Source organism: Dermacentor andersoni, chromosome 11, assembly GCF_023375885.2.
Source record: "Dermacentor andersoni chromosome 11, qqDerAnde1_hic_scaffold, whole genome shotgun sequence".
Classification (NCBI taxonomy): domain Eukaryota; kingdom Metazoa; phylum Arthropoda; class Arachnida; order Ixodida; family Ixodidae; genus Dermacentor; species Dermacentor andersoni.
Window position 1 is genome coordinate 9,333,796 of NC_092824.1, and position 144,179 is coordinate 9,477,974.

General features: G+C 45.8%; 1 protein-coding gene and 1 long non-coding RNA gene across 2 annotated transcripts; one reads left to right on the top strand and one right to left on the bottom strand.

The window, feature by feature from the left end:
• Positions 1 to 17,370: 17,370 nt before the first annotated feature.
• LOC140214097 (uncharacterized) lies at positions 17,371 to 51,640 on the bottom strand. Its single transcript, XR_011891019.1, has 3 exons — positions 51,421 to 51,640; positions 44,447 to 44,566; positions 17,371 to 30,551 (listed from the first exon to the last, which is right to left on the bottom strand). It is a non-coding gene; the product is annotated as an uncharacterized lncRNA (long non-coding RNA).
• A 9,169-nt stretch (positions 51,641 to 60,809) lies between these two features.
• Positions 60,810 to 67,335, top strand: Snm1 (DNA cross-link repair protein snm1). Its single transcript, XM_050167454.3, has one exon. It carries the CDS (start codon positions 60,987 to 60,989, stop codon positions 62,202 to 62,204), a length of 1,218 nt encoding a protein of 405 aa, XP_050023411.1. The 5' UTR covers positions 60,810 to 60,986; the 3' UTR covers positions 62,205 to 67,335.
• The last annotated feature ends 76,844 nt before the right edge of the window (positions 67,336 to 144,179 follow it).

Sequence of the window (144,179 nt, forward strand, 5' to 3'; positions counted from 1 at the left end):
TAATATGTGTTCCTTAATGATGTACGCGTGCACCTGCGGTCTCCTGTTACATTACGCGCGCCGAGGCGCCTAAGTGTACTGGCTGGCCTTCAGCGCTATTTCGGACGTGGCTGTGATGCTTTGAACCGTTGGTTTGTCGACCTCGTAAGCCAGTTAATGTTTACACGGCCATTTTTTTTCTGTGATTTCTTTCATAATAGCTACGTAATTTCGTAGTTTTCTGTTCAACTGCTTTGGTCATATGCGAGTCAAGGTGTTCTCTTTAGCCGAGCGCAGTTTTCAAAAGCGAAACGACGCTTTTGCATCAGCATATAGTGCCGTCGCCCATTTACAACACAGTCAATCCATGTCATTTTGTATGTCACTGGGAAACCACCGAACGCGGGGAACTCACTCGCATGCGGGGAACTGCATAACTAACCACGGGATTAGCGTGTCTCTTGGGAAGCTGCTTTGCATCAAAGGCCAGGTACCCTTGCTATGATTCACCGCAAAACATTTTGTATGTCTAACCGCTTAACATACTTGTATTGCGGTGAAGCTAACCTTACAGAACCGAATTTCGCAACGCTTTTTGGACTCCTGCATCTCTACCAGCCACTACCAAACGCTTGTCGGTACGTTTCTTGGCAAAGGTCCAGCTAAATCTCCCCTGTTGGGAGTGGGGGAGACTCACGTATATGAAAACTGCCAAGGAAAGCAGTTGCCCTGATGAAGGCACGCTCCCCTGTCGAAACATTCGCACCAGCCTGTTCGACCACCGTTATCACCGCAACATATTTGTGTGTTGCGGTGAAGCATGCCGATATTGGGAAAGATTTACGTGAATCTGGAATGTATGGTTTCAGTCAGCGACGAACCTAATGTTCTACTCTCAACAAAGCAGATTATCGTGGCAGGATGCATGATGTCTTGAGAACTTTTGTTGGCTAAAGCCATACATGCCAGGTTAGCTCTTGTCACACTAATACGCTTTACCGCAATACACAAGAGGCCTCGCTGCAGGACACGCCCGCCGTAGTTAGCCAAAACCTTACGTGACCGTTCACTGCAATACACCTCCTGTATTGCGGTGAATCTTAATCAAGCACATTTGTCAGTTTAGACTGTAAAGACCCTTGCCCTTCGCTTTTATAATGTTATGACTCAGTTTAATGAGAACATGTATTACTGCTGAAAACGTCCACATTGAACTGGAGACATGACACTGATGGCAGCCTGTGTGATGTTTTATCCCTTTACTTTTTTGTGTACCTGTCACGCTGCCATTATTAAATTTTCCTCTACTTTGTAAGGTGCTGACGTACATAACATTACATCACAAGGAGCCACTGTGTAATTAGTGTTCAAGGGCCAATGTGATGGCTTTTCTCAAGAAAGGTTTGGGTTATTTTGTTGTGAAGGTCTTTTTTTAGAGAGGTAGCTTTCTGAGAAGATATCAGATGTCAGAAAATAGACCTCAGTGGCACAGTAATCTTGGCTGCCTTTTGCTAAAACGTGCCTTAGACATAATTGAGTGATTTAATGCACTTGCAACTGGACAGCAGCCTTAGCTTGGGAGACCAGTGATATGGCATATCTTATCAAACTAGGTGACACATAGCATTACCAGTCCGAATAGAGACCTGTTTAAATGTTTGTCACCTTTAACACCTAGATTTTCGACCATGAATTCAGAAAAATCTGTAGCACATTTAGAACCTAGATTTTAAATGCTGTATAAGTTGGCTTCTTGTTCACTGCAGATGTGCTCAGCTTCTGTCCAAACGGGAGAGCACTTCTGCACAGCTTATTAGGGAACATTCTTATTTACATACCCTTTTTTTATTTATCTCGCCTACAATCACAATCAAATGTTTATAGCACATGAATGTCCTGTGCGTGAATCTAACTTACAATGCCATGTTCAACAGCACAGTGCATGTAGCTTGTGTTGGTTCATTCAAGCTAAGCATTGCTACATCCTTTAACTGTAGGTATCATGGTATGAGAGCAGAGAAATAGATATGCAAAGACAGTTGGGCACATTGAGACATCTTTGTTGTGTGTGAAAAGGTGACAGATACACAATATGGGGAGAACGCATGCACTTTCATATTTTCTCGCGCACAAAAAAAGCCGGAGGAATAAGGTTTCTTCGCTGTGCCATAGAAACTATATGTTTGCTCTCAAAGGTAATTCTGATTCATTGGATATGTTCCTGTGCTGTGTTTATTTTCTTGAGTGCGCTTTAGTCTTTGCACGTTAATGTTTCAAACTCGTTTTTATTTTCACAGACTGAACATCCCACGTCTTGGTTTGACTTCCTGGTACAGGATACTTGCACTTAGCATGGAGTGATGAAGCAGAGCAGTGTACTTTTATGAAATGGGCAGATTTTAGCAGTGTAACAGCAGTTCATTAAAAAAACATGTGTGCTGAAAATAAAGTGTTGTTACCCACATTCCTCGTTGTCTATTTATTTATTTATTAATACTGTCAAACCTCATAGAGGGTCATAACAGAGAGGACAATACAATTACATAAATAAAATATGGACAATGTCAATGTACTTAAAGTTGCTTACCACTTGTCAATTCACAGTGAATAAGATGTTCACTTGAATGCTGTTCAGCACACTTCTGACATTTCTCAAAATACGTACAATGAATATAAAGTCACACATATCACTTGGCACTTCAAAACTAAATCGAAAACTCCCATAAGTATGCCTCAGCAGCATTTTCAAAGTCGGTGACATCTTTTAGGCTAACAATAGCGTTTGGCGATTGGTTCCACATTTCTATCGCATCCAGGAAAAATGAGTATTGATATGTATCACTGGTGGTACGGTCCGGCTTTATGATGTAGTCGTGGTTAGTTCGCGGGTTTCTTTTGCCTGGATCATGTAGATATTTGAGCTTATCAATCTTAAGTTGATCCTGCATTATTTGATAAAGCACCTTCAGCCTATATTTTTTCCTACGTACCTCAAGAAGATCGAAGTTGCAACGCTGTAACATAAGCGTGAAAGATTCCTTCCTTCGGTATGTCGAACAAATAAAACGCGCTGCCAGACTCTGTATCATTTCCAACTTCCTCTTAAGCGTCACTTGATGGGGACTCCAAACAATGGCTGAATATTTTAGTATCATCCTAATGAAGGCGGTGTATGCAATAAGTTTTACATTATGCGTTGCACATTCCAGTTTTTTTTCGCGGAAAATATAACTTTTGATAGGCAGTCATGCAGACGTTATCTTTGTTGGTTCCATGTCAATTTTTCTCGTATTCCTGTATTCTCTTCAGCAAAACCACTTATATGGGGAACTGATCATGATAAGTGCACATGAGAATTTTAAAGAACAGCCTTGAACCCTACTCATGCACTGGTAAAATGTATAGATGCAGTGAAATTGAAACAGAAGGCAAAATAGCAAACATGATGCAGTATTTGTCAGACAACTATGTCAGCAATTTTTGCATAACACGATTTACATAGAGAATACTAGCACTACAAAGCACCCATCTTTCTTGTTAGGCATACATTACTACAAGCTCTTTAAAGGTGGTCACAAGAGAGATGGTGGCTTTAATGAGGAACTATAGAGGTTAAAGGCAGCCATGAAAATGTATTAAGAAATTATGCAATGCATAGCATTTACTCAGTTCAGAGAGCTTCCAAAGTTGCCATAAGGCCTTGATAGCTGTGGATGAGGGAACAGTTTTAGCCCTATTTGGAGCATAAGAAATGAACATTATAAGATCGAAACATAAGTAACAACTCATAATGCAATTAAAAAATCTTGCTATACTTTTAAAAAGACAGTGAAATGAAATTAGTGACACAATTTCCTTTTCTTTTTACTTAATTTAGGTTCAATATACTGATTTTAGTAACACAAGAAAGCAGAGGGGTGAAGCACATAAGAAAAATGCTAGTCTGTTTTTATATTCTCCCTTCTCTAAATTCAAAGCTCAGTAAAGTTGGTGCATAACAGCAGCAATCGCCAGCCTAACTGCTTGGGTTTACAGTGCCTTATTTGTATTGTATACCTTTTAAGTGCTGAGCTACTGGAAGATTGATTAAGGCGACCAACATGCTGAACCAGTAGTTTACTGAGTAAAATACATGGAGAAGGGTGGAAAGATAGGACAGAGCACAGGGGATGTATTCCGTGTACACCTAGTGGAAACGTCCATTTCATCCGCTCCTGAAGTTCTGATTGGCTGGGCTGGGGTATGCATGAGGAGACATGCTACCCCAGCTAATTTGCACTTCAGCAGAAGAGGATATGGACATGTCCACTAGATGAATACTTACAAAGCTATTTAATAAAGTACTTCTGTAACCAACATGCCTGTTATGCCATCCTTGCTTTCAATATATGTCTTAGTAAAAGTGTGAAAGAAGCAGGTTTGTGCATGAAAAGTTTTCCTGAGGGTGGGTGTGCCTTGAAGCCCGTAGTGGTAATCACAGGAAACAGGGGTGGATCCAGAGTAGCACCAAAGGGCAAGCCTTCATGGAAACAAATATGGAGGGAAGTGACTGCATGCTCAAACTTGTCAGCTCACAAGTTTGCCAAGACCAAGTGATGTCAGAAGTTGATGAATACTACATGGTTAATGTATAACCGCATAGGCCAAAATTATTTAGATACTTTTTATGAGGACTACATATTTACTGGAAATCTCAAAATAATTATGTTAGTGCAGAATACCTTCCACTAGTTCTGACGTCCTTGAAAGAATGAAAATGTTTGAGTTGTACTTGTGTGGTGCATGAAGTTACTTTAAAAAAAACTCAGCAATGGAAACAAAATGCAAAGAGTAGTATTCGAAATAAATTGCCACCTCTTTAGTGCTAGATGAATTCGAATAATAATAATAATAATAATAATAAGCAAATGAAGATCGGGCATAAAAGATAGATGTTTCGGCTCCCACTTGAAAGCCTTGTTCACAAAGATTGTGAACAAAGCTCCAGTTGAACCAGTTCTTATTTTTCATTTTTATGGTTGGCATCTAATTTTAAACTACTTACCGTGCCTCTTTTGACCAAACCAGACAGGCTGCCGTCAAACTCTTCACTATTTCAATGCAAATAATTGGAGGTTGGCAAATACATTTTTCTAATAGGAATAGTAGGTAAAAAATAGTCAAACACTGATGCATACAGTTACAGCAGGCATATTTATCTTGGAATTAAGCCATGCTTATATTGTCTAGTAAAAAAAGGACAGCTATCAAGGAAGCTTAGGATTATATTTAAGCAAAAATAATTATACCTCATATACTTGAAGCAAATGTAGTGCTTCTCAAGAATCACGTCCGAACTGCACACACTAAAACATTAAGCTGGGATATTCAAAAAGACAAGTACATGCTTTGCTCGCCAAGTGACTTTTAGTGTGCTCAATTATGTAAAGTGTGCTATTATATGATTAATGTAATTTGCTAATGTAAAGAAAGAACAAGCCAGGATCTCTTGCTTCATATATATGCACTGAATCAAGAAGGTAATTAAGGAAGAAGAACACCAGAAATACACACAAATGTTTGTGTGCTTTCTGGCATAAAATAATCATGTAAGCCACATAACATGCTTTCCAAAGCATCCCCTACCTTAACCTACAGCTGCATCACATGAAGGCACTTCCTAAGAACACACATGCTTCATGATCATTCACTGTGTTAGTGACTCCCACTGAAGTAGACTGAGAACATATCTGGGCATTGCATTCAATAGTTGATGTACAGTGAAAAGACTGCTGCTTGTAGGCATGAAAGAACCGAGTGAATAAGAAATATAAGTTCTCAAACTTCTAGTAGTGAGTGTGGCAGCACTTAAGAAAAACATATTGCAACTAAAAATTGCAACACGTGATGAAATAACTGAAATAGCTAGGGAGAGTTTAATAGACCAATAAACAGGAAACTGCAAATTCCCAACATTTTTGAATACTTTTCTTCACATGTACTCACCTCATAAGTATGACTTCCCTTAATGCTCGAACCTCTGCCTTAATTTCATAATTCCCCATTCTCGCTGCTTCGCCCATGCTGATTAACATCTAGCACAAAGGTTGGCAAAAGTCGCTGAGCATGTGCATGTGTTGTGAGGCAAGCTGCCCACATCTGGTAGCCGCATGCCAATTTCTCAGAGTAGATGAAAGGGAAGCCTTGAGGGTAAATCATAGAGAAGACGGATACCTTGGTTCAATGATAACTGAAAACACCAACATGGAAAATTTGGACAGCCCACAGAATCAGCAGAATTGACATAGTTTGGAAAAACTGAAAAGATGCATTATGATATTTATGTTATACAGGTTCCAGTCAAGTTGAAGATTTTCACTGTCTAATAAACTTATAAGACAATACATGACCAGCAATACTGTATGGAACCTAAACAATTTTAATAAAGTCACCTAGAAGTCAGGATGGAGAAGTAACTGAATTGAGGATGCTAAAATGGATGAGGTGGAGGCAGATTGTGAGGACAGGTCTTAAAATATTAACATTCAACACACACTTAAGTTGGCAAAGATTGGACTCAATGTTCAAGAAGAAATTGACTAAGATAATTTATTGGCATACATACATGAGAGAGCAGCAACACTACAGCAGAGATAACTGTCATGCAAGAGGAAAGGACGTCAGTCTAAATATTAAAATTTGATCAGATGAATGGTTATGCATGGGCTCAGGCTCATGTACAATTCTGTATGGTACGCATGATGTCAGAGCTGCATCGCATAAGGAACTGTGGCCTTACATGCCTCGATTACGAAATGATGTGGGCCAAGAGTGGAACAAGGATAGCATCAAGAGGGGGCCTCCTCCAAACGGAGAACGGTAGGGAAACGGGGCGAGAGAGATTTTCTACGCAACAGATACAGTCATAAGAGTCATAGTCATAGAAACCATGACCCAACGAGCTGCACAACAAGGTATATAAATTCAAATCTCTATACAGTTAAACCTCAGTATAACGAAATTCTCGATATAACGAAGTATTTAACAGCTCTTCATAACCTCTTCTCCATAGAACACTATGCATTTAGAGCCTCAATATAAAGAAGTGTGTTTGCGTGCAATTTCAATATAACGAAATTTCGCTTCTGCCGCATAGGAGTGCCAAGACAATCAATGGTAACTTCCGCGGACGCAGATAGTCAAATGATTGAATTACAAGCGGCTGCTTGCAAACGCACCTCTCAAACTGCGTGCAGCGCGACAAGAACAACAGCTTGGAGCCGCATCATGTTCCGTATAAATTAAGTGCAAGTGCGATCAGATCCTAGCGCGCCCCGCGCACTTGTGCTTTAGGTACGAGTGAAAGTGTGCGAGGGTGAGACAAGAAAGACGGTGGCTTCATAAGTGCCGCCTTCCCACGCGAGCAATGGCAAAGTGGGGTAGGAAAACGAGTTCGTGGTAACGCGATCAAACCTGCGCGAGGGGGCGGAGGGGGGGGGGGGGTAAGTTGGCGCGCGTCTCGGCCATGACTGTGTGTGGCTGTAAGCGCGGCTGAGCGCATACGCAGCCGCGCACCCTACTCTAGAGGTAATCTGCTGCGTGTGGAAAGAGCGGGCATGCCAAGACGGCGTGGCATCATGTAAGCTGTTTTCCCGCACGTTTAGTATCGAAGGTTGCGCAATCTCGAGTTTTGATGACCCGTTGGAACGAGAAGCAGACGAAGCATTCGCTCCCAGCTGCCGGCCCTTTTCATGATAGCGCCGTCGCAGTGCGACCGGGCGACGCTTTGGGGGCGGAGTACACGGGAAAGCATGGCTTTGCATAATTCGTACCGCTGATATGAAGATATCGACGTGGCATGAACCCGTGTCATTCATCGCTGACTCCTATATTCGTCAAAATAAAGTGTTTTCTCATTCAAACTTGCTTGCTTTTATTGCCCAATAATTCCGAAAATTGCATGGCCCCTTTCCGTGCAACAAAAATCGATCGGCGACTGTACTCATTTGCATAACAGATCGAATTTCAATACAAGGAAATTTCTATATAACGAAGCGAATTGCCGATTTTACCTACTTTGTTATATCAAGGTTTAAGTGTATAACGAAATTTCCTGTTCTCTACACGGGGGTGGCAATGTGGGCTTGTTCGTTGATCCTCATGGTACGGCATGTAGTGTAGTGCAGCAAAAACAAGAACACAAGAAGAAATGAAACACAGACAGAAGCGCCTAATATGTCAGTGTTTTGTTTCTTCTTGTGTCCTTGTTTTCGTTGCATTACACTACATGCCATTCAATACTTTCACTGTCACATTCATGAGCACTGAAAACCTAGAATCAACTAATATCTTGCCTGATTTGCCATAATTAAAAAAAAAAATGTGGGTATAGCAGGTCTAATTGAGTTCTGGTGATTTTAGTATCACTGACATATAGCTTTTAAGAATGTTTAATCGTTTCTTCCGTTAAGGCAAAGTACATGCTCAACTGCTACAATAAGTGTGAACGTAGGCAGAAACGACATTTTTGGCTCTTGCATCAATTTTATGGCATGTTGCGTGATCTAATCAAGTGGTTTCAATTTGACGAAGTTCTTGATTTAACAAAATAAAACCTCACATCCCAATAAAATTTATTAACTAGACTTACTGTACTTCATAACCAAAGTAGTGCATAACTATAAGCAGCTACAGCCGCCACAAGTGGCGAGCAGAATTGAAATGAAATTGCTTTAGTCGAAACACACCGAGCGCTGCTGCTAAAGCACGCGCCACATGCATTGGGCAAGAAAAAATCTGCGGGAACCGCGGTACCACATGCAGTTATTCAAAGCAGCACATAAAAGTGCCGCGGACTCAAATTGGTTAGTAAATGCATTCGGAACCAGTCTTTCGATTACTCAATTAATATATCAGCCACACACTCGCATAGCACGGCCACGTGGCAAACGCGGCCATGTGGACGCTTCACTATGCGCGGATCGGCTGGTTGCAATATTGGGGCACTCTATGGGTGCATGTTTAAAGCACAGCATTTTTTGCCTATCGCGTGATCGTTGCGGGTGCTCCATGGCTGAGTGTATTGCATGGTACAGAATTGGCCCCAGTACCAAAAGTACACAGGTCGGGCGGTCCGTGCAGATGAAGCGTGAACGCGAGCTCAACATAACCACGTCGTCATTACTCTGTAGCGATTATTTATGCGAAAGCGTCAAATGGCCCATTTAGCAAAAAAGCTGGCGTCTGTCGTCTTAGCGAAACAGCACCTCAAATCCCATTGGCTGCGACCACGTCACGAGCGCGCCTCGACGGAACAGAGCGGGTGAAAGGGTACACCTGCTGTCGCTATAGTGCACCAGGTGTTGCGTGAGGGGAGAGGGCGTCGCCGCGACGCCACGTAATCCTTTCTCTCGCAAGCCGCCGCCCGGTCCGTATCTCCCCCCTCCACTGGGCTTAGCTGCTGCGCGTGCCTGCCGGCCTTGGTGGCCACTGCTCTTTCCTGGTCTCTGGTCGTGCAGCACGTCGGTGGCATGCGGTGTTGGCACCGCAGGCTGCTGCTGCTTGCTAGCTCGGGCCCAATGTAGCTCTAAGGTACATCACTTGCAGCGTAAAACTCGAAGGACTGCTCAGCGGCGTTCAATTGGGCATTAATACTTTCGCAATCACAACTCAGATAAGACATGCTTAGCTGTCCTCATATGTTTTTTTTTAGTTGCCAAGTGGACGCATCATTGTTCACCATTCAGTCTTCAATCTGTCGTCATCATTGCATTGTCATTTCAAATTAGTTGTAATATCACGCCGTCGGATGCTGCCGCCTTCACGCTGTGTAGTAGATACGCAGTCATTGCCATGCATGCACTCATCATCCCAAAGTCATTATGCCTCAATCGTGATGACTCTAGAATTGTCATCCCATCGTCGACCATGCCATCGTTGTCACCGCATCAGTATCATACTGTTGTCGGCATTCGACAGATGCATTACACAGATTAGCATTACCTTTTCAGCTTCTAGAACAGAATGCACGTGGTGATCTACCGCAGTAATATTATAAGAGACACTTGGGCGGAACAATTGCTGGCCTCAATCGCCAAGCCTCCCTGTAACATCATTTATTTCAATCTCCATAATAATCCTAAATTGTGTCCCAAAATTTCTACAACAAATGTCAACATGGTTGCCATAAGAACTTGTCTCATGAAAAACACAACAATATTGTCATGTTCACTAACTTGATCTCCTCCATTGAACTTAGTTCTTGCGTTGAATGGATGCTTTTAGTGTTCTAAATTCTGCTACTTTGTGTCACTGCCTCCTTCTCCTGAATAAGCTACCTTAATATTGATCCACATGCAATTACTAAAATTCACTGAATGCTTTCTTCATGACGAAACACAATTTGTATGTTAACAACTCCAATTCACAAATCTGTCTTTTGTCACTTCTGGCATGCCACAATGCTGAGTATTTAGGCCCTTGATTTTTCTCATTTTAGATCTCGCAAAGAAGTTAACGTAGAAAACTACACTTTCTGTTGATGACTGTGTGTTTTGTCGTGAAACAACCAAACTCTGGCAGGTCCGTTTCTGTTCAAAGAGACTAAACAAATGGCCCACTGAGTAAAAAAGCCAGCGTCTGTCGTCTCAGCGAAATGGAACCTCAAATCCCATTGGTTGTGACCACATTGCGAGCGTGCCTCTACGGAGCAGAGCGGGTGAAAGGGTACATCTGCCGTCGCTCTAGCGTGCCAGGTGTTGCGTGAGGGGAGAGGGCGCCGCCGCAATGCCACGTCATCCTTGCTCTCGCAAGCCGGCGCCCAGTCCATATCTCCCTCCCCCCCCCCCCCCCCCCCCCCACTGGGCTTAGCTGCTGCACGTGCCCAGTGGGGCAATGTCTCCACTAATGTCTCTTCAGAGTGCCATCACTAGTTAAAAACCTAACATCAGTACCCTAGCAAAAAAAAAAAAAACTGATAGAAATTTCTAGAAGTCTCTTAGAAATATGTATAGGTTGTACGGGTCCTTCTAAGAGTGATATATATTCCTACCTGACCCATAGAACTCTTTACCAGACTCGTAGGCAGCAGATAGATCTCACTGTGCTGCCTACAAGACCAAATAGCATGATTTATCAGTCTTTTAAACCCAGATAGAGATCATCACACGACATACAGAAATCTAATTGAGGCACTGATAAAGCATGTTAGAAATAGCACACACGCCGGTGCCCACCCGCCAGAAGAGACGTTTTTAAAATGAACTGAGTATACAACCCTGAATGCATTGCCTGCCACGTGAACAGATTAACAAACACAGTTGGGATATTAGAGTATCAAATAAAAATGAAGTGTGTAAAATGTGCAATTATCAAAACTTTTTACAGCTTGTATGCAGGTATATTATCCTAAACATGTTTCAAGATAAATTAAAGCACACATTTTCAAAGCTGTGGGGTTCTCCTCCCGTACTCTTGGGACAAAGGAACGACAACACAGTAGTGCAAACAATCACAAGGGCATTTATTGCACCTTTCATAGATCAATGCCTGCTAGCCGAGTTGCTATCCACAAAACATGCCGGTGGGCGCGCGACAAATCTAGAAGTCCGACTCACCGCGACCGGATACCGAGTGAATATGTTCGCCCCATGCTGGATCCCAACGCCTGGTTGTTCGCGCGTACGGTCACGCGAACGGTGGCGCCTTCGAAGGCAGGCCACGCGAGGCGGTCTCGCAGAAGCATGGGTCGGCGCGCGCGCGGGACGTCCACGCTGTTCGCCGATCCGCCGGCAAAGAGGAAGCGCCTTGTCTCTCGGCGCCCAAGTAACCCTGCCTATGGTGTCTAGATCCTGCCTGTCGGCGGCGTTAGCAGCGCAACACTCGCGCCCTCTCTCGTACTGCCCCTCAACCACTCCGACCGCCGCGGGCGCCAGGCCACGCGGCGAAGCCGGATTACAGGAGACGCGCCGTGCGGGAAAAGCATCAGGGGACGCGCGAGAGTCGCGCATCCCCACAAAGCACAGCAGCGTTACTTAGCCTGTGAGACTACATTGGGGAAGTTGCATGAGAAAAGTATCAGTCCATATTGGTAGAAGGTGTGCTCCAGTTCTTTTAATACAAAATTACATTTACAAATGTTGCGAGATGTATGTGCAACATTTAATGCATATCCAAAACAGGATTACTGTCATCATCATCATCACCATCCTATTTATATTCACTGCCGGACGAAAGCCTCTCCCTTCGATCTCTAATTACCCCTGTCCTGCGCCAACCGATTCCAACTAGCACTCGCCAATTTCCTAATTTTGGCGCACCACCTAGACTTCTGCCATCCTCTACTGCACTTCCCTTCTCTTGGTACCCATTCTGTCACCCTAATGGTCCAACGGTTATCTAATCTGCGCATTACATGACCTGCCCAGCGCCATTTTTTTTCTTTTAATGTCTATTAGAATATCATCTATACCCGTTTGCTCTCTTGTCCATACTGCTCTCTTTCTGTCTCTTAAAGTTATAGCATTCTTCGTTCCATCACTCTTTGCATGGTCCTTAACTTGTTCTCAAGCTTCTTTGTCAGTCTCCAAATCTCTGCGCCATATGTCAGCACCTGTAAAATGCACTGATTGTATACTTTCATTTTCAATGATAATGGTAAGCTCCCAGTCAGGAGCTCACAATGTCTGCGTATGCGATCCAACCCATTTTTATTCTTCTGTGAATTTCCTTCTCATGGTCAGGGTTTCCTGTGATTAGTTGACCTGGGTAGACGTACACCTTCAAAGACTCTAGAGGCTGACTAGCGATCTTGAACTCTTGTTCCTTTGCCCAGTTATTTATCATTATCTTTGTCTTCTGCATATTAATCTTCAGCCCCACTCTTACACTCTCCCTGTTAAGGCCCTCAATCATTTGTTGTAACTAGTCCGCAGTGTTGCTGAATAGAACAATGTCATCGGCCAACCGAATGTTGCTGAGATGTTCGCCGTCGATCCCTACTCCTAAACCTTCCCAGTTTAATAGCTTGAATACTTCTTCCAAGCACGCAGTGAATGGCATTGCAGAGATTGTGTCTACTTGCCTGACTCTTTTCTTCATAGGTATCTTCCTACTGTTGTAATAAAGTTTATTTACAAAAGCAAAACAAAGTACTTTCAAGACTGTGGATACTAACTGTAGCTCTAACATGTCAGGCTGAGTTTGTGAATGCCATAAATTAGACACTACCAACGTGATTTCATTAAAGCTACTTTCTGGGCTAGTTGGTGCATACTTGATTTGAAAATTATAACAACGCTAATGCATCCATCCACAAAGGAACAAGGACAAGACACAAGCAACATGACTCAGGCTTATTTTACACTCCATTATCTAAAGAATAAGCAAGCAACTTTAGCCACATTTAAACAAACACATAAGATGAAGAACACAGACTGAATTACCAACTTCACCATGCCCGTTTGTGCTCGCATATACTGTATAGAACACCAGGTCTAATTGGCACATGCTTTTATAATATTACAACTTCATATGAAGCTATTTTCTCTAGACTATGCACTTTTGCATTCATCCCAAAAGTGTTGTGATATGTGACAGAACACAAGTGAGCTTGTGCAAAAAGAACAAACTGGCATGGCACACTGACAGGAAGCAAGGAAACAGGACAAGCATCGCTATTGGTACAAGATCTACAGCAATATATCAGAACATGACAATACAGCAATATTATTTAAGCAAAAGTGAGCACAGATCTGAGAACTTATTCAAGTAAGAACATGGATTTACCATGTTTAAAACCACATATTCATGAACAAAAACAGCTAAACATCAGTGCACATATTGCAAAATCAGAAGACACAATTCTTCACTGGGTGCTAGTTCAACCACCGCACGTTGAAATGTGTAAAAGTCGTTTAACCTGCGTAGCCTTCAGCACGCGACAGCAAGGAAGACTATCAGAACAGACTTCATATATAGTGTTTGGAGTCTTTGATTCAAACCGTAATACACTGTTAAAATAAAATTTCAGAGTTTGCTTGTTTCATTCAGAAAATAGATAGTGTCTTAGTCATGCCGCCACAGTTAACGGATAAACTTGCACCAGCTATATTGAGTCAAAGGAGAAAATAACGTGAGGAAGACAGATGCATGGTGTGAAAATGATGCTGTTGTATCAAGTAGCATAACTGCTCACTTAATATTCAGCTGCTTTCCATGCCTCTGCATACAGACTGAGAAGCTTTACCTCTTCACCATCTGCTAGTGAAGCACTGTTTGTTCACTGTGATCACCCACTTAAGGCAGTCACTTGGTTAAGTAGGGCCCTTCGCTACATGTAAGGACACGGACCCGAAACTGTGCATAAGTCCTGTAAAATATTGTCATGTTTTGCCTACTGCAACTGTTCATCAGCAGCTGCATCACTACTGCCAACACGCAGACCATGCAATTCCCCAAGCACTTAATCAACAAGAGTACAATAATGAAGAGTGGCAAATTGGGCTAGCTGGTTCATTAGGAAAACAGGAAGCTATCGCAAGAAAAAATAAACACTCCAGAATTTTGATGGCTCTGGCTTGTTTAATATATTCAAACATCAAAAAGCTGATTATTACAGAACGCCATAAAGCATGGTGCACTGTTACCAACTGCTGTTTTTTAAAGCTATAACCTGTTATTACCAGACATTCATGTACCATGGCTGAAGACATACTGTTAATCGTTGCCATGTCTTGAGCACGGGAATTAGTCTCTTTCATAAAGGTTTTGTATTGTCCATTCAAAAATATTGTTGTCTATTTCTATAAACAAATAAAGGCGCATAACTTCGCTGGGTGTTACGTAAACCAGTGGCTCCTCTCTTCTGACGCAGACTGAAAGGTGCTTTGCATGGAGAATTTCAACAGGAAATAGTTTCTTGCATTTCAGAATTATACGAGAATTCGCTCCAGTAAGAATTCTATAAATGAGAGAAACGCACCTGAGAAGCTGACAAATGCACTGTTTTTAGTCTTTATAGTTCAAGTGTACTGGAGAGAGTGGAACGTTTGTTGGTTGATGACCATTCGGTAACATTCAGTGACACTTGTTGAGTCACAGCCACGGTTGTGGACTACAGCCTGTTTTTCACTTTCATCCAAGTTCAGGCACAGCTTTCCAGTGCCTAACAAAACTGTCTGCTGACCAGCTCTCCTCTCCTGTACACCAAAAAAACTCACTGCTTCTGGTGAAAGATTTAAACTAGCTTTAGCTGCCTGTAACTTTCGAGCAGATACATAACGTTCCGATATTTGTAAAGGAACATCATTAGCTCCGCTGACCAATTTCACAAGAAGTTCATTCCTGCCTTCAAAAACAAATGAAGAATGCGACCAATGAGGTCCTAGTTTAGCCGCACTTTTAGGAAGATGCAGGATTTGGTGTACATTGTATGTCATTGCACCCAATCCATACGAAGACTGTGCTCTCACAACAAACTCCGAGAGAAGATCAGATGATCTCATTATGGTCATCTGAAGTGACGGTGTCCAGTAGAAGTATATAGACACCCTCCACAAGCAAACTGGAATGTCTGACATACTTATCCGGCAAAAAGCCATGAAGGTATAGTAATGAATAATGAAGAACCCACCACTTCCATTCACTAGCTTTCCAGATTGTGAAGTCTGATAATCTTCGTGGTGTACGTGTGAACCAATTTGATGGCTTGATTGCCAATAACCTCCTGTTTAAAAAGGCTAAACTTTTTCGTGAACCAATGTAAACATCTTTTCCCTTTTAAATGTGATCACATTTTTATTCTTTTCAAGCTGTTGTAGGTGTATACTTGTTCCAACAATCTTTCCTTTCTGAATCCTGGGCTTCATAGTTAATTTATATGTATTGTCTTTTGTGATAATATAAATGCACTATTTCTGACTCATTTTTTGGGCAAATGAGGAAGCTTGCTTTTCCTTGAAGCACATTACACCTATACAACACACATAGATACTGATAGACTATAGATCTGGCAAACTAATATGAATACACTATTACACTAATAAAAAGAATACACTAGTAGACTTGTACAAGCAGAACAGCACAGATACGTCCAGAATAGAACTAAAAGTAATTTTATCAGTGTATCGTTTCATAATGCAATAGAAAAAAACTGATATAATTTTCATTAGGTTGCCCTATCAGATTTTTTGCTAGTGATCTTTCAGTGTAAATGCATATAAACTTTTTGACTAATGCTAATAACTGAACACATGGCTTTTTGTGCTGCAAGTTTTCTTGGACTCCTGCTTCCCTTAAACTTATACTGTATGGTATGCTTGCAAGATCAAAACGGGAGTATGCTTCATCAATTTGGGATACACTGACAAGAAACACAACTCTCATATTTAGTTGAAGCCATACAAAACCAACCTGTAAATTTTACGATAGCTGCTTATTTCCATACCGCAAGCATATCAACAATTAAAACTTGCCTTGATTGGCCAGGCTTGTCAACAAAAAAACTTACCCATTTATTTCACAAATTCTCAATTGAAACATATGTTATTACCTCCTTGTATCTCATTGAGAATGAACTACAACCTCAAGGTACAGGTGCCAACTTGCCAAACCAATCTTTACTATTCCTGTAAAAGGCAGCCTCAGAACACACACACGCACACACATATATATCAATGAGCTACAAGGAGGTAATGAAAACATGTTTCAATTGAGAATTTGTGAAATAAACAGGTAAGTTTTCTTGTTGCCTAGCCAATCAAGGCAACTTTTAATTGTTTATATGCTTGCGGTATGGGAATAAGCAGCTACAATAAAATGTACAGGTTGGTTTTGTATGGCTTCAACTAAATATGAGAGTTGTGTTTTTTGTAGGTATATCCCGGATTGATGAAGCATACTCCAGTTTTGATCTTACAAGCATATTATACAGTATAAGTTTAAGGGAAGCAGGAGTCCAAGAAAACTCGCAGCACAAAAAGCCATGTGTTCAGTTATTAGCATTACTCAAAAAGTTGATATGCATTTGCATTTAAAGATTATTAGTAATATGAATACCTATGTACAAGGTGCTTAATAAGAACAGAGTGTTTAATTTTGTAGGTAAATGTGTTAAAAGGACTAGTCATGATGTGAAAATCTCTTCATTTTAGCTTTACCACCCCACCTTACCATTTTACACACACACACACACACACGCACGCACGCACACGTGTATATATATATACATATATATATATATATATACATATATATATACATATATATATATATATACATATATATATATATATATATACATATATATGTATATATATTATAGAAAATACGATAGAAAATTGGTCAAGTTGTTGAAGCTTCATGGGAGCTACTGCATGACAGATGCCGACAAAAGTAATAGAACGGGACAGGATACAGCACTATCAAATGAAGTTTATTGAAAGAAAACAACCAATATATAACACACATCACGTGACCAACACCCGGCCCCCTAACATATGCAGATACATACCAAAACAACCTTCACATCACCGAATGCACAAGTTTTGACGACAACACACATGTCACGGCTGATTAATCAACGTAAAAAAACAATTGAAGCATTGGCAATGTTTGTGCCATGCGCTTCGATCGTGAATTTTCTTTGTTCGCGCACGGCCATGACCATAATACAACAAAATCGCCCCAGTAACGCAGTGGTCCCTGCCTACTTTTTCATATACTTTACCGCAATACATTACGTATGCTTCACCGCATAACATGACTGTATTGCGGCAAAGCTGATTTTATGGAACTGACATTACGTAACGGACCTTTTCTTCTTCTGCTGGTCGCATGAGCACAAGCTTGAAAAACCACAAGATACAGACTTCGCTTACTGCTGGTTGATTTCTAGCTAACATTTCGAGACGTCCACGTTGTTTACACAAAAATCGGTGAAGTTTCTCGCGCTCGGACGCGCTTCAAAAGGCAGCGTGACCACCTATAATTAAGGCAGTCATAAGCGGCAACGAAATCCACACAATGTACATCAACTTCCACAAAGCTAATGGGCAACGCCATCAAAAACTGGCACAGGGGCCACCCAGGAGCTGGCAAACGCTGCGATGACATCCACACAAACCACGTCGCTTTCCACAAGGCAACACGATCAGTCATAGGCACAGGTGAAGTCCGCAAAACACTACATGGGCAGAACTACTACGGCCATACTCAATCACTTCGCCACAAGCTCTCACATTTAACGACATCAAACAGCTACAATCCCTTCTCCACAGCCACAGACACAGGCGAAGTTGGTTCTTTATTCTATGACCGCACGGGCAGAACGGAAGCACCGATTCAGGGCTCTCGTCGCATTCATCGCTTTAGGGCCACCTATTTAAAAATAATATAGAGAGCCAAGCCAAACCATTATTTAGCGTCTATTTGGGTTAACCCAAACGAACGCTTTCAGGCCCTAAGCGTTCGAACGACCAGGGCCACAGTGTACGGTGTACACCATGACCAGGGCACTATATAACGCTTACCCCCCCTTTCCACTCCGTCGACCGGGTCGCAGGAACGGCGGCCAATTTCGTTACATTGAAATTCATCCTTTTATGGAATAAGTGCCATCGCTGATGGACTTAGCTCTCTCTCGTGGAAAGGGCTCTTAATATTTCCAAATTGTAAGGCAATCAGAAAAAACTAAAATCGATGAAAAAAATAATTGTTTAATTTGAGTGGACGACTAAAGATATGGGATCGACATCATCACATCGGCAGTACGAAGCCTGTGAATCTTTTGTGTCCACTCCACCACCGCCATAACTGATAGCACTGCTCGCAGTGGAATGCTGTCTACACAGTCTGACCAGTGCAGCACAAGACCTGTCGAATGCCACAAAGAAAGGTTCGTGTTAAAATCACGAGAGCAATGCAACAGGTGACAACCTGTTGCTCATGGCCACCATATGTTTGTTGTAAATGTGCAACATTGTGTTCGCGTGTCATATCTAAGAATTTGAGCAAGATCTGGTACGGCATCAAAAAATTTGGTAGTCATTATGCATTGTTACTAGTATTGGGTCTACAAGTAATATAGGAAGTTTCACCCAAAAGGCAAAGCATTGATAGCGATGGCAATGTGTTACACACGACAGAACACTTGACAACTGCATGATGGTTCATTTTTATTGGCCATACAAATTGCAGCAAACTTTCGCTTACTAATAAAATTAACAAGCATGGTGTCAAGAGTGAGCAGGCAAACAAGAACAGATATCTCACTTGATGACTGTGAGCACTCGCTGCCAGAATGCTGTCATAATGAAGAGCGCCAACAAAAGGTAGCCAATGCTCCATCTGTGTCTCACTTGAACACATCTCCGAAACTCGAGATTACGTTGCCTCTGGCACTAGGTGCGCGGGAAAACAGCACACACAAAGCCACCAGCCATCTCGGCTTGCCCAATATTGCTCCTATCGCAGATTACCTCCAAGCTAGGCAGCGCGAGCTGCCGCCCCAACAGCTACGTATACGTGCAGCTGTGGCTGGACTAGAGAGATGCACACTCACCTTTAAAAATACATGGTGTTTTGTAGACAAGGTACAAGAACCTAACACTTTCTTTATATCAGGAATTTTTTTATATGACTATTGTTACTAATTACTGTTAATTTATTGTAGTTGCATGTTTAAACCACAATGATATCTTTCTTGCTCATTCCTGCGTAATTTTTAACGACCTGTCTTTCCAGTCAATAAATTCTATCTATTATTGAACTACCTGATGTGTTCTTTAATTGCTTCCGATATGTTGTATATTGCTGCTGTTTTAAACCTTAGTTGCCATCTTAATCATGTTATATTTTATACATGTTTTAACAGGAGGTCCTCCAGACAGTTCTTTCTGGGACCTCCTTGTGTATTACATTTACTTTGTAACAAAAAAAAGTGTGTAACTGTTAGTATGTCGTTATGTAGTGGGTTCACTTCTTTTTCACAATAATTTTCAGGCATACATTTTAAGCGGCTATAGATCGGTGCTTTCCGAAATTGCTAGGCATCAAACAGTTGATGTTCTTATACCTGAGGCTGCTGTAAAATTGTTCTTGCATGAAGTCCACATTCTGTAAATGTGACAGAACTCGCAGATGAATTCGTAATTCTTAATCTGTTCTGCAGCTGTGCACTTTTTATAAATCTGAAGATGGAAGAAATGTGGTAAAACAATATTCGAATACCACTCACTGTGGGAATCGAGGTAAGTGAAGATTTCCGTACTGTTTGCGTTGACTGATAAATTAGCAGTGATGTTGATGGCCCATGTTTAATTTCTTAAATGTTTAATCCAGCACAAGAGTGACGAGTTGATGTTAAACATTACCTTGCGTGCACCATTGCTGTTTGTCTGCGTAGTACACAGAACACACTGGGGAACATGTTTTGCTCGAGGTGTTGTTGTGCACCATAATTCATAACCTCTGAGAAGTTTGAGCGTACGTATTCATTGACTCACATGGCACATTGCAGTGGGGCAGAAGTATTAAACTTTAATTGAATTACGGGGCTGTACGTGCCAAAACCACAATCAGCTCGATTATGAGGCACACTGTAATAGCGGACTCCGGATTAATTTTGACACCATGGTGTTCTTTAATGCGTTCCTAAATCTAACTGCATGAGCATTTTTTTTTATTTTGCCCCCACCGAAATGCGGCTGCTGCGGTTATGATCAAACCTGCAGCCTCGAGCAATGCCATAGCCGCAAAGCTACTGCAGCAGGCAGAGAATTGTTGATTTGACGTGTGACTGCTTCCGTAGTGTCGCCTAGACCCTACGGTGCGCTTTAATGTGGCTCTCCTTCTGCATGCCCTAGGTAAGTTTTCTGCTTGACAAATTTGCATGGCATTTATTTTTCAGAAATAGCAGAAACGTACCATAGCTTTTCCTTGCCGTCTCACATCACCTTTTCCCAGACCCCCCCCTCTTGTAGGGTACTGTAAGCGAAGAGTGGCAAGGCTGTTACTCCCTCGTTTCGTGACTGCATAGGTTCTAAACATTCTATGCCTCCTCTCTGCCAATCTATCTAGCTTCCCTCTCAACTTGCAGGTGAGTAGAAAGGTAAGTGCTGCAATTTCTGCAATGCTTTTGCGGGGGACACAGATAATTACAGCTGTCAAGACACTAGTGTGGCGACACCCAAGGAGCTTTAGAGGGCATTGTGCACATTCATCATCATCATCATCAGCCTGGTTACGCCCACTGCAGAGCAAAGGCCTCTCCCATACTTCTCCAACTACCTCGGTCATGTACTAATTGTGGCCACGTTGTCCCCACAAACTTCTTAATCTCATCCGCCCACCTAACTTTCTGCCGTCCCCCGCATGTCCTGCCCATGCCCATTTTTTTCTTGATTTCAACTAAGATGTCATTGACTTGCGTTTGTTCCCTCACCCAATCTGCTCTTTTCTTATCCCTTAACGTTACACCTATCATATTCTTCTTTCCATAGTAATAAGAACCATTTTCATAAGCCTCCAGCTTTCTGCCCCGTACGTGAGTACTGGTAAGACAGCTGTTATACATTTTTCTCTTGAGGGATAATGGCAACCTGCTGTTCATGACCTGAGAATGCCTGCCAAGCACGCCCCAGCCCATTCTTATTCTGATTATTTCAGTCTCATGATCCGGATATGCGGTCACTACCTGTCCTAAGTAGATGTATTCCCTTACCACTTCCAGTGCCTCGCTATCTATAGTAAACTGCTGTTCCCTTCCGAGACTGTTAAACATTACTTTAGTTTTCTGCAGATGGATTTTTAGACCCGCCCTTCTGCTTTGCCTTTCCAGGTCAGTGAGCATGCATTGCAATTGGTCCCCTGAGTTACTAAGCAAGGCAATATCATCAGCGAATCCAAAGTTACTAAGGTATTCTCCATTAACTTTTACCCCCAATTCTTCCCAATCCAGGTCTCTGAATACCTTCTCTAAACACGCTGTGAACAGCATTGGAGAGATCGTATCTGCCTGCCTGACGCCTTTCTTTATTGGGATTTTGTTGCTTTCTTTATGGAAGACTACGGTGGCTGTGGAGCCGCCATAGATATCTTTCAGTATTTTTACATACGGCTCGTCTACACCCTCATTCCGTAATGCCTCCATGACTGCTGAGGTTTCGACTGAATAAAATGCTTTCTCGTAATCAATGAAAGCTATATATAAGGGTTGGTTATATTCCGCACATTTCTCTGTCACCTGATGATAGTGTGAATATGGCCTATAGTTGAGTAGCCTTTACGGAATCCTGCCTGATCCTTTGGTTGACAGAAGTCCAAGGTGTTCCTGATTCTATTTGCCATTACCTTAGTAAATACTTTGTGGGCAATGGGCAGTAAGCTGATCGGTCTATAATTTTTCAAGTCTTTGGCGTCCCCTTTCTTATGGATTAGGATTATGTTAGCGTTCTTCCAAGATTCCCGTACGCTCGAGGTCATGAGGCATTGCGTATACAGGGTGGCCAGTTTCTGTAGAACAATCTGCCCACCATCCTTCAATAAATCTGCTGTTACCTGATCCTTCCCGGCTGCCTTCCCCCTTTGCATAGCTCCAAAGGCTTTCTTTACTTCTTCCGGCATTACCTATGATATTTCGAATTCCTCTAGACTATTCTCTCTTCCATTATCGTCGTGGGTGCCACTGGTACTGTATAAATCTCAATAGAACTCCTCAGCCACTTGAACTATCTCATCCATATTAGTAATGATACTGCCGGCTTTGTCTCTTAACGCATACATCTGATTCTTGCCAATTCCTAGTTTCTTCTTCACTGCTTTTAGGCTTCCTCCGTTCCTGAGAGCATGTTCATTTCTATCCATATTATACTTCCTTATGTCAGCTGTCTTACGCTTGTTGATTAACTTAGAAAGTTCTGCCAGCTCTATTCTAGCTGTAGGGCCAGAGGCTTTCATACATTGGCGTTTCTTGATCAGATCTTTCGTCTCCTGCGATAGCTTACTGGCATCCTGTCTAACAGTCAGCGCGATGTCGTCTCTGTTTTTCTACTCGCGCGCTACTTCAGTGTTGTTCTCATCGCCTGGCACATACCCGTGGTGACCATATAGGATGTGGCAATATGAAGAATCTGTTCTAGCATGGCAGCTGATAAGGCCCACTTAGGTGGCACATCCTAACTGCAACAGAGGCTCTGTAACCTACATTAAACAGGGTGATCATTTTTAAGTTTTGGTAGTGACTACAGTGACAGGGCCCGGTACTTTACCATCAGCACTACAGTGGCGGGAGCCGTCACTTTAACACCAACACTGTAGCAACAGTGCAGTCACGTCATATTGGGGGTGAGGACTTACGGAGTCGCCATCTGTCGGAAGCGCCTCACTTGCGTAGTCTGAGGGATAACAAGGCGCGTGCCACATAGGTTTGGCTATCGGCGCTAAATAAAGATACTACGCGGGAGCCCTGCTGGACATTTCTGCAAGTACTCTCGACATGGCAGAAGTATTTTACTTTTAAAATAATAATCTTGGATGCGGTCGTCGCGATCGATTGCCTCCAAACGGTTTCTTCCGTGAAAGGCAGGCAATCACTGAGAGAAAACTATGTGAAATATGTTCTTATAAACCGTTTTTTCATGCGCGCCACCATGGATGGATAGATGGATGTTATGACGTCCCCTTTGGAACGGGGCGGTGGGTTGCGCCACCAAGCTCTTGCTATTATACTGCCTAATGTCCTACCTAGGTTAAACCATGAAAAAAGAAAAAACACTATGAACTACCACGCCCACATTTTCTGATCCCCTATTGCGAACTGTGCTTTTGTACGTCTCCGTCTTTTGTCGTTTCCCTACTTTTCTTCCACCAATCCTCCAATAGCCTCTTACTAATGCCTACTGCGGACATGTTTGCTTTACCACTGCTCCCGCTGAAACCAAGGGCTTCAAGGAGGCCAGTGGTGCCTAAATCGACCACTGGGTAGACGTCTTCACATTCTAATAAAACAAGCTCCAGTTTCCCTAGCTTTACCGCAGCAAGCACATGCTTCTTCGTTCTTATATCTCGCTTTATAGGTGTGTGTTCTAAGGCATCCCGATCTCTCTTCGAAAAGTAACCAGCTTCCCTTTGAGTTATCATAAATTGTTTCTTTCCTGATTTCGTTTTTTCCTCTTAAGTAGTTACTCATGGCAGGTTTCTTTTCCATTGCCGCCACCCACGACATTAATTCAGCCTCTCTGACTTTCCGCTTGACCTCCTTTGTTGCTGTGTTCCCCACCCCACAGGCCGCATACTTGCTGGTAAGCTTCCTAGTTCTTTTCCTCCACTGTGAATCAATGTTCTGCCTGTACAGATACCTGAACACTCTCCCAGCCCATTTACTTTCTTCCATATTCCTCATCCGTTCTTCATACTCAATTTTACTGCGAGCTTTCCTCACTTCAAAACTAGTCCAGCCCATATCCCCCTGCACAGCTTCATTTGTAGTCTTCCCGTGAGCGCCCAATGCGAGGCGACCCACTGCCTTTCGGTTCTTGTCGAGTCCTGATTGTACCCCTGATTTAAAGCAAACCGCATTTCCAAAAGCAAGTCTTGGAACCATTACACCTTTCCACATATCTCGGAGGACCTCGTACCTATTGTATCCCCATAGTGCTCTGTGCTTCATTATGGCTGAATTTCTCTTCCCCTTTACTGCTTTGGTTTTTTCCGGTGTTTTCATATATCTATTGCCCTCATTTATCCATATACCAAGGTATTTATATTGTGTTACCTGAGGTATTTCCTGGCCCTGTATCTCTACTGTATGTTCACTGTTTTCATTGAATACCATAACACCTGATTTTCTAGCACTAAATTTAAAACCTAAATTGTTGCCTTCCTGTCCACAGATATTAGCCAGATGTTGCAAATCACTTTGAATGTCGTCCGCATAAAATAAACCTGGGAGTTGTTGCTCTACTACTGTACCGGCCTGTTTGTATGAGAGATTAAACCCGATATTTCCTTCTAGCGCCCTCTCCATCCTCACCATGTACATCATAAACAGCAGCGGGGATAAAGGGCACCCTTGCCTCAGTCCCTTGTTGATCCTCAGTCCCTTGTTGAGTAACGGGCTCCCTAAAACAGCTTAACGGCATGACTTAATGTATGAAAGGATGAAGATTTAATGCTGACGGGTAAACCATTCCAGTTTTATAGCATCGAATGATGATGTCATTTTTCCAGAGTTAGAATGAACCATAGGTAGTAGAAAATTGGAGTTATGCGCAAACCTGGTATTATTGTTATTGATGAGGTGGCTGGAATCGATGAATTGGTACGAGAGCTGTTTAGTAAGTAGCTTATAAAACTTAATTATTAGATGATAGTTGAACAATTTCGTTACAACAAGGATGCTATTTTCATGTAGTAGAGTAGCACTCGTGAAAAACCCATTGTTAGTGATAATGCGTATTGCTTGGTTTTGTAAGTGCTGAATAGACGAGATATGACAGTTATATGTGTTTCCCCAGGAAAGAATACCATAATTAATGTGACTGTGAATGAAGGCAAAGTATAATGCTAATAATGCGTCTTTAGAGAAATATGTTCTTGACTTGATTAATGCTCTAATACCGAAGGCGTACTCTTGCTTAATGAAGGCAATGTTAATGAAGGCAAGGCTTAATGAAGGCAACTTAAGGTTAGAATCTAATTTGATGCCCAAAAATGATATACAGTCAGAGACGGGAATGTGATGACCATCTAGAGTTATCTCAGGCAAGCGAGGTAGTATTTTTTGGCTAGAACGGAAAATCATAAATTGAATTTTTGAAGGATTGATAATTAAATGATTGGACGAACACCAGGCAACAATATGGTCAAGCTCATTGTTTAGTTTAAAAATTAAGGTAGTTAAAGAATTGTCACGCATCGAGATAGTAGTATCGTCTGCGTATAGTATACAATGTGCCGACTTAAGACATGTGGGTAAATCGTTAATATAAATAGAGAATAGTAAGGGACCTAATATGGAGCCTTATGGTACAGCTTGGTTAATAACTTTAGCATCAGAATAAGCACCTCCAAAAAAGATTTGTTTGTTCCCTATCATGTACCGTATAAGGTAACTTTTTAGGAGGTTTAGTACTGGATCGGTAATTCCCAGGGCTTCTAGCTTAGTAAAAAAGAATGTTATGATTAATTGTATTTAGTGCAATCTAGTACACCTTCGAATGCCACAAAGGAAGCTTCACTATGCATAGCCTCCCAACTGCGGTGTTTTGTCCTGCTGGCACTGTAGAATTGACATTCGGCAAATGTCTTTGAAATATGGAGCGATTGTGTAGGCTTCTTTTTAGGGTGTAAAACTAATTTAAACCGAGCACACATTTTCACTATTATCAGTAAATTTGCCATGCGACGCAATTCACATGCCAAGCATCTCAAAAATACTGGCTTGCACAGTTGAAGCGGGTAAGGATGTTGTGTGGGATTTCCAAGCGCGACTTCATGGTATAACGGATAGACCATCTTAGTGCTAAGCTGGGGGCAGAAGGTCAGAAACCAACCATCAGAAATGTTTTAAACCAAAGCTTTCTTGACACCACTCCCACACTTTGGTGCTAGTTTCTTCTAACCTGTAGTGACTGCGCACGTGCAAAGCAATGTCAAATTGTCTTGTATTTATTTATACAGTACCTAATACATTTTGCACCCTTAACTCCCATGAATATCTAATCCACCCCAGTCGACTGTGGCATCTGACTAAAGTTTGGGCACTACACATGTTTTTAGTTCACTTGCATGATTTACGACAGATGCACATAGGAGCAAGCAATTTACACGTGTGGAAATCTTTAACACGGGGCTTTCAGCAGTATCACGAGTAGCAGTTACGGTTTGTAAATAACTGGAAAAGGGCACTCTGAACTGCCAATCAATAATAAAGAGGCAATTGACATCATCCGACATATAGTATATATAAAGGAGACTGGAGACTATCCCTTCTCGCTGTTGAGCATGGTGGCCCCTCAGAAGATCCAGACAGCTGTGGAACAAGAAAAGAAACAACCCAACACCATGGACATGTAATATGTAAATCCATGGATATGTCATAACATGTAAAGAGACCTGCATATGGTACATACAATATGTAGTTTTAATGCACCATTCTCCAAAACTAAAAAATAAACCATTGCTTACATGGACACACATTGGGGATGCGCTGTACCTAATTTTTCTTTTGAAGTCGTGCAACAGTCGCTAGATAGAAGTACACCAAAGTGGGGTTGGTAGAATAAGAATGCTAATTGCATTAAAATGTATTGAATTTGCACTTTCTGTGCACCTGTGCTTGCTGGTACACATCACACATTGAGCGTTCAATAAAGCTACATTTCTTATAATGAAGCTTATCTGGAGGAAAGAAAAAACTTACGGCAGAACCTGTTTTACAATGAATGTCGATGTTAATGTGATTAGCTTTAAAGCAATGTAGCAACACGCCGTATTGCCACTGCCAAAGCATGTGTCGTGTATGAAGCATATAGTGCGGCTGGCAGGCACGTACCCAGGATTTTTTTTTTCGGAAGGGATGGGGGGCAACCCAAGGTAACTTCTACGCAAATGAGGGGGATGGGTACTTTACTAGTACAAACGTGAATAACGTCCACCATTCACCATAAAAATGCGTAAACCCACAAAGGAGAAATTAAGGTGTATTTTACAGGTACGCCTGTGCGATACACCTTTCCTTTACTTGGCAAACAAGGAACTACGTCAAATGGACTTGCACAGGAGAGAAGCGCAAGAACACTTCCAAGAACAAGTAAAGAAGCCAAAGTGTAAAATAAAGATTAGTAGAATACAACTTAAAAAAAACCAGCAATTGGAAACCAAGGCACACAAACCGCGCGGAGTTGTGTTACTTCGCCCGTAAATCACAGAAGCAAGCAAAATCGTCATCATACGGTCTTTCCAAAATGGCGTCATACTTGATACCTCCGGAGCGTCTGCTATTCTTGAAGAGTCTTTTCCTCGGCAGAAGCAATGAGATGTGCAACAGACATGGACAAAGTGTATGGAGTCTGAGCATTTCACTCTTCAAATGTCTGCGGTGCTGTTTATTTCACTGCTGAACCCGTTTTACTCGTGAAACTTCACTGCCAACTGAAGTGAAACTTGACAATAAATAGTTGCAGCAAAGCAAGCATGTTATTTCAGTTCAATAAAGAATTAAGCTTAGGCCATTTCACTATATTAGGCGAGGCAAAACGTATAAAATTACGCACCAATTTTATTTTTGTGGTTACCACCTTATTTGGGTAACAGAAGTTTGAAGTACGGATTACTTGCAGCCGCGCAGAGGAACAGTGGCTGGAGGTTATGAGGGCGTGGGCGGGACTTCACTGCAGACTTAGTTTGTATCCGACTATAGCAGCGTTTTTTTTTTTTTTAATTCGATCTGGAAGAATTAGAGAAATATATATTTGCGGAACAATCACAGTTCCTTTGGATCCCTTGTTTATGCTCTAACAAGTTAAGTGCCACAACCGACTCGTATTATTTGGGAAGTTGTGTAACGATGCGTGGCTGCCAGTCCCGTAAAACCGCGTAGGGCGCAGGACGCTGCGATTCTAGACATACTGCACCCACTGCGGAAGGTTAGAAAAACACCTACATAAGCAGAGCAGAGAAGTGTCTACGTTTGGTGGCTCGAATGATAACTGTAGAAGCATCATTCGGAACATACGGAATTATTCACCACTTCCTTTTTCTGTTCTACTTCCTTTTTAAATAAAGAGATGTTGATCCATAAATATTTTTATAAAGTTTGATTTGTTAATTTTCGCTTTTCCTTTCTGTTTGGCTGCTACCTTAATTAGTTCTCTCCCTTAGTAGATTGCCTCATTTCTCAACTCCTTGCGACTCTTGTTTCCAGTTGGCAATTTTGCATGAAAAGAGCTCTACAATTAGAGAAAAGCCAGAGGAGTTAACAGGTGACAGTCATATTGCCTATGAGTTTAAGGGTTATTGCAGGATTTGATGATGGATGCTGTCTCGTATTATTTTATTTTCCACCTTATCTAACTCATATCGCGGGTATATGGTTCCGAGAATCTGTCAGCGTCGCGGCAAGCCGTTATTCGGGGAAATAATGAAGCAAAAGGGGAAGTTAAACCTAATTGGCGTTTTCTCTGGCCGCAACTCGTTCCACCTGCATACAGACCAGCTGACCACGAACCGAATCCATTTCCTAGTCCCTGGATAAGTCTAAACAAAGAAGGCTGAACTAATGAAGCAACAGTGATGCACGTGACCGTAGAAAAGACGGTGACAACTGAATGCATCTTGAGTTAATCGCGTGGGCACCAAATCGATGAGGAAACTGGCCTTCACACCCCAGAAGATGCCGATAACTACCAACATGCAAAAGGAGTGAAAAAGGCAGCAAAATGTTGACCGCCGAATAGCTGTCAAGTTTCAACATTGATTTGGTGGCGCTTTAGGAATGTGTTTGAGAAGTGGTGGCATGGGTGGGGTATGTGTCTTAATTTCGGGGGGTGGGTGGGGGGGGGGGGGGGTTCCCTGGGCCCCCTCTTAGGAACGTGCCTGGCGGCTGGGCTCCTCTCTTGCGCTTCTCTTTGGTCATGCTGCGCCATCTAGCGCTGCTACTGCGAAGTCCGTGCCTGGCGTCCGGCATGTGTGGCGCGCCGGTACATGCAAACACTGACAATCGTTGAGAGAATCGCTGAGAATCAACTGCTGCTGTCCTTGAGGAATCCCTGTGACACTCGTTCAATTTTGCCCAGCACCAGAGAACTCTTAAGGGATTTCATTTTCACTGAAGAGTGGCATGAAAGTTAGATATGGTTGCATTCCACAAACACATGCACACACATACACGTATACATACTGCAAAGTGGGTGAAGTTCCACAAAAATGCTAATGGCATTAATATCTACGAGGCAGCATGATGTCAGGCCTTGGCAAGACAACCTCCTGTGGCACTGTTCCCTTCCTGCTTGTGCTTGCCAAATGCACACGCATGCATTGACTACTGGGAACAGCATGCTATATATAGCTTGGTATGTGGTAGGCTTGAGTACCGCTGGCCCTCAAAGTTGCCAGTGATTTCTCCAGCCTATGTCATTTACTTTCTGCTCACTATATTTAAGTCTTTGGTTCTCAGCCTCAATACTGGAAAGCATTGTTGCCATCACAATGGCAAAGCTAGATCCAAAGCGTCCACACAATGAGCTATTCATTACGATTTCAGAGCAGCGTAGCAGGCAACTAGACAAAATTTTCTATCACTAGGCTTGAAGAATGTCACATGAGGCTCCATCCCAAGTTTTTTCTGTCCTCTGAGGATTCTTTGGAATAAACCTGCAAACACTGCTTCCTGTATAATGTAAAAGAGAATAAAACAATGCAGCACAATCGTTAACAACAGCTGACACCTTTACAGGAAACCAGGTTGATGAATCACTGACTACACAGTGTAAGCACAAGTTAGACGTGTCATTACGGTCGAAGAATGCATTGTGGTAGTGTCAGCAACCACTGTCTCCCTTGTGTCTTGTTCTTTGTCACACCATGGTGAACTTGTTCTGTATAGACACAAGGGAAACAAAATGCACGTACCATTAACACACAGCCTACAAAATGAGGAAGAATGCCAGCAGTACAAAAAAAAAATACTTCCTATTAAAGGTCTAACCTGACTGCACATCCTCCCATCAAGCACTTGACTAGCACATCAATGAATACAAGGAAAAATATTTTAAAGGAAGATTGCACGAAGTATTACAGCCGGATTATGCACCCGGTCATTGGTAAATGTGTGCTCTCCTTAACCCTCTGTGGGACAGAGGGACAATAGCGTCCCACTTTCTCGTAACTTGAAAAAAACGCTTGTGGCTCATATTTCGCGGTACTCACTGCACTCAGACTTTTTGTGCTATCTCTCGGCTTGTTTACAGAGCTATTTTTGCATAACTTGTTTATTGCTCAGCAGATGGAAGCATAAAAACTTGTTTTGTTCAAAGCGTTCGAAATGTGCACTCAGCGTGCCTTTTTTGTTGGATTTTGTCGCTTCAATGCATACCTTCTGAATGAATGGTGAGTGCCAAAAGTTTTTTTATTTGTTTCATTTATTTATTTATTAAGTACTGCTAGCCTGATTTCTAGGCCTTAAGCAGGAGTGGGTTACACTTCGGTACAAATGTACCTGAACAACAAAAAGAGCACACACGCAAACAAATGGAACTGGAGAAAAGCAACTGGTGTGTCAAGTACGGCACTGAATTATATAATTTGAAATGATAAAATAGTAGATATATGAACACACATCAAGACATATTAGACAAGAGCATTGCTTAACAATTGGCAATGTGACGAAAACAAGAAAAAAGTATTTGGTTCGATGCATTAGACATGTCAATGCGATGCACAACATAAAGAAAACATAACTGTAAAACCATCAAAGAAAAGCAGGATATAAGTGTGATGCTTTTATGAAACGTTACTAGACCATTGGTGATAAGACACTATCATTTCGCATTTTGAAGTGCGGCAGTGAAAGCGGCAACAGAAGAGCTCTCGATTACTTCTCTGGGCAAACTATTCCAATCACGGATGGTACGGGGGAAGAAGGAATTCATGTAAGTGTTAGTTGTGCAATAGATTTCGCTAACTTTTTTTTTAATGGAAAGAATGAGTGGGACGCTGCGTAAGAGGCTTCAAGTATGTGCTTTTGTCCATTCCAAGGTTATCGTTGTATATCATGTAAAATGTTTTTAGCCTTTCACGGTACCGTCTTGTTTGTAGGGATTCTAGATTTGAAGAAATTAATAGAGCAGTTGGCGATGTTTTGCTGCTGTACGAATTAAAAATGAATCTAGCTGCCTTTCACTGAATGTTTTCTATTTTCCTTATGTATGTATTTGTGTGCGGATCCCATACTGCCGCAGCGTATTCGAGTGTTGGCCTTATATACATTTTATAGGCCAAGAGTTTTACATCGCTTGACGCTTTGGGAAGTGTCCGCCGTAAGTAGCCTAGTTGCCTCATGGCTTTCCTGTGTATGTATGTGACGTGATCATTCCATCGAAGATCAGATGTAATAGTTACCCCCAGGTATTTGTAACTTGAAATTACAGACAGATTGTTACCGTTCATACTATAAATGAAACTGAGTGGATTCATCGTACGCGTAAGTCTCATTGCTACCGTTTTGCTGCGGTTTATTTGCATTTGCCACGAAGTACACCAATTTGTAATCTGGGCTAAATATTTGTTAGGAGAAACCTGGTCATCAGAACTGCGGATTTTGTTATATAGGATGCAATCGTCCGCAAATAAGCGGATTTTTACCGGTATGTCTTGAGCAATGTCGTTTATGAAGATCAAAAAGAATAACGGCCCAAGACCAGAACCTTGGGGGATAGCTGAATGAACGTAGGCAGAATCTGAACTGACATCGTCGATGGACACTGATTGCTGGCTAAAAGACAAGTATGCTGCGATCCATGCAAGGAGGGAATCGTTTTTAAGTAGAGGTCTTAGTTTCAAAAGAAGTTTAGGATGAGATACACAGTCAAAAGCTTTCTCAAAGTCAAGGAATATGATGTCAACCTGACGAGATTTATCCAACGCTGCAGCAAAGTTGCGAATGCTCTCTAGTAGTTGCGTTTTTGTAGAAACTCCTCGTCCGAAACCATGCTGGCGACTATTGATTATTTTATTATCTTCAATGAAGCTGGAAATGTGTTTAAAAATAATGCGTTCGAATACTTTGGCACAAGTGCAGAGAAGAGAAATTGGCCTATAAGAGGTAACAATGGATGGATCACCTTTTTTGGGGTATTGAAGTTATTCTGGCGCATTTCAAATCGCTGGGAATTTTGGCGTGTGACAGTGATTTCCTAAATATGAAACATAAGAATTTTGCGCACCCCTCAGCATATCGGTGTAGGAAAGCGTTAGGGATTCAGTCTATTTCAGATGACTTTTTGGCATCTAGTTTAAGTAAAATTGATAGTATTCCCTCCTCACTGATAGTGATGTCATCCATGGGTGGTACCTCTTCAAGCGTCGAAAAGTGTGGAACAATACCATCGTCATCAGTGAACACCGAGCAGAAGTAGTTAAGCACATTAGCCATTTCCTTATCAGTTCTAGCCGTACCGTTAATTAGGAGGCTTGTGATAGATTTCTTTTCCTTTGGAGATAGGTGTAGCCAGAATTTTTCCGGGGATGTAGAAAGAAAACATGTTAAGGACACATATTGATAATAGTCCCTTGCCCTCTTGATGTCGTGCTTTAGTAGAGTTCGCAGTTCAAATAAATTATGGGCACTATGAGCAGAGGGGCGTCACCGGTGCTGCCTACTTTTTTTTTTTTGCTGTTCTTCCCAGTCGAACAATATCTTTTGTTATCCAAGGATTCGTAGTAAGGCGCTGTCTCCGCTTCCAAGGTACAAAATTGCTCATGCATTGCCAGACCGTTTCTTTGAAAAAACGTCACAAGCTGTCGACATATATGTTGCTTGATTCGTACCGCGACAAAAAAATAGAAAATGAACAACCTAATGCATCTAGTAAGTCGATATCGCTGGCTTGTGCAAACAAGGGAATTAGCCTCTCTTTTCTCTGTTTTTCAGGCACGACGTTAACTGGGATTGTGATTTTATGATCCGATATTCCCTCAAAAAGATGCACTGTTGGGTTTCGCTTGAGTAGTGTATCGTTAACGAGAAATAAATCTAAAACTGAGGCGCTATTTCCATTGACGCGTGTTGTTAGTTTTACAAGTTGGGTTAAAGCATGGAGGAGGATGATGTCAACGAGAGGTTCAGCGGAAGCGGAAAGTGCATCAGGGAACTCGTCTGCCCAGCTGACATCTGGAACGTTGAAATCTCCAACTAATAATAAATTGCTCTTACTGTTTCTATGTACACACAGGAATTCATTATGTTTCTCAAAGAAAACACTGGGTGAACTTGGTGGGCGATAAAACTCCCCAACCAGAAGGTGGAAATCCCCTGAAACAAATTTTACTATAACACATTCTACGTCTACGATATCGGGTAACCTCATGGCAGTCAGAGATTCGCGAAACATAACTGCTACACCACCGCCGCGGGCGCCCCTATCTTTCCTGTAAATCCTATACCCGACTGGGTGGACGACAATGAAGTGTCTTTTGATACAGCGCTGTTCTTTCTAGCTCCGGTTTATTTCTGTGAAAACCTAAGTTCATCCGCTGATCCTCGCTCCCTGCTCGGTCGTGATGGAAGTGGACGACCCCGCACGTCTGCCGGCGACGGCGACGTCAGCGGCGGCCGCCTCCAGGAAGCGGATCGGTCAGCAGAGCAACACCGACAGCGACGACACCCATGCCTACTCTCTCAGCAGTGAGGACACTTCCGATGACGACTTCCAGCTTGTGCAGAGCCGCAGAGCGAAGCGAAGGAACACCAGGACGTCCTCATCGTCAAGCACGCAAACAGTGAGACAGACGCAGAGGCCGAATGCCAATACCATCATATTTGTGCCCCTGCTTCCCACCGTCAACATGAAGCTACTTAACAGGCAATCTTTGTCGATGTCACTGGAAGCCCTGGTACCAAATGAAATATCGGACATTCGAGTGAACACCTGAAAAAATCTACTGGTGGTTGATGTCCAGTATGCAGCTGCTTTGACCACTCTACGCAGCGTAACGGACCTCGATGGCGTTCAGGTGCGCTCTTATATCCCTCTGGGATCTGACGTAGTCACCGGTGTTATCTATGATGTAGACGTCGCCATCCTTAATAACGATTTGCCGATTATTATCAAGCCAGCCAATGATGAGGTCATCGTTGATGTTAAGCGGCTAGGCAGTTCACGCTGCGTGAAAATAGTATTCAAGGGCAAATATATACCCTCGCATGTTAAGGTGGGACACTTCAGACATGCAGTGCGGCCTTTCATTGCAAAACCACTTCAGTGCCGCAAATGCATGAAACTGGGACACGTCAGTAGCGTCTGCGAAAATCAGGCAGCATGCCCCCACTGCGGAGAGCCCCACGCTGCAGATAAATGTGGCGCGACTGTAAAGAAGTGTTCAAACTGCAGAGGATCACATGAAGCTTCATCGAAGAAATGCCCACATATTAAGAAGGAAATGGCCATCTTGAAAGAGATGGCGAGAGATCATTAATCTCATCGTGAAGCCGCCGATAAAATCAGGAAGCGACGTTCACGTTGCCGGCGCTCCTCAAGGAAGGCGCATGCCACTTCCTACAACACCACCTCCTCCTCCTCCACCGCCCCGGCCAGACAATGTGGGAAGGACCGCGAAGAGCAAGTCCACTGAGAAGACCACATCTGCCGAATCTTGGCTGGCTCTACCGAAACGATAACATTCACCAACAGAATCACAGCAAACTTTCGCTGGACAACCCCCGACGTCTACTGTCGGCGATTTGTGCGACCAAGACAGGCAGGTGGCTGACATGCTGCAATCGCTAATTAATACAATGCGCATTATACTGAACAAGCTGCAAAGACCAGCAGCTCGAAGCGCTCTGCAAATACTGGATGCACTAAATCCAGTGCTTGCTAGCATCGTTCAAGCATCATGGCTCAACCAATAGTCCGCTTCCACACTGAACTTAAAAGTGCGTCGATCTTTCAGTGGAATGCCAGGGGTCTAAGGACCCGTATATCAGACTTTCGCCAATTCATTTTTACAAATCGCTTCCCCATACTGGTCATTTGCAAACCAAATACATCAACTCCACTCAGACTGTCCGGTTATGAATCTTTCGTCTCGTCCACATGCGGTGCGAGCACGAAAGTGATCATCTACATCCGCACGGACTTAACACATGTCACTAACGCGATAGAGCCTCATGACGACAACCAATATGTCTGCCTTAATGTCCAAAAGAAGAATGCGTCATTTACACTAATTGGAGCCTACATATCACCAGCGGGTCACTTTGACGGCGAACGACTTAAGAAAATATTACTAATGAACAATGGCCCCTGGGTTATCACAGGTGACTTCAACGTCCATCACCAGCTATGGGGAAGCACTAAAATTGACTCCAAAGGCAAGAGCCTTGCCTCCTTTGCTGCTGACCATGATTTGTGCTGTGTGAATGATGGCAGCCCTACATTTCTGAGAGGCACGAGCTATAGTAGCTGCTTGGACTTAACTTTGGTGTCACGGCGCTTTGCCTCGAGCGTCCAATGGTTTACAGACATAGAAACACATAGAAGTGACCATATTCTTCTTTTCTTTTTTCTTTATTCAGTACTGCAAACCTTGTACAGGTCCAAGCAGGGTGGGTCAAATGGCAACAAAACAATAATAACAAGGTAAAAAAAACAAAAAAAAAACATCAAAGTGTGGTGAAAGGCATTAAGGAATCATTCCAGTCGGTTACAGTGCGAGGGAGAAATGAAAACTTGAATAAATTTGTTCGCGCAAAATACGGCGTCAGGGAATTAGGATGATGGTGGCGTGTATGCCTTGACGTTGAAAGCGACAGATATGGAGAAGAGTTAATAGCTAGATCTTGATTCCAAAGCAAGAAAAGAAACTGCAAACGTAAATTTTTTCTTCGTTGTTCAAGACATTGTATACCGTTAATCTGCATTAATTTAGAGGGTGAGTCATACGAGGAAAATTTTGAGTAAATAAACCTTACAGCTTTTCTCTGTACCTTTTCTAGGCGGGTGATATTGTGTTTATTAAATGGGTCCCAGACAACGCATGCATATTCAAGTTTAGGTTTAATTAGTGAATTGTAAGCAAGTAATTTTACGCTAGGGGGAGAATTTCTTAGCTTATGTCTTAAAAAGTACAGTTTACGGAATGCGGAAGAACAGATGTTATCTATATGTAAATTCCATGATAAAGTATTAGTTAGTGTGACACCCAAATACTTATATTTAGTCTCTTCCAGCAAAGGTGACGAACCAAGCCTGTAGGTAAAAGAAAGCGGAGCTTTTTTGCGAGAGAAGCGAAGAAAGACGCTCTTATCAGTGTTAAGTTTCATGTCCCACGTTTCACACCATTCAAAAATCTTAGCAAGATAGGTGTTAAGATGGATTTGGTCGTTAATTGAAGTTATTTCTTGAAAAAGCACACAATCATCCGCAAACAACCTGATTTGGACATTCAGATCAAGTTCAGCAGTAATGTCATTAATATATAATAAAAACAATAATGGCGCCAGCACACTTCCTTGGGGCACGCCAGAGCCGACCGGAAGGCAACCTGATTGCTGCTCATTACCTGTTACAAATTGGTAGCGATTGGTTAAATAGTTTGATATCCACATGATTAAAATTTCTGGGAGTCCAATGTGTCTGAGTTTTAAAATTAGTTTGTCATCTGGTTGGCAATAATATGTTCGATTAGTTTACAACATGATGATGCAAGTGATATTGGACAATAATTTTGTAATAATGTGCGATCACCTTTCTTGTGTATTGGCACAACCCTGGCTATCTTCCAGTCGCTCGGTAATTTTCCATGAAGTAATGAAATACGAAATAAAATAACTAGAAACTTTGCAACAGATTCCGCATATCTCTTCAGAAACACGTTAAGAAGGTTGTCGGGACCACATGATGATTTAGTTTTTAAATTTAGTAACATAGAAACTACGCCAGGGTACGAAATAAAATTTACATCACAGGGGTGAAACACTGCGTCATTGGATGGACAAGCACCGGATTTAGAAAACACACTGTGAAAGTAGTCATTGAAGTGGTGCGCAATATCCCCGTGATCGGTAACCACAGAACCATCAACCAAAATTTGCGACACCGGTTCCTTTTTTTCACTTATATAATTCCAAAACTTTTTTGGTTCCTCTACAATGAAATTTCAACATACATAAAGATTAGAGGAGTTGAGCAACGCTCCTCTACTGTCTTGCGTACAGTTGATTGGTCAAAGTTTAAGAAGGATATTGACACGTGTACTTCTTTATCGGGTGACCACTTCTCGCCGCCTAACAAATGTTATCGCACAGCGCAGGACGCGCCTGCATGTAAAAGAAGTTTCTAGAATGTTATCGATGGTTCCGTCCACTGTCTTTCACCACAACTTGTGTTATCTGATTGCATGTGTGCGTGACGCGAATAATGTGGAACTTTGTGGAAGGCACGCGGGTCCCAGCGATTGCTCTAGAACATTCAACGACAGATGTATAAAAGCCGACGCGCTTGACCCGCTCATCAGATTTTCGACAACCGCCGATCGTGTTCGCCGCTACCATCCTTCTTTGAGTGCAGCCTGTTTTTGAGGGCACAAGTTCACCCAATAAAACGCTTGTTTCGTTAATCACACTTTTGCTGCCTTCTCAACCGTCACTACCACGTGACAATATGAATGACACATGTCGGGAAGGCCTTTCACACACTATCGAAGAAGCAATTGCAGAGGCATTGAAAACATCCATCTGCTCGCTTACAAGGTCAGCAAGGCGAACAGACTTGGACATGGAACTGGAGAGGCTGCGTGCAGCACGCCGACAGGCGGAGAGGAGGTATCGGCGCACGAAGTCCGTCTTGGATCTGAGGGCTTCACAACGCATACAAAACAAAGTCCAGCATCGCATGGATAAATTGGAAGATAAGCGATGGAAAACTTTCTGTCAGTCGTTTGATCCCCGAAAATCGCTCTCGCACATTTGGAGAATGGTTAGGGGTCTTTGCTCATCTCTGCATCAAAGGAAGCCCTTCGCTGCCCTGGCCCTATACCAACTCCGCTCGGAACTTCAAGTGGCTGAAGAGTTCTGTGCACAGGTTGCTGGGTCCGTGGCCATCATTACTGACGCAGCATCGAATGAGATCCCTGAGGCACGTGTACCAGAAATGAACGTGCTATTTTCACTTGAAGAACTCGATGCTGCGTTGGTGACCTGCAGGCGTTCTTCGTCACCAGGACCTGATGGCATCACGTATGCTGCCCTATGCCACCTTGGACATGAAGCACGTGTTGAGCTGCTCAACTACTACAATAAGTCTTGGCAGAACGGTGGCGTTCCTAAACAATGGAAATCGAGCCGCTTGATCCCCATTCTGAAGCCTGGAAAGTCTCCGCTTGAGATCTCATCATATCGTCCAATTGCGCTTTTGAGCTGCGTCGGCAAAGTGATGGAAAGAATGATTCTTGCTCGCTTGGAATGGTACCTAGAATGATTCAATATCTATCCGGATGCCATGACAGGCTTTCGTCGAGGTCGCACGTCCATTGACAACATCATCGACATCGTAACATGGGTCCAAAATCAAGAAAGCCTCAAGCGCCTATCTGCGGCACTTTTTCTAGATATAAAAGGAGCATACAATAACGTCGCCCATGAAGCCATACTGAACTCACTTGAGGCTGTTGGAGTTGGTGGCCGGATATATAAATGCATACGGGACTATTTGACTGAGAGGCGTTTTTTCTTACAGACCGAAGACGGCCCAACTTCAGACCATTACATCTGCCGTGGTGTGCCGCAGGGTGGAGTGTTGAGCCCTATTTTGTTCAACCTCGTCCTGGTAGGACTAGCGGATTACCTACCGCAGACAGTACATGTCTCAATATACGCCGACGACATTTGCATCTGGGCCTCTGCGGTGACTCGCCCTCAGCTAAGAGCCAGGCTTCAGCGGGCGGCAACCTTCACCGAGAACAAGGCCTCAGTGTGTCTAATGAAAAGTGCACATTACTTGGTTTTACGCGCAAACAAATGTCATTGTATCCCGTTACCATCAATGGCCAAGCTGTATCCTGTGTTAAGACGCATCGCTTTCTTGGCGTCATCATTGACCGGAACCTCTCGTGGAGCCCTCACTGCGTCTATCTGAAGAAGAAGCTAGTCACCATTACTCAGGTCTTCATATTTCTCTGCGGGAAAAACTGGGGTACACCAGTCCATTCTATGTTGCAGCTGTACAGGGTTTTGTTTCTCGGACTCCTACGTTACAGCCTACCAGTGTTGTCAAATGCATGCAAGACGAACTTTCGCCCCTTGGAGAGCATACAAGGTCAAGCCCTACGCACGTGTTTAGGGCTGCCTCGGTGCACCTCAACAGCAGCAACAATCACCATCGCGGGAGACCATATAACCCAGACACATGTAGCTGTCGACTCTCTCAGAGTGCACATTCACCACCTGTCAAGGATCCCCGACCACCATTTGGCCTCCCTACCAGCCAAGAGACCTCAAGCGACCTTTTCACGAGTGATTAGTGCTCATCAAGAGTGCATACCGGCATCTTTTACACCGGCGGCAAAGCCTTCCTTTCCCCTGTGGTGCCTTCGACAGCCTCAAGTGAATTTTACTATTCCTGGAATTACAAAAAAGTCCAATCATCCAGCGCCGGCTCTGCAGCAACTTACGCTCCTATTACTGCACCAGAGGTATCATGACCACATTCATATATATACCGATGGTTCGACTTCACCTACCAGCTCAACTGCCGCATTCGTCATTCCAGGCAAGAACGTTACAGTTAAATTCAAATTGTCGCACACGAGTACATCTACATCGGCAGAACTTGCAGCTCTCCATGCCGCTATGATTTACATCACCGAAGAGCCAACAGAGAAATGGGTCGTATTTTGTGACTCTAAGGCAGCCCTTCACAGTATTAAGTCTGCATTACGTCACAGAACTTACGAGCAGATGACATCTGACATCAGGGAAATGCACCACCATGCTCTGGAAAGAGGACACCACATTATATTTCAGTGGATTCCTGCTCATTGTGGCATCGTCGGCAACACCCTAGCTGATAAGGCTGCCCGGGGTGTCCACGAAGATAGCAAGATGCGTCCAACACCTTTGGCGAGGTCGGACGCTGCCAGAGAACTTCGCCTACTTGCTCGCAAGAAGTCACAAGATCTCTGGATCTCAAGTGCCTTCAATTGCAGATTACGTAAACTGGACCCCACGCTACGGCTACAACTTCCATCTAGCCTTTCCCGCGGCGAAACAACCTTGTGTCGCTTGTGGCTGGGCGTGGCGTTTACGAACGCGTACTCCTATCGTATGGGAATGGCCAAGAGCCCCATGTGAGACTCCTGTGGGTGCGAGGAGACCATCGAGCACCTATTGTGTACCTGCCCTCACTACAATGTCCAACGCCTCTCTCTGCGGGCAACTTTACGCTGACTGGACTCTAGACCGTTCACCGAGTCGAAGATACTCAGACCGTGGCCACACCCATCACTGGCTCGAAAAGCAATTCATGCACTAGTGCAGTACTTGAAGTGCACGGGCTTAAGAGACCGTTTATAGTGTCCTTGTGTATGGTGTCTTTCCCACACATACTCAGTGCTTACTCTTTCCCTTTCTTTCTCTTTATATTCCCCTTTCCCCCACCCCCAGTGTAGGATAGCAAACCGGATGCTGTTCTGGTTGACCTCCCTGCCTTTCCTACCCTTGTTTTCTCTCTCTCTATATACCCAACTGGTGTAATTTCCAAGTCATTAATGTCGCAGTGCAGCCATGTTTCAATGATAACAAATATATCCGGGTTATGAGTGATCACAATAGTTTCAAGGTCCACCGTTTTATTGAGAATGCATTTATGTTCACACAACAAAGTGTTCTTTCTGTGCAGCTTCCTTGTCATTTTGGCTGTGCACTCTCTTTTCTGTTTATGAAGAGGGCCGATTTTCATTTCGGCAGTGTTCCATTCAAACATTTCGTTGTCAATTTTAACTTTATTGTGAACCAACCTCACTTTTCTGCCATTACGTCTCGTGTCAGCAGCGTTATCCCAAAGGTGTTTCCTAAGCTGTCTGGTTGGGGCTGAAAAATCTTCAGAAATCAATACACTGTTTCCTTTTAGCTTAAAGCAATTTTTGAGCACCATCATTCTTTAGCGATGGTCGAACAACTTCAGTATCGTAGGCCGTGGTCTATCCGATTTCCTCGTTCCCAATCTGAATTCTTTCGACAGATACTACTTGCAAGCCCAGTTTGATCCGGAATAGATCGTCAACTACGCTTTCTGCGAGAAATTCAGGCGTTTCCCGAGTGGTTTCAGGAATACCAAATATGATTAGATTATTCCTTCTACCTCGGTCCTCGATGTCAACTAACTTTCTTCCCAAATTTTGAATTGTTCTTTCCATATCTGTCAGTTTCTCGCGAAATTCTTTCACTACAGCCAGAGACGTCTCGACATCCTTAAGTTTTCCCTCTATTGCGTCAAACCTTTGCTGCATGTTTTTTTTTTACCATCAAATAGCTGTTGCAAAAGCTGTTCAGTGCTCGGACCAGGATTAGATTCCATGTCTCCACAGAGCATAAGTAAGGACAGTGCAATGTTTCCTATACACAACAGAAAGCAGCAAACAGACTTGGGGCACGTCAGCTGGACCAAAAATCGGTTGCTAGGTTTGATAGTTGAATACGTATTACTAACCTGCGTGAAAAACGCAAGGGGGTTTGTCATGATGTTGACAGATGGCCGGCCGACATGCCCACTGAAGTGTTGATGGCTCGATGGTCTTCTTATGTAGACCTTCCTAGATGGAATTCTTTATAGATGGAAGAGTTATTTTAGCTGGTTTTACTGTGCCATGCTCCCGCCGTTTAGTTGAAAATTTGAGCAATGCGCGGTGCAGTGTGTTTTCAGAGTATATATTTCTAAGCCTAAAGTGCGGGCTAGGTTCCCTGGAGCATAGCGCTTGTCAGATTTCACAGACACGGGTTTCTTGATATTTGCAATCATAATTTTTACAGGGAAGTCACTTTCAGTTGAGGAGGCCGTGGAACTCCTGTTCAGCCTTCCGGATGACCCGCTGCAAAGTGACTTAGAAATAAGTAGTGATGAGTTCGTCCCAGCGCTGGCGCCTCCATGTAGCGATGAGTCATGTAACGATCTCCATGAACTATCGTTCCGCGGGAACGAACATCCCATAAGGATTCCTAGTAGGAGAAGGTGCAGATGGTGTTCAACTAAAGAAAAAGAAGTGAGAACATCATTTGTGTGTCGAAAGTGTGAAGTGCCACTTTCTGCATCTTGTTTTTTCCCATTCCACGATCAAAACTAATACATTTCTTAACCGTCTGTTTGCACTACACGTTCAAATAAATCCCTGTCTTCTGAGCAAATTAGAGGACATGCCCTGTCCTTGCTTGTAGCTCATGGGACAGGGGGCATCCCATTCTGAATGACAATATTTATATTTTTACCACTCAACGTTTTTTCAGTTCTCAGCCTAAGTTTACCTGACAAAATTATTGAAACAATTGTGCGTGTGACTCTGCAAAGTGAACGAAATTTAATCTTGTTAAAAAAATTCATATAGTCGATTGGGTCAGTGGGACCATAGTGTCCCACATTTTGGTGCGCATTGTGGGGTCGATGGGACAAAAATGTCCCACTTTTATTATGACAATGGGACAATGTAAAATGCTCATTTTTTTGTGTTTTAGATGCAACACGTGCTACAGATTCCAGTATTAGGTTCCAATTACATGCAACATGCGCTCACACATTTTGTCCCACAAAGGGTTAATAGGTATGTAAAGAGTTTAAAAAGATGGCAGGCGTGGTTGGTGATTTAAGGCACGGGGAGGCTTGAAGGTTGCACCTTATGAAAACTTTTATTGCAATTTGTCTGGAAGCATGCTTCTTTCGATTCAGGTGCATGACCTAATTCAGCACCGCATGTCTCCTCCTTAGCACCATCAAAAAATGAAGCAATGCAGAGGAGAATAAACGACTTTTTAATGGGGACATCACTAGCCTATTGTCAAATAAATGTGACAGTGCGCAAGCCTGTAGTCAATAAAACAAGCAAGAACAAACTGCAAACAATTTATGTGACAACCTTGTGCCCTCAGGCAAAAGTAAAGCACATGCAACTTAGCGGTGGCACAACACCAGGCATGACTGGCAGCCGGCAAATTAGATATTGTGTGGCCACTTTTGTACATGCATCATCAAATCTTCTAGATACAATCATAGCAACAAGGTAAATTTTAATATTTCCCACAATCCTCCATAAGTGCACCAACAGACAGATGCCAGGGAGCCCCCGGTCTTTCTGGAAAGAGCGATGATGACATTCGAGAATCGCATTCTCTGATGTCGCAAGCTCATTCAAAGAGGACAGCAGAAATGTTATAAAGCCTCACGGCAAAAGCGAATGACTGAGACTGAATAAAGCACACATGGCAATTTTTTTCATTCATCTTGGACTTAGGGGAAAGAGAAAAAGAGCAATACACCAGCTGCAGATCAAAAGAGAATGGTCAAGACTGAATGAAACTCACTTTTTGATGTATTCATTCATATTTGAGTTAAAGGAAATTAAAAGAGCAAACAGCCATACACTGCGAGTTGGCATCTAACCAGAAGCTCTACGGCCAACAGCAGGCTGTTATCCTTCAGGACAGCTACAACCAGAAGTGAGCATTTTTCACAAATGCAAACAATCTCGCTATGCTGATCCATAAATGCACTGTTAATGGACTAATTACCTTGTAGGCTTTCACAACACCTTTTTTTTTCAGTGTCCTTTTCTTCTTCGGCCCCTTGTTGACCATTTTGCAGCATTTCTCAGCAATGTCTTTCAAGAAAATCTGCCGAGCCAGTTCTATCTGGAATGCATGCAAGCCGAGAAGTAAAACATCCTGGGACACAGTGAGCACCACTTAGCACCAGGTAGCATAAATTGTTAGCCACAAACTGTGCACAGACCTTAGTGGAAAGTAATTAAAAACTGGTTTCAAGTGGTTCAGCTAAAGGTCACCTTGTTCAATCTGGTAGCCAAATGGACCTAGCCAGACAAAAACAATCTACGCGACAGGGCTAGTTACACTGAATTTCATTTGAAGCGCAACAGCAGAGACAGGTAGGTTAAAATGAGAAAGTGATGGGACAAGCGCTTCTGCTGTCACTTTCTCATTTTAACATGGTTCTCTCGTTGCATTTCAAACAAAATTCAGTATGAATTCATTATACTATCCCAAATTGCCACCTTGCTGGTGCCGAAAAACAAGAAGACTTGGAGACGAGACGGATAGAAACACCGACTTCCAACTAAGATTTTATTTGACTATGTAGCTGTGTTCTGGCGTTTTGATGCAGACTGCAGTCGCTGCAAAAAATGCTAGTGATCATTCAAGGATAATTAAGGCCATGCTTTAGGCAAGAGTGACTGTGCAATTAAACCCTCAATGGCATCGTCTGACAAGAAGTTGGCACATTTTGAATTCACAGAGAGTGGTACACTTTCCTAAGTTTATTCTTTTATTGAGAAGTGGTATGCCTATCTTGGTCTTGTTTTGGAACTCTGCCATGTGGCACGTCAACTGGAGATTATGTGTACGAAGATGAATAAATGTGTGGGTACATATCGTTGCCATTAAAAACTTGGTTCCCTTATTGTCATTTATTGCGTAGCAAGGCTCTTGACCCAGGCAGGTCTGATGTCTCCAGGTAGCATAGTAGGTGAACATGCAGGTCTGTGCATGCATATTATTTCATCCTCTTGTTCCTTCAAATAAATTTCAGTGAAGAGTCAGCGCTTTGTGTGTTCACTTCGTTTCTGTCTATTGTCTTCCTGTCATACTGTAATTAACCCTTTCGGGGTCAATGACGTAATTAATGGTGCTGTGAAGAAGTCCAAAATGGTCAATGCCGTATATTTACGGCGTCATCTGTACGTTTAAAAGGCGCGCCAATTTTCAAATTTTTTCTTTCCTGGCATGTGTTGCCACTTTTTGGGAATACAGTGAATTTTTTTCTCTCGCCTCCCTCGCTCGGTTTTCGTTGTATGATTTGTTCTAGAGCTAGTTTGCTCCAGCGCATCTCTATACTACCACTCGCGCATTGGCGCACGTGCAGGCGGGCGGCGGTTTGGGGTTTGTTCCGCGGGCGGTTTCAGCTTCTTGCGCTCACAAAACTGATGGCTAGCTCGTTACTAATGGCTCAAAGGGCAGCCGCCTGTTTCTCGCTCTCACAGGAGTGAGCATAGGAAGGATGCCACCGTGCATGCGTTTCCTTTTCTTTTCTTCTTTCTTAGGGGGGGGGGGGGGCAGACACAATATCTGATTGCCTCTGGTTGGCGATAAGACGAAGATTAGTGGAAGTTTGTCACATGCTTTGCTTTTTTGACAGGCACACAACCACACAGTTTTCTTGAGTGCACTCACCTACGCAGTTCGATTGTGCTATGGACGTAAATATCACTGCAAGAGAAGCAACGCTCGAGACTTGCAAAATATTCTTGTGTGCCCATGTTCTAAGCCTTGAACTATAACAATGCATCAAATTTTTAATTCTTAAAAGTTTATTTTCTTTTGTTATTGTTATTCAAGAATAGAGAGCAACAAAAAATTTTTTTTTTCTACTTTATGGTCACCCTAGAAAAATTACAGTAAATTTTTTTCGAAATAGGCCCCTCAGGAGAATTGGAATCTGCAAAAAAAAAAAAACTACCCTCAGCAGTCGCATATGGCAAAATAAATCGACCCTGAAAGGGTTAATAATGTATCAACACCATTGGTGTAGCTAGGGGCGGGGGGCATCAACCCCCAACCTGAAAATTTCTGACAACTCCCGCCCCCCTCCCTTTCTCACAGAATGAAATGTTTCAAGAGGTGGGCTCAGAAAAACCAACATGGATGTACGGGAAAGGTTGAATGTGAAAGCAAATCAAGGGATATTGGCGGTCCAAAGGGAGTGGGGGCAATTTTCTTCCCTATGCACACGCACAAAATGTCTTCACCGTCGAGCTATGAAAAAAAAATTGGTCAAAGGTGCAACTTACTACGTGCCCGCGCCTGATTGTGGAAAAAAATTAACTACATTTGTGCTTGTTGGAATAAAGAAGGAAACCCGAGGCGCTGGTTGCACTGGCTATGGTCGACACCTGAACATTGGCCAAAAAGGGGGGGGGGGGGGTTACGTGCCAAAACCACTTTCTGATTATGAGGCACAAGGGCCAAAAAGGGGGGGGGGTGCAATAAAGAGGGAACAGAATTAGAGAAAGCACAGAATGGGGTGCAAAAAAAAAGTAGAGGGCCTATTTCTAATAATCACAATGTTCACAATAGTGAATATTATAGCAATTTACTACAACATTTCGCCTCCCCCATAGGAGACACACCAGCTAGTGGGCATGAATAAGGCAAGCAGACAATTAAGACTGCCCATTTCAAGAGGCACAAGCTGATGGGCCTTAGAACGACAGATAGCTGAGCTAGTTGGTAAGGATTCATTATGCAAAAAAGAGGTGAGGCGTGCAGACGTGGCGTTCGTGTTGTCCACTTCTCTACTCTTGTGTCCTGTCTGCACACCTCACCCCTTTTTTGCTGATGGGCCATTGTATCTAGAAGATTACCGAAATTTTCGAGGGACATAGTTTTGTTCACGGCCAGTGTCGGCATTTTCAAGGTGAACACCTAAGTCCTTCAGCGTCGCCACTCCCTCAAGGCACGTCTGCCCATAACAGGCACATAGCGACCACGAGAGTGGATGGAGAGAAAAACTTTATTTGAAGGAAAATTGACAAGCAAGCAAAACGCTGTCTGAAGCAACTGCACATTTTTCTTTGTTGAAAGAAGGATCACTATTATTTTCTGGAGAACAACCAGCCCTTGCTTTGTGCCTATCACCAGTTGCACACACAAAGTGCACCTCAAGTGAGATCCTCTGTGGATAAGAGATGTGCAGCCTGACACCACGACCTTGCTGCTTGCAAACATGTGAGGTATAAACAGACAGGTGACGAAAAATTTTTTTTTTGCCTATGCAATGTTTCTTCCCCTGAATCCAATGTTTAGGACCGCTTTTTTTAGGAACACAACCTCTGTGCCAAATGGGCACAAGGAGTGTGCCACTTCCGAAGAGAAAAGTAGGAGAAAGGTGCTGTCCAGCACCTGTAGCAGGTAAAACGCTGCAGCCCCACCCAAGGCTCACCTCTAGCTTATTTTGGATCATGTTAACCACAACTATTCAGAGGGAACCTGCACTAAAAGTTCGACACACAAGTAGAAAAATGGGACAAGCACCTGCTAAAAACTTAGGGCATTGTTGCTCCCTGCCAGGCCTTCATGTCATCGAAGAGCTCATTTCTGGCAGTGACCAAATCGTCGACCACGCACACATGGTTGATGCAGAATAAAAGTGTTTCAATAATATTGTGACTTGCTTTTCTAGGAAATGTATAAGCACCCCAACCCCATTTTTACTTTCTTTCCCTCGTGCCTGACTTTCATTATGTAAATAACCTTAAGGAGAGCTAGCTGTTGGGCTAGTTGGTACATGTTCAGAATGAGAACAGCACAAACAAAAAGCGGGGCAAGAAAGAAAGACATAACTGATGTGCACATGGGAAAATATATTAAAGAGGGGGGTACAGGGCCAGGGAAGCCAAGAAACAACCACAACAAACAGGTAGAAGGGGAGGTCGTGATGTGCATGCCGTGGTGCCGCCTTGAAAATTTGAACAAACATAGGAATGTTAGGGGCCACTGTTCTGTTCAACAACCAGGTGAATGTTGAAAAGTACAACAGCGAAAGACGGAAAAGAATTTTGAGGAGGGGAGTGAGGCGATGGATACGAGGAGGGGGGCACCAAAAACGAAGGTGGCAAATAATTAGGGAAGCAAGAAGAGTGTCTTGTCACTGCCCAATTCCTCGAGACCAGGTGGCCGTGGCCAGTCACCTAGCCGTGGTTCACCTACCCCGTCATAATATGTGCTGCTTGCTGCTGAGAGCCCATCCTAATGAAACATCTCTGTAGTCTTTAAAACAGCTGGCTGTCAGGAGATTGAACATTTTAATATCTCTCAGAGCTGCTAACCCTTATTTCACTGTGAACTACGGATGCTGTAATTTTGGCAAAAGCTTCGAACACAGGAAGAAGTCCGGCTATGGAGTGTCTGCCTCACTAACTCCCGAGTGTAATCAAATAACAATATTTGTTGCGTGATAAGGACCAAGAAGCCATCATCTAAAGTTCCCTCAAAACATCTTTTCAAACAAGTCAAACAGCAGGTCACCGAAAGTGAATGAAACTTGCATCCTATACTATCGAAGTTCTAGCACAAAGGCACATTCCTGTGTTTTAAATGTAGAAGAATATAGCATGGGCACAGTGCAGGAGGAGTAAGTAATAGGAGACTTGCAAAGTAGTGGCTGCCCTCTTCCATACATAGCCATGGCTGAACCACTCACTAGAAGATCTGGTTGGAAAACAATGCTCATCTCCATTGTTATACCTGGGCTGCAACAGGTCTCTTTTTTCCTTTGCCTTTCTTTCCAGGGCCTTTTTTTTTTTCATTACTTTATCTGCATCAAGTAATGGCTGAAGGAAATGGCAGTCCTTTTTCCATTCACGGAAAGCGGATAGTTGGCAGACCTTTATAACCATCTGCAAAAGTACAAGTTTGTTGTCTTTTAATTTAATTTAATTTTATACCTTAAAGACCCACGAGGGGCGTTACATAAGGGATGGGAACAAACACTCAGATGACTTAGTGTTCAGTACAATGAAAAGTGGTTTGTAATTATTTCCACAAAAATGGATGAGGGAGTAATGGCAGCAATGTCGTTGCATAGGTCATTCCAATCTGCTGCAACACAGGAAAAAAATGAGGCGGAAGAAGTGACAGTGCGGACACGTGGCCGAGAAACTTGAAATGGGTGATGTGTGTGGTGAAATATGCGGACTGGCGGGAGAATGTAGGGTGCGTAGCATAGTGAACTGTGGAAAAACTTGTGAAATAAGACTGGCACTATGGCGATGGAGTGAAAGTTGTAATAAACCCGATTCCGCTTTCAAGGATGACACACTGAGGTCATATGAATATGAAGAGTGAATAAATCTAGCTGCTCCATTTTGAAGTGATCCAAGCGCATTAATAACATAGGCGTGATGCGGGTTCCAAATGGGTGATGCATATTCTAACATCAATATAACAAGTTTTGTATGCTAGTAATTTTACGTGTTGAGAGGCATGGCAGAGGTGATTACAGAAGAATCCAAGCATCTTATTAAGAGGCAAAATTACATTAGTAATGTGCGTGGCCCAGGACAAATCAGACAGGTTGACACCTAAGCACTTATATGATAGGACAGGCTGTACAGGGATATTGGCTATTGCTTATGGCAAAAAATAGCATAAAGGCGATAGCATATTTTGAGCTGGCTGCATGCTGAAACAATGAAACACTTTTGTCAGAAGTTCAGCAAAGCGTTTTCGCAATGTAAAAATGTGCATCCTCATTGATAAAGCATGCTCCTCCAGGGAGTGTTAGGAGTTTTTGGGTACAATCTCTGCAATATATATATACAGAGAGAGAGGGAGAGAGGAGGACGAGGAGTGGTGGCAGCCGGTGGAGAGTTTCTGTGAATGCTCGTCATTGCTGCTTCAATATGGCATGGCATAATGAAATGTACAGGAGTAAAGTTTGGCCAAGTTTGGCCAGAGCTTTCAGCCGAATGCTTTTCCTACAGGTATCAGTGTTGAGCAAGCTCGTTCATCTCTGCTGGTGCAGTGCTTAAGTTACAGTGCTGCGCCACTGAAATGCATTTTTAATGCAAGTACGTCTTTGCAAGCTTAAGTATGTAAATAAGGTACTGAACAGTTTTGGTTTAGCGGACAAGTACCAGCGTGAGCCATTTGCCATCAACTCTGTTAATGCATGCAGCGGCGAATTCTGGCTCGCTCTCGCTAATTTTTTCTCTCTATCATACACGACCGGCCGATACGGATGAAACATCATTGAATACTGGTGCAGGGATTCACTGATACCGGTAAATCTCTGCTGTATATAAAAAAAAGTTGTGCCTAAAGGTACGTCGGACGTCAAGAATTAAGACTTTCCCGCGCTTGCGGCGCTCGTGCTGAGTCAGTCATGCCGGATTATACCTTTGTCGCGCATTACGGCGCTCTACCACAGGCTATACCTTCAAAATAGCATCACTGATTTTCCCGGGGGAGCAGGAGGGGCCGTAGCAAAGACCGGGCCTGCTCTCCTGGAGCAGTATCATCGCTCGTGCCATGCTTTTCGTATGCTGCTCTCCGTTACTTTTCAAAAGCATTAATGCTCCCCTAGGGATTGACTAAATGTCCTTGCAAAAATCGGTAGGAGGGTGCCACGGAGCTAGCAAACCGGAAGCAAAGCAGGCACGTCCGACGTACCTTTAAACACTCTGCGAGCTTCCGAGCACCTAGAAATGGAAGAAAATTGAATCGCTACAACGTAGAGCTTATGGCTACCGGGATCGCAGTCTCAACTTTGTCCACCCAGCTGCAACTGGAAATATGTTTCGTAAGTCATTCCGACTGGAACCACTTAAACTTTGGCTTGGAGACGCTGCAGTGCAGCCGCTATAATACCAGAGCAACGCGAGTTGCTTAATTATTCACGCAGATCACACAGCCAATTTACGTTTATCGAATGGGAAATCGGGCGAAAAAGTGGATTTCCGACGACTTACCCACACGGCAGCTTCCTCGGACACTCCGTATGTCATTGTACACTTAGCTTCGTATGCCTCTCGGATAGCTGGCATCACGCAGGAGGCGTTTCCGTGCTGCCACGGTACCATACTTTATATGCAGTACGGGGAGCGGCTGGTACATGTACATACATTCGCGTCTTGAGCGAGGCGCTGCTTGAGCGTTTGAAACCGCGCAACCCACGCGCAACCACAGAACACCTATGGCGCAACTTCCCAAACAACTGGATGGATTGATGGATGGCGGCTACACCCTTTGTATGGATGGATGGATAGAAGGTAGGAGCGTCCCCTTTGAAACGGGGTGATGGCAGTTGCCACCATGCTCAGATTTTTATTTTTATCTGTGTTGTGTGTTATTGAGTTTCTCGATTTTCTTTAAATACGTCTTCCTACCCTTTTAACCTTATGTCACCTCTTTGCTTTTGAGCCACCAATCCTCCAATCGCCTTTTGCTAATTTCCACCACACATTTATTTACATGACTATTATTATCTCCGAATCCTAGGGCCTCAGAAAGGGTGACTGTGGCCACATCGACATCGGGCTTGATACCATCACATTTTAGTATGAGGTGTTCCATTGTTTCTACATATTTGCCACACACAGTACATGTGTCTTCTTCTACGTTAAATTTCTTTTATAGCTCCACATCCTGATCTAGCTTCAAAGAGTAGGGCACTGCCTCTTGAGTTATCATAAAACGCTTCCTTCCTGATCTGCTGTTTCCAGTATCGATATAGTTCCACACTATGCTTCTTTTCCATTGAATTTATCCAGTTTTTACCTTCCGCGTTTTTAACCTCTCGTTTAATGCTTTGTCTTTCTTCGTCCTCGTGTCTGGCATACTTACTGGTTAGCTTCCTAGTTCTTTTCCGCCATTGTGAGTAAACGCTCTTTCTGTATAGGTATTTAAGTACCTTAGCTGCCCACCTGTTATCGTCCAATTTCCTCAGACGTTTTTCGTTTACCCTGAGCTTCCCGTGCTTCGAACGATGCCCTGCCCATATCCCCCTGTACTGCTTCGTTTGTGGTTTTCCCGTGGGCACCTAGTGCTAACCTTCCCACAGCTCTCTGATTTACTTCTAGTCTCGATTGAACCTCTGCCCTTAAACACAGGACCGCATTCCCAAAAGTAAGCCCCGGCACCATTACTCCCTTCCAAATGCATCTCAGTACCTCATACCTGTTGTACCCCCACAATGCCCTATGTTTCGTTATCCCGGAATCTCTTCGCCCTTTTGCTATGAGAGACTATTCGTGCTTTTCCGTGTACATCTGCCCTTTGTATACCCATACCCCGAGATATTTGTATTCGGCCACTCGGGGTATTTCATGGCCTTGTATTGTAAGCTCCTGATCAGTTGTATCGTTGAAAAACATCCCACCGGACTTAGCTGCACTAAAACTGAAACCTAAACTGTCTCCTTCGTCTCCACAGTAATTAACCAGAGTTTGCAAATCTTCCTGGTTATCTGCTAACAGTACAATATCGTCCGCATACATTAAACCCGGTAGTCGTTGCTCCATAACCTTTTCGCCTAATCTGTACGACAGATTATACCCTAGATTGCTTCGTTGTAACCCTCTTTCCATGCTTATCATATAAAGCATGAACAGAAGCGGTGACAGAGGACAACCTTGTCTTAATCCTTTGTGAACCGCGACAGTGGTCGTACTCTTAATTCCTTCCCATGTTATTTCAACATTATTTTCTCGATATATTTCCTGTAGAAAATCAATTACTACATGACCGATACCTTCAGCTTTTAATGTGTTCCACAGGAGTTCGCTGTTCACATTGTCGTATGCACCAGGAAGGCTAAATACCATGTCACCATGTCCATGTCCAGGAACACCATGTCCAGGAAGGCTAAATACAGAGGTCTATTTTCCGCCTTAGCTATTTCTATGCTGGGTAAGCACGAACAGGCTATCATCTAAGCGCCTACCACTTCTGAAACCATTCTGAAGTTCTCCAAGTATTCTATTACTTTCTGCCCATGACTGCATTTTTAATTTCACCGCCTGCATCGCCAGCCTATGTATAACTGACGTTATCGTAATTGGTCGGAAGGATGTTATGTTCTTCTTATCACCTTTCCCTTTATGAATCAAATTCATTTTACTCTGTTTCCAGCTGTGCGGAATTTGCTTATTTGTTATGACTGCCTCCAATGCTTTTATCAGCGTTTCCTTGCTTCTTGGGCCAAATTCATTAATTAACTTGATTGGAATTTCGTCTATCCCCGCGGACGTGCATTTTGGAACATTTGTTTCCGCCTTTTTCCAGTTAAGATTGGTCAGTTCCAAGCTGTTTTCTGTTATGCTATTCTGTGTTGCTCCCTCATTTGGGGCGATTGCCCTATCGTCTTTCCTAAATGACTCTGCTATAACTGAACCAATGTAGTTCACAGCGTCATCTCCCTCTAAACAATTTTCTTCGGCATCGTGAATCTTTTCCTGTTTTCTGTGATTCGCTTTACCCAGCCAGCTTATATGGTTCCAGAATTTTCGCTTGACCTCCCCTTTAGTTGCATCGCGAACTTCAGCGAGCCAGCGATCAGAGGGCTGCTTTATTTTAGCCTGGACAAGGACCTGCACTTGTTTCTTTTGTCGATAATATTCCCATTTTTGGCCTATTTCCACTCCAGATAACTGCGCCCTCTTTGCTTCTCTGTGTTCCCGAGATGCCCACCGTCGTTGTTCGATGGCCTCTCTAATTTCCTTATTCCACCAACTTCGTGGTTTCCTCTTTCCTCTGCAGCGGTTTACTCCTTTTATTTTTGTACTAATGAGTAGTTCTAACTGATTATAATCCCACCTTTCCATGGGATGTTTTTCTACTGCTTCCTCTGTGCCAGCCGCTATTTGCGCTATTTGTTCGTTATTTAATTTTGCGTACTCTTTTTGACTTCCCTGCATTTCTCTTTTGAGTAGGGCTCCCAACTGTAGACTAATACGCTTATGATCACTTCCGAGGCTGTACTTCCCCTCTTCGTCTATTTCCATTATTGCGAGCTTGCTATACAACACCTGCGACATTAAGCAGTAGTCAATGGTCGTTTGTCTGTTACGGGACTCCCACGTGATGTGTCCCTCACACTTAGTTTCTCTGTTCACTATAACTAAGTTGCGTCGCTCACAGAACTCTAGCATCAACTTCCCATTACAATCTGTGTATCCATCCAGCTCCTCGATGTGGCCATTCATGTCACCCAGCAGACAAATATCGGCACCTTCTCCAAACTGCTTTATATCGTCATCGAGACACTTCACTAGGTCTTTGTTCTCTTGCCTGCATTTGTCCCCTGTCCCTAAATAAACTACTCCTAGCCATGCCTTTTTACCGGCAATTGTACCTGATACCCAGACATGTTCTTTGCAAGTTAACTTTATTCTTTGCCAATTTGTTCCTTGGTGTATGAGCATATATACTCCTCCTCCCTTCCTCTCCATTGTTGTTCTATTGCTCCCTTCCCAGACGTAGCCTTCAATAAACGGTGGGTCTTCTGGATCCCTCAGATGTGTTTCGCATAGCGCGTATACACCTACTTCTTCGTCCTTTAACTGCTGTTCTATTTCTAACCACCTCGCTCTCTTTCTACCGCCTTGCATGTTTATGTACCCGATCCTGGTGTTAAATTTCTTTGTAGTTTTCTTCCTGGACCTCCTAGTGTCCATTTTATTGGCGTCAGCCTCTATTGTTGCACTTTCTACACTGTTTCTACCTACCCCTATGCCCTGAGGCGCAGTGGACCCCCTAAAAAAGCTACTGCCCGACCTGCAAGGCGCCAGCCGATCTCGGCTCCTAGCCTTCCATTAAAGTGGATGCCATCTCGTGTAAAGCCTCCGCCAAAGCCTGCTCTATGCACTTCTCTGTTTATGTCTGCCACTTGAAATCCTTTCTCCTGGCTTAGCTTTCTTATCTCACGATTAACAGCCACAACGTCCTTGGCAATTTCTCCGTTCCTTCCTTGCACCTCCGGCACTGTGCATACCACGATCTGGACTTGCTGTGCTATCGCCCTTAAATCGTCAACTCCCTCCGCTAATCTTTCCACTACTTTTGCGGCTTCACCATTCAACACATCATTTAGCCCCGCCGCTACCACTACCAAATTGCGCTCTGCAACATTCTCAGAAAGCTCGCTTTTTGTTTCTCTCAGTACTGCGTCCATTGTCCTGCCTGAGAACGTCCCGACTGCTACCCGCTTATCACCCTTTGCACGCTCCATTATAGCTCTTTTGCACCTCCTCATATTTGAATCACCACCGATAAGTACTAGGGCATTCTTTCCCTCCCTCCTAACTTCCAGGTTATGCTGCCTGTTATCATTGGCTATGATCTCATTCCTTGGGGTTAGCTTGTTCCCCTCCTCTCCTCGCGCTCGCTGGCGCCCCTGTGGCTGCAGCGTCGCCTCACTCGGGGCGTGTTGCGCTGCTTCACTATAACTACGCCGATTCAACGGCGGCGAGCCGACTACCGCTTGCTCTGGCTCCCTGCCTCCCACTTCGCCTGTAGGGTCTACCCTACTTTCTGTGCTTTTGCCACCGGCTTGGTGTCCCGACCCATCATTCTCCGCTGCCCGCGTCTCAAGCACATCGAGCCGCCTATGCAGTTCTGCTCTCCTTTCCCTCTCTTTTCCAAGCTCGCCACGGTCCTTACTAATTGCGGGGCCTGGACCGCTTCCACCTTGACCAACTCGGCGACTTTCACCCGCAGTGCTACCCGCTTCCCCCGCTCCTCCCTCAGGTCTGCTTTCAGCTCTTCGAACTTGGCTGTCCAATTTGCTTCCAGTTTTTGGACTGCTTCCCTGATCTCTTCGCACAGCCTGCACGTAAAGTTAGACCCCTCCGGGTCTGCTAAGCTCTGGAAACTGGTCTCGTCGAGGGAGCACCAGCGCAGGCACTCGTCGCACTGCACTTGCTCCGCGTCCCCCGCGGTCTTCCCTTTCTTTGGTTTCATCGCTAGGCCTACGTCCTTAGGCTCAACGAGCAAGTCCGCCAAATCACTTCGAAGGGCTAGCTGAGATAGTTAAATAAGCCTATCAAATAGGTCCCGCCTAGCACCTAGGCCTAACGAGGGAAACCACCAGACCTAGACAAAGCCGGTACGTTTACCAGTCTTACCACGAATTCAAAATTTGCGCTGCTGCTCCATGCAAAAGAAAACACTTCAAAAACATCAGCTAATAAAAAGAAAAAAGAGTACTTAGCTACGAATGAAGTCGCTGAAGCCTCGACACAGGAGCGTCCGCGGCATCCACCCACCACCTCCGACGACGACGTTCAAACTTTTCATGTATAGATATTTGTACACTTTTCCCGCCCACCTTTTTTCCCCCAGTGATGCGAATCTCTGTTCATATTTTAGCTTACTTATTGCCTCTCTGCCTTCGAATGACGTCCATCCCATGTCTCCCTGCACTCCCTCATTAGGTGTGTTCCCGTGCGCTCCTAAGGCCAACCTGCCTACACTTCTCTGTTTTGTTTCCATGCATGCCTGAACTTCCGATTTTTTTATTTTTATTTTATTTATACATACTGCAGCGCAATTTGCGCTATAGCAGGAGTGGGTTAAGAAAAGGTACAGAAATTGCATAGGATTATACAGCGGTAAACACAAGTGAGCATTTTTAAAGAGCACTGATGAAAGGAAAATACACAAATAAACACAAGTGAACACTTTTACAAAAGAGCACTGATTAAAGAAAAATACACAAGAAGTTATACAAATGCTGCCAGGCATAGGTTAGCACGATTATGCATCTGGGACGGCGGTTGCAAAAAATTTGGGATGAGCATGTGCGAATGGACCCAGGTAATGAATTCCAGTCTTCGATTGAGCGGTGAAAAAAAGCTGAATTTGAACATGTTAGTACGTGCGTAGTAGGGTATCAAGTTTAGGTCATGATGTCTTCCCGTTGATGATCCCGGCGCGAAGTTAATGTAATTATCATTTGAGAGCCTAACTAAAGAATTGACAATGCAATGCAAGAATTTTAATGATTCGACACGGCGACGAGAAGAGAGCGTGTTTAGGTTCAAGGAAGAAAGTGTTGAAGAGGGCGAAAAGTCGCGATCGTAACGATGACATATAAATCGCACAGCTTTTTTCTGTATTGCCTCTAGTTTATTAATCTCTAACTGCTTATGCGGGCTCCAAACTACAGATGCATAATCAAGAACAGGGCGGATTAGAGATTTATACATTAGTAATTTTGTGTCTTTAGGAGATCGGGTTAGCGTTCGCCTCAAGTAACCTAATTTTTTTAGTGCTTTACTGCATATGTAATCAATGTGTTTGGACCATGACATGTTATGCGTAAAAATGACACCAAGATACTTATACTCAGAAACCTCATCTACAGTACGGCCATTGAACGAGTAACTGAAAAGGGAGGGAGAAGATTTGTTGCAGAAAGACATCAGAACGGTTTTATTGATCATTGTTCATTGTTGTATTGATACAGTGGCGTAGCAACAGGGGGGGCCGGGGGGCCGTGGGCCCCGGGTGCAAGGGGCCAGTGCGGGGGGGGGGGGGGGGGGGGTGTCATATACGCCTGAAGACACCCCTCTTTCCGCCGGCTGGACTGGGCGCAAATTGCAAAGAATGCTCCGGTATCCAGTAGCCCGAGCTCATGGAACCAATGCGTTGCGCCGCAGAATTGTCGGCTGCAGCTATATCAACACCCCACGAAATAATTGCACGAATGTTCGGGCTAAAGAATTTAATTCGCGAAATGGTCGCTAAACTACTCGCCTTAGCAGAACGTTTCATGTGGGGTGCGCTCGGGCTGTGCGTTCATGCTGGGAGCAGGAGTCGCTAAACACACAGTGAGGCGTTGTAAGGCGTTGGGGCTCTTGGGTCCTTCCGTTCAGAACGCGCAGCGAAGAACCAAGGCAGCAGTAAGAGGGCGTTCAACCAGGGCGCCCGCCGCTCGCGTTCACGGCGAAGCGTTCGTTGAGAGCGACGTTGCATAAGTGGGGCCGTCAAAAGTCGCGAATGGGATTCTCTGGATCGTCTTCAGACTCGGTTCGGCCAAAGAGTTTGGCAGCCTATGACTCGACAGGCTGTAGTAGCGGGCCCGCCGCGATGTCCGGCTCGCTTTTACTTCCTCTCTCCCGCTCGCTCCGAGAAGCCGCTGCGAAACCTGCCGTTATGTTTCACGCTTTCCTTCTTACCCTTGAAAGCTTCAGAGAACTGTTGTTGTGTAACTTCATGTCACAAGTACATTGTCTGTATCAGCTGCACAGAATTTTATGAAAAGAGGGAATTTTGTAAGGATATTTCCCGATCGAGATTCTATGAAGTTATGTCTTTTTGTGATTACTAGAAACTCGGTAGCGCGAAAAATATGGCAGGTAAGTAATAACCATATCCTTAATAATCCCGTAATTAGTACTTATAGAGGAAGCACTTCAATTCGAGAATGGAGGACTCAAAGTCATATTATTATCTCAACACAAACTTCTTAAACAAAATCATTTTGGGTGCTACAACCTATAGTACTTTGGCACTGTGGGCGGCGCCCGCTATATGGCAGCAGCGAAAGAAACATGAAATAGTGGACCAGTGACGTTGATCATTTAATCCTCTCCATTGCGAGTGCAGACCAAAATTGTAGTGCAAGCTTTCGCTGGCTCCATCGCGGCCTTTTCTTTCTTTTTTTATGGGGACGCCAAGAATCGACGCGAAGCGTGCTCTATTCTGTTCCCAATCTTGCGGTGGTACCGCAGCTCGGATAATCACGTTTGTCCGTATAGCAGCAAATAAAAAAAAAGGCTTTATTGATCAGAATGAAGATAACTCGTAATTGTCATAGCATTGGCGCCCACGCAGTGGGGAGGCAGGTAGCATTTTCTAATACGGTGGGGAGATCAGCGTCACTGACAAACAATGTTAATTTTCGTTTTCGTTCAGGGCTGCCCACAGACAAAATACTGCGTGCCATAGTACCTACGATGATTTTTGTGAAGTTGTTGGGCAAGATATGAATGTCGGGTTTTAATTTTGCAAATGCTATATTGCTGCTAAAATTGGTAATTAAAACTTTATTATAAAGATATTTTTTGTTACTTGTGACGTGAGTCATATTTTCCACGATGCCGCATTTGTATTGGCTGCGAAGCCTTAGAGTCTGACAGAAGAGGTGCAGATGGGGGGGGGGGGGGGGGGGGGGGGGGGGGCGTATCACACGTTATCAGTGCAGCACCCTGTGTTATTTGGCGCAGGAAAAACAGTGTGCATATTTGCTGCATTCGCGATCTCTGGGAAAGAAAGCGCAGGAGTGGGGGACCCGGGGAACGTGCGCGGTATCCAAGGCGGCTGTACAGGTGCTGAAACCCGGAAATTGTCGACATCCTCGCCTTCCTCGACTACATCAGAGGGGGGGGGGGGGGTACCAGAAGACCTATGGGCCCCGGGTGCCAGACGACCTAGCTACGCCACTGTATTGATATGTTCATTTGCCAATTGTACAGTACTGAATGTCATGAATGTCAGTACTGAATGTCATGTCATGTTTGTCATGCACAGTACTGAATTTCCGAATGTGAGGCCAGGTGCCATAACCCCTTTCCATAGCCCTCTAGCCACCCCGTACCTATGTTCCATAGTGCCTTGTGTTTCGTTACAGCTGAGTTCCTTTTCACTTTTTCAATCATAATTTTTTCACGTTCTTCCAAGTACTTTTTGCCCTCGTTTAGCCATATGCCCAAATAATTGTATTTTTCAACATGATCAATCTTAGCTAGTGCCTTGCATTTGCAATGGTTCCCCCCTTTCTTCATTGTATATACTATTATCCCAGACTTTTCTCTACTGAATTGCAATAAAATTGCAGTCCCAATTTTTCATGCAGACATTTCAGGGTTGCCAGATGGTTCCAGTTAAAAATAACCAAATGATTTCAAAATGTAGCCCAAAAATCGCCAGACCCAAATTTTTCGAGCCGGCGTTGCGCGCGCCCGGTCGTTAGAGCAAAGGATTTGTTCGAGCAGCTGTGTTGAGTTCACCGGGTTGCTGTAACCACGACCTACTGCAACTCCAGACCTGCGCAGATAGGCCATTTGTACGACATTTAGACGCACGCTTAAACTCTTTGGTTCAGCCTTGGGTTCAGCCACGGCCGCTGAATACAAGAAAAAGGTTTTTTAAATCCAGCGGCCGTAGTTCAGCATCTAGTACCGTTGGTTCAACATTGGTTCAGTGAGAGCAGGGTAAAAGTAAACATGTCCGCAATAGAGATTAGTAAGAAGCGATTGGAAGATTGGTGGAAGAAAAGTAGGGAAACGACAAAAAAAACGGAGACTTACAAAAGCAAAGTTCGCAATAGGAGATCAGAAAATGTTTTTTTTTTCTTTTTTAATCTAGTATAATAGCAAGCGCTTGGTTGCGCAACCCACCACCCCGTTCTAAAGGGGGCCTTCATAACATCCATCCACTCATCCACCGTATATTTATTTCGCTATGCGCACTCCAGAACACCTATACAAATCATGTGAAAACGTGTGTGAAAAGGACTTGCGCGAAATTGTGGATGCTGCAGGCGGTGTTTGCCCTGCTAGGAAACATGAGCACGTTTGGTGGGACGTTGGTGGAATACGAACGACTGTCCATCGATCGTTTCGATGGACACAACGTCAACTCGACCGCCTTCTTGCTGTCACACTGCCACCGCGATCACATGCAGGGTATTGACGGCGGCGCGTTCCGAAAACGACTGCGGAGCAGAGGCGATCTGAAGCTGTACGCGTCCGCGGTGTCGTGTCGACTGCTGCTCAACGAACTCAAGTACGCCTGGCTACGCCGCCGGCTGACAGCGCTGCCGCTGGATGCACCTACGACGCTAACCGTGCCGGCCGACGGCGCGGGCAGCTACACAGTCGTCGTCACCGCCATTCCCGCAAATCACTGCGCCGGCTCTGTGATGTTCCTCCTGGAAGGCGAACGCGGGACCGTCCTCTACACGGGCGACTTCAGGCTCGACGTCGGCAGCGCATCGAACCTGGCGTCGCTCCACTGCGACGCCGGCCGCTTGAAGCCCATCGACGCGGCCTACGTTGACACGACGCTGTGTCGCCCCGACGCAGCCTACGTCCCCACCCGGCAAGACAGCGAGCGAGCCTTGGTGGATTTCTTTGAACCAAAGTTCAGGGTAGGCGGAGCCCTACGACTGGCGCTGCCCGGCGCTAAGCTGGGCTACGAGACGTTGTTCACGTCGCTCGCATTAGCGTTCGGCATGAAGGTTCATGTATCGAGGGGTCAGATGTCCCGCTACGCCGGTATCGTCGACGTGGTGGAATCTCTGACTCTTGATGCGGAGACGACCCGGATCCACGCCGACTGCAAGTGCGACGTGGGGCCAAACTGCGTGACGGTCAAGCCGTCGGCTATGTGGTTCGCTCATCGTGTGGCACCGAGTCGTCTGATCGAAAGAGTTGCCGACGGCGTCCATCGACTTTGTTACTCGACGCACGCGTCACTTGCCGAGGTGCGCGATTTCGTGCGCTATTTGCAGCCGCGTACGGTGCGGGCTAACGTTTGCCTGCGTGGTGTGGACGTCGCAACCCTCCTGGGTGTCGCCCGTGGCAGCCGAGCCCAAGAGCCCGCATGGAACTTCTGGGGCCCGGATGACGACGAACCTTCGGGAACCACGGACGCCGCAGATACGGCGACGGTGCTCAGTCGTTGGCCACGGACGGCTGTTCGACCAGCGCCGTATCCAGTGTCGAGTATGATCGATGCATTGCTGTAGTGTCTATGTGCTCCGTCTGTCGTTCTTGTACCGTCTGGGTACGGGCTAGTTGGTATTCCTTTGCAAACATCACTTACGGCGCGTACATAGACAGGGCTTGTCTTCGTCGCTATTTTGGTCCCTCTGTCTATGTACGCGCTGTAAGTGATGCTTGTATCGTCATCTGCACTGTTCTAGCAGAGCTTTTGTTTCAGCTGGTTGCAGCAGGAGTTTGATGTGGGCAAGTTGGTATAACATATGTAAAGAGAAACAGTGTAAAATAGAAGAGACAAAAAGAAGACAGGTACAACGGACGAGTGCTAACTTCCAAATCTTTATTTGAAGAAACAAAGTTTCTTTTTATACATGAAAGAGAAATTGTGCCAACATTACATCATGAACTCTTTATCACATCAGAAAGGCAATCTCTTTGTTGGCAATTTCCACTGATGGGCAGCTAATGCATGTGCCGTCGACCCTCGCAGTATAAAAAGTACCCAGTATCTCCCTTTCTAGTCCGTCTCAAAAGATGCCAGAAACTTGGTGTGATTAAGGTTTGGACGGAATTTGCAATGCTTACAATGATCAGCCAAATGCCCACCTGCATATTACTTACGACCCTTTTGGGCTCTCGTGCCCCTCCATTGTAACAACACCGTTTGCCCAATATATACCTAGTTGCAGCTTAGGGGGATTTCATAGACAACATTTCTTCTGCACTGCATGTTTCTGAGAGCAAGGGTCTGATTTTGCTTTGGTCACCATGGGGCATATCTTGGCCAATTTACACAACTCACTGGAGACAATGTTAATATCATGCCTTTGCACAACTTTCTTGAGGTTGTGCCAATATGGGATCTCATGTACCTTCCTCCTATCACCTGGTTTTACAGCGGAGCTGTCGTAGGCTAGTTTCTAGCATTTCGGGATGTGCTTAGGCAAAAGTTATGGCGGCGTTTATAGAGCTAAAATAGCTTAAGCATAAGGCAGAATTGTAGCAGTGTATGTGTCCCAGCTGCATTTCATGCCAGATGTGTCAAAACCGGTGATGAATGATGGTTTGATGTGTTGCGACCTATGCAAGCAATGACAGCGTGGCCATTGCACCCTATGCATTACAACGGGCACAAGCCTTGCCGCCGAGTATGCTGATGCATGCGCCGTACACACTGGGGACAGAATTGTCACCATGTACATTCATCCCGAAATGTCAAAGAGGAGATACCTTGAAGACTTTATGATCAACACATTTGAGTGGATCCTCATGGTGGACCCCAATCCCATCATCATTGTAGGTGACTTCTTCAATTTGTCGTCTCCTGACGGAAAGTGGTTCTTGGCGTTTCTCTCGGAAAGGTTTGGCCTTCAATGTTACGCCAAGACCAATGTCTCCATGACGAACCAACAGTTGTGCATAGACCTAACATTTGCTAAGAACATTTCCACTGTCATCACAGCACCCATAACCATATATTATAGCGACCACAAAGCTATAATTACTGTAGCAAAGAGACAAACGTAAATACAAATAAACATAACAACATGCATGTTTGCGTTATATTGTTTTGTTGCTTTATGTTATTTTCTTTATAGTTATATACAACACCGCTGATCATCTTCACAGAGTGGAATGGCTCTAACTTTTTTCTTTGCTAACTCCCTTCCTTATCTGTTTGAGCTTTTGGAGAAGCTTATCACAAATGTTAGAAACTAAATAGAGTGAGGTTAAGTTAATTTGTGTGGCTAGAGTAAATATTGAGCAGTTTTTAGAACTATTGAATATTTGCCTTCAGTCGACTGTCGCTAGTTTAGAAAACTAGCATTATGTGCAACGCAAGGGATCTTTGATCACAGCATTCTATCGGATGGTTATCTTAGCACTTTTCACAAATGTGTAAACAGCGTTCTTGATAAGTTGTGTGCTTTTACCATGCCTGGTGCGCTGCAGTGACCATAGGATGGTAAGATCTCGAATTGGCCTAGTCTTGAGGACGGAACGGAAGAAACTGGTACATAAGAAGCCGATCAATGAGTTAGCAGTAAGAGGGAAAATAGAGGAATTCCAGATCAAGCTACAGAGCAGGTAGCTTTAACTCTGGAAGAGGACCTTAGTGTTAAAGCAACGAACGAAAATCTTAGGGGAATCATTAAGGAGTGTGCAATAGAAGTCTGTGGTAACTTCGTTAGACAGGATACCGGTAAGCTATCGTAGGAGACGAAAGATCTGATTAAGAAACGCCATTGTATGAAAGCCTCTAATCCTACAGCTAGAATAGAACTGGCAGAACTTTCGAAGTTCATCAACAAGGATAAGATAGCTGACATAAGGGAGTACATGTATAATATGGATAGAATTGAGCATGCTCTCAGGAACGGAGGAAGCCTAAAAGCAGCGAAGAAGCTAGGAATAGGCAAGAATCAGATGTATGCTTTAAAAGACAGCTGGCAATATTACTAATATCGATAAGATAGTTGAAGTGGCTGAGGAGTTCCATAGAAATTTATACAGTACCAGCGGCACCCACAGCGTGGAAGAGGGAATAGTCTAGAGGAATTTGACATCCGACAAGTAACACCGGAAGAAGTAAATAAAGCCTTGGGAGCTATACAAAGGGGGAAGGCAGCTGGGGAGGACCAGGTAACAGTGGATTTGTTGAAGGATGGTCATGATCTCAAGCATACTGGAATCTTGGAAGAATGCCGACACAATCCATAAGAAAGGGGACGTCAAAGACTAAAAATTATAGACCGATCAGCTTACTGCCCATTGCCTACAAAGTATTTACTAAGGTAATCGAAAATAGAATCAGGAACACCTTAGATTTCTCTCAGCCAAGAGACCAGGCAGGATTTCGTAAAGGCTACTCAACAATAGACCATATTCACACTATCAGTCAGGTGATAGAAAAATGTGGGGAATATAAACAACCCTTATATATAGCTTGCATTGATTAGGAGAAAGCGTTTGATTCAGTCGAAACCTAAGCAGTCATGGAGGCATTACGGATTCAGGGTGTAGACGAGCCGTATGTAAATATACTGAAATATATCTATAGCGGCTCCACAGCCACCGTAGTCCTCTATAAAGAAAGCAACAAAATCCCAATAAAGAAAGGCATCAGGCAGAGAGATAAGACCTCTCTAATGCTATTCACAGCATGTTTACAGGAGGTATTCCGAGACCTGGATTGGGAAGAATTGGGGATAAGAGTTAATGGAGAATGCCTTAGTGACTTGCGATTTGCTGATGATATTGCCTTGCTTAGTAACTCAGGTGACCAATTGCAATGCATGCTCACTGACCTGGAGAGGCAAAGCAGTAGGGTGGGTCTAAAAATTAACCTGCAGAAAACTAAAGTAATGTTTAACAGTCTCGGAAAAGAACAGCAGTTTATGATAGGTAGCGAGGCACTGGAAGTTGTAAGGGAATACATCTACTTAGGGCACGTAGTGACCGCGGATCCGGATCATGAGACTGAAATAATCATAAGAATAAGAATGGGCTGGGGTGCATCTGGCAGGTATTCTCGGATCATGAACAGCAGGTTGCCATTATCCCTCAAGAGAAAAGTGTATAACGGCTGTGTATTACCAGTACTTGCCGACGGGGCAGAAACCTGGAGGTTTGCGAAAAGGGTTCTACTTAAATTGAGGACTGCACAACAAGCTATGAAAAGAAGAATGATGGGTGTAACGTTAAGGGATAAGAAGAGAGCAGATTCGGTGAGGGAGCAAATGCGAGGTAATGACATTTTAGTTGAAATCAAGAAAAAGAAATGAGGTCATGTAATTAGGAAGGAAGGTAACCAATGCTCATTAAGGGTAATGGACTGGATTCTAAGAGAAGGGAAGCGTAGCAGGTGGCGGCAGAAAGTTACGTGGACGGATGAGATTAAGAAGTTTGCAGGGACAACGTGGCCACAATTAGCACAAGACCGGGGTAGTTGGAGAAGTATGGGAGAGGCCTTTGCCCTGCGGTGGGCGTAGCCAGGCTGATGATGATGATTAGGACCGTACTGAGCACGTAGATGACTACCTAGTGGTCGTTAATGAAGTACTACAGTTGAGACTAGTAGATGACACAGTAGAAATGGTAATTAACACCTTTAGAAATGTGTCGAAGGTTTTAAAATTCATGTGCGAGTCGCCAAGTGAGAATTGCATCCATTGCTTGGATTTGAAGCGCACATTGTTGAACACGCATGGATGTTGGGAGGACCAGTCATGGGTGAGCAAGCAACTGATTACGTGTGACAGTGCCCACTCTAAATTCATAAAAAGAGGAGTAGCTATGACATGTCTAAAAGAAGCACTGAATAAATCTTGTGTTCACTAAGTAGAAACCATCTGAAGCAGCAGAAGCTTGATGTGGGCGAGTTGGTTTGACATACTTGGAAGGAAAGAAAAGAGCACTACAGGGATGCGGACTAAAAGAAGAACATGTACGATGAACAGCGCCTGTCCATTGTACAAGTTCTTCTTTTAGGCTGCATCTTTTGTAGCGCTCTTTTCTTCAAGTAGAAACCATCTTTAATATCCAGGTTACAAGGCCGAGCGAAGCCGGTTTTCCACCATCTTTAGTTTCTAGCTTTTGGGATAAGCTTTTCCAAAAGCTTAAACAAATAAGGGAGGGAGTTAAGAAAGAAAGATCAGGTGATAGGAGGAAAGTACATATGATCCCATATTGGCACAACCTGAAGAAGGTCGCACAAAGGCATAGTGTTAGTATTGTCTTCAGTGCGCCGTGTAAATTAGCCAAGATATGCTCGATGGTGGCCAAAGCAAAATCACACCCTTGCTCTAAGAAACATGCAGTGCACAAGAAATATCGTTTATGAAATCTTCCTAAGCTGCAACCAAGTATTGACCCTTTTTATGAAGTAGCTTGCCCTAAAGGAACAAGATGGCACTTTTGGCGGCACACTGTACATTGCCTCAATGAAAGCAGACAAATACGAAACCGCTTCTGCCCTGTTACTACGCAATTGTCGGAAATACAACTGGGTGTTTGCTAACGTGCTGTGCTCCACTCATGCTGCAGAGTGTAGAATGGTTAAGGGAATATGAGTGCAGTAGTTGGCTGCAAAAATAGTGACTGGCATAATAAGGAATGGAATAAATCTTTGTGGCCAAGTCCACCAACCACTACTAAGTAAGGAATGCTTGTCTTGCTGACCCTTCACGATGCACACCTTTTCTCGAGGATAAAAAAAGATAGACTAATCCTCTAGCATTGTAGCGCTAACCTCCAAGAAAAGGACTTTAACTGCAGAACGTCTGCACAAGTGAGTACTGCTCGTTGTACGATGAGAAAGACAGTGGTGCTGCTTCTTGGCATATATGATGAGCAAAACAAAAACAAGGTAAAAGCAGGAGCCAATGTTTCGATGTCTTTTTCAAGGCAACATACGCTTTCCTTGGCACAATATATAGAGGTAGGGTTCTAAAGGGGAGACGGGTAACGTGGATGGGCGAGGCAACGACCGAGGGTGTGTTAGCGGCGAGGTCGTAGAATTGAAAAGAAAGGTGTGCTGTTTAACATCAATGTAGAAATGTGAGGTAGCGCCGTGTGTCAGCCTGTTAATGTGTCCCTGTAGGTTCCTTTGTTCATGGAAGGGGACTGAACTACAAGGTGGGGGCGGGGGATTATCTGCTGAAGGTTAGTGAACTATCGTCTCTCTGCAAGAGAGAATGAACGAAGCAGCAGAAAATGGTGCTCGTGGAAAAAATAAAAAAATGGAATAAATATATAAATAATAGAACAAAAAGGCAATGAAAGAAAACACTAAAAACCAACTGAAATATAACTAAGTGCTGCTGCCTATAGTTTGAAATTTGGCATAGCAGATAGATTCCAGAGCCCCCTTTGAAACGTTTATGCCATTGAATCGTTTACCCCTCCCCTTCAGAAGAACCCTACCTATATATACTGTGTCGAGGAAACCATATGTTACCTTGAAAAAGACAAGTACACTTGTCGAAACGTTGGCTCCTGCTTTTACCTTGTTCTCGTTTTGCTCATTGTCTTGAATTGCCATCTCCCTGAACGGTTATGGCCCTTCATAAGAGTAATCGGCTTTTAAATACGTGTCACTTACAACTTGTAAGCTCACACACATAAGTATTTTTTTTTTCAATTCCATTAAGATGGCTCTCATCATTCATTGGAATTGCAGAGGCCTAATTCACAATATAGGTGACATCAAAGACATTATAAATAAGTTATCACCAGCAGCATTCTGCCTTCAAGAAACGAACCTAGGACCTAAACATACACATTTTCTTAAACGTTTTACTGTCATAAGAAAGGACTGCGAGCACTCCAGCCGTCTATCAGGAGGTGTCGCTATTGTCGTCAAAGGCTGCATCCCCACATGGAACATTTCATTAAATACTCCGTACGAGGCAGTAGCTGTCACCGTTTTATCTTTTAAGACTGCCACCATCTGTTTGTTGTACATGCCTCCCCATAGCCATTTCACAACTCGAGACATGGAAAATGCAATTGGCCAGCTGCCGGAGCCTTTTGTTTTACTTGGAGATTTTAATGCTCATTGCACTCTTTGGGGCAGCGATAAGAATGACCAAAGAGGACAACTTATAGAAGATTTTATTTTGACAAACATCTGTCTTTTGAATTCAGGTGCGGCGACCCATTTTTCACCGAGTTCACTTAATTTTAGCTGCCTTGATTTAGCTTTTTACTCTCGTGATATTTTTACCGGTTTTAAATGGGACCTACTGGAGACTTCATATGTCAGTGATCCTGCTATAATCCACCTTACATCAACATTACCCAGTATATTCCACAAAGCATGCCACTGGAAGTTACAAATGGCAGACTTGTCTGTTTTCACAGAAAGTGCCAGCCTGGAGGAGCTTATTTTAACAGACCTAAGCATTGACGAAACTAATGAAAAATTTATTAACTGCATTATTTCTGCAGCTGAAAAGGCCATCCCGCAATCTTCTAGCGTTGTTCGGAAAAAGCTGAATCCTTGGTGGACACATGAATGCACCGTAGCAAAAAAGCAGCAAAATAAGGCCTGGGGAATCTTGCGCAGATACTCAACACATAACAACTTTCTCAATTTCAAATAAGCCAAAGTGAAAGCTCAATATATTCGGAGACAGGCGGAAAAATTGTCTTGGCAGAAATATATATCTACAATTAATAGCACTGTCACATCCAAAAGGATGTGGGAACAGGTCAGGAAGTTTAAGGCGCACTACACATCATACACGATACACATACTTACACCTTCAGGCACTCAGACTACACTACAAGAACAAGCAAATATACTTGGGGAACATTTCTATAACGTCTCTAGCTCGGCTAATTATTGAAACACGTTCTTAAAATACAAACTGTTGGAAGAAAAGGAGAAACTACCAACTGCTTGTATGTCAAGGGACAAATACAATGCTCCATTTACGTTACAAGAACTTAACAGGGTTCTCTGTGCTGGCAAAAAAACTGCAGTAGGTCCTGACAGGATCCATTATTCTATGCTTGCACACCTGTCCCCAGCATCCGTAGATTCTCTCCTTAAATTTTTCAACAATGTATTTGAATCGGGAATCATGCCAAAAAGTTGGAAAAATGCAATAGTTGTGCCTTTTTTAAAAACAGGTAAATCCCCCACATCCCCAAGCAGCTTTCGACCCATTACCTTACAAGCTGCTTGGTGAAATCGTACGAAAGTGTCGTAAATGCGAGATTAACTTTCATGCATGATATACGGAACTCCATTGATTTTTACCATTGCGGCTATAAAAAAGGGTGTTCAACAACTAACCACCTTGTACGACTCGAACATGAAATACGTGAAACATTCTTACACAAACAGCACTGCCTGGCAGTGTTCTTCGATCTAAGTAAAGCGTATGACACCATGTGGAGATTTCTAATCTTACGTGACCTCGCCGTGTTAGGAATCCATGGCAAAATGCTAAACTGTCTCGCTGATTTTATGTCCAACAGAACATTCCAAACCCGTCTAGGCACTGTGCTCTCGCGCACATTTATCCAGGAAAACGGCGTGCCACAAGGTTGCGTACTTAGCACAACACTCTTTATAGTAAAATTGAACTCTGTCAACAAAGTCATTCCTACCTCTGTTATGCATGCCATATAAGTCGATGATCTGCAAATTGCGTGCCGCGCCTCAAACTTACCAACATGTGAAAGGCAGCTCCAGATAACAATAAATAAACTAGTGGAGTGGGCTGAGAGAAATGGCTTCTGCTTCTCGACTCAAAAAACTGTTACAGTGCTGTTCTCGCAAAAACGATGTCGCACTGCCGGTAAAACGAATATAAATTCTTGGGAGTAATCTTTGACAAAAAGCTAAACTTCCTTGCCCACATTAAAACACTAAAGATTAAGGCAAATAAAGCATTGAATATCCTCAAAGTTTTATCTCATAAGCACTGGGGTTCCGACCGAACGTGTCTTTTATGTATTTACCTTTCTCTTGTGTGTAGCCTTTTAGACTACGGCTCCGTGGTTTATGGCTCAGCCAGACAGTCCTATATCAAACGACTTGATCCAGTACATAACCTGGGACTGCGACTGGCAAGTGGTGCCTACAGAACATCACCTATTCAAAGTTTATACGTTGAGTGTAATGAACCCTCCTTACAGCAGTGCAGAGCGTAACTCACTTTTTCTTATGCACTCAGGATTCAGTCATTACCGCAACACATATGCTACAACATCCTCACACAATGCAACTCATGCTTACATTATACAAATAAACCGAACACGATTAGGCCACTTGTCCTGCAGTATGAGCAATATTGTTGGGACTATGACATTCCTCACGAAGTCCTCCAGATTGCCAAAAAACCACAGCAGTTGCCCCCATGGTACAACTTCGCACTGTTATGTGACTGGTCATTGACACACCTAAAGAAGAAAGACACCCCACACAAACACATTATACAAGAATTCCGCGCTCTTCAGGACAAATATAAAAATTACATGGACTTTTACACTGATGGCTCTAAAACAAAAGTACACATGGGTGTGGGGGCTGTCGCGGAACATTGGGAAAGAAGTATTCGTTTGCCACAGCATGCCTTTGTCTACACAGCTGAAGTCTATGCAATATGAACTGTCGTTAAAAAGATCCTCACTGAAAAACACGAAAACACAATCATATACACTGATTCATTAAGCACTCTGAAGGCTCTTCACATGAAATCCGAATGTGAACCCCTGATAGGGGATATCTTAAACATGGTAACATTAAACAGATATGGCAGGTCAGTTAGGTTTTGCTCGGTACCAAGCCATGTTGGTATACTGGGTAATGAAGCAGCTGATAGGTGTGCATCAATGGCAGTGCACAAATACATAACAAACACAACCCTTCCATATAAGGATAGTATCTTTCAATAGATTTAAGCGCCAAAAGTGACGGCACACAAGAAGAAATACAGACAGGACAAGGCGCCAACTAGCCCCACAATGTGTTTTACTGTTTTACTGAAGGATAGTATCACTGCGATTAGGAAGGCCTTGATATCAAAATGGCAACAAGAATGGGACCATTGTATAAGCAACAAGCTACATCTTACTAAACCCATAATTAGTGAGTGGAAATCGTGTACTACTCACCAGCAACAGTTCTATGAGGTGATCCTGTGTCGACTTCGGATTGGACACACACATTTAACACACAACTTTCTCCTCCAAAAAGAAAACCCGCCGACATGCGAAAAATGCAATGAACCTCTTACAGTAATACACATCCTTATAACATGTCCACACTTTGAAACACAGTGATGGAAGCTTTTACACAACCTATACAATTTACATATTTAGAATATAAAAGCAGGAACAGCGCAACACAGGACGAGCGAGTAAACAGGACAGAGCGTTGACTAGCAACCAAATGCTTTATTTGCAGAAGCAGCATATAAATACATCATGAAGGTAACATAAAGAATAAAAAAAGAAGATAAGTGTCAGCCACGAAGATAATCAATTTCTTTTGTTGAGAGCATGAGGGACGCAGAGCTGACACATGCGTCGCCACTTTTGAATATGCAAAATGCTTCTAAGATTTCCCACGCACGCTTTTCACTATATCTGCCGATTATTTCGCACTTGTTAAAGATCGGGTGCAACCACACGTCTTACAGTGCACAGCTAGATGACTGTACGGGTTTCCTTTTAGTGAAGCGGCATGCTCTTGGATCATTAATGCACCTCCCTGTTTGCCCGATATAGCAACGTTTACAATGAGGCGGGATTTTATAGATGACCTGCGTCGTACAGTTAATAAAGCCCCGAACATGATTCTTATAGCAGCTTTTGCGTGCGACAGTATCCTCCCTATTGACTATTTTGCACAACCTGCTCAGTTTATTAGGGGCATTGCACACCACCCTCACTCCTGCCTCGGCCGCAATTTTCATTATGTTATGGGTAACACGGTGTACATAAGGAATGACGGCAAGCCTAGATCTGGAAGGCGGTGACTGTAAAGTTTGTTTTCCGGCGTTCTTTAACTCTTTTACAGGGTCACCAGCAGCACTGCACAAAACGCTTGTCGGGTAGCCTGCTGATGTTAGTCTGTTGACTTGCGCTGAAAAGCTCTGTTCAACAGAGCGCTCGCATGAGCACTTCAGAGCAGCTCGCAAACATGCCTTAGCGATGCCTCGTTTTACGAGTTTGGAGTGAGCAGACGAAAATGGGAGAAGCCCTTTCTTTGAGCGAGGCGAGTAGCTCCAGCACACGTGATGAGGTTTAAAAACAATCTCAATGTCTAAACACCTTAAACGGCCATTAGTGGGCTCTTCTGCTGTTAATGTAAAATCCTTCATAATCGCACTGAAGGTGTCAATAATTGTCTTGGAGGTTAACTCCATGTCACAAGGGTCAACTAGATAAAATACTAAAAAGTCGTCTACAAAGCGAAATATTCTTACGGCCGTCAGCTGTAGGCGAGCGAGTAAGCCCGTCATAGCGTGCCCACAAAATGTCGCTAAGTATGGGTGCCAAACATGAACCTATACACACTCCCTGCTTTTTAATTAAAACCTTATTGTCATGACAAATGAATGTTGATTTTAGGTAGTAAGTGAGCATTTCCATGAAGCTGCTGCCGATGCTTGTTCCACAGGCATGTTGAAACTTAACTACGCCGTACTTATCGATGCAATCACTGACTTCCTCTAAAATCAGGTTACTTGGTAACGAATAGTACAAGTCCTTGACATCAACGGAAAAGGCGCAGCAGTCTGGTGGGCACTAAAATCCCTTGATAATTTGAAAGTAGCGACACTCTTTGAACTCTGCCGCCGCCGCGCGACCGCCTCGCCTCCTCCTCGCCCCTTGCGCGTTCCCCCGAGGCAACCAGTTCTGCCCCCGTTTTTCTGCACGACGATTGGTTTCCCTGTCGTTGCCCTTAGAAACGCGCGGATCTTGAGTTTTTTTTTGTGTTTTTCCTTTTCGTTCGCGCCATTTTCCTCCTGAGCACGGCTGGCTCGGCGCTGTAGCTCGGCGTAGCGAACATTGTACGCTGTGTTTCCTGCTCTGTGTGCTAGCGCTATGCCGGGCTGTTGCGCATATAACTGCAGCAAGAAGCCTGAATATGGTTATGCCGTTTTTATGATACCTCAAGGAAAGCGTGACGGCTTGCGCCGGAAGCGGTGGCTGCGTGACATTGGCCAAAATAACTTTGTTCCGACAAAGATCAGCGTTGTTTGCGAGCTGAGGCGTCTTTCTTGCAGCTCGTAGCAAAGCATCCCGTAATGCTGCATTTTTTTTTCGTTCTTCCGGCCTGCACACCAGCGTTTTCGTTGCGGTTGTCCTCAGTATGCTTAATATTGTGGGGCGGCTCCATCACCTCGCACGTCGCTGGTGGATCCACACGACGGACGAAATCCGTCTTTCTCGCGACGGACGGCGCATCACGTGACTACGCGTCACGGATTTGTGCCGTCCGCGCGTCGTCCGCGACCTCCGCGGACGGAAAATGCCGAGCTATTTTTCGCATCCGGATTTTGGGGGTCGAATGCTGCGGATTTAGCCTAGCATGCTCTACAGTCTGGCAACAAGCGCGGCTTTGGGATCTTTCTGTCACGACCTACTGGAACTCCATCGGTTTCTACGGGAGCAGCTTGCGCCCACTTTCGTTCAACCGACGGCCGTAGGTGGCGCTTTTATAACCTGTTCGTCTGCTACGCGGTGGGCGGCTGTGCGGCGTTGTAACTAGTACGGCAGCTGTTGTGTTGTGACGAACTGCTTGTCTAGTTGATGATTTTTGCTAACACAGTGACAGTGATGTCACAAGGCATTGATCGGTCACTTGGCTCCAAAAGTTGACTGCCCGAACGTAAAACATGTCGGAGCGTGTAGCCCGCTGCTTTCTAAAATAGCGTTAAATAGCCGCTCCTATTGCCTTTTTCAAGCAGATTATTATAAATCACATTGTGTATAGAGTTCGCAACGTACACAACAGTTTCATTGTACACGTTGTAAAATTCGCTTCTGCGTTCTTTAGAAACTTGAAACCACCGTAATGTCCGACGACAGAACGATTACCACTCATTTTAACTCTTAAAAGTTGTCCGTGAATGGGTCGTGAGTTCAAAAAGTGAATTACACACACAGCTTCACTGCGTACGTATCTTAAGCACCACCGTTATGCTGCCGCCGTACCACGCAGAAAATCTAGCTTTACAGTTTGAAAAGAGTTCCGTGACACGATTTAAGGCCTGCAGTGCAGCACGTTTTAAAGCACTGGGATCGCTTAATTTTTTGCAAGCTTTCTACTGAGCTAGACATCCAACGACATTAAAAACAATATATGCTCACCTTCCCTTGAAACAGAATCGATGAGCCTATTGCACATATCGGGCGGAGGACTTAGTCGTGAATACTTTTACTATACTTTTATCAGGTCATCTGCCTTTCACTACGGCTCACAGGGGTAAATCCTAACGTCATCTACGACATTAGGCTATCTGTAATCAACTAAAGAAAGCTAGATTATCCTATGAATCTTTTTAAACAATTTTTCCATTCTCTTACGGAGGCTAGAAAAGGGAAATTTATGCCGTCGATCTAGCATTGCAGCTGCCACCTATCCTCGTTGTTTACATTTCTTGCACCGCTCCTCCTCTTCTAGTTTCACTATTCAAACGCAAAGCATTCGCACATATGTTTTCTTTTGTTTATTTGTGAATTTATTCATTTACCGCCAATACAAGCGCTTTGTGCCTGCCGAAATCGCAAGACAAGCGCTGAACAGATCGCAGAAGCAGACGACAGCGAACAGGTTATAACTAGCGCCACTCTGCTCGTACGTTCTTTCCCTAGCGGCGAAAGGGGGAACTAGACCAGGCGTGCTGGAGGAGGGAGATCTGTGCAGGTCTGGAGTTCAGTAGGTCGTACTCGCTGTAACAGGTTCATCGCTGCTGACATCATACGTGTCTGTGCGCGCGCGACTTTACACGAGGCACTGAAATGAACCTGAGCGACGACGCAACTTTTTTTTTTTACATCTGGTAGAGCAGTTTCCCGCGTTGTGGGACATGACGCTCACCGAATACGCCGACACGAGAGCCAAGGAGACGATTTGGCAGCAAACATTTGCAACTTACGGCCACTGAGATCCGCCCGGGCCACCACAACATCTTTGAGGCCATGTTCAGCCAATACAGCCACTCTTAAGCCTACATGCCGAGAATAGGAGTATGGCTTTCGAAAACGGTGCCCACTCATCACGAATAAATTGCTGTCGAAGCTTCTGGACACACATTTAAACCAAATACAAGCCTCAGTTTGAAAGTTACGGGCCACACAATGGACGACGACGACTTGACAGGTTCGAGGCGGACGGGGGTCACTTCGGGCGGTGACGCCATCTTTATTTTTCCGGCGCGGTCGTCTGCTCACTCCGTCCGTCATCTGGATGCGCTTCGCAGACGGACGGGCGGCGGAATAAGCGTCCGCGGGACGGATTTTCGCGGAGTCGTCCGTCGTGTGGATCCACCTGTTATTCAGTCGGAAGTGCAGCATTATAGATTCTGCTTTGCGCTCTGAAAAAATTAGTGGCAAGTATACCCGTGGTATTGCAGGTGATGAGCGTTAGCTAGTCAACATTGAGTTTTTTTTAAAGTTTTAAGGCGAAAGCCTTTATATCTCTATATTTCAAGGTCGCGTTGTAAACTGGAAGTATCACGTGACCCAAGAAAGAACAGAGGTTACCCAAAGCATGTCCACCCCTGTATAAAAGAATGATTACCCAAGTTAATTAATCATTAGTGATTGACATAAGGTGGATTAGGGAGGATTAAGGTTGATTAGAGTGTATTAAAGAAGATTAATGTGGATTAGAGTGCATTAAGAAGGATCAAGATGCATGAATAAAGATTAAGGTGGGTGGAGAAGGATTAAGGTGAATGGTTGATGAAAGGGTATTAAGACCGATTAGGGTGCATGAACAAGGATTAGGGAGGATTAAGGTGGATAAAGGTAGAATAAGGTCGATTTGTGGATTAGGGTGGATGAAGGATGATTAAGGCCAATTAGGATGGATTAGCGTAGATTAAGGTGGATTAGGGACCATGGAGCTGGATTAGGTTTGATAGAGGTGGACTAGGGTGTATTAAGGTAGATTGGGACTATTAAGCAGGATTAAGTTGGATTAAGATGCATGAATAAGGATTAAGGTAGATGAAGGAGGATTATGATGGATTGGGGTTGATAAATGAGGACTAAGACCATATAGGGTAGGCTAAGGTGCATAAGGGGCGATGTAGGTTGATTAGGTTGTAATAAGGTGGATTAGGGTGGACTAAGGTGAATTAGGGTTAATTGAGTATTAAGACCGATTAGTCTACCATAATCCTGCTAATGCACATTAATCCACCGAATCCACATTCATCGACCTTAATCCTCCTTCATTCACTTTAATCTACGAAAGTCCTCTTTACTGCACCCTAATCTACCTTCATCTTAATCTAGTCTAACCCCCAATACCAATACAACGTCGATACCTGCTCATTGTCCTATTTTTTAAGTTTGTGGGAGATTCCATGAACGTACGGGATAACAGCTGTTTTCTTTCTTTGATCATGTACCTGAGGCTCAACGCTGTAAGGATCGGTGCTAAACTTACTACGCAAGTTCTCCGAGACTGAGACAAGAAAGTTGCTTGGGTACCCTGCCGCCCTCAAGCGAGTTATCTGCGAAAGGAAACTAGGTTCTGTCAAATGATAACAGGATTTGGTTAGTGCACTATTCAAACAGGCCTGAACGATACCTCTCTTAACGAGTTTTGAATGGGCAGATGCACAGGGCAACAGAGGCTTGTTGGCTCGCGGCTCGTACATCCAGCATACATGTAGCTGGGTAAAAGATAACTTCAAATCTAAAAACTTGAGTGACCCATTGGCCTGAATGAAGCTCATGTGTGAGTGTGAGCGGAGATAAGCATTTTTGAAACAGATCTAATGTTTGACGAACAGAGGTCGCCACACAGCTGTCCTCACAATTAAACAGAACCAAAAATCATCGACATAACGAAATGCTTTTTCGATTTTTGTGTCGCCCATTCGTGACATGACGTTCCTGTCTAGGTACGCCAAAAATAAATCGCTCAACAAGGGAGCGATACTTGACCCTATACATATCCCGCTTTTTTGAAGGAAAACATTTCTATTCCATTCGGCGAAAGTAGAGGAAAGGTACAGTTGAAACAATTTTATAAAGTCTGCAACAGACACACCACATTCATTCTGGAAGGCAACGTCACGAAAACTACTAATGGCTTCTTCGACAACAACCTGGAGCGCCTGATGCGGAATAGAATAAAACAAGTCTTTTATATCTATGGACATAGCCTTAAATGGGACGTCAGAATGTTTAGAAAGGTAGTGTATGACCTCGGAGGATCCTTTAACCAGAAACGGATCATTAACATGTAGCTTCTTAAGGTAACACTGAAGCCAACAGGAAAGAATATTGCCACGTGCCTTTTACCGAAATAATGACACGGAAGGGCGTTTCTGGCTTGTGGGTCTTCGCCGAGAAAAACATCCGAAGGGCCAACCCTTCCTTGCGTCTACAGATTGTGCAAGAGTGCCTACATTCAATTCCAATATGCGTTTTGCCTGCGATTTTACCCTCCTCAGATCAACACCAGTGCGCTTGATAAAGACAGAATCAATGGAAACTCGCTTTTTTTCAAGAAGTTGTTTCTAGTTGTGACGAAAAACCCACCTTCTTTATCAGCTGCTGCAAGACAAAGGCCATTGTCGGTGAGGTAGGAAAACACCCTTTCAACAGGAATAACGCTTTTACGAGGAGAGTACGACCGGAGCACGTAACACCCTCAGACACACACCGGTCACCCTCACATTCCGGAGCACGCCTCGACACGTCACGCACCATAGTAAGAAGTTCCGCTGGAGTGTTGCTTCCCACTCTGGTGAACCTTGGTCCAAGAGCGAGAGTCTGTGCGACGAAGTCCGGCAGGGACACATCTACGTCTGTGTGAACTCGATTCGCTGTCTTGGGGGTAGATGCCACACGCCAGTTGCGAAGACGAAACAATTGTTCAGGCCTGTTTGCATAATGCACTAACCAAATGCTGTTATCATTTGACATAACCTAGTTTCCGTTCGCAGATAGCTCGGTTGAGGGCGGCAGGGTACCCGAGCAACCTTCTTGTCTCAGTCTCGGAGAACTTGCGCAGTAAGTTTAGCACCGATCCTGACAGCGTTAAGCCTCAGGTACATGATCAAAGAAAGAAAGCTGCTGCTATCCCGTACGTTCATGGAATCTCCCACAAACTTAAAAAAATAGGACAAAGAGCAGGTATCGACGTTGTATTCTCTACTCCAAAAAAAACTTGCCCAGCTTTGTGTCAGAACCAATCCTCTTGCTAAGGAACGTAGGATTTGCAGTGTTAATCATAGAAAAAAGTATACTGTTTGTTCGAAAGGGTTTGTGTATAAGATGCCTTTGAAATGCGGTCGGTCTTATGTAGGGCAGACAGGTAGATGTCTTAACGTCAGGTTACAAGAACGCAGCAATAAAGTGCGCAAAGGGCGCGAAGAGTTTCTAGGTGTTCATTGCGCACAGTGCGGCTGTATCCCGCTTTTCGAAGAAACCACTATCTTAGCGAGGCATTCTAATGAATGCACCAGACTTATCATCGAAGCAGCAGCGATTGCCGATGGTGACTCAGTTAGCAAGCCATCAATTGCATTAACTGACAAAGAACTGGTTTTTCTGAGGTCGCACATGCGCTCTCGTTGTTCTTAGATCATGAATTTTGAATGCATACTCATGTCGGGTTGTTGCTTTGTAGGGGGCGCTTTTGTCTTGGTGTCTGTTGTGGCTTCGACGGGGCGGCCGGACGGAAGGGTTACGGCATGAGGCCTAAACGGCCGGGGCGCGCAGCGCCGCAAGAAAAGAGCCGGACTGCTCCAGTCGGGGACCAGACAAAGACTGCCTCTTTATTTCTGAGGAGGCAACTTACAGGAGGCACTTACAGTGTTTATCGCTGGGTGGCGCCCTGATGTAAAGAACCAAAACTGAAACCAGAAGTTACGGATACCACATCACCTCTCCCTTGAAAGAAAAAATGATCTACTCGCTCTCCTCACAACAAAAATAAGTCACGAGTCAAAGAACACATGTTAGTACTGTAACACACATTATTAGTGATACATCTTTACACAATAGAAAATGATATCTCTGGCTTCCCCATTAAAAAAAAAACGCACATGAACACTGAAATGAGTTATTGCACTCCAGATCTGCAGTTCCAGTACCCGTCTTGGGAGGACGATGAGATGCAGCCTTGCACACACAGATAACACATAGAAAATTCACAAAGTACATAAGTACACAGTAACAAACGTGAAAGGAAATACTTTTGGCGTTAAGAACCGAATTCGCATGGGAGGGTTGAAACCTCTGTAGACAGTAACCCAAGGCAACAAGCTACTTGGAAACATAATCCTTAAATCGTTCCGGAGGTTGTCTATGGCGTGTAGACCTACGGAGGACTGGTTCAAGTTGTAGAGGAGGAACAGCAGAAGTGTTACTCGTACTGGGGTTAGAAGGTGTGTCAGAGACCCGAGTGCCTGCAGGGGCAGTGTCTTGGGGAGGAGTGTCGCACGGACGTTCAGGAGACTGTTCTGCACGGGGTGAGCCCGGAGGTGGTGGTGGTGAGACAGGTGGTTGCAAAGAAGGGGTTGCGGCAGAAAAATGAGTACCGGTAGGAACTGGGAGAAAAGGTGGAAAACCATCGTCAAAGGATGTTACATCATTGAAATGACCCCTTTCATTTGTTTCCCCCTGACGTACCGAGTACTTCACCAGTTTAGACGCGTTCCAACGCTTGCCATTTTCAAGCTGAAAAGTACTTCGACCTACTTTGCTGTAAATCTTGAACGGACCGGAGTATTTAGGACCAGATTTCCGTGAAGTACGTACCCTAACCAGATCGCCTGGCTGAAACTGAGGACATTTAGTTGCGCGACGACGATCCGCATACTTTTTAGTATTTTCCTGTTTTTCACGTACTCTACTCTGCACTTCCTGGCGCAGCTTTGGAGAAGCAAATTCAGGATGAATTGGAGGCATGTTTGCAACGTCCAGCCGAGTTCGTGGTTGTCGACTATGGAGCAGCATAGCTGGAGACACACCGGTAGTCATATGGGGAGTAAACCTGTAAATTGCCAAGTATTCTAAGACCGCAAGTCTGAGGTCTCGCTGTTCCAAAATAGCAATCTGTATGAATTCTTTAAGGACAGGGAAAAGAAGACGACGAAAGGAGCGAGCGGACGCATCTCACCTGGGTTCCGTGTTTTTTCTTTGAACTGCCGGATTTTCGAGTCGCACCTTAAAGGAAGTGCATCGAAAGTGAAAGTGCATGAAGTTGTGTGGACCACCGGGAACCCAAATTCAGAGGTAGGGGACCACTTTTTCCGAATTTAGAGGACTTTTGTGTGCCGAGAGGAGCGTCCACCGCTGGGCCTAACGTAGACTTCGGCCTTGGCCGGGGGAGCGGTAGGCCCAGCCCGAGCCTCGGTGAAGCCGCCAGCGGAACATCGAACCATCGGTGATTACGCAAGTGAGCATTGACCTAAGATGATTACCACTATGCGTGTAGAGGTGGACGGCATCGAAATTTCGCCGGACCAGTGCACAAGATCGCAAGGCTGGGAAACTGCCGGTGAGATAGTCAGGCACAAAGACATGGGCAAGATAGGCCTCAATCCCGTACTTCAAACGAGCCAAGATGGCGCCGAGGCCACGGCTGATGTCAACAGCCGGAGCAACAACCTCGGCGGTGGCGCCACTGGCAGCGATACAGGTCACTCAAGGGCGAAACGCATAAACAAGGGCAAATTGTTGAAAGGCGCGCGCATGCCAAACTTGCCGCGCGGCGACATAAAAATCGTGTTACGACCGCGAGGCGGGCTCCACGTGAGTGACGTGACTCGTGTTGAACTAAGTCGTGCGATTGCGGCGGCGGCACAGATCCCCGCCAATGAAGCAAGTGAAGACGTCGTGTGCCCCAACCTACAGCAAAATATCGTAGTGGTGGGCACCTCCAAGAGAGAGCACGCCGACCGATACGCTGCAGTAGGAAGGATCGACATACGCGGCACGGCGCACGAAATAAGTACCTACGAAACAGCCCCCCACGGCACGGTGAAGGGCGTCATAAGGGGCATACCGCTCGAGGATACGGCCCAGGAGATTCAGGACAATGTTGTGCACAAGCATAACCCAACGGCCCTACACGCAAACCGAATCGGTAAGACCCGATCAGTCGTCATTGCTTTCGAAGGGCACAAAGTACCCAATTACGCGAGATATGGTAATCTTCTCACGGAGTGCACATTGCACAGAAAACAAATCGACGTATGCTATGCGTGCGGAAGAGTGGGTCACAGAATGGACGTGTGCCCGGATCCTTCGAACACAATCTGCCGAGGGTGCGGAATCTCCAACCCCGCCGAAGACCACAGATGTGTCCCGAAGTGTGGCCTGTGCGGAGGCAAACACCTGACCGCCGACAAGGCCTGCAAAGCCCGCTTCAAGACGCCCTACGTCGTCCGCCGGCGACGCTGGGAACGGCGCCGAGCAGAGGAAGAAGACGCCGGGAGAAGAAACAGAGACAAGAGAGGTCCTGCAGGCGGACCCCGCCGTAGCGCCTCCAAACAACGGGGCCGGTCACACACGCCAGACCGCAGCAGCAATAACAGTGGCGGCGGAAACGGCCGCCGGAGTCGCTCCCGCTCGAAGACACCATCCGGTGGCAGCAACGGCGGCGGCAACCGCCGCTCGCGCTCCCGGACCAGTTCGAGATCCAGGGCCAGTTCAAGGTCCCAGACCGAGTCAACCGGACGCCGAGGGATCGCCGAGAAAAAGGTGGGCTGGACCAACAGGTCTCCCGTCGCTCGAACCAGCGACACCGAGTTCCCACCGCTCAGCCCCTCTCAACCCCTTAACTCGCAAGCGAATCCGCAAAAGGACGATAGCGAAGTGTTAGAACTTAAGAGGATCATAGAGCGCCAAAACGCTCAGATTCAGGAACAGAACGCCCAAATACGGGCGCTTATGAACAAGATCGAAGCGTTGGCGAATAACGGCAGTTCGGCAAATGCTAGCCCCCAAAACAACATCACGGCGGCAAACAACGCCGCAGGCTTGCGCAGGTTGCCGCGGAGGGACCCCCCTTTGCCCCGCCTAGGGCGGGTGGCGGGAGAGGCTGGGGTTACGCAACGTGCATCAAGTAATCAAGAGGCGATGGACGCCGAAATGAGCCCCGCAAGCGGAGAGGAAGCGACGACCGCAGAGACCGCGACCACGGCAACGACACAGATCTCGCGAGAAGGAGAGCTGACGGCCATTTTGGCCGCAATTTCCCAAATTAATGAAAGGCTAAGCAAAATGGACGCCCGACTCGAGGCTGTCGAGAGTCAGCCTCAGATGCGATCGGTGAAGCACAAGCGCCTAGCGCCAAAAGTAGCCTCAACAACGGTGAGGAACCGCTTCACGTCCCTGAAAAAGGAGCGGTCCGAAAAAATCAAAGGCGCGATCGCGAAAAGGCGCAATCGACTCGAGACGTCCGGAAAGGATGATGCAGAAGCCAAGTAAGCAGCACAAGAAGAAAACCAGGGGGGATACCACCGTAATTTACCAATGGAACTGCCGCGGGATTCGCAACAAAGAAGCGGAACTATTATTACACATTGACGGGCAAGAAAACAAGCCCGATGTAATTGCTTTACAAGAAACAAACGGGAAACCAAGACTCCCGGGGTACGTCACTTACACGGACCCCACGGAGAGAGGAACGGCGGTGCTCGTCCGCAGCAACTTGGCGGCAACTCAACATGTCACGGCGCAGGGTGGGTGCGAGCACACGCTGGTCGAAATTCATGCGAGAGAAATTGGCAGCTCGGGGAATTTATTTGTAATGAGCGCGTACTGCCGGCCGTCACAACGGCAGTACGAATTTGACCGCATCGTGAGCCAGGGGAAAGGGTTGGCGGGGACCAGACCGCTCCTGATCCTCGGCGACTTTAACGCCCCTCACACAACGTGGGGCTATAAGTTTCAGTCCAAGAGAGGAAAAGCATTGGCCAAAGCAATGGAGGATCGCGAGATGGCCTTCTTGAACGAGCCGGACGTAACCACCAGGAGAGGCAACAGTGCCGCGAGGGACACCACGCCAAACGTGTCGTGGTTATCAGGCACGCTAGACGTCTCCTGGAGAAGCGAAGAAGTGGACCTGGGGTCTGACCACAGCGTGATCGGCATCACGATACGAGGCTACGGATATTGGGCTGTGCTGGGGACGGCGCGGATCACGGATTGGGACAAGATGAGAAAGTTTACCTAAGAATAAGAAGAGGCGTCCGACGAAGAATCGGGACAAGCTGAAACACAAAGGACCTACACCGAATGGGTGAGGGACCAGAAGAAGGCCCTCGATAAGTTTACCCAAGAAATCGCAACGACGTCGCAGACACCGTACGTGGACGCCAGACTGACCCACATGTGGGCGGCCCGACACTCGTTAACGCGACGGTGGAAACGTCAGAGACACAACAGAAAGCTGGCCAAGCGCATAGCAGTCTTGAACAAACAGATCGCCGAGCACGCGGCCAAACTATGTAAGGAAAATTGGCTGAAGACCTGCGACGGCCTGCAGTGCAAGCTCTCGACGTGGAAGACGTGGTGTCTCTTGAGGCATCTGATCGACCCGCTGAGCAGCAAAACTGCGACCAATCGCAACCTCACCAAAGTATTGAACACGTACAAGGGAGACGGCCGCATGCTCCTGGAAGACCTGAAGGCCAAGTACTTAAAGACAGAGAAGGGCCAGTACCCGGTGCCCGAGAGGTACGAAGGACCCGACAACGAAGAACTGGACCGGCCGTTTACCATGACGGAACTGTGGACAGCGATAGATGACAGTAACAAGAGAAGTGCACCCGGCAGGGACGCCATAACTTACAAATTACTCGGTAACATGAGCGGTACAGCGGCCAGCGGCCTCCTAGAGCACATTAACGAAGCCTGGGAGAGCTCGCAGTTACCGAAGGAATGGAAGGACGCCGAGGTCCGCTTCATTCCAAAGCCCGGCAAGGCCCTCACGATAGACAACATGCGGCCCATCTCTCTCACATCCTGCGTGGGGAAGGTGATGGAGCGCATGGTCCTTCGCCGGCTGCAGAAGCACCTCGAAGAAACGGATCAGATGCCAGAGACAATGTACGGCTTCAGGCAACATCTCAGCACCCAAGACGTGATGATCCAACTTCACGAACTGGTCGTCAAGCCGGCAACGAGGCACGCGCCGCGCGGTATACTCGCTCTCTACCTGAAGGGAGCGTTTGACAACGTGTCCTACGCGAGCGTGTTGCAGAATCTAAACAAAACCCGGTGTGGCCGAAAGACATTTGGCTACATAAAAGATTTTCTGTCAAACCGAACGGCGACCATCAGGATAGGGGAGGAGAAGTCGGACCCTGTCCAACTCGGCGATAGGGGCACCCCTCAGGGATCGGTCTTGTCGCCCCTGCTCTTCAATCTGGCCCTGCTGCCCTTGCCCGATCTACTCAAGCAAATTGAAGGCGTGGACCACGCGTTCTACGCCGACGATATTACGGTGTGGACGGCCCGAGCCGGATCCGACGCCTGGATGGAAGAAGTCTTGCAGCGGGCGGCAACGACCGTGCACGAGTACGCAAAGTCGTGCGGACTGAGCTGCGCTCCCCAGAAATCAGCTGCTCATGATCCAACCGGGAAAATCCAAGAAGGAGCTGCCGCCGAACGTGATTATCACCATCGCCGGAACTACCATCAAGCCAACACAGCAAATTAGGATTCTCGGCCTACTACTTCAGAGCGACGGGAAGGCACAGGCCGCCATCACAAAGATCAAGACTTCGCGGGTTACCTACTCCGCACCGTACCTCCAGTTGACGAAGGCGAATAGGGACACCCTAAACACGATGCTTCGCAAGGCAACGAAACAAGCACTGGGCATGCCCATTTACTCGTCCACTCAAAAACTGCTAGACATGGGCGTCCACAACACGGTGGAGGAGCTCATCGAAGCCCCTCTAATCAGAGAATCCGGCTCAGTCACACGGAACACGGACGAGCCGTCCTACGCAAAATAGGGTGGAAGATCGAGCCAGTACCCATAAAGACGGCCCTTACGGAAGACTGGAAAACAATCATTCAGACAAAACCCCTTCCCCGGAACATGACGCCGGGCAAGGACGACGAGAGGCGCACCGCGCGAGCTAAAGCCCTAGCCCGGAAGCTGGAAGAGAACCCTAGGGTCCTCTATGCGGACGCCTCGCTCAGAAAACACAGCGACCGTGCAGCGGTGGTGGTTACATCAAAAGACAGGCTGATCGTCAGCGCGTCCCTGAAGACAACAGACCCCGCAGTTGCCGAAGAAGCGGCCGTGGCCCTCGCACTCGCACAGCCGAGCGTGGACACCGTAGTAACCGACTCAAAGACAGCCTACAGAAGCTTCCGCAGGGGGGTAATCTCCTCCGCGGCCCGAGCTATTCTAGCCAAGCACAAGCCTCCGGGAAGAGCCACAGAGCTCGTGTGGGTCCCGGCTCACTCGCAGGTAGCATGCAACACCATCGCCGACTACAATGCCCGAGAAATGTCAATCCGGGCCGAGCACGAGCCGGAAGAGCTACCGCACCCGGTTACCAGCTTTCGGCACATTACCCGGATGTACCGAGAGGAAAGGTGCAGACTGCCAGAACCGCACCCCATACTCACCAGGCAACAACAGACGATCCTGCGTCGAGCGCAGGCGGGATCGCTTGCGCATCCCGTACTCATGAACCGCATGTACCCTGCGGAATACGATATCCTCTGTCCTTTTTGCAGAAGAGAAAAGGGCACCCTGCCGCACGTCTTGGCAGAGTGCACAGAACTTAAGACCCCCCCTCCTCCCCTTCCCACCAACACCCCCAATCCCTTGAGCGATGGGAGACCTTGTTATCCAGCCCCGCCCTACCGATTCAGCTCGCACTGACGGACAGGGGCCAGGAGCTGCTGGAAACATATGGGTCCCGTAACTAGGGAACCACCCCGTCTGGTGCCTGCGTGCACCACCGATTTATTTCGGGCCCAGCAAGTGTTGCTTCATCATCATCATTTAAGGACATGGTTAAATCTTTCTACGTGGCCATTGGCCTGCGGGTAGTAAAGAGAGGATAAGAAATGCTTAATGCCTCTTTCCTTCAAGAAGTTTTCGAACTGTGCAGAAACAAACTGTGGTCCATTATCGGACACTATAGCATCAGGAAATCCTTCCCTACTGAATATGGACATGAGACTGCATGATGGCTTCCGATGTGACGGAAGGCATAAAAGCAACTTCGGGCCATTTGGAATGATAGTCAACCATGACCAAAGCAAAGCGAGCATACTGTGGCGCACGATCAAGAGGGCCTATTATGTCTATGGCTAACTTTTCCCATGGTCTTAATGGCCATTCGACAGGTTGTAATGGCGCAAAAGATGGTTTGGCAGATTTATCTGCTTGTTGGCACGCAAAGCAGTTTCCCACCAGTTCCTCAACTTGCCTATCCATGTGAGGCCACCAGTAGATGCCTCTCAATCTGAGCTTGGTTTTAGTAATGTCTAAGTGACCTTCATGAGCAATAGACAGGAGGGTCTGACGCAAGGAAGCAGGAGGAACGATACGTTCACCTCGGAGAAGCAGATTATCCATGTAGGACAATTCGGACTGTACAGCAGCATACGCCTGTAACTCTGGCGGAAGGTCCGCCGCAGTTCTCCATCCTTTTACTATTTTGTCTTTTAATGCTTGGCACACTGTGGCTGCTTGGAATTCCTCCTTTGTAATACAATATGAAACTAAAGACACTATTTCCTCATCTAGTGCTGGTTCACATTAGGGAGGGACAGGTAGGCGTGACAATGCATCCGCAATGACATTTTGGTCACCTTTACAGTACTGAATGGAGAAATTGTAATACAGCAATCTTGCATTCCACCTTGAAATTCTTAACGGTCGCTGTCCAGGACCCTTTGAAGATAGCAATGCGACTAGAGCTTGGTGATCAGTTCGTAGAGTGAACTGTCGACCCCACAAGTAAACATGCCAATGTTCACACGCAAACAGACATGCCAATGCTTCCCGTTTGCCTACGGAGTACCGTCGCTCTGCGGAAGATAACGTACGAGAAGCAAAAGCTACTGTAAAGAGCTCATTTCCGCACTTTTGCTGTAGGACAGCTCCTATGCCAGCGTCAGAAGCATCAACCGTCACAACAATAGGCAGATGCGGTTGGAACATGCGTACCACCGGGCGTGATGCAAGTACGTATTTAATGGCCTGAAAGCTGCATTCAGTATCCCAATCCCAGACAAAGGCTTGTCCTTGCCTTAGAAGTTTCCTTAGCGGTTCCACTACGTCGGCATACTGCGGGATGAATTTAGCATAGTATCCCGTGAGGCCCAGAAATGAATGTAGAGCCTTTTTGTCCTTAGGCTGTGGTGCCTCCACGATTGCCTGAATTTTACTATCCATCGGCGAAATGCCGTTTGCGGAAATTTTATGTCCTAGGAAAGTTAATTCTGGGACACTGAATACGCACTTGTGGTTAAGCTGCATGCCTGCATTACTTATCCTAGATAGGACTGTTTGCAAATTTCTGTCGTGGTCACGTTGAGTGTGACCCCATACAAGCACATCATCAAGGTAGCACAAGGTGCCTGTACAGTCTTTCAAAACAGATGACATGGTCTGCTGGAAAGCGGATGGCGCAGATGCCAAACCGAAACACACACGCTTGAAGCGGAAAAGACCGTCATGAGTTATAAAAGTAGTAAGCTCACGGCTTTTCTCGGATAATAAAAGCTGATGATACGCGGACTGCAAGTCCAACTTACTAAAGACAGTAGCACCAGCGAGTCGATGCAACAGTTCGTCAGCCCTCGGTAGTGGAAAGGCGTCAATGATGATAGTCTTGTTGGGGTCTCGAAGATCGACGCAAAGTCGAATGGAATTGTCCTTCTTTCGAACGACGACGAGCGGAGAAATCCACTCGGACGCAGTGACTCGTTCGATGACATCAGCTGATGCCAGGCGTTGCAGCTCGGCGGAGACTTGCTCCCGGAGAACCAGAGGTAGAGGACGCAGTTTCGCTGAGACTGGTTGCATTGAAGGTCGGAGACGAACGTCGTGGACGAAGCCCTTTACAAGTCCCAATTGTCTCGAGAACAGATGGGCGAACTCTGTTGGAGCGTTTTGCGGAAGAGACGGAGGCTGAACGCTTGGGTCAGCTGGAAGTCCTGATACTTGATATGTGAGCGAAGACCCTTGAATGTCAATGCCCAAAACTGGAATGGCATCTAAGCCCAGAAGAGAAGTGCCTTGGTTCGTGACGTGAAATGTCACTACTGCAGCGTTGTTGCGGTACTTGACGAGCACGGAGAAACGTCCTGAATGCAGAATTTCTTGCTGCGAATAATTCTTGAGTCGAAGACTCGAAGGAGATAATGGAAAAACCTTGAAATGTTCTTCGTATAGGGAGCTGTTCATCAGCGACACTGTAGCTCCCGTGTCCACGAGCAACTTGAGTGTAGGATTCGCAATGAGGACTTCGGCGCGAATTGTTGCCGGACGGAAATTCGGTGCTTGAATTGTAAGCACAACCGGGACTGTAGAGGCTGGTTCTGTAACAGCGGTAACGTAAACAAGCTGCGTTCGAGCAGGAGGCTGTGGCTGCGTTCGGTTCCTCGAACGGCAAACCGAAGCGTAATGTCCCACTTTTCCGCACGCACGGCAGGTAACGTGCTTTGCCGAACAGGCTGGATCGGATGCGATGTGGCGAGGTGAACCACATCGGAAACAATGGGGTGCGAGTTCTCCAGTGGCTTCGCGGAGTTCGGGCCGGACGTCACGTTGGCCGGCCGCTCGATGCGACTGCCCGCCACGCCGTTGATCGCCATCTTGAAGGCGCCGGGTCGAGGGAGAAAGGAGGCGGTGACCACCATCTTGCGCGCCCGGGCGAGGAAGGAGATGGCTGGCGACGCCATCTTAGCGTTGCGTCGAGACGCGCTAAATAGACGAGTTGCTGAAGACTTCAAGTTCCTTGTCAACTTGCTCCACGCTTCGTCCGATTTCCTCGGCTTTCTTGAGCGTGAGAGACGATCCTTCGTACAGTAGCCGTTCACGAACTCTTTTTGATGCGACGCCTTGGAGAATTTGGTCGCGAAGAGACTCGCCGTGCCAAGCGCCGAACGCACAAGCAGGCGCTAGCCTTTGTAGCGCGGTGACGAAGTCCTGGAAGGTTTGCCCAGGTAGTAGTTGCTTGCTGTTTCGGAAGATAATGCGGTGCACCAGGGGATTTGAGCTTTCTTCGTAGTGTTGGTCGAAGATGCGAAGAATGTCTTCGAACGTAGCGGCCGTCTGGCCAGTTTGCGACGCGAGGTCATAGTAGAAGACGCTGCCCCTCGAAGCCTAAGTTGCTCAGTAAAATGGCTTTCTTCCTCTCGTCTTGTAGTGCCTCGCCTCCAGTTGCCTCGAGAAACGTGCAAAAGTACCGTTTCCACGTGAGCCACGGTACCGCAGGAGTGCCGGGTAGCGCCAGGAAAGACGGCATGGGGGGTACGAACGCCATGCCGGGCACCGAGAACAAAGACGGAGGAGACGTAGTTGCGGCGTCTTGCATGCCGGAAGCAGGAGGAGAAAGGCAAGGGGCCGTAAAAGTGAAGTGAGCGGTTTACCTCGACGCCAGTTTGTTGTGGCTTCGACGGGGCGGCCGGACGGAAGGGTTACGGCATGAGGCCTAAACGGCCGGGGCGCGCAGCGCCGCAAGAAAAGAGCCCGACTGCTCCAGTCGGGGACCAGACAGAGACTGCCTCTCTATTTCGGAGGAGGTAACTTACAGGAGGCACTTACAGTGTTTGGCGCTGGGTGGCGCCCTGATGTAAAGAACCAAAACCGAAACCAGAACTTACAGATACCACAGTGTCCCAGTATATATATGTATGTTTCTCATAATAAAAATCAGTTGGAAGTCAGCGCTTGTCTTCGTCGTCCTTTTTTGTCCCTCGTCTATGTATGCGCTGTAAGTGACGATTGATACCATGGAATACCAACTAGCCCGTACCCAAACCTTGCTTCATTTTAATTCACCCCAGCGCACCATAATCCTCCTCAATGCATCTTAGTCCTTCTTAATCCACCCTTATCCTTCTTCATGCACTTTAATCCACCCTAATCCACTATAATCCTCCTTAGTACACCTTCATCCACCCTAATCCACCTTAATCGACCTTAATCTAACCTAGTCTTCCTTTATGCACCTTAATCCACCTTCATTCACCCTAATGCACCTCCATCGACTTTAATCCCCCTTAATCCTCCTTAATACACCCGAATTCATCTTAATCCAATCACTAATCAATCATTACTTTGCTAATCATCAATCATCTCGTATACGCGACTGCACATGCTTTGGTTCGCTTCCGGCCTTTCTTCGGTCACGTGAGATTTTCTGTAGCTCACAACGGGACCTTGAAACAGGGGTCTAAGACTCTCGCTTAATAAGCCACACACAAAGGGATGTGTCACAAGCAATACTAGGTCAGACGCACGAAGTAAAACATCTGACCATGTGGCAGAAAAATTGTCTGGAGTATAGAACTCGCCTCAAAGCTCCCTTTACATAGGTATACCCCGTTCATAAGGCTTTAAGAAAAAAACCAACCTCCTCATAAACGTTGCCTTCAGCATTATGGATGCTGTTATTAGCATTTCTAAAAATTTTCAACCCCAATGGGGCGCGCAACTGGCCCAAAATAACACGCCTCCATAGAATGCTGCGGCCTGTCCGCGGGAGCCCAGGAGGAAAAGCGCGCCGTGCGCAGCCGGCGGGCGAGGAGAATTGAGGAGGAAAGCGCCGTGAGGAGGAGAGTGTCGCTACTTTCAAATGATCAAGGTGTTTTAGTGGGCACTCACTATGCAAGAAAGTAGACATCATGCGACTTCCGGATGAGGAAAGGGTCGTCCACTTCCAGATTTCCCAGGGATTCGTGCAGAAAAGTACCTGGGAGTCGCTGCCGGGTTCCCTGCTCCGACACAATCACACGAAAAGGCGGTTCCACATTATGTGTTTTTGCCGAGAAGAACACAACGAACACAAAGGATGCTAGCTTGGTCAGATCCGACGATTCGCACAGTTTGGCTGCTTCAGCCTTCACCTTTGCTGGCTTGACTTCACTTGCGTCCTTGAAGTGGCTGCTCAGGGCTTGCTCAGCCTTGACATGGTAGGTCGCTACAGGGGCGACAACGAAGCCACCTTCCTTGTCCGAAAGGAGCAGTTTCAGGCCCTCGCCCGTGTTTCCCATAACATTATGAAAATTGCGGCCAAGGAAGGAGTGAGGGTGGTGTGCAATGCTCCTAATAAAGTGAGCGGGTTGTGCAAAATAGTCAATAGGGAGCATACTGTCGCGCGCAAAAGCTGCTATAAGAATCATGTTCGGGGCTTTATTAACTGTACAACCCAGGTCGTCTATAAAATCCCGCTTGATTGTAAACGTCGCTATATCGGGCAAACGGGGAAGTGCATTAATGATCGCCTGCGCGAGCATGCCGCTTCACTAAAAGGAAACCCGTACAGTCATCTAGCTGCGCACTGTAAGACGTGTGGTTGCACCCGACCTTTAACAAGTGCGAAATAATCGGCAGATATAGTGAAAAGCGTGCGCGGGAAATCTTTGAAGCATTTTGCATATTCAAAAGTGGTGACGCATGTGTCAGCTCTCCGTCCCTCACGCTCTCAACAAAAGAAATTGATTATCTTCGTGGCTGACACTTATCCTTCTTTTTTTTTTATTCTTTATGTCACCTTCATGATGTATTTATATGCTGCTTCTGCAAATAAAGCATTTGGTTGCTAGTCAGCGCTCTGTCCTGTTTACTCGCTTGTCCTGTGTTGCGCTGTTCCTGTTTTTATGCCAAAGATGAACCAACCAGCCCCATTGAACACACTGCTAATTTACATATACCTTTACACCCTGCCCTATTACTGGCAGATGACCCCCTGTGTCATTTACTAACCTGTTCCACTTTTTAGAGACAACTGGTTGTTTACACGAACTATAACGCAAAGCAGGTTTGCCTGCTCTAACCTTGCGTTTCCTTTTGCATTGTGACTGGCGCAGCATGGCCTCAGTTGTCTTTGTGCCATTAAACCCCAACTAACCAGCCATCTCCCACCTTGCCCGCGTTAACCCTGTATTTCTGGGCATATAGTAAGTTTCTTGTAGATTATTTACACACGTCCATCCCAAATCTCATGAAAACTTATATGCCCACTCTATCGCCAATGTATCAAGAATAAGTGAATGGGTGCATACTTGAATCAGTGCGCTGAAGCATAGGTGACGGCAACTGCACTTACAGCATGCTAATGTTCGAAGTTGAACATTATGTGACGGTCCGCGCTGTAAATGAGTGACTAGCGATAATACGTATATGCTACAAGCTATTACAACGTCACAACATCTACGTTACAAGCTTTCTGCCTAGCAAGAACAAATCTATCGCACCTGAGCACACCCACGAGAGATCAGCAGAAAATAAACAATCATATAGTAACCGCCCCCAGGGAAGTTTACTGAGGCATAAGCATGACAAGCCGCTGTTTAAAAGTATTCGATAAATGAAGAACGAAGAGCTAAACGCACTGATACTGGTTCAGTTCATAAGCGAAAAGTTAGGATAGCTTGGAATACATTTTTTGCCCCGCTCCTATTATAAGCACTGTATACGCTGCTCGCGCCATCGGTACAAAGTGTAATGAGCTCCGAAAGCGCTTGCATGTCCCTAGAAGCTGTAGCCAAAGTTCTGCCTGTCGTCCGTGCTGGTATAATGTACGTTATACCGCAATTTGCCTTACAAGCCTAGCTCTGAATAACTAGAATAATAAGACAAACATTCTTGGCCTTAATTAGAGCTGTTAAGCCAAGTAAATCGTCTATCAACATCTTTAATTAAGACTTGCGTTGGGGCTAGTTGGAATGTCATACTTCTACTAATAAAGCAGTGCTGCAAAGTTGAAATATACACAGAGATGAAAACAGCACAGACGAAGCACATCTATCGACTGTTTATTAAAGCATAGACTGGGTGGACATTGTGGGCAACAATGCCATGCGCAAAGTGTAATGCACAAGCTGTGCTTAACACGTGCAGCTTATCTCTTAGTACCCTTCCTATGCCACTGATTGAGCTGTGAAGAAGAAGACGCGCCTCGCGGCACAGACACATCGCCAACGCGCGGCTCGGCTCCGCTCGCGCTGTTGATTACTGTCGCCTTTTTTGGACAGTGCTTCGGGCTGTCTCGCCGTTCCCGGTCGCTGCGCTTTTGCCTTAGGAGCCGCCAATAAACCTCTTCTCAATTGGTGGAGGTGCTGGGACTCAAACCCCGTCGCTTGTAACCCTGGAGCTGCGATCAAGAACGCTATCGCCCGCCATGACCGACAGCTCATCCCAAACGGCGCCGACGCCACAGTCCGTCACTTGCACCGGCGTTGCACGACAACGCGACCCCAAGATCTTCAGCGGTGCAGACGACGAAGATGTAGAAGACTGGCTGGCGTCATATGAACGGGTGAGCGCGCACAACAAGTGGGATGATCCAGCGAAGTTAACCCACGTCATCTTTTATCTGGCTGGTGTTGCCCAACTCTGGTTTCACAACCACGAAAGTGACTTACCCACATGGTCAATCTTTAAGACAACCTTTACAGAAGTGTTCGGCCGACCCACTGTTCGCAAACTGCGCGCTGAACAACGCTTGCGCGCCCGAGCACAGCAGACGGCAGAAACATTCACGAGCTACATTGAAGACGTCGTGGACCTGTGTAAACGAGTCAACGCGGCAATGCCCGAAGCTGAGCGAATTCACCATATACTGAAGGGCATCGATGACGGCGCTTTCCAGATGCTTCTAGCCAGGAATCCGCGCACTGTGTCCGAAGTCGTCAGCCTATGCCAAAGTTATGATGAGTTACGCAAGCAACGCGCTTCGACTCGGCGTGCTCTGGGCAGCGACGACTTGGTGGCAAGCCTTGACAGCATGTACGACCCATGCTCATTACTTCAACGGGTCAAGGACTTCGTGCGTGAGGAAGTTGCCCGCCAACTTTCTTTAGTCCCCTTCACTCAGGAGCCCACCTCCAGTCTTCCAAACACGCTCCGCACTCTCATCTCCGAAGAGGTCGCTCAAGTTGTCCCTTCCGCACACCATCAGCCGCCTGCAGCCACGAATCTCAACTCTGCTCTAGCAGTGCAGCCTGTCGCGACTCCTCGCACCTATGCGCAGCCAGTCCTGCCTGTGGCTGCGCCTCTTACGTACGCGCAGGCAGTACGCAGGCCTCCGCCTGCGTCTTTCGCGACCCATTCCCAACCGGTGCCACCGGAAGCCCATGCTGCATCTTGGACCGCACCGAGAGCTAATCCTTGGAGGACGCCTGATAATCGTCCCATCTGCTATTCTTGCTGTACTCCTGGACACGTCGCCCGATATTGCCGACGTCGGCCTCAAGCGTTCGGCGACGCCTCTCGGCCCTTCCAGTACGGCAGCCAGCCCTTTCGCCAATACGCCACTCCTTCCCACCAACCGTATGCTCGTGCTGACCTTCCAGAATTTCCTTCGCGTCGCTCGCCATCCCCTCGCCGACGCTCGCTCTCCCCAATGCGTCGGCGACCCGCACCACCTGACCAGGAAAACTGAACGTCGCAGTTCACGAGGCAAGAACTGCGCCCCATTCGAACTGTCCAAGTCCTCGCGCCTGTCCTGCTAACGTGGTCGAAATTAGTGTAGAAGGTGTTCCTGCATTCGCTCTTGTGGATACCGGCGCAGCCGTTTCTGTGATAGCCGCCAAACTGTGCCGTTCGCTGCGCAAGGTGACCACGCCGCTTTCTGGACTGTCGCTTCGTACGGCAAGCGCTCAGCATGTCACTCCGCACGCAGCCTGTACTGTACGTGTGCTTATTCACGGCATTGTTTACATAGTCGAGTGCATTGTTCTTCCCACCTGCTCGCATGACGTCATCCTCGGATGGGACTTCTTATCCCGTCATAAAGCCGTGATCGACTGCGCACGCGCCGAAGTTGAATTTTTTCCTTGTGACGCACCCTCGCACGAAGATTGTGACCGCCCTTCTAAACTTACCGTGCGCGAGGACACAGATATTCCACCTGGCTCCTTCGCTCTCGTACCCGTCTCTTGCGATGCCATCACTGATGCAACGGTCCTCTTCACACCTTCCGACGTCTTCATGAGCCGTAAATCTCTCCGACTACCCTTCGCAACACTTGACATGGCTGGCGGCTGTAGCAATATATACTTCTGCAATCCCCTCTGTGCGCCGATTACATTGCTCGTTGGTGAATGCCTTGGCATCGTGGAACTCCTCGACTCTTCGTCTTTGGTTGACGTCCCCGGAGACTCTTTTGATGTCGACTCCGGCCAGTCGTCTTCGATCTCCGCGCTTGAAGAGACGTCCAAGGATGCATTCTCGAGTGCCATCGCCGATACCCTCACACCTACCGAACGCGCCGACCTTCTTGATCTCCTGCACCACTTTAGAAGTTCATTCGACGTTTCACAACCTCACCTGGGCCGCACGTCGGAAGTGCAGCACTACATTGACACCGGTTCACATAAGCCGTTACGTCAACGACCCTACCGCGTCTCGGCCGAAGAGCGTCGTGTCATTACCACCCAAGTCGAAGATATGCTGCGCCGTGACGTTATTCAACCTTCGCACAGTCCCTGGGCGTCGCCTGTCGTTCTCGTTCGCAAGAAGGACGGGTCTATTCGCTTTTGCGTCGACTACCGTCGGCTAAATAAGGTAACGCGCAAAGACGTCTATCCTTTGCCGCGCATCGACGACGCCCTCGACAGTCTTCAGGGAGCAGAATTCTTCTCGTCCCTTGACTTGCGTTCGGGGTACTGGCAGGTACCGATGGCTGCAGCCGATCGCCAGAAAACCGCATTCATTACGCCTGACGGCTTATATGAATTTAACGTAATGCCGTTCGGGCTTTGTAACGCCCCTGCCACCTTTGAACGACTCATGGACAACACGCTGCGTGGCCTCAAGTGGTCCATATGTCTGTGTTACCTCGACGATGTCGTGGTTTTCTCGCCTGATTTTCCGACTCACCTGCTCCGCCTCAGACTTGTTTTCACCTGTCTAACGAACGCTGGCCTCCAACTCAACCTCAAGAAGTGCCGCTTCGCCGCGCGAGAGCTCACCATTTTAAGCCACGTTGTGTCCAAGCACGGCGTTCTACCCGATCCTGCAAAACTTCGAGCAGTCGCTGAGTTTCCGAAGCCTCAGACCATCAAAGAACTTCGGAGCTTTGTGGGCCGATGCTCATATTTCCGGCGCTTTGTTCGGAATTTCGCATCGATCATGGCGCCATTGACTCAGCTTCTGCGCGGTGACACCACCCTCTCCTCCTGGTCCCCTGCATGTGACTCCGCCTTCGCCTTCTCAGAGCCAAATTCTTAGTGGTGAACATGCTCCAGATTTCTTCTCTGGCTGCCCAGGAAAGATGATTGCCTGACTGTCACTGCGGTCGACAGTGAACTTACGCATGTGCCGTAGTTTTCTGAAGGCACACTATGCACTTCTACAGTTGTTCTTCTAAGCCTGTCCTTGGGGCTTGCCAAAACTGTTGTGTCCTTGAAATTTGGTGCCCAGAAAGTTGATATACTAATGTACCCATCTTGGCGTTATTCTCGACAACCATCTAAATTGGCAGTGCCACATAGAAGCTCTTTGCTCCAGGCTAGCATCTGACTGTTATGCTCTTCTTCTGGCACAGGAACCTTTTCAAACACACATTCTCTGCATTTTGTATTATTCATTTATTTGAATCTCGTTTAATGTACTGCATTGAGTAATGGGCACGGACTTTCACAACGTACCTAGGATCTGTTCGATGCCTGCAAAAATGAGCCGTCCAAACAATTAATTTCTCAGTGAAACGAAACAAGGAAGCCAATTTTTGTCAAATTACAAATACTGCTGTTCGATTCTTTACGCGAAATAAATATAGTCAAATGCTTTAATAGCATAAAAGACAGTAATCTATTTCATGCATCAATATTTCATATGCCAGCTCGTCCAACGCGAAATAAACCTTTTGGCAACTTCGATATACCACCAACAAGAAATATGTATGACCAGAGATTAGTGGAATATATTGGCATAAATATATGGAACAACTTAACATTTGAGGTCAAACAAAGCAAAAATGTATCACATTGGTTAAAAAATACTATATTCAGCGAATGTCAGAGGAACCTGTCGGAATATGTTCATCCCATGTACGCGACCATTATATACTTGTTATAAATACGTTTTTTACGTTAAGTTGGAAACCGGATTTTGTTTTGTAGTAAATTTACTAACCAAATGCACCTTTCAATCTATATTGCTTTCCTGATATTTCTTCATTGCATTAATGTGTCATTAACAAGCTTACTTCCGATTGCGTGTACATATTTGTAAATGGCCCCACTACTAGCCTTTTGCTGAGGGGCCATGTAGTGTTTGCATACAATTTATATTAACTTTCCGGAAATAAACTTGAAAAATTGATAGGTTTGTAGGAAAGTGAACATAGAGAACAGTGAGGGAGACCTCCAAGTAGCAGAATATGCTGTGAAACATGCAAAGAAATTTGTTGAGTGTTAGGTACGAGTGGTATATAGGGTTCCTGTGTCTTGTGGAGCATTCTATGCGGGACAGTTGGGTAGGTACCTTAACAAAAGGCTCCAAAAGCACAACTTGTGTATTAGAGTAGCACCCCCCAGGAGGGAATTTTGCTCTCCACTGCAGTAGGTGCAATTGTACCTCAAATTTTAAGTACACAACAGTTTTGCCAAGCAGCAGAGACAGGCTTAGAAGAACAATTGTAGAAGCGTATAGTGTGCCTTTGGGAAAATGCAGCACATGCATAAATTCACCGTCCATTGCGCTCACAGACGGGCAATTGTCTTTCCTGGGAAGCCAGAGAATAAATCCGGAGCATGCCTATAACTAAGAAATTGGCTTAATGAGTTGCGTAGGAAAGTTACCAATCCATAAGCTGCATGTGTCAAGCACAGTTTGTGCATGGCGTTGTTGCCCACAATGTTCAACCCCTGTTTGTTTTATTAAAACGTTGATAGATGCACTTGCACAAGCACTGAGCTGTTTTCATTCCTGTGTATGTTTCAGCTTTGCAGTGCTGCTTTACAAGTACAAGTATCCTTAATTGCTCTGATGCTGGCCAAAAAGGCAGAATATTTCTAAAAAAAAAGCTAACAGCACAAAGAACAGGACACCCCCAAAGGTGTATCAAAGTGCCGGCTCAGGCACATAGACCCCAGGGTAGCCCCCAGGTCAGACATGGGTTGTACGGCCTCCTCCAAGGCTCCAAGCTGGTGTAACGAAGAAGAGTAGCCTACCTGCGCCAAAGCAGCAGTATCAGGCTCCGCAATTGCGAACTTTGTGGATTACGGACATCTCCTCTACCCCTGGCACAGAGATTTTTGCCGAACACGGAAAATTCAAGTGTCCATCACGAGACTGCGCTGCCGTATACCTGCGTTAAACTTCTATCTCCCCAGGTCTGGTCTGGTCCCCTCCCCATTATGCTCATTCTGTGGCGAAGCGGAGACAATAGACCATTTCTTGTTGCCTTGCAGGCGTTTTTCTGTTATAAGAAAACGACTACTTGAAATCCCGCTTCGCACTATCGGTCTAAATTTATCAGTGCATGTGATCCTATCTTTTGGAGCCTCCATTATTGGGTTCAGTCACAGAAATGTTTGCTTGGCAATCCAAAATTACCTTATTGAAACCAATCGATTTCCATGTTAGACTGATCGTTCTCCCTCCCCACCATAGATTTATTTTAGTTCTTATCTATTATAATAATAATTATTATTTTCATACCCGGTTTTCTAGTGATATTTTTTTCTCTCCAAGCACAAAACGCCTACTTTTAAACTCCAATGTTCAAATTGTTAACTCCCTTATTATTATTTTTTGTACCTGATTTAACCGCCCGATTCATGGCCAATCTCCCACTGTGGGTATGTGCCACGGCCACACAGGACAACAACCACCATCGCTACCGGTATGGGCTCGTGGTTGCTGTCCTTGCAGAACGCTTCTGACTGCTACCCATTCGCCTGCGCCGTTGCTAATAAATCTCTTAGCAAGTGGTGGACGTGCTGGGTTTCGACCACCCTGGAACTTCGGAGTCGCACTCTACCCCCCATCATGCCCGACGACGCATGCACTCCTCCAACTCCTCCAACGGCGCCGGCCACCTTGGTTTGTGCCGGTGCCTTGCGTAAGCGAGATCCCCCTATCTTCTCCGGCACAGATGACAAAGACGTTGAAGATTGGATCTCCTCTTATGAGCGAGTGAGTGCCCATAACCAGTGGGACGACGTTACCAAGTTGAGAAACGTCGCATTCTATCTTACGGACGTTGCGAAACTATGGTTTCTGAACCATGAAGTCGACCTCACTTCGAGGTTGGTCTTCAAGAGCAGTTTTACCCAAGTTTTCGGTCGGCCAGCAGTACGAAAGCTCCCAAGATCCCAAGAGGCCGGAGGGAACTTCACGAGCTACATTGAGGACCTTGTTGACCTTTCCAAACGGGTGAACGCGTCGATGTCAGAGGAGGAGAAGCTCAAACATATAATGAAGGGTATTCAGGATGACGCGTTCCAAATGTTATTATCGAAGAGTCCTCACACCGTCGCTGAAGTGATAGAATTGTTCCAGAGTTACGACGAGTTGCGCAGGCAACGTCTTCACACCCAACGTCCCACTCCGCCCGCCGACTCTCTGTAAAGCCTTGGAGTTGACGACAACCATGCTGATCCTTTGATAAAAATTCAGGAATTCGTTCGCTCAGAGGTTGCCCGCCAGCTTTCTTTGATATTTTTTGTCGCGGAACCACCACCTGCTTTGCCTCCTACGATCCGCGACTTCATTCAAGAACAAGTATCTCAAGCCGTTCCTCCAGCCGCTGAGCAGACACCAGCCACTGCACCTCTCACTTGTGCGGATGAGGACTTCTGGGGCACCATGTCGCAGCAGGATGTTCTCGACGAAAAATGTCGCCACTTCGGCTGCGCTTCCTTTCGGTAGAGCTTTAGTTTCAGCGAAGCGGGTGAGATAGTCCGTCGCCACGATGAGCCACTTATTTCCAGATGTTGACGTCGGAAACGGTCCCAACAAATCCATCCCGATCTGCTGAAATGGTCGGCAAGAAGGTTCGATCGGCTGTAGTAATCCTGCTGGCCTTGTCTGTGGTGTCTGGCGTCGCTGACAGTCTCGGTATGTCTTGACGTAACGGGCGACGTCGGCGATCAGACGCGGCCAGTAATACTTTTCCTGTATCCTCGACAGCGTCCGGGAGAATCCGAGGTGCCCAGCGGTTGGATCATCATGAAGGGCGTGCGGTACTTCTGGACGCAGCGCTAACGAAACAACAAGAAGGTAGTTCGCGCGAACTGGTGAGAAGTTCTTCTTCACGAGCAGGTTGTTTTGTAGGGTGAACGAAGACAATCCGCGCTTAAATGCTCTAGGGACAACGTCGGTGTTCCCTTCCATATTCTCGACGAGGCCTTCTAGCTCCGGGTCGGCTCGTTGCTGTTTAGTGAAATCTTCCGCGCTTATTATTCCAAGGAAGGCGTCGTCGTCCTCGTCGTCTTGCGTCGGGGGATCGATGGGGGCGCGTGATAGGCAGTCGGCATCAGAGTGGCCTTTCGCATTTCCGGCGAAAACGACGACGTCATCCAAGTAAACATGACAGGTCTGCCCCTTCAATCCCACTAAAACCGTGTCTATCACACGCTGGAACGTTGCAGGCGCCGAGCACAGTCCAAATGGCATAACCTTGAGCTCATAGAGGTCGTCTGGCGTGATGAAGGCGGTCTTTTCGCGATCCCTGTCATCGACTTCTATTTGCCAGTATCCAGACTTGAGGTCCATCGACGAGAAGTATTTAGCTTTGCAGAGACGATCCAATGCGTTGTCTATTCGTGGGAGGGGGTATACGTCCTTCTTCGTGATCTTGTTCAGTCGACGATAATCGACGCAGAAACGTACGGTTTCGTTCTTTTTCTCCACTAAGACAACAGGAGACGCCCACTGGCTTTTCGACGGCTGGATGATGTCGTCGCGTAGCATTTCGTCGACTTGTTGTCTTATAGCTTCGCGTTCTCGCGTCGAATCTCGGTAAGGCCTCTGGCGGAGTGGTCGAGCGCTCACTTAGGTTATTATGCGATGCTTTGCGACTGGTGTTTGTAGAATTCTTGATGACGTCGAAAAGCAGTCTTTGTATCGTCGAAGCAGACTTCTGAGCTCTTGCTGCTTAATCACGGGGATACTTGGATTTATGTCGAAGTCTGGCTCGGGAACTGCGGTCGTCTGGGTAGATACGGCAGAATCCGAGAGGACAAACGCATTGCTGGTCTCCAGAATTACCTCGATATATGCGATCGTCGTGCCCTTGTTAATGTGCTTGAACTCCTGGCTGAAGTTTGTCAGCAACACGTTCGTGTTTTCTCCGCGCAGTCGAGCGATCCCTCTTGCGATGCAAATTTCACAGTCGAGCAGTAGACGTTGGTCGCCTTCGATGACGCCTTCTTCGTCAGCGGGTGTTTCGGTGCCGACCAAAATAACAATGCTGGAGCGAGGCGGGATGCTCGCTTGATCTTCGAGCGTGGCGACTACGAGGGGCTCTCCGGCGGTATAGCTTGATCTTCCGACAGCGTTATTCACTTCGACTTCAGGTCGATGATTGCGCCGTGCTGCTTCAGGAAGTCGATGCCGAGAATGACGTCTCGTGAACACTGTTGGAGGATAACAAAGGGGGCAGGGTAAGTCCGGTCACGAACGGTAATTCTTGCCGTGCAGATTCCAGTCGGCGTGATGAGGTGTCCTCCAGCGGTCCGAATTTGAGGACCTTCCCATGCAGTCTTAACTTTCTTCAACTGGGCCGCGATGGGTCCACTCATGACGGAGTAATCGGCTCCTGCGTCTACTAAGGCGGTGACTGCGTGGCCGTCGAGAAGCATGTCGAGGACGGTGATTCTTCGTCTTGCGTTACAATATTAGATTCGTCGGACGATCCCACCGCTGTCAACCAGATCTAGGAGTCGTCGGACGACCTCGCCGCTGCCACCATTTGAAGGAGTTGAAGGTCGTAGAGAGGAACTCGGTGAACAGGATTTATTTACAGGATTTACATTTAAAACAAGACATACATTCGACAGTCTAGCGTGACTCCCAAATGGAGCCCGCAAGACGACGCATACAGCAAACAGCTTACGAGCAAACAGCTCACTAGTACATTTCGAGCATGACAACGAGCACTCAGCTCCCGACGACGAGCACGACAACGAGCACACTCTAGCAGCCGACAATCGCTGCTTATAAATTCTCGTCCCCCCACTTGATTCCAAGCGAACGGAAACGTTCGTCCAGTCATCGTTCGACGTCACCGTTCGACGACAGCGAAGATGACCCGCCCTTTTGGAGGAGGCGGGCTCAAATACTCGTGTTGCACACACACACAGGTGTAAAGGTCCGGAGCCGACGTCAGGGGGGCTTCGTAGAACTCTGCTCCGTCAAGGGTGGCCCGGCCGGGTACCACATTCCTGAGCTGACCCCGCGCCACGTGGCTGCCGGTTATTCGCAGTTCTCTGAAGTGCGCCCCGTCTGGTTGAATTGGAACACGTGCAGCGGGCTGAAATAGCTGGCACGTTGCCCCCCCGTACGGCCATTCCTAAGAACAGTTAGGCCTTGACGTAGGACCACGGCTGCGTCGCGTTGACCTGTGGCTGGTACATGGCGTCGTCAGGTGGTCCTTCGTCTGCGTATTCTTTGCTTCCAGACTTCGTCGGAACGGCGGCGTGTCCTTATGTCGTCGAGGTAGTCCCTTCGTAGTCTTCGTAGGCGGCAGAGAATCTTCGTCAGTTCGGCGAACTGCAACCGCACCTCCATCGGTTGCTGCTTTTAGTTTTCCGGATATGGGCTCACGGACCGTCCCCGGGCTGGGCCACTGTATGCACGGCGCTGCGGCGACAGGTAGCGGCCTGATGACGGCGAACTCCAAATCGAGGTCGTCCAGGGCTCCACTGAGTAGCGGCGAGGTAGTCGGCGATGTCACGAGGGCGTTCACCTTCCCTCGGGCGCGCTGCCTTGACGGCGAAGCCTCGCAATCCCAGGTCGCGGTATGGGCATCGGCGGTACACATGGCCCGCTTCGCCGCAATGGTAGCAGAGCGGGCGGTAGTCGGGGGCGCGCCAAATGTGCGTCTTCCGGGCGCAGGTGCGCTGGGCGACGGGTGGGCGTGCTGGCGGCGCCGGCGGCGGACGACGGAATTGGGGCTTTACAGGGCTCTGGCGCGGTCGTGGAGGGAGACCTTGACAGCGTGCAACGGCGGCGTAGGTTATCGCTTCTGGCTGGGGCTGCGGTAATTGAGGTTGCACCTCAGGAACTCCAAGCGATCGCTGAACCTCATCTTTCACGATGTCAGCGATCGAGGCCACTTGAGGCTGCGACGAAGGCAAGACCTTGCGCAGGTCTTTGCGCACAATGGCCCTGATGGTTTCTTGAAGATCACCGGAACCCAGTGCTTGGATGGCGCACTGAGGCGTGAGCACATGGTGGTTATATTGCCTATTGCGCATTTCTAAAGTTTTCTCAATCGTCGTTGCCTCTGTCAAGAACTCGGCTACGGTCTTCGGTGGGTTTCGGATCAGTCCGGCGACAAGTTCTTGCTTTACGCCACGCATCAAGGAACGTACTTTTTTTCTCTTCGGACATTTCTGAGTCAGCCTGCCGGAAAAGACGGGTCATCTCTTCCGTGAAGATGGCGATGGTCTCATTGGGTAGTTGGCCACGGGTTTCCAGCAGAACTTCGGCCTTTTCTTTACGGACAACGCTCGTGAATGTCCTCAGGAAGTTATTGCGGAACAGGTCCCATGTTGTAAGGGTGGACTCCCGGTTCTTGAACCAAGTCCTCGTGACATCTTCCAAGGAGAAGTACACATGTAGCTTATCCTCGGAGGTCCAGTTGTTGAAGGTCGAGATCTTTTCGAAGGTTTCGAGCCAGGTTTCCGGATCCTCCGACGTTGCTCCACGGAAGGTAGGGGGCTCTCTGGGACCCGCCGTGGTTGCTCAGTGGCTATGGTGTTGGGCTGCTGAGCACGAGGTCGCGGGATCGAATCCCGGCCACGGCGGCCGCATTTCGATGGGGGTGAAATGCGAAAACACCCGTGTACTTAGATTTAGGTGCACGTTAAAAAACCCCAGGTGGTCGAAATTTCCGGAGTCCTCCACTACGGCGTGCCTCATAATCAGAAAGTGGTTTTGGCACGTAAAACCCCATAATTAAATTAGGGGGCTCTCTGGGCTGTTGAAATACGATGGGTGACACTGGGGCTGCCATTGTGGTTGCCTTGGCCAGCTGTTGAAGACGGCGGCTTGCTCGATAGTCCGGGACTACGTTGGTGTTCACTTTGCGGTCCGGGCTTGGATCACGGCCTGTCGGGGGCGTCCGGTACATGAACGAAAAGCACCTCCACCAGATGTCACGTGGAATGACGTATGAAGAACACAGTAGCAATACTGTGAAAGACGAAACTAACTTTTATTGGGCGAACCTGTGCCCACAAAAACAGGCTACACTTAAAGAACGGCGACAACGACGAATACAGTCGGCGATCTTCAATATCTGATCAGCGGGTCAAGCGCGTCGACTTTTATAGATCAGTCGTCGAATATTTCAGAGTAAGCGCTGGGACCCTCGTGCCTTCCACAAAGTTCTACACCATTCGCGTCGCGCATACATGCAATCAGATTACACAAGGTTTGGCGACAACAGACAGTGGATGGAAGCATCGATAACATTCTAGAAACATCCGATACATGTAGACGCGTCCTGCGCTGAGCGATAACATTTCTTAGACGTTAAAAGCGCTCAACCGTAAAAGATAAACGAGTTCACGTGTCAATATATTGATTCCTCACTGGAAACATGGGCGCTTGTTCACAGCGCGATTTCAAGACTTTGTTATTATTGGTCTTCACGAACACAAGCCAAGAAGTGTGATGCAAAAGCGAAGTTCTACAACAGAAGCAGCTCGAGAGTTGACAGGCACTTCGACGGAAGCTTTCAGGGATGCACTTCATGCAGGTTTCAAACCAAATGTACTTGGAATATCGTTATGCTTGCCTTCGAAATATGCGCTACGGACCGTGATCAACAACCCCATGACCGTGACTTTGCCTTCTGTACTCTGAAAGCATGTAATTATTGAAGATGACGCCACACAGCAGCGATAGCTAAATCGTTTTACATGAAGCAACTCGCAGGTCATATCTTTTGAGTTATGTAAAGTGCTGTCCATGTATAGTATCGCACCTAATTTGCTGCAGAAAAAGCTACAACAAAATCCACAAAATGATATTTCTAGCTGCTATACTACCCTCAAAGACATAATTGAAATCATCCTCAGAGAAGCAGACGGCTTGACAATTAAGCACGGCCAAGTGAGCATAACACCAAGCAAAGTAAAACAGCGAGATACAAGATAATGTGCACCACAAACAGTGTAGTGCAGTACTTGCGAAAGGTTGTGAACATTATCTCTTGCTGTAGATGCAACTTTGTTCGAGCAAGCCTTAAGCGACTACATGTGTATGGTGAGCAAAACGTGAACAAGGTGAACGCAGGGGCCTACGTTTCGACAAGCGGACTTGTCTTCTTCAAGGCGCTTTCGAGCCAACGTTTCGACAAGTCCACTTGTCGAAACGTTGGCTCCTGCATTCACCTTGTTCACGTTTTGCTTATCGTCTTGAATTTCCATCTCACGCATTCCCCGTCTTTTCTCTACATGTGTATGGGCAACATGATGAAGGAAAATGCCTGTGGCTTCAAATGTACGTGATTCTGTACCCCCATACGCCTCTTTATTTGCATAGATATGAGGTCGTTCAAAACAATCTTTGCATACTCACCGATAATGAACGCGTACGGAATTAAACACTAATTTATCAATTTAGTGAATCCTGCTTCTGGCGATTTATTCTGGAACACCCCACTCAGGCTGTAGAAACCATCTATCTGTAAGTGCCAGCATTTGGATGTGAAGATTTGTTGTCCTTGACATGACTAATCGAGTTTTATGGGATCATGCGCATTCACCCGAGAAGAAAGAAAAGAAAAAAATAATAAACGACCGCTTATAGTGCACGTGACCCGCCAGTAAAAGAATGCAAAATTACCTTGAAAAAAAAAAAGGTTGCTCAAATAAATAAAAGACTTCACATTGTTCGTTGCCAATTTTTTCGTAGAATATAAAATAATCCTTTGACCTATGAATGCATTCAGTTGTGGAATCAGTTCTTGCCACTTGCTGCCGACCACATTGAACGTACATGATGATGAAGAAATTGCGGCCACTGACCAAGTCAAGGTGAAAAAACACACAGAGACGTTTCGGGACCCGTACGGGTTCCTTGGTCACACTAAAAGCGGGCAAGAGCCGCGAGTCGTTTTTATGGCAGAATGTGACGTAGGGAACGGGTGTAGTTAGCGGGAAGATTGCCATCAGTCCTGTTGATAGTGTTGTCAGTAGTTTGAATAAATAAAGATTCTAACAAGAGTCGCGTCATCGAATTCTTTTCCTTAGCTATTATAGCAGCGTTTTCCCAATCGATGCGGTGACTGCGATTATCGGCGTGTTCGGCAAGGGCGTTCGAGACTTTTTTCTTGTTGGACACGTCCCTTTGGTGCTCTTTTAGTCTTCTCGTGAATTTGCCGGTTTCACCGATGTAGCTGCAGCTGCAGTCTGCGCATGGTACCTTGTATATGACACCGGGATAATTCTTGCTTTCAAGCCTATCCTTTACGTTAACAAGCTGATTTCTCAGCTTGTTGGATGGCATGTGGGCTATTCTGAGATCGTATGTTGAGAATACGCGGCTAAGAGCTTCGCTGACGCCAGGAACATATTGGACGCCAGCGCGTTTCATGAGCGACTTGCCTTGAGACGGCTTTGGATGGAGGACGCGGGCTTCCATTTTGCCAATAAACTTCTTGGGGTACCCGTTCCTGGATAATTCGTGACGAATTCTTTTCAGTTCGTTCTGCATTTCGTGGTCACTTGAGCAGATGCGTGTGGCCCGCGTCACGAGAGATGAGACAACGGATTGCTTGTGGCAAGCCGGGTGACATGAATTGAAGTTTAAGTACTGGCCGGTATGAGTCGCCTTCCTGTGCACGGCAAATGAGAGCCTCGTTCCACTTCGCCGCACGAGGACGTCAAGGAAGGGGAGGCTGTTGTCACACTCGTATTCTGTGGTAAATTGTAGCGCTGCGTCTGCTGAGTTGAGAAGACGTAGGAGGCGTGAAGCGTCCGGCTTTCGCACAATGCAAAAACAGTCGTCTACGTGAACGTACATATTTTTGGATGCGTGAGGGACATGTAAAAAGGCATGCACAAATTAGGTTTATTAGACAAGGAACCGATGCTGGGCGGAGAAATTCACCGAGCACGTTCAGTTTCCAGATAAGAGTTTCGTTTTTTTATTGTTTATAACTTATACAGATGCCAATCATTACAATTTACACTACTTTAACGAATTCTATGTACGTCTTAACTTCGGGAATGACGCATTTTTGTTTTGATGTAAGGCATTACATTTTTCGCGTGGCAGACAGATTTCGCAAAGGGTACTTGCCAAACAATGCTTATGCTTAAAAATAATGGCAGGCGGTTAGCTTACCAGCAGAGGAGTAGCATTTGGTGCACCTTACAATCTCGAGCTGCGCGCAATACGTTCTTAATACCGCTGCAGATTACATACAGGCGCTCGTCTTTACTACACGCAGGGTGTGTACCAACCTGGAAAACCGGGAATTCTCAGGGATTTTGAGTAGTTTGGAAAAACTCGGGGAATTTGTTCCTCTATCAGGGAAAACTAGCTGTAATTTTATTGAAAGGGTTGAAAGTCGCGGTAATGCTGGCGTAACAGAGAGGAATCGTAATGAATCGTCTTTGACGCCCTGTTGTCGGCTGGAGGAGTGGACAAACGACCGACTTTTCGGATTCCCGATAATTTGGACGGCTACGCGGCACCACTACGTACCCCTTAGAGTCAATGTATCAGAACGTCTGAAATTTCGGATGCAAGAACTCTTTGCCGTCCGATTTTCCGGACGTTTTGCCGTGACCGCAGGTGCGAAACGGCATTAATCAAAGCCACCACTACTGCCGTTTTGATTACGTCGCTGCCTCGAACCGGCGCTCTCGACCGCAGATCCGCTGGCAGCCGTAGCCACCACTACGGCAACGCTAGGCCTAGCTGCTTCAGCGTTCGCTATGAAGCTTCTTGCCGTTGGGTGCCGTGCTTTTATTGAAAGAATTAGCTACTGTCAGCAATTACACAGATTCCCCCCTTGTGGTCCTCGCGATTGGCTTAGAAGCTTGGAAAGCACAGTGCATTGCGTAATGCATGTTCCCGAAAGTCAGCTTCGCCTCCATACAGAAATGTTACTTGGTGAAACATACGCAAAAGTATTGCAGTGAAGCATACAAGCGTGGAAAGGGGCTATTGCCACGGGACACAGTATGTATTCCTTAATTATGCACGCATGCACCTGGTAATTCCTGTTACAGTACGAGCACCGATATGCCTAATATGTGTACCGACAGGCCTTCAGAGCGTTTTCGAATGTGCCTGTGGCGGTATGAACCCTTAAGGGCAGTAAATGACAACCATTTATTTTTTCCAACTGTCCGATTTTTTGGATGTTTTCGCGGACCCTAGGGAGTTCAAAAAATCGGATGTGAACTGTGCAACTGACCAAGAAGATGCTTCAAATGGTCCGTGGGACAAACGAGTGGCGTAAGGAAGACAAGAACATAAAGTAACTACGCATTGAGTAATGAACGGGAAAGGAAGCGTGCTACCGCAGTTTTGAAGGAGCTTGAGCTCAAAAAACAAAGTGTTGGCTGATGCCGAGATGCAGGTGTCCCTGATCCAAACAAATATAAACTCTTTAAAGCAGTGAAACACAACACTGAGGTGTCGTGGGCGGGCTGAGAGTATGTCAGAACAGTTGAGGTTGACTTACGAGCTGTTGAGAGAGAATCCCAATTGTGACAAAGTTCGGGCCTCATACCACTGAGATTGCTATCCGTTGATAGAAATAGCTCATATTTGAAAATATTTGCTTCTATATCTATCTCCTTTTTATTCGTATTTGAGAATGTCTAACTCGATTTGCATTTTTAAGACATTTTATTTGCAGTGCAATTTACTAACCCCTCCATTTATTTTATTTTTGAATAACGTAAACACTACTCTTTAGTATTCAAATTGGATTAAGTCGTTCTCTTTAAAAAAATTTTCACATGCTTACTTGAGTGACAGCATCGGGCAATAATGGTTTCAGCCCGTCTTGACATGAAACATAGTTCTGCATCACTCAGGCAATTTTGCGAAGACACTCAGGGAAAACCTGGAAAACTCAGGGAATTTGGAAATGTCAACTTGGTAGACACCATGACATGGTATGAATGTGCTGCTAGAGAAATGCACTGAGCAGTCCAGTTTGGCGCTTCTGACTAGGAAAAGTTGGTTGAAAAACAGAATTGTCGCGCCTGGCCACTCATTTGCCCCGTATAGCTACAGCCTCGATGCGCCAACACATGTTAAATTGATTTCGAGACCGGCACAGAAAAATGTTTTTTGCATTAACCTTGGCGTGAAAATTTGAGCGGGCAGCTCAACCACATTCGCTAACGAGCAAGCGGCACAGGTTAGGCGGGGTAAACAACACGCCGCACCTATCATAATAGACAAAGCACCGTGCGTAAAGAGAGACGCGACGTCAAGACACATTGACACAGATACATCGACACAGTAAAGTCACTGTTACTTAAGCGTGGCAGGTTTGTCAAAAAACTCAGAGTTCATATCTAAACTGCATTTACCGACGGATAAGCGCTACAGGCCAATTGATGCAAACGATGCATCGCAGCAGGAGCGGACGACGCGCGGCGCGTGACGAAAAACGCGACTGCAGCGCAGGTAGTTCCAGAGACAGCCACTGCGGCCACGTCGGCCAGTGGGCTCGCATAGTAACTCTATGGGGCTCCCATAGGGCGTGCGTCTAAATGTCGTACAAAAATCCCTCACGTGACTTGATCTTAGGTACCTACGGACAGGGTCGTTTAGGGACTCTTGAGAAGGTGCGGTGATGGCGTCAAGTGATGCCGTGGCGCCATGTGGCGCGTTGAATCGCTGAATCTCCGGCCCACGCCGACCGCTGGTCGTATGTCTCCACAGTAGGTTCAGTATTTGTTGGCGAAAAGTCATGCAGTAGTACCTACGAAACACGCAAGCAGCTATTTGATGTCTAAAAGATGTCTTGAACGACTAATTCAAAAGTCTAGTAGCTGTCTTGATCAAGACATTTTGTAGCCATGGAAGTCTAGACGTACTTCAGTAAGGCCTGCTAACGTTGCGCTAAAAGTTGGCTAATGGACAGCTTGACAAGAACAAATGAAGATTTTTATTAGACATTCCATCATATTTTTGCGGCAGCGTTTACAGTAATACGAGGTTTGCCCACAGTTACAATTTATTTTAAACAAGGCATGGACATCAGAAAAGAAAGTTTATATTGTCGGATAGAGTGATGCAGGTTTTTCCAGATGTGAACCATGGGAATAGTGTAGTATAGCCTCATTGGTCAATTAGTGCTTTTTAATTAGACCAATCAATTGAATGACGCCTGTTAGAATTATTTTGCAAATAAAACAAGATCTGTATTGCATGCTGATATCCTGCCAATGTTCGCCCATTAACCCAAACAAGAACATCTCTGCATGAAACACGTCATTATTGACAAAACTTCGCCCTGCTGGGTCTCCACCAAATTGAAATAGTTTCTAGCAGGGAAACATTTTGTCAGTGATGCTGCAATTCAGGCACCAATTACATCCTGGTTTCAGCTACAGGGGACACAATAGCCTTACACCAGTATACCAAACAGAACGCTGTGCTGCAATGAATTGGTAAGGAATAAAGGATAGCACACATGGAAAAACACTCTGCGGGCCACCCTAACTGGCAATATAAATATATTTTTTTCTGATGTCCATGCTTCATTTAAAAGTAAACTGTAACTTACTTTGTGCGTGCCCCTTGTAAGGTAACGCCACATGCTTGCACAGCATCACGCAGAAATAATGGCCAGTTCTTCGGCATACCATCCATTAGTGAATTCCTTGCATTTGCATGTTACCGGAACTGAAAGATAAATCATAATATACTGTTATTTTTTTTCATACGCTGTACGATGAGCTTTTCATGCATAAGAGATGATTGCAAGCGAAAATGCAGCAAGACATCTACTTCACACCATGTCACATAGTCATACTTTATTACCTGATAAATTAGGAAAGATGCAGAAAGTGTAATTAACTAGAGTGACAAATAGCTTGAAGATGAATAGCTTGAAGATGAATAGCTTGAAGTGATAAATCTTGAAGATGATTGCCGCCGCTGCCAGAGCAGGCCAGCCTTCTTACGAGAGCACTTGCTGCCCACAAAAGCTTGCTGTCACAGGCCACACGTGACGGTTCTTGTAGACACAGGCAAGCAATACCTGCACAGAAGAGGAAAAAAAGGCGAGGGAGGGAATGGAAATGTTGAAATTGGAACTTCAATTAGCAATATGTACTAAGTAAGAAGTTTGGCGCACATTAAAAATAAATTTAAGCACTCCTTTCTTTTAAATTACGAAACTCTTAAGGTGATGATGTTTAAGATGACCAGTATATTTCCTGGCATATAGTTATTAAATTGCATATCAGAGTCAAAGTCAGCCTTTAAATTAATATATGTTGTTTTGTGGCTAAAAAGCCATTTATCGGCCTGTCAAACAAGTCTGAGAAGCTTCCTGCAAAATATAATCAGTTTAAAACAGTAATCCACTCTGCAGGTAAATGCTGTACCAACTTAATTAAAAAGTTAGCGTTTTATATTGTTGAACTAAAAGCAAGTTTGGCATTTTGAACTGCCTAGCTGTTGCCTTTCTTTCAAACGTAAACATGACACAGTACAGAGTAAGCAGGTAGCATGCAAAGGAGGACTGGTGATAAAGTAGTGTTCCAAAGCAACACTCCAAGCTGCATCAATCACTTTGTTGATATATTTTCATGTGGCTCTAATTGGCTTAGGGCAATACCTCACACAAATGGTGCATCACCTTGGATGATGCGTCATAAAAAATTGAAGGTATCTCTTGATATGATCAAACGATAACATTGCCCATTGTCTCGGAAGTGTTAACATGCTGTTTGCGCGAGAAAGTGCAAAGTGATTCGTATAGGTAGCAAATTCATCAGTGCATCTATAGCCTCAGGTAATTCTGAGCATCTATGTTGACTCGCAATTGAGAAGCCACTGAACACAAGAAGGTGTATTCAAGTAATGGTCCATGCTGAATAATTGCCCACCAAGTGACAAGGCAAATGCGTAAGGCTAATTGACTAGGGCAAATAGATTGTTAAATCCTGATAACACCTCCAATGATATTATTAAAACACGTGAGAAAAACAGCACAGGTAAAATTGTAGTTATGACAAAATTTTAAAAGCACTTCTGCAAACTGCTGGAACCCTCAGCATCATGCCTGTTCTACATGCATATATGTTGCAGCGCAATCTATATCTCAGATGCAGGCGCCTCCACACACCACTGTGTGATCTCCTCACAGTAAGGTTAAAAACAGTCTCGCACAAGCTACGTGGTGTGATTCATTTTGCAAGCGCCAGCCAAGTGCTGATGGTGGTAGAGCGAAATTGAAGTTCGTCCTTGTATGGAAGCCTCGGCCCAAGTTTATTCAATTCTAGCGGCAAAGCACACCTTTTACAGCACACATAAAGCTTAAATTAGACTGCTTGCTGATGCTGTAGAGTAAATTCATGTAAAGAAACTAAATCACAGAAAACATTTAGAATACACAACTAGTAAAATACTGGCTTGAATACGTTTGTGCATTAGGGAAGGAAGGTGTAATGTGCACTGTTGTAGCAAATTGTGCAGTGGGTGCAGCAGTGGCGTAGAGGTAGAGTATCCGCCTCGCGTACAAGAGGACCGTGGCTCGAATCCCGGTGCCGCGCAATTTTCCACCGGATAAAAAAATCCGCGTGTTGATAAAATTGCACAAAAAGGCCTGGAGTGCGGCCTGATCCCGGTGACCAGAACCGGTAACGCACTCCCTCACCAGAGCAGTATTGGCCACCCTGGTGCAGTACTTGGCCACAACCTCCTATATGAATACAACAATCAAACCCCGGTCCTCAGTCCCCAGCGGCTGCGAAGCAACTGACCACGGCGGCGTTCAGACCTGCGACGCAGCAGAGGGTGCTAAGAATACCTGGGTCCGAACAGGCCACCATTGGAATCTGAACTTGGCAACGTTTAACGCTAGACCGCTATCAAGTGAGGCGAGTCTAGCAGTGCTGTTGGAAGAATTAGAGGGCAGTAAATGGGATATAATAAGGCTCAGCGAAGTTAGGAGGACAAAAGAAGCATATACAGTGCTGAAAAGCGGGCACGTCCTGTGCTACCGGGGCTTAGCGCAGAGACGAGAACTAGGAGTCGGATTTCCCGATAAATAAGAATATAGCTGGTAACATACAGGAACTGTATAGCATTAGCGAGAGGGTGGCAGGTCTTGTGGTGAAACTCAATAAGAGGTACAAATTGAAGGTCGTACAGGTCTACACCCCTACATCCAGTCATGATGACCAGGAAGTCGAAAGCTTTTATGAAGATGTGGAATCGGCGATGGGTAAAGTCAAAACAAAATACACTATACTGATGGGCGACTTCAATGCCAGGCTAGACAAGCAGGCTGGAGACAAGTCAGTGGGGGAATATGGCATAGGCTCTAGGAATAGCAGGGGAGAGTTATTAGTAGAGTTTGCGGAACAGAATAAAATGCGGATAATGAATACCTTCTTCCGCAAGTGGACGTGGAGGAGCCCGAATGGCGAGACTAGAAACGAAATAGACTTTATACTCTCCGCTATACCTGGAATCATACAAGACGTGGACGTGCTCGGCAAAGTGCGCTCCAGTGACCATAGGATGGCAAGAACACGAATTTGCCTAGACTTAAGGAGCGAACGGAAGAAACTGGTACATAAGAAGCCGATCAATGCGTTAGCAGTAAGAGGGAAAATAGAGGAATTCCAGATCAAGCTACAGAACAGGTATTCGGCTTTAACTCAGGAAGAGGACCTTAGTGTTGAAGATATGAACGACAATCTTATGGGAATCATTGGGGAGCGTGCAATAAAAGTCGGTGGTAACTCTGTTAGACATGATACCAGTAAGCTATCGCTGGAGACGAAAGATCTGATCAAGAAACGCTAATGTATGAAAGCCTCTAACCCTACAGCTGAAGTGGCTGAGGAGTTCTATAGAGATTTATACAGTACCAGTGGCACCCACGGCGATGATGGAAGAGACAATAGTCTACAGGAATTTGAAATCCCACAAGTAACGCCGGAAGAAGTAAAGAAAGCCTTGGGAGCTATCCAAAGGGGGAAGGCAGCTGGGGAGGATCAGGTAACAGCAGATTTATTGAAGGATGGTGGGCAGATTGTTCTAGAAAAACTGGCCACCCTGTATACGCAATGCCTCATGACTTCGAGCGTACCGGTACCTTGGAAGAACGCTAACATAATCCTAATCCATAAGAAAGGGGACACCAAAGACTTGAAAAATTATAGACCGATCAGCTTGCTGTCCGTTGCCTACAAGGTATTTACTAAGATAATCGCAAATAGAATCAGGAACACCTTAGACTCCTGTCAACCAAAGGACCAGGCAGGATTCCGTAAAGGCTACTCAACAATAGACCATATTCAAACTATCAATCAGGTGATAGAGAAATGTGGGGAATATACCCAACCGTTATATATAGCTTTCATTGATTACGAGAAAGCGTTTGATTCAGTCGAAACCTCAGCAGTCATGGAGGCATTACGGAACCAGGGTGTAGACGAACCGTATCTAAAGATACTGAAAGATATATATAGCGGCTCCATAGCCACCGTAGTCCTCCATAAAGCAAGCAACAAAATCCCAATAAAGAAAGGCGTCAGGCAGGGAGATATGGTCTCTCCAATGCTATTCACAGCGTGTTTACAGGAGGTATTCAAAGACCTGGATTGGGAAGAATTGGGGATAAGAGTTAATGGAGAATACCTTAGTAACTTGCGATTCGCTGATGATATTGCCTTGCTTAGTAACTCAGGGGTCCAATTGCAATGCATGCTCACTGACCTGGAGAGGCAAAGCAGAAGGGTGGGTCTAAAAATTAATCTGCCGAAAACTAAAGTAATGTTTAACAGTCTCGGAAGAGAACAGCAGTTTACGATAGGTAGCGAGGCACTCGAAGTGGTAAGGTAATACATCTAATTGGGACAGGTAGTGACCGCGGATCCCGATCATGAGTCTGAAATAATCCGAAGAATAAGAATGGGTTGGGGTGCGTTTGGCAGGCATTCTCAGATCATGAACAGTAGGTTGCCATTATCCCTCAAGAGAAAAGTGTATAACAGCTGTGTCTTACCAGTACTCACCTACGGGGCAGAAACCTGGAGGCTTACGAAAAGGGTTCTACTTAAATTGAGGACGACGCAACGAGCTATGGAAAGAAGAATGAAGGGTGTAAAGTTAAATGATAAGAAAAGAGCAGATTGGGTGAGGGAACAAACGCGAGTTAATGACATCTTAGTGGAAATCAAGAAAAAGAAATGGGCATGGGCAGGACATGTAATGAGGCGGAGAGAGAGAGAGAGAGAGAGAGAGAGAGAGAGAGAGAGAGAGAGAGAGAGAGAGAAACTTTATTTGGTTCTTTCAAGGATTTAGCGTCTCGGGGTCTCCGTCGTCTTCTTGGGCGCCGGCGACTTGGAGCCTCTTCCGGCAAGGGTGGGCCCCTATTCCAAGGCTCCACCGAGCCTAGCTACCTCCCTAGCGTGCTGCACTAAGGCCCTTTGGGCCGTGAGCTCGCAGCTGGTAAGCCGACTCTCCCATTGCTCCGCACTCGGGTTATTGTGTTGGTGGAATGATTGATTGTGTTTACATTCCCATGTGATATGATAGAGTATGGGTGTGGCCCCGCACCATGGGCAGGTGTCTCTGTATTGTGTTGGGTACATTTTGTTTAGGATGTATAAATTTGGGAAGGAGTTTGTCTGCAATCTGCGCCAACTCGTTGCTTCCTCCGTCGTTAGAGCTTTGTGCGGTGGGGGATATTTGGCTCTCGTCCCTCTGTAAGTTTAAGATTTCTGTGTATCCTCCTTCACAAGCGTGTGGGTGATACTCCGGGGCGTGCGACTGCTCTGCTCGGAACGTGGTCTCTCGAGCTAGGCTGTCTGCCCTTTCGTTACTCTCTATGCCTGCGTAGGCCAGAATCCAGATTAACTTGCGCGTAACGTTCCTCTCGGCGAAGTTGGCTCCGCGAAGAATTCTGAGGGTGGCTTTGCTAATCCTGCCCCTCGTGTAATTTCTGCACGCTTCCTTCGAGTCTGTTAAGATGTTTAGAGGCCTGCCTGTCTTATATCCTTCTACTGCCGCCAGCGCCACGGCAATTTCTTCGGCCTCCGCTGTGCCGGCTGCCTTTGCCGTCGCACATGTGATCAGATTCCCGTCGCCGTCCGCCACCACCGCCGTGGCCGTGCGCTTCCCTTCTCGCGGGTACGTGGCAGCATACGTGTATACCATGTTGTCTAGTCGCGCTAGTGTCTTTTCCACGTATTCGGCTCGCGCCTGCCTTCTGCTCTCGTGGATGTTGGGTTCCATGTTCTTAGGTACTGGCCTAACGCTTATTGTTTTTCTTAGGCAGTCGGGCACGTCTGCGCATCTATCTACGTGTCCGCTCGTGTCCCGTCCCAGCCTAGTCAGGAGCGCTCTCCCTGCAGGGGTGCTTGTGAGTCTGGCTTTTTGCGTTTTTAGCAGGGCTTCCGCCAATTCGCTGAAAGTGTTGCTGATGCCCAGTTGGAGCAGTTTTTCGTTTGACGTGTTTTTTGGCAGATGGAGAACCGTCTTGTATGCTTTCCTGAGTATCGTGTCAGCCTGTTCCCTCTCTCCTTTGGTCATCGCGTGGTACGGTAGCGAGTAGATGACTCGGCTGACGACCAGGCTGCCGACGAGTTTGAATGGGAAGATAACCGAAGGTCATTAAGGGTTACTGACTGGATTCCAAGGGAAAGGAAGCGTAGCAGGGGGCGGCAGAAAGTTAGGTGGGCGCATGAGATTAAGAAGTTTGTAGGGACAACATGGCCACAATTGGTACACGACCGGGGTAGTTGGAGAAATATGAGAGAGGCCTTTTCCCTGCAGTGGGCGTAACCAGGCTGATGATGATGATGATTTAGCAAATCTTTATTCATGTATGGAATACTCGTATGACACAACAGAGTTAATTTTTGAGTTCTTACATAGCAGTGACTGCCTACAGGTAAATTTTATAAGGTTTAGGGAAACTAATTATTAGTAGAACTGTGCATGTACACTGGCACTGAGAAATTGGTTATAATAGTGGCAGCGTATAAGGGACCAGTGCAAGAAAATGCCCGTTTGTGAGACACCAACTAGCTATTTTACCACGAAACGCTCCCTGGCCTTAACCCATATAAAAAGCACTGGGAGGACCAGAGAGGGTACAGTACATTGGCTTACACTGATCATGATGAGGTCCTGTCATCCAGCTAGCGCCAAGGTACAAGAAAGATGTCCAGCCGTCTATAGAGTGAAAGGAACAATGTAAGAGAGCACCAAGTCAGTTGCAAGACAGATTTGCAATTGCAAATAAGGTGACCCAGTCACAGTCATTTATTAATAAATGACAAGCTGTCGTGATTGCACTCCCAGATGAAGCACCTACTAGGCTAAATGTTTTGCTGCTTATTTAGAAAAAAACATAAGTGAAATTTGTTGCATTCCAAATGCAAACGATTGCAATTGGAATGGTATAGATGAAGTAAACATTGCAGTTATATTTTTGTTTTGCTATAAAGTGGGAACGCTAGAAACTCCCTAGTCACTGACACACGCGCGCACACGCAAGCACAAAAGGACACAAAATAGGGCGAGTTCAGTCTGGTTCAGGATTACAGCCAGCGCGTCGTCTTCGAATGTACTCCCTTCGGTTGGTTCGTGCTACGCTAACCACATAGACTAACAAGGAGGGCAAAGTTCTGACTGGTGTTGCGGAAGTCGTGGAGCGCGGTAGTGCTGAGCGGCTGAACGCAAGCAGAACCCTCATATAAAAGTAAAGATGACGAAAACCCGCAGGGCAGGAGAGCACATTCATCAAGAAGTGTCGTGGGAAACACCTAAAAATATTTACATTATTGACGAAAAACGAAGTGCAATGTATTTCACTTACCGGAAAAAGTGTTATCCGAAAGGGCGACGTACAAATACGCACCGAGACACGAAGGCGGCGAACGCAGATACCGCCATTGTGGTAGTAAGCCGTCGGCGAAAACACGCAATACAGCCGATGTCACGAAGCACTGATGCAAAACACACGGCAAACAGCACCAGCACAGCTAAATGACTCCAGTTAATACTTAGTATAAATGTACAGAATGGCTTAGAATGACGCACAACTGACATTACGAACCCACGACCGAGACATTGCGGCTGGCAGTGGCCGTTTTTTCAAACTTTCTGCTTCCCAGTGTTTCCAGCACGGAATGAGATGTCTGACAAATTTGGAGCGTGCCGCCGAAGTGATCGCAGCGTGGTGGCTCTGTGACGCCGCTGTGCAACACCGGCGCTTCGCTCCTGCTGCTGTCAGTACCTGCTGCGCGAGCCTAGAAGAATGGTTTCCAGGCGTCGTGTGCGCGCCCCGTATAGAAAACAATAACACGCCCTTGATTGTAGAAGTTCTGGTGTGAAATTATTTAACATTAAAGCCAACTTATTATGTTGCTTCCAACGAGTGTCTGTGGCGTCTTTTCTTCGCTAACGCCGACGGCCGACGGTAACCGCACTTTTAAGACGTCATTTGGCATTTAATGCACTTTTAGACAAAAAGATCTAGAAGAGTTCTTGAGTCATATATTCTCAATGTGTTTACCAAAATAGACTCTAGTGACACCAGTAGTGGGTTTTGCCACAGATAGAATATCTGCTAGCATATTCGAAGTGCTTAGGTTATGTTTAGAAGAAATTCTATTTTCAGTCTTATCATAGACCAAGACGTCTATAGCCGTTTGTAGCCGTTCTAAGAGGTTTTTAAGAGGTTATGTGTTTCGTGGGTAGTGGTGTGGCATGTCGGCTTTTGGTCTCGGTGAACTCTGTTGGTGTGAGACCCGTATTTCTGAAGAATTCAGTGGTGCTGACGATCGAAATATCCAAGTGGCGTAGCGCCTCGGCAATGCGATTTGTGAACCGGCGCTGAGCAGCAGCGTCGCCGTGTTCACCATTTTAGGCAGCGTCATCACATCGCACATGTATCTTTACTTGACGGGCATTGCAGGTGGAGGTATTGTACGTGTTCTTCGCCACGACTTACGTTACGTAAATAATATAATGCTTAAGATGGTGCTTGCTCACAACTTTTCACGCGTCCTTGAAATGGGGCAGCGCATGTTTTCAATCGTGTTCAGCGCTAGTGTGCCATTCGTGACGTCGTATGATTTACTTTTATTGTGGGCTTTACGACAATTATCGCGTAGTGCTGTGAACATAACGGAGCTTTAGGACATCACATGGTCTGCCAGAATTCCACGAACTAAAATGCAGAGTAGATGCTATATATTATGTTTATTATTATTATGTTTAATATTATTCGTACTAAGGGCGCGATAAACACGGTGAGGTGGAGCTTAATACTGTGCCGTTATGTTCAGCTGCATCGCTGCCCGTTTTTCGCGCTCTTAGTTTTACGCAGGGTTCTGTGTAAAGTTGGGACGAATGAATGTGTATATGTTCGTCTGCAATAACTTCACCGCAACATATTTCTGTAATGCGATGAAGCAAACAGTGTATTGCGGTGACGGGATGTATGGCAGCCCTAGTTACATCTTTGATGTCCCCGTTACCCTGCAGATATTGCCCCACCCGCTCTTGAACTCTCTATTTGCCTTTATTCTTATTTTCACATGCTGAATGGTCCCGCCGCAATACATATATGTAGTGAGGTGAAGCGTATTAAAGTTGCCAAATGCTTTGACAGTGTCAGACCTAACAGATTTAGAGTGACATGGCCAATACAACAGCCCAGAACTTCACTTTAACCATTTTATTAGGACTGTCAAACTAATCTTACAGTCTACTGGGCATTGCTTATTTCAATCTTTTCGAAGCCTGAACAACACCTCAAGAGTTGATTAGCAAGTAATACTGGAAAGCACAAGTCTAGTGGCCAAGGGTGTGGTGAAGTGCTTTAAGCACTCAGCCGACACACCTTAAGTGCTTAAAACTTTCTAGCATATGGATGCAGGTTGATCAGACTTACTGCGATATTGGTTGCATTACAATGAAAATAATAGTGGTAGATAAGAGGATCCAAGTGACTCGTGTGCTGCTTAGTTATGCAAACCACATGGGTCTCAGAAATACCCAAAGAGGATTCGTGTTTACGCATGCTGCTTGCGTCCACTAACCTAAAGCTCTCTAATGTCAGCAGTATAAAGAGAGGCTGTAAAAATAGGGCTTTGAACTTCACGACTACAATTTTGTTTCTTCTGTACTCATACAACCTAAACACTACGCTGTCGTGACAGCATCTGCCTAGCTCATTGCCACATTTTGCGACAAAAGCAGTGATCACTCAGAGTTGCCTGTCCTAAGATTACTCAGAGAATTCTTTAAACAGTTCATTTTTAAGCACGAAGCATATCATGCCCAACTAGAAAATTAACCACGCAATAAGCTACTAGAAGTGGCTAAAAAGTCAGCAGTCTTCTGAAGTCAGCTTGATTTGCAGCTCCTAAAATTGGCTATTATTGAATTAGGGCAAGGAAAGAACAGTTTGAATGAACACATGTCTCATCAGAAAGTTGTGGTGGTGTGCTGCAGGCTAAGGCAGTTAAAGGAAGCCTTTGCATTGGTCTAGCTCTGTCCCAAAACCAGGCACTGCAGCCGATGGCAACTTCACTGGGCTTTGACATCTTCAAGTTCCCTTTCCCGAGCACAGGATACTCAGTCGAGGTGAGCTCAATACACATCACCCACACTGGGGATACAAAGACGCAGGGCCAAGAGGATGCCACCTTGACGAAGCAGACACCACAGCAACTTTCGCAACTACCACATGCTCCATCAAAACCAGAAGGGCAGTACACTTACCTAGCATGGGCAACTGGAGCCTTCATCAAGAGTGTCAGTCCGACTCTGCCCCAAGAGGCAGCGACCATTATCCAGTATAACACTTGATGGAGGGGTGAAAATGTGCCACGTTCACACAATCAGGGTTTCAGGCTGGAACCATTTTCGGGATGCACTTGAGTCTGGAGAATGTGAAGGTGTTGAAGAATCGCTAGCAACACGCATCCTTTACGCACTGCAAAGAGCGACATGCGAACTAGAGCTTACTAGGGCAACATCCAGCCCTGACAAGCACCTGCTGCAACTTTGGGGTGAGCAAGCCAAGCTCTGCATACTTAAATTTTGGCTGCACGCAACAAACCCTGATCAACGTCCTGCACACGACTGAGCAAGCAAGATGTCAGGCTAAGAAACTTGCCAGAGACTAGTGGATGGACCACTGCGTGTCGTTTGAACGTATAGGTCTCAGTAAGATGCGACACATTCTCGGCTATAACAGGATGTACCTAATACTGTAATGCTATTGAAAACACGCTGCTCGATGTTCCGTGCACATCTGAGTAACTTGAGGAACAAGCTGCAGATGCTTTCCCCGACCACCTCTCAGTGACTGACCGTCACCAGAGTTGTACGCACCTTAATGACCACTTGCCATGGAAGGAATGGAAAGCATGTTTACGATGGCAGAACCTGTTGTTGCTCTCGAACATGCCGACACCTAAAGCGCACATGGCAAAGATGGAGTCATTTTGCAGATGTTGAGAAATCTTGCCGAAACGAGGAAGTGCTTGTAATCAATGAAATCTGGAATATTGGAATTCCCCACAGAGTGGAAACACTTGTTCATGATGCCACTACCGAAACCAGGCAAGCAACCTGACACCATAGCCAACCTTTGATCAGTCTCACTCACATTGACAGTGTGCAAATTGACTGAAGGAATATGCCATGCGAGGCTGAACCACCATATGGGAAAGACAAGACTATTTTCACCTGTGCCAGATTGGTTTCTGGCCTAAGGTTGACACGTGCGACAATAGCCTCTTTCTGCATCAAAGCATCGCCAATACCTTCTGCTTTGGAGGAAAGATTTATGGGTTCTTAGTCACAGTCGACCCAAGAAGAATGTAGAGCACAGTCTGTAACGAGGAGGTACTGGTGGCCTTTCGTGAAGCCTGCCCAGACATTAGGGTTGCCAGTGTTGCGAAAGCCTCTTATGCAACCAAATGATTGAAATATGAAGTTACAGTAAACAGCCAAAGAACTTTTACCAACTGCACAGGTGGAAATGCAGGTGAAACCTGGGCCAGCATATTTGGTTGCAGGAGTGATTCGCTGGTGAGCTAAGAAGGTGACTTAACAGTTGGTGATAAGGTATACCGAAATGTCCAGTGTGTATATGTACTGGTAGGCCGAAACAGATGAATTTTCTCCAAAGCAATATTAGAAGCTCATCTTTTTTTTCAGGATGCCACTCGTGTGCTTTAGGCATGTGTGGACAGGGTTATATAATGCTGCATAGGCAAAATGTTACAACTAGATACAGCTATTAAGCGTAATATTTTTTCTGGGCTAAATTATTGCTCCTTGAACTCATTCGAGATCATTAATTGTAGCACCAAAGTAGTGGACCACTACCAGGACAAAGGCATGTAGTGTGCCCATCTCAATTCTTGTGCTTATGCCAGTCTTCTTTTTTACAGCAATAGCTGCTATGGGCTAACTCCTCTGGTTGTTCTGATGTCTACTGGTGTTGTCACTGGAATTCCCAAATTTCTTGCTAGAATATTGCAAATAAAGTTCTCATCCTGCTGCAAGTATTCGAACAGACAATCAAAAGATTGGCAGTCCACAATTCTACGTTTCAGCCACTCTGCTGAAGGTACAGTCGTGGTGAATACTGATCCTGGAGAGCGCGATCTAGCTAACAGGTGCCATGATTGGCTAACACCTGCTCAATGCCTGCGTACTGTATATAGACCTGGCGTCTACAACTTCAAGTTCTTACACATCACCTTCCCACTTGTGAAGGCAGTCCTATGGTAAGTTTTCTTCTTACATGTAATGCCAGTGATTGGGCCATCTGCTTCATTAATCTTCTTCTAGTGCTTGGCTTCTCAGATTTACTGGATGTGGCTGTTGGTGTCTCGCTTTCCTCAAGCACAGTGCGACACCTAGCAATGGGTAGCCCAAATATAGATGTGAGAAAACCAAAACGAATTCAGGAGTAAGAAGCTAAAGGGTTGTTTTGGTGGGGACCAGTGGCCAAGTCTGGATATGAAAGAAGAGGAAGAAAAGTTGAGTCTTACCACTTCAACACTGGGAGGCACAACTCCCACAAATAAATATGACTCGTATTTATTTTACTTCTTTAAAGGAAATTACTGACTTCCATTGGCAAGTGTTAACTTCAACAAACACCGCATGAAGCAACCTTCCTGTGCATATTTCACTAGCTACTGCATCATTGTCTTGCGTTATGAGTGAAACTGTTATTTTCTTTATGCCACAACTTGCCCAATTTTGTATTTTGCAGTAGGATGTTAGCTATGCTATTAAGGCACTTAAATACTCGTGAATAGCAGTAGAGAAAAACAAATAAAAGTAGGAAAGCAGTGGCTTTTTGTGCGTAGACTATGTGTACACCTGGTGCTCTCATGGCCATTTCTTCCCTATCTGCTAAACAATTCTAAACAAGAAAAGCTTATACACAATTATTATGCAAAGTCAGACCACAACTTAACGAGGTATTTTCGGTCAGCAAAGTATATTTATTTGGCGACATTTTCTGCGTCCCTGCTATTGGGCTTTCTTTCCTGTTCAGCTGTGCAGGTTCATTAAGAAGTGACGAGACAGATTGACAATTTTAATCATTGAAAGGCTTAGTGAAACCTTTCTTGGGTTGTTTTTTCTGGGTTTCATACCCGTGTCACACGGGCGTTTGTAAGGCCTTCCAACCGATAGTCAGTTGATTCAACGGTCAAGTTCGAGCTGCTACACGGGCGGGGTCGAAGGCCGCCGAGTCGATAGTCTATCGAATCAACGGAGCACCCTAGAACTCTATCGAAATCTCGATGGCCTTTGAGCAACGGAAGCGGAAACAGCGCAAACATGCCCTCTCGTTCACAGCGTGCTCGTACTCACGGTTAGAAAGAACAAATCAAACCAAAATGCTCTAAAAATACTATATATGAGTGTTCTTAATTATTCAATAAAGTATTCTTGCCACTTGATATGTGCGAACTGCACAAACTCTCGACAACAGCGACTCAAACGTTGCCGCAGTTTCGCTACTCAACAACTTAAAAACTAAACATATATGTATGGCAATGTATAATTTTTTTTATGTATAAACAAACTTAAAGGAAATTATAGTACTTTTAAGTGGTTTTAACGTTTAACTTTTCATGACATGAAAACGAAAATAAAGATCCGCAGCGCCACACAATTTGGCGAGAAACGCCGGAATCCCTCAGCGGCCTTTCAAAAGTGCCGTGTAGCAGCGCGACAACTCCGTTGAGTCGATAGAGTTGTGGCGTTACGAAGGCCGTCGACTGGAAGGCCTTCCACATGTGCCCGTGTGACACAGGTAGACTCTGCACATTGCATTTTCAGGAATGTCTTCCTTGTTTTTGCTTTTGTTTCAGTTAGTTAATGGGGAGGGCATGCAAACATCTTTTACACCATGTCAGGTATAAAGTGCCATAGAGTGTTCTTGGATGGAATGTTGCCCTTTCGTTCTGTACACTATATTGTGTTGTGTTGTGTTTTATGGCACATAGGCAACTAAGGCGATCATGCGCCAAGCTCGAGGTAGAGGAGAATTATCCGTGTAATTTTATAAAAATGTAAAAAATCGTAGGTGGTGTTGAGTGCTTAAATAGAGCTACCTCATGATGAAGTAAGAAAAAGATTCTAACAATGGCTACTAATAAAAACTTTTAAAGGGGATCGGGTAACCTCAGCGGCCATCCTTACCAGGGCAAGGATCTCGAGGCTCCTAACCAATCAAATAAAGTCCTCAGCCTTTTTCTCAGGAATGAGAAATGGTTGTGGTGTACGAGGTGAAGTACTGCGTGATGAATTTACATATTTTTAAGAAAACCAGCTTCTGTGAAAAATTTAAAAACGCTAGACATATCCCCAATTGCATTATCACTCAAGAGCAGTGCTGGGGGAAAAGGGATGCATTGGTTATAAAACCGGGAAAAGCACTCTTTCCGTAGCTTTTATAGTTTACAACATGAAATTAAAATGTGATTGACTGTAAGTTCATCTCCGCAAGTGCAAATCGGTTTGTCTTCTTTCTTCAGCAGAAAGTTGTGTGTAATGTGTGTGTGACCTATACGGAGACGGCAGATAATGACTTCCTTGAAACGCTTCTGGTGCACGCATGACTTCCATTCACCTAGAACTGGCTTTATTAATTGTAGCTTGTTATTTACTTCGTTGTTCCAAGTGAACTGACATTTTTTCCTTGCATAACTATGTGGTAAGTTCATGCAATCTCTATGGGGCATATTTACATTCTTAATTTGCTTGCCGTAAGCTTGAGCAGCGCACAAATCCGCTCTTTCATTGCCTTTTATGCCGACATGACTTGGTACCCAGCAGAGCCTGATGTTTTGGCCTTGAGCTGTGGCTGCTGTAATGCTGTGTATGAGGTCTCCAAGCAGAGGAGCCATTGCATTTACAGAATGAAAGGCCCTGAGCACACTCAGTGAGTCTGTGTAAATAACACTGCTGGCGAGTCTCTCATTTACTATTTTTTCTATGGCTACACAGATGGCATAACTTTCCGCAGTGAAGATGAAAGCACACTGTGGAAGTCTTACTATTTTATTCCAATTCCCCTGTACAGCTGCGCTTCCTACGTAAGTATCTGTTTTTGAACCGTCTGTGTAAAAAGCTGCAAAATTACGGTACTTTTCTTCAAGTGTGAGGAATTCTTGTATTATATGTTGTTTTGGAATTTGTTCTTTACGGAAGTGTCCGAGTGAAATCAAAGATTTCAGGAAAATTGTGCCATGGCGGCAGAGGACCTCGCCTTTGGGCAATGTTTGGCAATATGTCTAGCATGCCGAGGTTTTGGCACATCTCTTCGAAACGCAGGAGGAGTGGCCTAATAGCTTTCGCTTTGTTCTTAAACAGCGTTCTTGATGGGCACTTTGTGACTGAATGTACGAGCATGTGAGCATGACTCTTCTATCTGTAAGCGATGGCTCATTGGTTTCTACATGGAGACTGTTTATGGGTGATGTCTTGTATGCACCAGTGGAGAGACGCAAACCTAAATTATTGTACTGGATCTAGCCGTTTCAGGTACGATGGTCTTGCTGACCCATACACTATACATCCATAATCCAGGGTAGAGCGTACTACAGAGCGGTAAATTTGTAAGAGACAAGTCCTATCGGCTCCCCAGTGTTTTCTCGACAGCACTTTGAGTATGTTCAGGGACTGAGAAGCTTTTTTTTCAAAGCATTTATGTGAGGCAGGAAGGTGAGCTTCCTGTCAAATGTTACACCTAGAAATTTATGTTCATTTTTTACGGGTAGATCTATTTCGTTCAGGTATAGGGTGGGATCTATTTGTATGCCTCGTCTGAGTGAGAAAAGAATGGCCGCCGATTTCTGTGGGGAAAAACGGAAACCATTTCTGTCGGCCCATGTTGCTAGTTTGTTTATTGTTAGCTGTATTTGTCGCTCGCATGTTGATATGTTCGAGGATGTGCAAGCTATCTGCAGATCATCTACATAGACAGAATACATAACGGATCTTGCAATTATTTTCCTGATAGAATTAATTTTTACAATAAAGAGTGTTGTGCTCAAAATACATGCCTGAGGTACTCCATTTGCCTGGATAAAATTCCTTGAAAGGGTTGAGCCAAGGCGGACATGAAATGTACGGTTAGACAAGAAGTCCTTAAAGGGACGCTGAAACACTTTTCGAAAAAAATGAGTTCTCTGCGGCATTGCGGTTAGATCCTTCTCGTCCGCTAACGTATCTGAACAGGCGAACAGTATTTTGCTTAAAGCACTTCAAAAGACTAGGGCGAGCAGCGAAGGATACCACATCTCGTGGCTCCCAGCCCATCTAGATAGCTCAGTTAACCCGCTTGGATGTAATCCTAACTAGCAGGCCCACCGGAGAGCGCCGTGATTTCACGTACCGCGCTGTCGCGGGTAGCCAGGCTCGTAACGAGGTCAACATCCACAAAGATCCATTATGTACTTTCCATAAAATTGTTTCCCATTATCGACTGGGCAGGAGGACATTTCCACCCCCTCACCTTAAATTGAACAAACCTCAGGCTAGCACACTCAGACTTCTGCAAACCCGTTCGTATCCCTCTCCTCGGTCTCTTAACAGGATAGATCCTGCCCACTCAAGTCGTGCCCCAAATGTGGTCATGACTCATGCTCTTTTGAACACATGCTCTGGCTGTGCCCAGCCCTTAACGCCTCTCCACCCATCACGAAAGAACAATGGCAGGAATCGCTCAATAGCAGCAATCTCCACATGCAACTCCAGGCTGTCCAGAGGGCCCACGGCGGAACTTCATCTCCCGGTCCCATCGTGGGTGGCGCCACCGACTTGATCTTCGGGAGCCTTCGGTTTTAGCTCCCCAAGATCTCAGTCCCTCAGGACTCAAATAAAGTTCTTGTCATGTCATGTCTGCGACATTCTACAGTTTTGAGTCCCCTGAACACGAATATCTGGTTCAAAAAGGGCGGAAACAAACGCAAGCGGCTGTTTTTTCAAGAAAACGCGCACAAGCGCCTCAGGGCATCGCGCGAACGCCGCTGTTGCCCGTGATTGGTCGGGGCCGCTGTGACGTCATTCGCGGCAGTCGCCGGTCGGCGCCGCCGTTTCGGAGCGTAGCACGCTGTTCTGTTCTGGCTTCATAGCTGAGTTGTAAGCATTACGGAACGTTCTCGCGGTCTCGGACAGCTTGTATTTTCGCCGTACATGTTCGAACCGACAGCCGATACGGGAAACGATGGCGGCAACGGCGGCAACGACGATGTTGATTGTGCCAACGGCGAGAGCGATGTGTGCACCTTCTGGCGCGTTGGAAATCTTAGCTGGTACTTACCTTTTTTTTTTCATGTAGCTGCACGTTCCAATGACGGGAGAAAAATGCGCTAAAGTGTCACTGGGAACTTGCTGCTGGAAGAATGCCGAAGCACTAACTTCTCATTAGATTGTAAACACGGGTGCAATTCCACGATGTCAAGCACCTTGCCGCTGCTTGTCTAAAGTCCCGTGGTTTTTTGAGTGTTGATACACGATCGCGAACATAAGTGCCGCGTTTCAAAGCGCGCACATGCAGTGCTGCGAGGTACAGTCATGGAAGTTGCTTATCATACACCTCCAGAGATGGCGAGAGGTATTATATGTGCAAAATTCATACTATGGTTCGAAGACTTTGCGATTGTGGCTCAATCAAGAATCGGTATGCGCGCTCCATGCTAGGGTTGACATGAAGATATTAGGCAGTTTTAGCACCGCCGTGTGGTAAACACGATAACTGCAACCGCACGTCGAATGTCACTAGGCAAGCCTACTCCATTTCATAGCTCAGGTGCAACGCTGTGGAAGCTACGCAGGAAGTCCGGTCACCAAAATTTATTACTGCGCGCGTTTCCATCTATGCTTCGCAGCGTGCCAGCGGCGTTTGCTCGCGCGAGCATGCACGTGAAGCTGCCGTGACGGGCTGCAATTAAAAAATACCGAAAAGAAAATTGATTTAAAAGAACGTGTTAGCAGCCGTATAAGTACACGGTTTGTTTCCATGGGTAAATTATTTTTTTTTTCATTCAGAACTGAGCTTATATATGGAAAATTTTCTCAAAAATCGGGTAAAGAAACACCGAACTTTTTCTAAGTGCGAACGCAGCCACTGCAAGAAGTATCTCAAGCGGAACAACGGAACAACGCCGGGCTTCAGTCGCGCCGATTTAACTGGAATACCGATTGCCCGCATCGTTGTCAAGCTTCGATGATAGTCACTGTCGCAGAAGTGGTCCGAGCACAGCATAGTTGATTTCGTCGGCACGAACTTGTCTCTCCTCACCGCACGGACCCACTGCGCTGCAAGCTTCTTGTCCTTCGGGAACCTGTGAAACACCACATCGGCTCGCCCGCCTGTGTTCGCGCATCCGAATGCTGCACAGAACGAGGGCATGTTGGGCGCCCTTGGCTGTAGGCACTCACGCAACACAGAAGGAAAGAACAGCTTACGAAAATCGCAAAAGAAAAAAAACGTGAGCGGCGGCGGCGGCAGATCTCTCGTAGCGTCGTTCAGTAAAGTGCAGGACGGAAAGAGGCATGCCAGCACATGCCAGCACGCCGGTCCGGCAGCTCGGTCGCCGCGAATGACGTCACTCTCGCCGGTTCTCTCCTCTGGCAACCACCTCACCCGGCGCTCCGGGAAGCGATGCGGGCGTGTCCGCGGGGGTGATTTAGAAAGCGATTTCCGCCCCTTATATTAACAAAACGAAGAAAAAAATTCGGAACCGTAAATTATTAGGTCTGTTCTTCCCAATCCCAGCAACTCATGGAAATTGAAAACCGTTTCAGCTTCCCTTTAAGGTAGTTCAACATCCTGCCGCGGATGCCCAGTTCAGCCAGGTCCTGAATGATCCCAAACCTCCACGTTGTATCATATGCCCTCTCCAAATCGAAGAAGACAGATAGACAGTGTTGCCTGTGTATAAAATCTTCACGAACAGTATTTTCAAGACAGACAAGGTGGTCGGTGGTGGAGCAAGCCTTTTTAAAACCGCATTGATAGACATCCAGGAGCTCCCGGTCTTCTAACACAAATGTTAGTCTCATATTCAATAGATTTTCAAAGGACTTTGCTGGACAGCAAGTCAGAGCTATGGACCTATAGCTGCTAGGAAGGGTGGATGGTTTTCCGGGTTTTAATAATGGAACAATAATGGCCATCTTCCAGGCTTCGGGAAGTTTCCCCGATACCCAAACTTTGTTAAAAAACTTTAGAAGTGCCTCCACAGCCGGTTCAGAGAGATGAGCTAACATATGATAATCTATTTCGTCTGGGCCAGGTGCAGTTTGCTTACCAGCGGACAGTACTCTATTAATTTACTGAACTGTAAGTAAGTTATTATAGGGTTCATTTGTACCGCCACTTGTCGGCAGTCTTTGTCTTTCAGCTGTGTTGTTGTATTTCAGGAATGATTCTGAATAGTTAGATGAACTGGAGACCGCAGAAAAATATTCACCCAGAATATATGCTTGTTCTTCTATATTTGTCTGTATACCAGGGTCAGAGAGAAATGGAAACGTGAATGGGGAGTAGATGCCATTTATCTTTTTTACCATCTCCCACATTTGTTTTGATGTAATTGTGCTATTTATTGAGGACACGTAACCTTGCCATGAAGTTTTTTCTGCATTACGGCGAATATACCGAGCTTTCGCTCTGAACGTTTTGAACTTGATGAAATTTTCCTGCGTTGGGTACCTACGAAAAATTCCCCAGGCTTTGTTTTGTCTCCTTTTTGCGTCTCGGCATTCTTGTGTGTACCAAATTTTGCGATTCTCTTTTACTACTCCTGACGACCGAGGAATTGCCAGGCGTGCAGCGGTTAAAATACAGTTGGTGATAGCTTCATTCAGTTCGTCTATGCTTAAATCATCTGAAACTATTTTATCTAAGCTGGCCCTTTCTTTAAAAAGTGCCCAGTCGGCTAAAATGTAACTTCCACCCTCGTGGTTGTGTTGGGATGACTTGTGGTGGAGAGGTTAGGCTGATTAATACAGGCAGGTGATCGCTGGCGTATGGGTTGTCGATGACATCCCATTTAAAATCGCTGAAAACAGAGGGTGAACTAAAAGACAAATCTATGGAACTCTTTTTTCCCGTGCTTTTGCCGGTGTTTAAGAGGCAAACATTATTACTTAAAAGAAGATATTCTAAAATACGGCCTCTCGCATCAGTGTGTGCACTTCCCCAAAAACCGGAGTAGGCGTTAAAATCACCAACTAGCAGGTACGGCTGTGGTAGCTGCTCTAAAAGGGTTTCTAAATCATTACGTGTTATTGTTAGGTGTGGCTCAAGATATATATTGCATATTGTGGTCGTCTTAAAATGAATGACAGTGACGGCAACAGCTTCATATTTGGTTTTAAGTTTGATTTCTTGGGTTGCAACGTCAGTCTTAATTACAATAGCAACACCTCCAGACAGTCTACTTGCGTGTTCTCGGTCAGACCGAAATACATTGTACTTGTTTAAAATGTTTTTTTCTTTGGGACCTAAGTTTGTCTCCTGTAAGCATAAAGCCACCGGAGACAGTGTATTTAACAGTTCTTTTATGTCACTGTAGTTATTTATTAGTCCTCAGCAGTTCCACTGTATAAGGAACGCCATGTTTGATGAGTGTAGTTAAAAAATTAGGATGCTGGTTTTCGGGGTGCCAATACTGGGGTATTTTCTTTTCTTTTTCGCTCCAGGGAGCTGTGCTTCTGCTGCAGCAAAGGCGAGTTTTGTGTTATGTCCATTGCCTCACTAGAGGCTCTGGACTTGTGGGCTTCTCTCGACTGGGGGAAGCCTTGCAGGCGGCGGACTCAGAGGCCGGCGCGCCTTTGTTTAGAGGTGGCAGAGCAGCCTTCGCTGCGTCTGCCGGGGGCGGGAGTGGCCCTGCCTCAGGCTTTGCCTGGGCGGTGGCCGAGGCCCGGTGTGGTGTGCCACCCCTGCGCATCACATCGGCGAAATTTGTTTTTGCTCTGAATTGAAATGTTGAGGAGAGTAGTGTTCGTGCCTCTTGATAAGTTATGTTTTCCTTGGTCTTGATCGTTATGATTTCTTTCTCTTTCTTCCAGGTCGGACATGAGCTTGAGTACGCGGGGTGGTCCCCTTCACAGTTCGCGCACAGTGGTGCAGCGGTACAGTCCACAGATTCATGAGCATTTGATGAACATTTGGCACATGTTTGGCGGCCACGACAGCTCTGAGAGCCATGGCCGAATCTTTGACATTTGAAACATCGTCTCGGATTTGGAATGTATGGTCTTATAGTTATTCTAAGATAGCCTACTTCTATGGGTTCGGGGAGTTGGCTGGAGGCAAATGTCAGGACTATGTGTTTTATAGGTCTTTTCGGATTTTGATACGATGGACTTCGGTGACATTCTGGTCTTTCAGACCATCCAACATCTCTTCTTCAGAAAGGTTCAGGAAATCATGCTCAGATATTACTCCTTTGACTGTGTTTAGTGAGCGGTGAGTAGTTACGGTTACGGACGTCTCCAAAGAACACTAAGGTTGGGAGTTTCGAGTATTGTGCTGTGTCTCGGATTTGGAGGAGTAGGTCGCCGTTGGTTAGCTTCGTCACCTTGCAGCCAAGGCCCAGGGCGTAAGTCAGAGATTTTGATACTATGAATGGAGACATTTTTCGAGCTGGTTGATCTGGATCTTCACTATGTATGACATGATACCTGGGGAAATGTTCGCTTGTTTTTTGGAAGCATTGGGAAGTTATGTCCTCGGTCCGCACTCTTTTTGGAGTGCGACCATTTCCTGAGAGAGGTGGAGCTATGAAGTGCGTTTAATGTTCGGTCATGATGCCAGTCGCCCACCATGGAGCCCAACGAGAAGACGGGACAGGAACTCGCAAGCAAGTCCTGCCCACGCCAGCTGTGCACCTCAACTATAACCAAATATGACACAACTGAGGGTAGTTGTTCACACAAGGTTAACCCTCGCCGCCTATGAAAAGTGAAAAAAAAAAAACTGAGAAGAGAGGAGGACACAGGAAAGTTGTAAGAAAGAAGATAGGAAAGTGAAAGGTGGAGGGGAGGACAGGAAAAGGCGACTGCCGATTTCCCCCGGTCGGGACAGGCCGGAGGTGCCGTCTACGTGAAGCAGAGGCCACAGAGGTGTGTTGCCTCCGCCGGGGGGCCTTAAAGGTCCAAACGCCCGGCATCGGCTCAACCCCCAGCATCCCCCTTTCCCCGGACACGGCTAAGCCGCGCCCGGCTACACGCGGGAGGATCCAACCCTCGTGTGCTCGGGTACGTGGTGTCGCAACACACCAAACGCCTGTTTACGCGGACGCCCCTGCGGGGTGTACACTATATTATGTTTTCTGTGTCCAAGGCCGTTTTACATATGAGTGTAGCATTTTGCTAGGTTTTACCTCTGTCGCCCAAGCTTGAAAGTTTGCTGTCCACTACTGGTGGCATACCCGCACATGACTTTTTTTTCAATAAAAGGAAGTTTGTCACTTATCCTGTGTACTGGTTGCCTTTGTCTTTTTGAATTACAAGTTGTTGCCTATTTTCGCTCGTTTGTTGGATTTCATATTAGGAATGGCTATCATAGTCGACATCATTTAACCATATTGCACACAATGTGGATATGTACTTGCATTATATTGCCGCCATAAATATAATAAATAGAAGTTAATAATTCACGAATAGTGCCTCTGCATGGTGGCGCAGCCATGAATTGTGGCAATAAGGCACCATCTCTGCAGGTAGTGCTGCTTGTGTAGAATATTGTTCAACTCTAAAAACACTGCTTTCAAACATCATTGTTCTTATCTGCATTTGCATAGCTCCAGTTCTTGTGAACAGCATACATTTGGTGGCAGAATAGCTTGTACCTGCAAGTAAAGTTTCGTTCGTTTTCTGTTGTCCTCGCTTCTCCGTTGGAACTTGAAGCTTCTCGGACGATGATCGGCAGTTGTTGATCAAACGCAGACAGGAAGCGATGGAGATCAGATGTACAAGAAATATTTATAGGTAAACTTTTCTATATACATGGCAGGTAAAACAAATACATTACAAACTTGAACAATTGAGAAACAAAGTCTCACTCTTCGACTGTCTCAATGACTGTTAGAGCCCAGACTCGTTTTAACGTACATAGTACGGAGGCTCACCGATCTATCAGCAATCCTGATTTCAGCCAAGTCTGAGGGACAGCATGTCGTCCCGATTTTTATAGCCCAAATATACAAAGAAAAAAAGGCGGTAGGGCCGTTGGCCCGTCCCACAGGTTCAGTTGCCAATCAGAGTCAACCGTTTGTTAAGCCACAACCCACAGGGATGGGCTTACTCTTAAAAATAAACATATTGGAAAACAAAGCTCTTTTCCTTCTTCCCCAAAACTCCGTTGCCCTCTCGTTTCTACGTAGTTAGTGACGGGCTCAACAAAACACGCCAGGCCCGAACAAGTTATCGCTAGATCGCCTCAAATCCCAACGGCGTCTAGGCCGCAAATGTCTCGGAAGCAGGGGCATCGACACCACGTAGTGCCGCTGTACTCAAAGTTTGGCCGTGTGGGAGACGGATGGCCCTCCTTGTCCTTCAAACTTATTGTCTACAAGACAAAGTTCTCCGAGTGCGTGTTTACATGACGCCGCCGTCCGAATGCACTCTTCACGTGTGCACCGCATCCCTACAGCGTGCACTGTAAGCTGGCCTTCGACACCACACAGGCAGTCGCACCCAACAACAAGGCTGGCGATTGCGTTCCGGACGCGCGGCACGTGGTCAAGTTTGCTAAGCCCTTCTTAACCTCTGCGGCGCCTCCAATTAGTCAGGTACTCGGGCGCCAGACCCACAATACCGTATACAGCGGTCCCTTTCAAGGCTGGTCTGTGTGGACTCGTGTGACCGTCGGCGGACTGCCAACACCCTGCGCACAATACCGACTTCCCGGAATCGGCACTCGCCCTCCTGGCGCCTGCCGCGACGCGTCACCCAACACCGCGCGGTCCGTGACCCCACATAACACAGAAACGGTTGCCCCGCTGACATTGGAGGGGGGGGGGAAGTGTACCCCTTCTCTATATACACAGCACGTGGCCGATTCGTGACACTTAAGAACACGAACAATCAGAGCGACCTTACACTGCAGTTGGGGCCAATAAATAGCCAAATTTCGGCCCGTTTTCATGTTATTAGCATGTTAGTAAAGGCAGTCATTTTTATAGTGACCTGTTTGCCCAGTGTAGAAGCTGCTGTGGCATGTCAGGATCTTGTACACATCTTCAGCTTTGCAGGGGACACAGCAGCTGGCACATAATTTGTCACAGGCTGTGTCTTCGGGGCAAGTTGAGTTGACCCACTTGCAAAGGGAGAACCAAGTTTGTTGGATATGAAGTAAACCGCTTGTACACTCAGTAGCCTCCTTCATATTGTGTGACATATGTGGTTATAGCGACCCTTGTTTTATGCACTTCTTGTCCAACAACGGTCTTTTGCTTTTGAAACACTCAGAATAGCTTTCAGCAAGCTGGACAGGAATAACACTGAAAAACCAGCAGATATTAATCACTGCACTTATCAAGCAAAGCTTCGTACAGTATGATGAGGGCATAAATAAATGGGGGTGTTGCTCAATGCCTTGTAGCACATGTCATGAGTTTGGAGCAACATGTACAGTACTTTTTTGATGGCATGCTATAGGTTCAGCAGGTGTGGCCATGATTGAAGTGCAGCGCAAGGACAAGAAAACAGATATCTATGAGCAGCGCCCTGGTAAAGGAGAGGCTGGAAATACTAGTGGGAAGCCTGTTGAAAATCTGGTTGACCCTGTTGCTGGCTTCATCAGGCAAAGTGTGAGACAAGAGGAGGAAGTCATCAACACATCTGAAGATTTTTACATATATACACTATGCTAAGGTTCTCAGGCAGGTCTATGTCATAACGCGTCAAGTCAGTCTGCAGGCTATTCACGACCAACTACGAATGCCTTCTGTTCGGACAAAGAACTGCTCATTGTAACTGACGAGGATGGAGTGGGTAAAAAACAATAACAGCAGCTCCATTAATCTGGTTTCACTGATATCAGCAGTGTTTTGTAAGTGTGCACCGCCATACTCCCCACTGCCTTCTTGGGTGACATCAGCAAGGTCTAGATTGAGGCAAGTGGTAATAGACGTGTTTACAAGCTAAAAATGCATGCATGCATGAAGAGCAAATTGCGTCTAAAAAGTAGGCTCTTGACAGAGGCACTGGAGAAGGAACAGATTATTGACAGTGGGCAAAGACAAGCTTCTCTGCTACAAACACCCAACATTGTTGCGATGTAACAACCTATGAAACAATCCCTTTCAAAGAGGGAATCATCGTTGTACATCCATAAAGAGGGTAATGCCTTCAGCAATGCTGCCAGCTACAAAAGGCCCGCTTCGCACATACTGAATGCTTCCTTCTTAGACTTTGCTGGGTACAAGCATTGTACTCTCCAAAAGTTGTCATCGAGGGCACTGTTGGTATGGTGGCAATATAGTTCAGAAACAATTGCAACAAACCTCTTCCTAGTTGGTTTGGAGGCTCACGGTGCTTGGAGCGACACCATGAGACAAGCAAGGTGACTGGATGCCTCCGAGCCCTTGTTCGTTTATCACATTGTTCTGTTAGTAACAACCATGAGACCTCAAAACCAACAAGCTCAAGTTCGGCACTCGCGTGGTTACTGTGGAGGATCCATAATAAAACGCACAAAGACAGAAAACTCAAGGGAAAGGATAAAGCATCATTTAACACTTAGTATTGCTGCTGCCCACCCCTTTGTTATTTTGTCTGGTCGTGCTATATTTTATTCTCCTGTGCACAGCTTACTGCAGAGAGCACAGGTGATGTTCCCAAGCTCAATCAGTGTCTGATATACTATGATATACACTATGTGCTGGCTGAGAGAGGCTCGAAACACTTTAATGGAAGCTTCTAGTAGAAAAGGTGCCTGGAAGAAAAAAAATGCTGTGCTGCAACTCTCTTGGCAACATCTTGTCCCCTTAATAAAAATTGTGCTTACATATCAACTTACATTGCTTAGGTGAAGCCTAAGCAATGTACTGCGGTGAAGCATACTAAAAGTGGGAAGGGGCCACTGTCACTGGACATAATAAGAGTTCTTTAGTTATGCACTCGCGCACCCGCCACCTCTCAGAAAGCCTAAGTGGACATACTATGCTGGGTGATAGCGGCCCCCTCCCACTTTTAGTATGCTTCACCGCGTAACTAAAATGTACTGCGGCGAAGACGCAGTGAATAAACAAATGGTTTTTGCAACACTACATAAATAAACGCGCACCATGCATCAGTCTACCACACGGAAGAGCGTCGCTACAAAAGGTAGCTGATTCACACCGGCTGTATAGGCAGGTTGCGAACGTGGTTCCCGCGCCTACTAGGGCGCCCCTCGCGGCGGCGAGCGCGCACCCGGTAGGATACGACCGGCCCGCTTGCGTTCGGAAAGCCTGTCTGTGCACTGTTTCGCGCGTTGCTGTTTCCTTTGCTGAGAAATGCCGAAGTGCAACACGAATTGTTGCGTCGTGGGCTGCAACTGCACGTACAGCAACTCACCAGGAACGAAGTTTTACAGGTTTCCGAGCCGACCGTATGAAGTAGAACGGCGTCAACACTGGATCGCGCTTGTCCGACGGCAGAAGCAAGCTGTTTTATGTTCCGGCGTTATGCCAAGTACGTTAACGCTGAATTCGTTGCTTTTACAGCAATGATGGCAGCAACGGGACACCTGCACTGCGTACTAGGATATGCAGAAAACAAAGTAGTTAGTTACCACACTGTACCGCAGTAAAGCTGTGGAACTTTTTCTCAATCCTCTCCCATTCAAACAACGTCAGGGCTTGCTGAGAGCTACGAAGAGGGGTTGCAGCTGGCTCAGCTGGCATACACCCTTCTGCAATCTGCATATCAACTAAGGGGCAGTTGAGATCACCAAAATATTTGACTACGTGGTTTATTGGAACCTCCTTTGCACGCAATGAAAAATCGCAGCATGAAAAGTCTCTAACTTCCAGTAACTTGGGCGAAAATATTTTCCCAGCGTAGTCTTACGCAACTGGTAAGCTCCTCACTTTTTTGTGTTTGGGGAGAGCAACGTTAGCATACGTCGCGGTAGGTCTTACGAGGCGTTCGTACGCTCCACGTTCTCGGATGAGATATTTTCGATTCGCATTTGCCGTCCTTTATGTACAGGGCAGCTACCGCGGCGTGCTTGCACTTCACTGCGATGCCAGCACGGCAATCGCAGCTCCCCGCTAGGATTTGTCTGCTGTCGCCGATCTGCAAGAATCAATGTCACCTATAATTTCATGCGTCCACACCATAGATAACGAAGTAAATTACGCTGAGCTTCACGCATCTCGCTGGTGCGCTGATTTGCGTTTGTGGAATACACCACAAACGCAAATCCGCGGATCAGTGCGAGTTTAGCAGTTCTCTCATGTCCCGCCCTGCTTCAAATGGACGACTTTCTTTCTCTAAATTTTTTCTACAGAAAAAGCTGTCAATATCTTGTAATTCCCGAAACCCGGCTAAAATTAATATCGGCACGCTGTTTCGTGCCATCATTACCGTTTCACAGGGCGCCAAACACGCAGCGCGAGCCGCTGACGCCGTGAGTAATCCTACCGCATTCGAGCAACTATTCGTCAGATGGCGCTAGGGGTCCGAAAGACAGGGCGCCGCCTAGCACTTGCAACGTGCCCATAGCCCACTTATCAGCCGTAAAGGGTATTATGGGTAATTCAAAATTTCAGACACACAGAAATATGGTTATATGTTTACGTTCGTACTCCTTGCGTAATAAGACTGCCAGAAGTTTTACAATAGAAAGTAATTTACAACACACAAACGCGAAGAACACAGACATGTCTCGTTTTCAACTCGGTCGTCATACAAATGACATATAGCCCGGAAAAATGTGAACATGCTGTGTGTTAGTATCGTAAACTTCATACTAGGCAAGGAGCACACCACAATCCCGCGACAGCCGCTAGTGAGACCAAAACGGGAGCATATGTCTCTGAACGCGCCAATGGAGCACCTAAGCCACTCTGCTCCTCCACCACCCACGCTGCACGGCTGCACCACTCGTTTCAAGCACAGCACACACATTCAGCGCTGAACAGTGGGCGGTCGACGCAGTCGCATTTACATGACTTGTAGCGAGCAGCACATCCCTCGACGTCCGTTAAGCAAAGTCGGACACGGCGACGCCACATCGCGGTTCGGAGAACTTCGCTGCCGAGGCGCTAGGTCACTTCGACATTTCAATTCTCACCACCGCCGGGTTCTCAAGGAAGCACGGGTCACACAACGCAGATTCTGTACTGCCAGAACTCACCGAGGCCAAAGCCGCACTGCCGCATCACGGCTTTCCGCCAAGTAACACAGAAGCTGCAATCAACACACAAGCAACGCAAGCACAATCACATGAGCAATGTTGAACAACGCGCGGTCCAGAGAACGATCACGCCGAGGACGAACACGCCACGGCGTCGCTCGGCGCCACTATCGCGCCTTCTAAAAAAATCCCTAAATGATCCTGTCCCTAGGCGCCTAGAATCAGGCCACGTGAGAGATTTTTGTACGACATTTAGACGCACACTCCCTTAGGGAGCTGTGAAAGTGAAGTATGATGGCCCAAATCACCTTTTCGTTTTGTGACCCTGTGGGCCGGCGTTGCGCGCACCCGCTCGTTCGAGCGGGTGTGTTGCGTTGACTGGGTTGCTGTAACTATAGAAGAACTTCAGTTTGGCCTAGTTGGTATTTACTGCAAATCATATTGACCCGTGCTGTTTATGTGTTTTCCTCCTCTGTCCCCGTCTTTTTTGCGGTCAATATGATATGCTGTAACTATAGAGTTATTGTAAGAAACTCTAGGCTGTAACGCCCTCGCTGCGTTCACCCGAATAGCCAAAAAATTATGATTTGGCTTGGCTTCCGTCGGATTTTTAAGAGACTGCACTTGAATCGTGAGCGTGTGGGCGTGGTGTGAGGGTGGCAAATATTTTCAACGTGTTTTCGTCTCATGTGATCCTTTTATGTGACCTCGGCCACTGCCGTAATTAGTAGGTTTGGCCGGTTTAGCAATCTGGTTCATGTGGAAACGGCCTTCGCCTGTAATTTTAATGCGCTAGAGTTGTAGAATATGCTGTTAGTCGCGTGTTTGGATGACTCGTTTTATGGTGGTGTGATTCGCGTGGATGCTTCGCTGCTTTTGCAAGTAGTAGATGGTAGTAGTACTTGTGTTGTCGCAGCGTCCTTCCCACACTAAACAGTCAGACCAGGAACAAGCATTATAACGTCCCTCGATGATCATGTAGGCGCCGTGAATCTCCCGGATTATTGGTCAACGCACGCTGGGTGCCTTTGTGATATATGTATGCGCGGCACTGCGTGTTTGCACCAACTCTGAGAAATAAGGAGTTTTGAAAGCAGTGCAGTGCTGTTTCTGTTACCTGCTTGGTCCACCTGTTTTGTTTACAAACTCCCCTAAATAATTTGCTGTTGTAACATGTGAATTTGCCCCATTCCATGTATACAAAGATACTACGCATTCAATTGCTGGTCGTCTATGGTCACGTTATAATTTTACTGCAGAACCTTAGCCTGAATTAAATTTTACTCCCGAAAGGCATTTGTATGTTTCTACGTTTACATGCAAAACATGGTGGTGGCAACAAATTTATTGAAAATCTGGCAAATTCGTGGCTCGGGCCTAGGCCGCCTCCAAGTAGGTCCGGAGATCCTGTCTCCTCGCCGCCTCACGGGCTTGCTGGAGGGCCCGTAGTTGACCTTGCAGGTTTGATTTGCGCAGCACGGCCGCTTCCCGCGCCGCAGCTTTGTCTGGGGAGATTGCATTTCCTCTGCCTATAACTTCTCGTTTCTAGAGAATGTGTCTCAGATGCGTGACCCCTGCCGCATAGTTTGCAGTTATCGTCTGAATAGATGTCTGGATATATCCTCCTGGGGTGAACGGGATTGCTGAACGTCTTGGTTTGTAACTGCCTCCAGTCTACCGCTTGGGCCCTGTCGAAGGGTTAGGGGGTGGATAAACACGCCTGGAGTTTTGATAAAATTTCGTAACGTCACAGTACCTAGTCATTCTGTCTCTCTCTGTCCGTTGGAATTCCAACCCCAATAGAGGATCTTTCTACGCAAGGCGTAATTATATTTTGGGAGAAGAATATGATTTTACCCGCCGTGGTTGCTTAGTGGCTGTGGTGTTGTGCTGCTGAGCACGAGGTCGTGGGATCGAATCCCCGCCGCGACGGCCGCATTTCGATGGGAGTAAATTGTAAAAACACCCGTGTGCTTTAGATTTAGGTGCACGTTAAAGAACCCCAGGTGGTTCTAATTTCGGCGTTCCCCACTACGGCGTGCCTCATAATCAGATTGTGGTTTTGGCACGTAAAACCCCATAATTTATTTTTTAAGCAAATAATTTTAAGCTTCGGTGCAAACCTTAAGATTCTAAGCCGTGCTCTTGTCATTTTATCTGTATTTTCTTGCTATTCATATGGCTTCGTGGTTCGTCATGTCCGAAGTTAGAATTATTGTTTTACAAAGTGGAAATCTCGCATGCAGAACATGATGGAAGCTTGTGTGTTTGAAAACTTGATTTATGCATAAAAACCTTGAGTACTTGGTGTGGTTGCCTATGTGATTGTCTGATTGACATGCTCACTGAGAGAAATATATCATCCGGTGTAATGGTTATGGTTTGTAAAAAGACACAATGTTCTGGTGTAGTCGCCTTGTTTAACTTCCTTTATCATTTTTCCATGACTTGTGAAATATATAAAACAACTCATCTATTAGCCTGAGTGGATAGTTAGCGCATGAACTCCTTTCCTTTGTGCAAGTTGATTGTTTTATTAATATCATGATATTTTGTTATTCTTCTTTGGTTCATTAAAAAAAAAACGTCGTGTGTGTTTTGTTAGGTGGGTAACTTATGAAGCAGTTCATTGAGTAGCTCTACAACTAAGCTTATGCATTGAACTCATCTTTGTGTATTGGAGTTGGAGCAAGAAACATTCACAGCAAGATGTAAATAATGATGTCGAATAAGAGATGCTTTGGACTGGATCCAACGTTGTGACGAACTCATCTTTGTCAACTAGTCCTCTTGTTGAAACACTGGCTGCAGCCAGAGGTCTGCCTTGTTTAGCTGATGTTGATCACTTGTAGAACAATCACTATTATAAAAATAAACAGACTACAACATAAATTTTCTTATGCACAATAAGGTTTCAGCATTTTCTGTTAATAACCCAACAGAACAAAACCATTAAAGAAGAATTTTTCAAAGCTCAAGAAGGCTTGCATTCAAGTGTAATACTGCATGCCGATAAAACAACTATTCAGACAGCTTTCCTCTTGACGCTTTACTTCACAATCGCAGCAGGCTAGCAAGCACCAAGTGTGAAAGAATAAAAAAGGCATTTGCACTTATCTGACGAAATTTACTGTGCTTTGACAGAAATGAAAATCATTGAACAGGAAGTGGGTATTTACGTTTAGATATGAGCACGTAATCTGTAAGCCTCGTAAGTTTATGTCAAGTGAAGTAACATGAAATCCTCAGAGATTAAGCTTTTTAAGTACACATGTTATAATAGGAACACCAACCGTCTTCAGAATGATAAAAATCACTGTAGATCAAGGTTCCCCACGTAGTGGAAATCCGTTAAGATGTGAATGTGGGCAAGTTGGTAACCAATTTCTAGCTTGCTAAGGGGAACCAGCTCTGGACAGATGGCGCCCGAAAAATAACGGGATAGCGCCGTCTGTAGTGACGGAAATGCATTTTTCAGTAACACACACTGTGCGAGCAATGCTGTCATATCCGCTGCCCGCCGCGTAGACGTAAGTGTTGTGGGCCCCACGACGAGCACGTTTTTGTCGCTTGTTTCTGTTGTTGTGTCGTAGTGCGTTGCAACATTTTCACAAGTTTCAAAAACTGCGCCGCCACCTTCGCGGCTGCAGCATGGCACCCGTAGTGCTGCGTCACGGTTTTAGAAAAGTGGCCGGGATCGACGAATATTTCCGTGCTAGTGCGCTTGAGAAGGGCCAGAAGTTGTGCGCTGCGAAGTACGCTTACGACGTCGAGGAGACCCTGGAATGGTTTGATGGCGATTCACAACTGGCGGCGAAATGCCACTCGCAAGTGCGTCAAGCTACGTACGACGTCAACATTCAG

What these genes read in the sequence shown, in the direction of transcription:
- Snm1 (XM_050167454.3), top strand. Translation starts at nt 60,987, where the DNA reads ATGCTGCAGGCGGTGTTTGCCCTGCTAGGAAACATGAGCACGTTTGGT.